General features: G+C 45.5%; 1 protein-coding gene across 2 annotated transcripts; it reads left to right on the top strand.

The window, feature by feature from the left end:
• Positions 1-31,147: 31,147 nt before the first annotated feature.
• On the top strand, positions 31,148-125,670 carry LOC125946410 (uncharacterized). 2 transcript variants are annotated; one of them, XM_049669532.1, is made up of 3 exons: positions 31,148-31,429; positions 70,841-70,933; positions 125,261-125,670. In XM_049669532.1, the coding sequence occupies exons 1-3, from the start codon at positions 31,271-31,273 to the stop codon at positions 125,417-125,419; spliced, it is 411 nt and encodes a 136-aa protein (XP_049525489.1). In that variant the 5' UTR covers positions 31,148-31,270; the 3' UTR covers positions 125,420-125,670. The 2 variants fall into 2 exon arrangements, 1 of the variants encoding a protein (XP_049525489.1); XR_007467567.1 differs by lacking the exon at positions 31,148-31,429 and adding an exon at positions 32,168-32,290.
• Positions 125,671-144,179: the final 18,509 nt, after the last annotated feature.

The raw sequence follows: 144,179 nt of genomic DNA, 5'->3' as shown, positions 1-144,179 counted from the left end.
ATACGAGTGCCGTATCATCGTTTGCTTTCCTTATCCTAAGTTTCTCGACGCTAGTCTTTCTTGTTAAGAATAAACCTTCTAAAGGTACATCAAAAGTACCGTAAGTGATTTTTCGCCATATTTGTTTCTCTTAAATGCTAAAAAAACTATTTCTTTATTACATACAGCCGTAGCTGACACTAATATAGAACTTTCCTGGCGCTGCAGGCAAGACTGCGAAATGACGCACAGATCCCTATAGCGCAAGTTCATCTTCATTTTGATCCTCGGTCAGACTTTTCCTCTGAACCACGTTGCAGTCTCTTTACGCGAAGTGGTTCTGGTGGATTCAGTCGTTTCCCTTTCTAGCTACAGAGCTCTGTAATGGTCACTAGATCGAGCTTGCAACCATACGTGCACGTGAAGAGGCCCATGAAACGCAGGCTCCTACTCACGAAGCTGCTACAGTCGTCATAATTTCTTCTGGGGACTCTGTAACAACAGGGGAATCGCGAAAGGAAAAATTGCTGTTTGTTACTAAGTCTTGAAAACGATTGATACTATTAATGCCTTTAGCATTCTTTAGGAACTAACCGCGATTTCTTGTGAATTTATAACCCGTTTTCGTGGGCCGATCCCAAATTTATTAGAGTTTAACACAGCGCTTAGAATCGCATCGTGGTACCGGTGGTACCATGCGGTGCCGCACGGTGACGCGTTGGTAAGGTGAGTGTTCTCGCATTTTTCCCTGTGAACCGCTGTCGTTGGGTCGCTGTCGTCGAGACGCTGCGCCTCCGGTCACCGACGTTGCGACCAGAGGGGATCGCAGGCCCTCCATGGTGTTTAGAACTGGCTCTTGAAAAAGTGGAGCTCGAAGTTTACTAAGTTTAAAGCTTACTGGTATGGTATCCTGGCAAGGGGAGGGTCACCTATAATACATAATGCAACATAGTGCCCTAAATAACCACCGCCCAAAATATGGTATGCACATTCGTGGATAGCAACCGGCGTTCGTTCTTTATACATGTTTATCTTTTCACCTGAGCTCGAAAAATTACAGTGAATCCAACGCACCTTTGGGAATCTGAGTTAAGCGAAGTTTCGCATGGAGGAGGAATACGCAAATGTGCACCAAAATGTTAGTGTTGGATGTATGTGCGGCGCCATGTGTACCTGATACAAACTAACAACACATTTAGTCTGCAGAGTGGACGTGCCCGTTGGGCTTACAGATTCCGCAGCATTACCACCACTCACAAGACACATTTTGCTCACGTTGTCGTCGTCACCTTACTTGTATGTCATGACCGCCACGTGTCGATCTTCTCACCTGCGGTTACATTGCTCGGCACGCTTTTCGTGTCCCATGGCTGCCGAACGGCGTCGTTCAGCTTAGCGTTTTGAAGCAGCATGCTTACATACTCTGCAGCACTTTTAGCAGGGTGACGAAAACGTGCCGGTTCCGCTAGCCGTTTCTTTCTCGCCAGGGTCTCCGCAACGCTAAGAGCTCGTTTCGGTGTAATATGGCCGATGTCTTCTGCAGCTGCTCGCAAGTGGGCGAGTAAAGCCCGTTTGACATGGTGCGATTTTGCAGTGCGTTTTTCGCAGCTGCGATTTCCGCAGATACGAAATTCGCAATCCCGTTTCACATGGATCTACGGCAACTGCGTTTTTCGCATACTCGTTAAGCATTCTGACTGGCGATGACGTATGAGCGAGCCGCCTCCTATTGGTCGTCTGTTTCCACCGCTACTGTGGCTACCACCGCATCTGCGTTTTTCGCAGAGAAGTTCAGCACGCCGAACATCGAAAAAACGCACACACGAAGGGTCCGACGGTCTATTTTCCGCAGCTGCTTATTCGCGCGTGCGAATTCGCAGACAAAATCGCACCTATGTGAAACGGGCTTAAAGCTGGCCACCTCTCTTGCATTCCTCGAAAGCGCCCCCATAGACATGCTGCACCTTCTAGCACCGAGCCACAAGCTTTATGGAGTTCAAGTGCCTTCAATTGCCGATTGTACAAGTTGGACCCCCCTTGCTACCTCTACAACTTCCATCTAGCCTTTCCCGCGGCGAAACAACCTTGCTGGCCGAGCGCCCGATGTGCGACTCCTGTATGTGCGAGGAAGCCATCGAGCACCTATTGTGAACCTGTCCTCGCTACGACGTACAACGCCTCTCTCTCTCAGGACAACTTTAAACCGACTGGACTCGAGACCGTTCTCTGAGTCAAAGATACTCGGACCGGGGCTACACCCGTCACTGGCACAAAAAGCGATGCGTGCATTAGTACAGTATTTGAAGTGCGCTGGTTTAAGAGACCGCTTATAGTGTCCCTGTACATCGTGCCACGTGTACTCAGTACTCATTCTCTCCCTATTTTACTCTTTCTATTCCCCTTTTTCCTCACCCCTAGTGCAGGGTCGCAAACCGGACGCTCTTCTGGTTGACCTCCCTGCCTTCCCTCTCCTTGCTCTCTCTCTCTCACTAGCACCGAGCGCGCGCTGGATCACTTCCTTGATAGGTGGCCTTGCGAGACAGGGCAGCGGTACACTGGCGGAAAATGGAGAGAAGATGCAAAGAAAAGTCCGCTTTAAAATGGTGGATATTGTAATAGTAATGTTTCATCGAGTACACGCGAGATTTCTTGTTTTTAATTGTCTAGCTTAGGGTGAAGTTTGTTTTGGGTTCATCGGAGGAAGCCACAGAAACTCATCGGTGACAGCAGCCACTTACAAAGTATAGTGAAACACTGGCGATAGAGGATTAGCTATGACGTATCGCTCATCCAATTTGGTGGCGTATCCATGCTGGGAGTGAGTTGTGCCATCCAGCCCGGTGATGTAGTAAGCTGTAGCCAGCACGAAACGTGGCCATTTTCAAAAGTTCAGACGAAATGTTCCCATGTTGTATTGCCGCGGCAGACGATTTATTTAACACAGGTGATGTGAAGCCGCCACTGCTACAGCAAAATTCTTATTTTATACAAAATACACCCTTTGAAACCGCCGAACTCGACGACGCCGCCTTCTCTTCGCTCATCTGGCTAATTTCACTCTATGTTCCCTGCTCCCTTCTTCTCTATCTCTCTCTTTCTTTCCCTTTTCTTCTTCCTTTTCTTTTTTCCCCTTTTTTTTACATTTCAGCATACAATTCTACGGGGAAAGCATGCCAGTTGAAATGGACGTGTTCTTCGTTCTACTGTTCAATGAGCGAACATTGAATCGTGTGTTGCTGACAGCGCCCGAATGGCGGGGTTGTCGCGTTTTCCAATGGAACAATTACCAGAGGGCCAAGCTAGTACCCACTTCTGAATTTAATTTGCACGTGGGGGCGCTCTCACACGAAGTGAGTAATCTGGGCATGCGTTTCCCTCCAGCATGGCTTCATTTATGGTGCATACAATGCGGTACGTTTTCACGTGTGCAGCGAGGGCTTTTCGAAAAATAGAGTGAAAACAAAAGTGACGCAGTTGCGTGCCTCATAATACAGCTTTCGAGATCCGGCTAACTGCAGCTTGTTAGAGCAGAAACCTACGATAGCGTGCTCGCCAGTGTGGCCACTCACGCTTTCTCGCTAGGAGGCGCTGACTAGCGGAGTATAGAAGTGGGCCTGTACGCTGTGCTGCCTCGAGGCGAACTTTTGATACGGTTAGTCGCATCGGTAATTACTGCGTTCTCGGCAGCCCTCACTGGCTCTTCACTCCGCTATCGTCGTATGTCGCGTACCCTTGTGGCCCGCAGCGGCTCTTCGCCACCGGTGGCGCAAATGTGGGACGCGCTGCTGCAGGCTGTGGCGAAGACCCGCCAAAATCTGCGCCACGTGTTTCGTGAAGCGTGCGTGCTATTCCCCTCCGCTGACCTTGCGTGCAGGGTTGGCATGAGCATGAGAAGGGATAGCGAGATTAAAAAAAAGGGTTCAGTAGAAAAATTAAGGAACCACTACCACAGGAAGCGTGGCTTGTCGTTCTGTAGGACGTACGAGCACCACACTGCTCTCCTCTCCCCTCCTTAAATGCACAAAGTGCCCTTTGCCATGCTTGTGTCCTGAGGCTGAATAACACGGTTCACGGATAAAGGTATAAAGGTGTCCAGTTTTGCACCATGGCAATGAGTCAGCTTAGCGTCCCTTCATAGTATTACCAGTATAGCTGAAGATCAATCTTTTTGTTTATTCTTGCTTCCTCTTAGTTCTATATTTAAAGGCGGGTAATACATGTAATATCGCCTTCTGCGGTGTTGCTCTAAACATTGATTGAACAAATCGGGTTACGAACCGTTGGAGTGTGAGCCCTACCACGTGCTCTCATCGTCTGTATTCATTCTTAGGAGGCAAAAGCGCATGATCAATTTGTAGATGCAGTTAATAATAACCACTCAATGGTTGATACTAGAGCATCAGCCAATTTTAGGAGAATTTTTTAGTAGTTATCAAACGTATGTAAGCCTATAGCTCGAGCGAGTGCTCTACACACCCCGAACATTTGCGTAATCTTGAAAAAGACGTGTTTTGGAGGTTCCCATAAGGCTACAAATGCGACTTAAATATGAATTTATCAAATGACTTAGCTGCTGGTAATTTCTTTTCTGAGTGTAAGCTCGTTCAAGTGGTCAAAAGCACGTGGTGTCCCGAAAGTGCTACCCAAAAAAAACGGTACAAACTAATAGTATAGTGTCACGTAGTAGTGACGCTGAAGAAAACAGTCGTAAAACTGTGTACAACGAAACTGGTTGTTTATTGGGCGAACCTGTGCCCACAAAAGCAAGGTACACTCAAAGCACAACGATAACGGCGAACACAGTCGGCGATCGTCGAAAAATCTGATCAGCGGCGAAACGCGTCGGCTTTTATACCTGAGTCATCGAAGGTTCTAGATTAATCCCTGATGCCCGCGTGTCTTCCAGAAAGTTCTAGAGAATTCGCGTCAGTCATGCAATCAGATAACATAAGCGTCGGTGAAAACAGGCAATGGAAAGAAGCATCGATAACGTTCTAGAAACTTCCGATACAGGCGCGTCCTGCGCCGAGCGATAACGTTTAACATTTGTTAGCCGGTGGAAAGCGGCCACCGGTGAAAGATAAACATCTATACGTGTCAATAGTAAACAGTAGTATAATGACCAAAACCTACACTCCTTACACCTAACCAACTGTTCCGGATAAGAGTATCGGCGAAAGTGGGATAAAAAGTTTCCGGGCCTTTGTGACAACGCGACCCACTTCCAAAACAATGGCAGTTCTTTGCCGGGACGTGCAGGTCTCGCCTCTTGCATAGCAGGTGGGCGTCGCCGTCTGTATCCGGGCCCCGTGCATTGTTTTCCTCAGGCTCCTGTTATCTCGGGTCTCGGCAAAGTCCTGTACGCTGGTCCTCCCGTTTAACACATCACACCGATCGCTGGCGTGTCGTTCACTACAATCCTTGTGACAGGTTGTGAGGACAGGGCAGCCGATAAGGAAACCCGTTTCCTAAACACACACGTGAACAATGGACTCGTGAAAGAAGCCCCGTCATTTATCTCTTTCTTTCAGGACGTCACGTTCCACTGTCGCGCGTAACAAATGTTCGCCGTGTGGACACACTCTTCTGTTTTAGGCAAGCGTTCTCTCACATCCACCAATACTGTCTCACACGCTCCGTGTCTAACTCTTTATAGCAAAAGACTGAGAAAAGGAACAAAGATACATCGCTGCAAAGCACTGAAAACAGCTTTGAAAACAGCTAAAACGTTTCAAACTTTGGTCGCCCAACGAGTCCATTATTCGCAAATATTCACTGAACATTTCAGATTTCACCCTAAACGTCATTCCTGAACATATAGTGCCAGCAAATAAAAGCACTAATTTATACCAGCTCTGGCACAGTGCAACGCGTTAAGTGTAATTGTGGTGCGAAAGCAATTGGCTTGGTGTGCAGATTGTGTGCGTGCAGGCTGATTCCTTTTGCGTGGTTCTTCACCAAAACATCTCCAACAAAAATTAACCGGAAGACGGCTGTCCTCTCATTTTGTTTCTGACAGCTACGACAAGCTCTGTGGTTCTTGTCATTCGCGTTATAACAAGCTTGGAACAGCTGCTCATGTCATCGAAACCACCGAAAATAGCGTGGACCTGATCAATTTTCAGCTGTACAGCATAAACCAGCACCTTCTCAAAGAGTGTGTCCAGAGATGCGTGCTTTGACCAAGGCGTGAGGAGGGACGGTCGCACTGACAGCAGCACTATAGGAGCTGTGAAATGGCGGCCGTGTCTGGTATTGAACGCTCTCCCGAATCACAAGCAAAAGGCGGTTCGGTCGGCGCGTTCGAAATGCTGGTTCCAGTTCCTGCCTGCTTATTTAACCGAGGATATCACAAATAGCCCTCACTATTAGTTTTTCTGACGCCTGTACGGAAATGGGCAAAGACTGCCTCCTTGTAAAACTTGATAATAGCGTTATTACTGCTTACTTCACGTGTCTTGTTTTTCTTACCTGTAAAAAAGGTTGCAAGATCTTGAAACGATTTTAACTTGGGCTACGTTTCGAACCATCAATACGGAACCCCGGTATCTTTGTTTGCATACACTAGAGGGCGTGATGCGCATTGATTTCGAAATTGCATTGGAAGCAAAGAGGAGGAGAATCATGCTCATCGGGAGTCCCATCAGCGTATAAATTGGAAACCTCTTCTTTCTGATTGAAAATGTCGACAGTGCTTTGGGGTGTGGCGCCATGGCTTCCAGAAGGAATTCGATATAAAATCTGAATATAAAAGCCGTATAACTTATAGAGCTAGTTTTTCTCTTTTCTCGTTTATTTTCTGAGCTCTTGGAAGTTGACAGATGGTGTCAAACCTATGTCGTTCACGCGAGCACTTTTTCACACGGCATGAAAGCGACAAACCTTGCCCTATAAGTCCGCCGCTTTGACAGTGTTCGTTTCAGGAGCGCCATTGCTTAGCATCTTTCGAAGTTCCTAGCTAAGCAGCGTACGTTCATTCCACGAGAAAGGAATACGTTATCTTATTGGACAAATGGAAGAAATCATAAGATCGTAAGTGTGGTGGAAAAGACGAAATTCTTCCGAATTACCATCTCCGACGTATGTTCCGTATACTAACACTATCACTGACATGTTGAACATTTATTTCCTATTCAATGTACAGCACGAATGCGCGGGCAGGCATTTGCCGAAAATTCTTGCCGGAACCTGCTTTCGACATATTTGTATCTTGTTTCTAGTTTTCCTTGCTGTATGTGTTGAATAAATGTGCACCATTTTCGTATGCTGTTGTAGAATTGCCAATGACGCCATTATGATAATTGCTCTCATACATCGTACATAATAATTGCATCGGTCCCGGTCAGAAATCCGGAGGTGGGGATAAAGCATGTACGGTAGTAATTATGGCTATTTATTTCGCATTGATTGCAGAGAAACATTGCTTTCTGGCGTATTCGCTTGTAGACGCATGCAAACTCTGAACAAACTTGTGAATGAATCCGTACTCCCAGTCTAACCGGCAGAGGCGCGTTGCAGTCAACACGTGCTAGAAATTTTTAACACGCATCTACAACAAGATATATCCCGAATGAAACAATAAAAAAGCGCACCTACAAGACAAGGTCCATACTCTCAAAAAGAGTTGTTAAGCTAGAATTGTCTTCGAAAGCAGACTGCAGCTCGGCTACTTAAGAGCACATGTCAGACTTGATCTTGGATATACTATTTCAAAAGAAGGCCTGCAAATGACAAACAAGATCTACGATCAAGCAGCTTCATGAATTAAACCCAGAAGTCGTATTCAGGAAAACTTCTCTTGGATAAATACTGTCCGCGATCGGTATAGTCACGCCGATCAGTACCGAAACAAGGCGGCATTTTTCTATAAAGTGTAACGCTGGGTCCGCACATGTGCTGGCGGAACCAATATACGCATGCTGTTGTGTTTCAAAAGTTGTGCCATTAATCTCAATTTCTATTAAGCTCTAAGACATCACGTTGCGCAATTGCACAGCGAGTCTAGACGGATGTAAAACAGGGCACAGACAGAAGGAACCGAAAAGTCGCTTCAGCTTCAGGGACGGAGCCAGCAGAATCATAGAGCATGGTAAACAGAGAGTCAGCATCCAACAACCTCCCCCAGCAGAGCATTGCTCAGTGAGCTTGTCCATTGAATGTGTGTTCACACACTGTAATCCGCTATTGCTACAGGTTTGAGTGGTTTTCGGCAATGATGGGCGAAAAGTAGGTGTGAACAGTGCCAGATAGCAGGCAAGCCTCTTATCCCATACAGGCGAGTGTTTTGGCCCTCTTTTTACAAAGCCGCAGAGGCTTGCGCAAACTACAATCCCATGTGCACACAGGAACAATCCGCAACCGTATATAGCCTTCCAAGTAGTGAGTGATGACGAACCGCGAGGTCGTCTGGATAGAGTGAAGCGAAGCAACACCATCTATATACCCATTTCTTACTTCGCTCACATACGCTTATACTAGAGTACAGCTTTATGTCTTTTTTTTTTTTTTTGTCTTTTTTCCGCCGGAGTATGTAGTTCAGTCTGCTTGAGATTTTTACTGTTCCCGTTGCCTCGCGAAGGCTACTAGAAGAAAAGGGGAATGATAACGTCGACTCCACTTCGGGCTTATGAGAGCACGCTGAGATGGGGAGCAGGGGGTTTCGGCTTCGCTTTCCGATCCATCACGACCTGCTTGGCGGCGGCCCACGAAGCGACGTGCTCTGTTTTCCAGTGGGCTGCTCGGTGCCAGTGCAGCTTTCCCGATGCCTGCAGCGTGCCTGCACTGTTGCTGCTGCTGGACCGGCGAGTTTCTGAGTGACCAGAAGTTCATCCTTTTTTTTTCTTTTTTTTTTTGCCACCACGCTGTCGCATTCTCTGTTTCAGGCTTCGGGCGTCAAAATCTGCTCCTCCATATGAGACGCCGCGCACGGCTTCGACGTTCTTGCAGGAGAAAGTGTAAAAATAGTACACAATAAGTCACACGCAAAAGATGAATGCGTTTAGTTGAAATATTAAAACTGAGGCGCTAGATTTCAAAAAGCGACGTGCCTTTCCGCTCATGTACGATATCTGAGAAGATGTTTTGTAGCGTGAGTAGGCGCCTAAGGCGGCCACAGAAGGGTTGAAAGATGCAGTGAAGGAAAAAAAGTACAAAAGCCCTCGGGATGCTGTATAAGTCGAAACTGCACGCGGTCAAGTGTCGAAACGCAGTGATTGACGACGTCCGCATCACTGCACTCTATTATGCAGCTGTGAACACGGAACGCTATGAAAACATCCCAAAAGCCATTTGTGTACTCCGCACTGCACACGTTGTGCAGTGAGTTTGCACACTCTCAGCATTTTGACTGTGCAGGTGTTCAATACAAGGCATGATGTTAAGCCGTTTATCCGCACTTGGTTACCTCTTCATGAATATTTCGTAGTACTTTTGCATATACCTTTAGGAGAATCAACTTCTGACCGCAGTGCGCACAACTCAGACCACTCCGGAAGACCGGATGTGAGGCTAATCCTGCGTTCTGCATGCATTCACTCGCCTATACAAATAAATTATGCCTTAGTAGGTAACAATCGTGATTGGTGATCCCACAGGGTTGTTTGCGTTACTCAGGTAGGAGTTAGCAGTACTACAGAAAGTGCCACAACGACATTACTGAGTCGTGCTGTCGTTGGTAATGTGCTAATGCACAGCTTTGACGTGCCGTCTTTGTTCGTACTTGTATAAAATAACCAGGAAGAGGAACATTAATTCTGGTACTTGCTGAGCGCTCATATATAAATGTGACACTTGAAGGAATATTGACCATGAGATAATTTTAGCTGTGCTTATCATCGCGCCAGTTTGCAACAGCCACCCAGCCATGAAATTACCTCCTATCTTCGTGCTTTTTTTTTGCCTTGTTTGAAGCAAGGGTAACCACAATAGGGGGAAAAAGGAGAGCAAACAAAAAAAAAGAAATGAATTACATAATAAGCAAGCATGCCTCACGCGAAAAATTATGATCACTCATTCCTCTTGGTCGGGTAGGAGACGCTAGGTAACAACTTTATTAATTGGCGAAGGATTTCTTTGAACCTTCTCTTCCAAGAAGAGATTTGCTATCTAAAATGTCGATCTCTCATTTATCACGAAATATTGTATCTGAGGATGCAATATCTTGAGCAATCATTTATAGAGCTTTACGATGGTCGGGAACAGTAGCTGTGGCCTCGTGATTCCGTATCCCCCTCGGCTGCGGTAAGACGTGGGTTCCCAACTACGCTGCCACGGGTTACCCACCGGTAATCCGAATTGGCACATGTGTTCCCCGGCGAGACACATGCTTTCTTTAGGAGTGAATAGTCCTAGGGAAGGAGCCTGCGCCATGCAAATGCAGTCCAGCCCTGTGGGCAAACGAAGTCCCTATATGAGATGTGGGGTTTACTTATTAGCTTCAGTTCTCATCACCTTAACGACAATTATTGCTTTGGAGTGAGTAATGCATGCACACGCGTATTTTTCGCTGTGGTGCTCTACGTTTACGCGAGTTCTTTGCTAGAGTTTTATGTGACTTGAAATTAACTAGTAATTTGAATCAACTAAGACCTATGAAACTAGGAATTTTAAAAACAATAACGCTTGTATTGGTAGAGGAAGCAGGGACAGGAAGGGTGTGCTATGAATACTTTTATTCACGCTATCAGCTAAGTGGTACTTGGAACAATGTACGCAAAGCCCGCTTAGCTTTCCTTCAGCTTATGAGACGAATGGTGACACGCCTCCTAATTATCAACACGTTTGCCTTCCGCACCTAGATTCTCTTTCACATATGAGCTTCCTGCTTCCTTTAGCATATCAGAACACCACCATTTTTTTACTGATCTTCACAAGAGCCAGCACGTGACACGCCAAAATGAACTGACAAGCCATTCGAGCACATTACTCTTGAGAGAGTGGTGCCGAATATCAGACGCAAGTTTTCTTAACCGTATATGTGGGCGTTTTCTTTTGTGCAGTCTCACTTCCAATCAACGCACTCATTCCTGCACCCGGTTGAAATGAGAGAGAAGAAAAAAACGACTTGGCGTTCATTGGTGCTTGCAGTGGGGATATGCATTCGCGCAATCAAATTGACTTTAATGTGCAGGGCAAAATGGTAGACATAAAAATGCGGCCGAAGTTCCTTAAGGGGAATTATCGTGGTAAGCATTATATAGTGGCTCCATATTCAGCGTTTCCGTTTGCGAGACCCTCGTTCTCTCTTCTCCTCCGTTAGATTAGGGTTGCGCTGCCTATCCCTGGCTGTTTGGGTGCATAACGTACAAGCAACGCTCACGTCGCGAGAGCAGAAGTAGCTGTGGATTTTGGCGAGTGGCGCCGGGTGTGCAATAATTGCACCAATGAGCGCGCGCCTGCATGCTAGATGCGTGCCCATTACGTGGTAGCTGAGCCTCAAGCGCGTGAAGGTGGCCGAGCTTCCGAAATTTTTGCGGAAAAAGTGGCCTTTGTGCCTAGAAAACCCAGAACCTTCCCTACCGCCTCCCCAAATTATCCTATGATCACGTGTCTCCCCTTAAATGAACCCTTACTACATATACAATACAGACTGGATATTTTCAAACTTGTAAGTTACCTTATGACTTCACACTCCTAACAAAAGCAAGAAATTCTGTTTTATTTTAAATTTCCCTAATTAACTACTACGCACATTCATATGTTCTTTTTTTCAGTATTGTAGATATCAATATGTGTAGTTTAAGATTGTTGCATTATTTTGCTGGATTTGTGAGTGAAAGAGAAATTCATTTTTAAGGTGAACCAAAAAATTCAAAATGACCTTGTGTGAACTTTTCGAGAGCGTACTATGTAATCATCATCATCAGCAGCAGCAGCATATATTTATGTGCACTGCAGGATGAAGGCGTCTCCCTGCGATCTTCAATTACCCCCCTCTTGCGCTAGCTGACTCCCACTTGCGCCTGAAAATTTCCTCACTGCATCACCCCACCTAGTTTTCTGCCGTCCTCGACTGCGCTTCCCTTCTCTTGGTATCCATTATGTAACTCTAATGGGCCAACGGTTATCCATCCTACACATTACATTACCTGCCCAGCTTCATTCTTTTTCTCTTAATGTCCATAATTAAGACTACCGGCTATCCCCGTTTGCTCTCTGATCCACGCCGCTCTCTTCCGGTCTCTTAACGTTAGGCCTAACATTTTTCTTCGATCGCTCTTTGTGCTGTCCTTAACTTGTTCTCGGGCTTCTTTGTTAACCTCCAAGTTTCTGCCCCATGTGTTAGCACCGGTAGGATGCGATGATTATACACTTTTCTTTTCAACGACAGTGGTAAGCTCCCACTCAGGATTTGGCAATGCCTGCCGTATGCACTCCAGCCCAGTTTTATTTTTCTGTAAATTTCCTTCTCAGAGTCCCCCACTGACCTAGATAAACGTACTCTTTCACACACTCTAGAGGCTGACTGGCGATCCTGAATTCTTGTTTATTTGCCAGGCTATTGAACATTACCTTTGTCTTCTGCATATTAATTTTCAACCCCACTCTTACACTTTCTCTGTTAAGGTCCTCATTCATTTGTTGTAATTCTTCCTCATTGTTGCTGAACAGGACAATGTCATCTGCAAACCGAAGGCTGCTGAGATATTTGCCTTCATCTTTAATCCTAAGCCTTCCCAGTCTAAGAGCTTGAATACTTCTTCTAAGCATGCAGTGAAAACATTGGAGAGATTGTGTCTTCTTGCCTGACCCCTTTCGTGATAGTTGACTTTCTACTTTTCTTGTGCAGAACCAAGGTAGCTGCGGAATCATTGTAGATACAAAAGCGCCCATAAAAGAAGACTAAAGCATGAACACGCTTTCTAACTTTTCTTCTTTGTACCTTTTTTTTTCTATCTTTCTATCCATTTCTATAGTTCACTTTATTCAATCAATTCCGAAGCTATCTAGAAGGCGGTATCCTTCCACTTGTTCCGTAATATGTTCGATAAATGCCTTCTGTTGCTGCATGTTTATCTTATGGTGCCACTGCATGTAATTTTTATCGCACATCCTACGTTCTCACGTCCTTCTCATTACTGTTTTTGTAACCAACTTCAATATTCTAGAGCAAGCACCAACTGCTTTGATTGTTCGTTAATACTCCACAATTTACTGGACGAGCATCCCATTTTTCACGGTGCATTCGAATCTGTACTTCGTACACATTTGTGAGCGTAGAGGATACGAGGGCAGAGACGCAGCCAAGTTTAGCGGAAGGCGGTTTCATTTCCCAATCGGGTTTTGGAGCCACATGGCGGTGCTTATGAAGCAAAAGAATTGGGTACAGCGAATTCAAACTACTGTACGTATGTATACACGTGTTCATTCGCGCGTGGCTTTGTCTGTCTCCGGGTGCTTGCGTGTCTCTGTAGAACAATAAAATGTAGAACAATTTTAAATTGTCGGTGTGGTGAATGTTCACTTGTTTCATTAGGCCTAATTAGCATCACGTTTCACTAACATTGCAATGAGGCACCGGCAATCCCTGCTGCAGAGCGCAGGAAGCCGGCAAAGCGCAGTAGCGCTGTAGATTTTGATGCGAAAGCGTCAACTGGCTCAACTGGCTCATTGACTCAAAAGCCGGCGTCCGGCATCTGTAGCAGCCTAAATACTTGGCTGCGACGCCACAGCACGAGCGCGCCTCGATGGAGCAGAGCGGGCAAAACCAGGGGCTTTAGGCCAAACGGAACACCAGCGCGCCAGGTGTTGCATGAGGGGAGAGGGCATTACCGCGATGCTACGTCACCCTCGCTCTCGCTGTCGGAAGCCTGTGTTATCGGCGCGTTTCTTGTCCGCGCAAGCTCTCGCCTGCGTTCTAGCTGCGCCTCGGTAACGCCAAATCAATATGCGCCAAGTGTCTCAACGCGCTCGTTTGAGCGCTAGGAGTTCATAACTCGAAGGACCACTCAGCGGCGTTCTATTGGGCATTAATGATTTCGCATTCAAAACTCCCAAGAAGGGCTTCAGTGTCCCGGCATTTTTTTAGATGCGAAGCAGCTTATGGCGGGGGCTTTGTCCGTCCCTCTTTCTGTCCAGCGGTGTCCAACACCCCCACAGCGCATGCGCGTCCCCTCCCCTCTCTCTCCCCTCCTACGCTCCCCCCCCCTTTCTCTCGCCTAGGAATCCTCTACTCGACGGAGCGGCGCCCGCGTCCCACACCCCCACAGCACATCCGCGTCCCCTCCCCCTTCTCTCTCCTCGCCTACGCTCCCCCCCTTTCTCTCCTCTAGGAATCCTCTACTCTTCGGAGCGGCGCGCACGACAGGTGGCGCGACAGCTGCCTACTCCGCTGGGGGCCCCACGGTAGTTCCACGGTATGAAAATGACGGAGCGCGCGTGCCTCATTCTCTCTCCGGTGCAGCGCCGGTAACGCTGCCGGTGACCATCACTTCCACCGCAAGAACGACAATGTGGACAAGAACATGATCGACGAATTAAACGCCTCGACAACCACCGTCTCGACACCGTCACTTAGCGTTACCTCCGCGGTTTCCGAGAAGACGTCGACACCGAAACGGAGTTCACTATAGCACTGCTAAACACCAGGTCCCTCAACGCACACGCCACAGACATCGAACGTGATCCCGTGCTAACCAAAGCAAACGTGCCTCTGTCTCACGGAAACGTGGAACACCGCAAGACCGACGATCATTTAACGCTCAAGCTAACCATCTCCCCGCTGCTTGGCATCCATACATGGTTCCCTTTAGCGGGATATGGAGTAATTTTTTTGTTAAGCTTTGACGGCAACGTATGCATCGGGAATATGCGAATATTGAATATGTTTTGATTCATACTCTAACAACTGTTAGCCCCTGCTCTAACAATCCGTACAGCTCCAGAATGAATTCACCGCGTCGTGATGGACGCTATAACCTTAATGCTTATTTGAAAGCTTGATACAGCCTATTACGTGAAAGCAGAATTCGTAGCCGCAGGTCACACACAAATTTCAAGAACACAATCATCGACATTTCGATATATCCATTCCTTCCTTGCTTACATTTCTTTGGTCGTTACAACACACTCATATATGCATTTCACGCACTTGTACAGACTCATACAGATTGGGCCCATTACTTAAGATGCGTTTTTCTGCGTGATATTTTTTCCTTCAACTCGGAGTGTATATTGCTCATGATCACCGCTCTTAATACGTAAACCCTCGCGGCTAAATGTTGTACGCTCTCTTCGCCGTATCATTTTACAAGGAGCAGCTGCTTGCTACATTCGGCACCGACCTATAGGTACACATGTTTGTTCCTCATAACTCTCTCCTCCTCGTTAACCAGCAACGTCGGAACCATAAGCTAACCTATGAGCCGTAGTGACAATTTTAACTGTATATGATGTGTAGGTGCCTAAAATATAAGGTCTCCAAAAACAGTTTTATCGGCATTGTCGTTTAAACTAAATTTTCGCCATGTTAGTCTATGAGAACGCAATCGGCGATTATTCGTTTTCAAACATGCAGCAACCCTTATTCAAATTAGTGTAAATCACAATAGTTGTAAGGCGCACATAAATACCTTAGCAGAGCTTCAATTTTCTGGTCTCTAATATTTGTTCGGAGCATGCCCCAGAACTCAGTATTTCATTGCTTGAGGCGTCCTTTTGCCTCCTCTGGCATTTAAGCCAGAATTCTTACCGTCTTTCTTTAGGCAGTCAATTCTCCGAAGCTGTTCATTTGTTCCATGAGTTGTGGAAACGGCAAGACCACAGCGGGACAGGTCAAAGTACTACAAGGATGCTTTCGTCATTTATAGTAAGGGGTGAACTTGAAACTGTTTGTAGCCTCTATCTAACGAAGGTGATGGGCATAATACAAATATAAGAATAAGTGCAAAGTCGAGAAGGAGTGTTTTTCGTCTAGCATTGTCATAAATTATTGCCGGAGACCGTTTTTCCAGTTTAATAAATCAACGAAACCACATTCAAAGTAAAGATTTATAGAATGTGACAAAATGCACGGATGCACAGTGAACAGTAGACATATATAAACGCATTCGTGCGCAATGATACAGCCCAGGAATATTCTAAGTGAGCAGAGAAGTGCTAAGCGTCAGGTGTGTCCACAGTGTCAGAACGACAATGTCCGAAGCACAACCGAGGCTATAGGTAAAGCAGTTGGGAGGCAGAGGTTCCCGAGGTATTAAGGAGCAATGGTCATAAATCTGAGTCAACTCAGCTTGAACGAAGGTCTGCCGTCTCATGGGACTCAACGCCAAGTCTTTCAGGCTAAAAGGATGAGAAACTGCTGAGATGACACGCTCTTAAACGCAACGTCAGATGGCTTCTGAGCTGATTCGAAAGCAGCCGACGATATTAAAAAAAAAAGATCAGATGATAAAACCAAGGCAAACTTTCTAGAGAAAGTGCAACGCGGTGCTGTATGTACGCGAGGTCTGGCGCTTCTCAAACTCAATTTCGATGTAAAAATTACTAAACAAGCAAGGCGACAAACATATTTGGAATACCATCCGTTGTGAAGCCCTATTCGCAGCTTTTCCGAACACTTCCAGCTGCTTGCTACACTTACGCAAGTACTCTATTTTCTTCGAAATCTGAAGAAGCACTGTGTCAAGAGATCCGCGAGAAGTTGACAGCGCATATTATGGCAGGAAATTAGGGGCTTGGATACAATGTCGTTAGTACAGAGTGATTCAAGTTTCATGTGCTTGATTCAATCAACGGTCACATCATCTTGAGTCTTGCGACATAATCATGGTTTAAGGTGTATAGGAGAGCACTGATGTCATTCAAGAACAGCGAACATCAATTTTAGTACGACCACAAGGCAGTAGCATGCACCTAACACATAGCAGACTTTCACGCTAAAGAAGCTTTCTTTTTTATTCGGGGCGACCCCCGAAACGGTATAAGGAGTGGCATGCCCGCGCAGCAAGCAATAATGGTCATCTTACCCTCCATTTTCAAAGAAAAAAGAAACAACCTATCCGGCACTTAGTATGAAACGGATAATTTACTTTTGTTTTCAGAATGACACCATTTGGTCACTGATTTTATATAAAAGCAAAATATACCAATGTCAAGAACATTTATATTTTATCGCCTTCACAGATGAACAGAGGGGGATCGAAAAGATGAAAGAAGCGTTGAGCTACCAATGTGACGCGATTTGATCATAAGCCGACTGGAGGCATAAAGAAGAGCAAACCTTTTTTTCTCTCACTTTCTGTTGGCAAACAACTGCACCCTTTGGGAGCAAGAAATATAGGAAATAAAAAAAAAATCTTGTTAGCCCGTAATTTCTCTAGTAACACTGCGGTGCCACAAGGTCCGCCTCAACTGTAACGCCGCAAGAAACCGGAGGTCAATGTTCATCGAGTCACCGCCTATCCTGTGTGCCCAAAAAGTTTTTGTGGCTGTCACTTGGGGCCGCTTTTGTATCCCATGGGTGTAGGCATAGTGATAAACCTTACCGACGATTTGGCCGATCGTCTGTCGTTCTCCCTCAATGCAAAGTTCATCTGACAGCTCAGCTCCCTCCTCTTCCTGAATACCAGTGGCATGATTGTGGCAGTAGCCACTATTCCGTAGACAGCGCCTGGACCAGAAAACTTTTTAAGGATGGTTGCTCACCTGATAGAGGGCTTGGCCTTGAAGTGGAAGATGTGCGTACTTGCGCTGTATCAACCAGCTGGACCTGTCGACATTAAGTCGGTGTTTTAAACTTAGGTTGAAGGAGCGCTATTCGCGCCCGTTGATGTTTGACGCTTTCAGTGGACGGCTGTTGCGACTGCGTCTGTCTCATGAAATTGTTAATTCTCTCAAGTGAGGTACTCAAGGAATTGCTGAAGCATTTACTTCGCACAATTGCGTAGTTCCACACCAATCTAAATAACCCGTCGTGGAAGCCCTTCAGATTTTTTTCCAAGGCAGGAGAATGCGCATGTCCTTGATAGAAAGGCAAACATTTATCTAAAGGAAAGGGATGTAGTAAAAAAGAAACAGGCCCTGGTGTAGTAAAAGCATCGCGAAATTGAATATCGAGAGGTATACCGATATTACAGCATGAATAACAAGGAAGTAGAAAACAGAGTCCAAACAAATAGGGTAGCCAAAGCACGCTAATTAGTAGTCTTGGAATAAATTGCACAATGAAAAAGAAATAGTAGTGAAATGAGGTGCAAGTACCAGAGTAGTACACCTGTCACAATGGTCACAATTGTATCCATGCACATCGCAGCCATTGGCCATTTATCATAACTATTGCCGCCTGCCGCACAGCGAATTTCATTAGCCATCGAGACCTGTACGTTGCGACCAACAAAAGTATCCAAAAAATAGCAATTGTTTAAGTTATTGGTGTACATAGCGAACTTACACGGCCGTTGGAGATTCATACATTGACTCGCAATACACTGACGAGTCAGGATATTGAACTTGTCCGAGCAAGAGAAAGTCGGCACGCTAACTATACTGCTCACAAAAACAAATTTTAGAGATAAGAATTCAAACGTCATATTGTTAGTGCTACAAAATTTATTATTTTGAACTTGTTTTCGATTTTAAGACCTCGCTGCAACGTTCGATATGAGAAACACTATCCATGGCAACCTGACCGCCCGACAAAATCCTGCAATCCATTAGCTCTCCCCGTGTGGCAATGCCGCCCCGCGCGCATGGTTGTCGTGCGGCCGCAAATAGAAGGCACGAACGCAACTCAGCCCTCATGCTTTTCACCACTCTAACTTCTATAGGGCCCTGTCGGGTGCATTAGCGCATTGAGCGCAGCCCATCGAGTGCTGGCCAAATAGCGCAACTGGCCCACCGCCGTTCAAATCTATGCGCCGGCGTGTGCGATGCGCACCGCTCTCATTTCGTCGGCATTCTCTTTCACAGGGATGACACGACAAATCAACCGTGGGGGTAATATTAAACCTCTCAGTCAGTAGAGAAGCCGCGTGGAAGCATGTAAAGAACCCTGTTCTGGGGACACAAAAATCATGCTCCCTGGGCATCCTGGAGTTTTAACCAGACTACGAATGCGTTGAAGTGTGCGAGCCAAAGTATGTTCGTGCTCGTGACTACTCGAACACCTGACGCATACTAAGGTAAACTTAATGGACATCCGGCTGAAATGACTGGCTACTGTCATTCGTCTACTGTCCGGCTACTGTCATTTCGCCTTGAGGGATATTCCTGCGGCCTTATTCATCTGCGGCCGGCTGACTGCCTTGATATCTTACTTTTGCATGGACCATCCCTCTTGAGCTAGACAGCCTCGTCATTAAAGCTGAAACATCAGGATATTCTGTCGTCGAGTCAATTCCCGAGATCGACGGTGGTTTATGAAATGGAGAAATGGTAGTATCGAAATAAGTATGGCCGTGTTTTGTGCTATAGAACAAGAATGTGCCCACCACACATTTCTCGGGGCGTCTTCGACAAGGCAATTGACATTAACTCTTCCCATTGACTTCTGAAATAGTGGTGTCACATCTGCAGTGTCAGATGTCTTTGAGCGAATTTGTGTAAAGAATATTGTGGCCCCGGAGATTTAAGTGTTAGCCTCACCAGCTTCGAGATAAATTATTGCTATTGAACTAACCGCAAGGCAAATAAAGCAAATAACGTTCAATAAGACGGCTTTTACTGAGAATATAATGCACAAATGTGATAGTATTCATAATTCCGGCGCAGTACGGCGTGCCTTGAGAACGTGCAAAGTCCTTCCTGTTACGCACCTCTTTCTTATCCTAGAATCCTTCAAACACCGTTCCAAAGTCCTACTCAATGTGCTGACGAGACAGCCCATCTTCAAAACAGAGCGGTTCGTTCGCAACATAACAGAAGCCCAGACGGAGTAACTCCGGGTGAACCTATGACGTTGTTTCCTATTTCTTTAAAATGTGTTTTACTATTGTAACCATTATGTGAAAAAGTGTAGCCATCAATATTATAGGGTGACTACATCTCTATCTTTTCATTTCATTTCGATAAAGAAATTATGGTGGTTACTGCAAACGTGAACAGAGTTTTCAGGTCTACTGTTCGAACAGGTTTATCTATCGTTGAAAGAAGAGTGCTAAAATTATTTCAAATGAGCCGTGAACGAAGCATTTAACCACTTCAGTTATTTTTATTCATTTATTTCTACATTTTCTTGTACCACGTACTTCGCACCAAGACTTCATCTCTAATGTGCTAGTCTCCGGCTGCACAACCATTATGAACCGCAGCTTGGGCAGTCAGATTAGAACTAGCGGTCATTCAGTCTGCCGCCCCTTTTTCTTGTGCTCAACTCGCACAAAAGCTCACCTTCCCTATCATCTTGACGCTAGAGATTGTTACGTGAAGCGATCGCGATCTCCAGGTTGGAGAAGGTAAAAAAGCCTGCATTGCTGGAATTTAACTGGTTGCCTTGCGGAAGAGAAAATTTGCAAACATTATGCGAAATACAACGTCGAGCTACATATTCATTGATCATGACAACAGAAGCCGTGCTGAAAGTGTAAACCAAAAATGTATGACATCTATGGAAATATAACACTAATATCGCAGTGGCAGCGCTAACATCAACGCACGTACCGTAATGAACTATCCATACCTCGCATGAATATCAACAAAATTTTTCAGAAACATTAATGTGAAGCGTATTTAAATCGCGCTTGAAACCTTGAAACTTCCCTGAAACTATTTCGCTATTATTCGTGGTATTCTGGGATTACTTTAATAAAGACGATATTTCAGATGAGAAGGCGTCCTCCACTTCTGCGGCAAGGACATCAGTATTCGTACCCTAATTCTTCTCTCACTGCTATACGAAGGCAGGGAAGGAGAAACGAAAAACAGAAACAATAGAAACGAAAAGCAGCAGCATGGTTGGTTGGGCAGAGAAAGTAGCGCAGATAATTTTGAACCGAATACAACTAAGTGAACGACATGACATTGCAGCGCTTAAATGCCGGAAAGGAAAGATTAACAGCGACCGACAGAGCAGAAAGAAAGATGGCGCTACACTCAGGACTGTTTAAAAAGCAAAATGCTTGCTACAACTGTTTATTATGCTTTGTGGTTAATAAGCAGTTGTGAGTGTAGCGCCATCTTTCTAACCGCTTTGTCTGTCGCTGTTAATCTTTCCTTTCCGGTATCCTTGCGCTACAATATCATGTCGTGCACCAAGCACCACCAACTCGTCCAAGAAAATGTTATTGTACAACAAAGTGAATATTTCATGAGGGTCATATGTAGAGCATTTGTCTTCTTTCTGCACCATTACTTTGGAGAGCACGTCCTACAACCCTTCCACCTGCCTTTAATTCTATTTCGGGCTAAAAACGCGGGAAAATGGATGAAGACATATCATGGTGCGGACGGTAGCGCACTTGCTATGATACTTAGGGCGGGCCGCAGATGTCGCGTAAGAACCCGATGCAGATTGTGGCTGACCTTTAAGGCGTTCTGTGTATTTCAGTTTGCAGCTACGAAGCATGTGAAGCTTGTGCACTGAAAGAACGCCTACAACAAAATGTTTGCCAAGAAGAAAGCTTGAGTCAGGTGTTGGGAAATAAATAAAGGACAGGAAAACTGTGAGACAACCGGAGAAAGACACAGAACGGAAAACTGACGTGAAGGACCGTGGCAAGTTCCTTCTTCTCTATAGTGAAATTTCTTTGAAGTCTGAAGGGACATAGTGAGTGGAAGGGATAAAAAGGAAGGCACGAATGTTAGCCAGTCAAGAGTCCGGTTGGCTACTCAACGCTTGGGGAAGGAAAAGAGAATAGAAAGAAGAGAGAGAGAAATGCGGTGAATCTGAGCCTGTGCATGGACAACACTACGGAGTCAAAGGCACTCGCACCAGCCAGTCTCTAGGGGGATTGTCAACAATAGTAATCAGCAAGAATAGGTAGCTCACTTCTATCCCAAGGGCCATCCACTAGACCGGGCCTTTGCACCAAGAAAACCAATGAACAGAGAAAAGGGTCGAAAGAAAAGAGACGTCTAAGCACTGGCGCAGGTACAAAGCGATGGAAGGCACTTGCATTACATATGGAAGACGAGACCCCAAGCAGACAGAAAGAGAGAAACTTTATTTCTTAACGAGTCTCAGTCCGAGTCGTAGTCCATGAAGTCCAGTTAAGTCATCGGTCTTGGTGGGGAGTGCATTTCTCTGGACCTATTGATGTATCTGATGTGGACTACCAGCAGTCGCCATTGTGCAGGGTGCATTTTTTGCGGTGGAGCGGTTCAGCTCTCCCAGCTGTAGAGAAGGAAGAGGAACGATAATGGGCAGAGAGAGAGAGGTATAAACGGGAAGGCGGGGAGTTTAACCTGATCCCAATATCCGGTTTGTTACCCTGCGCGGGGGGTTAGGAAAAAGGGAGGATACAGGATAAAGGAAGAAAAAGAGTTTTGCTAAATAATAGCGCACTGCATAATTGACAATGCAGCAGGTGTTGATGCTTTGTGAGCTGTAACTGAAGCGAAAATACGCAGGGGATAAAAAGCGACTACCTAAGAAATGCGTTCACGTGGACGTTCATGCGAGAAACTTTCTCTTCTAGTATTTCGCAAGCGGTACAAGAACGCGGTGAGTGCCGCGGGTACCTCATACACAAACTGCAATATAGCGGTCACGCGCGCACGCTGGAGGCATTTCTAGCAGCACTTCGGGTATGAAATACAACATTTTCCAGCTCAGTCGGGCGAACCTCTGTACCTGCCAACGAAGGGACAGTACGGTCCACTGGTTAGAGCATGAAGCGGCGACCGCATGCGGTTGCCTGCGCGGGGCGTTTGGGGTATTGCTTCATCACTTCATTTTGCGCGTTGCGACGGCATTGCGGCACGATTCACGCCTGAATTCTCCGACCGAGGAGGAGTTGTTACCACGCAGGAAATTAGTGCGTAATCATAGCCGTGTCTTGGAACGGAGGTTAACGCTGATGGAAGTGCTTGTTTTTCCAAGGGCCGCCTGCTTGCCTCCTGTAATGAGATAGGTGGCAAAGAGGGGACTTGCTCAAATTAAGACAGTTGGGTTAGTGTGACGTCAAGGAAGATCCATTAGAGCGTACAGAATGAAGTCACGTGGCAGTAAGCGACCGTTATCGTGAATACGGCAGAAAATGGAGAACGTCGATGATTGTGACTCAAACGAGTCGAATGTGCGTGTTCCAAGTCTGCAAGGAATAACTTATGACAAGTATCTCACACCAATTGAAAGTTACTAGATCAAACAGGCTTCTGTAGCCTGAAGAGCTAAAGTACCAGTGCATATATACTATCCGAAAGAAGCTTTGCTGCGAAGCGTGTTTTGCCTAATTACAAGTGCTTTGCAGTAGGTATGCTCCTGTATCGCCTCATTTCTGGCCTCTTCAATTCAAAGAATTGCGTAACCAGTGGTGGGATCGAAACTCTGTCGTTAAGCACAGCAGCCCAATGCTCCAACCATTAGGCCCCAATCTTTTTATTTATTTATCGCATCTAATCAGGTGACAACCAAATGCATCCATCTCGCGTGCCAAAACCAAATAACTCTTTGAGACGTTTGGAATGTGCGTCACGTGCCAGTTTCTCACGTCCTTCCTTGTGCAGCTATCCATGGACGACAAAGTGTTCACTCAAGAAGAAAAAAAATAACTCTAAAAAATGTGTTATGCAGCTGTTCTAGGTATTATTAGTCGGCGAGTTGTCGTGTAAACTCAATACTCGATTTATGCAATTACTCTTGAGGTCTTCAAAAATACGTCGAGATATGTGAATGTGGGACAGTCACACAAATTATATTCCTTATAGCGTTTTAATATATCAGAAACGTTTTACGGTCTTTGAGAAGGAACAATATGAGGCGCTTTTTATATAAAACGTCACTATGGAAATTCTGACGTGATACCACGCAGATAAATGCTTACGGCCTAGGAAGCACAATAGCCCTACTCTTCAATTATTATAAAAAAAGGACTTCCGGCCGTAATTTTTAACGTCTTTTTCTCCTTCTTTCTGGGGTTTTACGTGCCAAAACCAGTTCTGATTATGAGGCACGCCGTAGTGGAGAGCTCCGGATTAATTTTGACCACCTGGGGTTCTTTAACGTGCACTACAACGCAACCACACGGGCGTTTTTGCATTTCGCCTCCATCGAAATGCGGCCGCCGGGGCCGGGATTCGATCCCGCGACCTCGGGCTCTGTAGCGCACCGCTTTGGTGGACTAAGCCACCGCAGCGGGTTTTTGAAGTCTTTCTTAAGAAAATTCATATCTGCAGACTGAAAATTAAGACAAACATACGAGTATATGGATGCTTTTGCATACTTTAAGTACTCTATTCAAAATACTCTAACCTAAATACTTTTAAAGTAGCTTTAAAATAATTTAACATCTCCGTACGTGGCAATGGTAACATCCCCGGCAATGTGGCAGTAGCTAAGCCGGTGAGTAGAAGTAAGAGCCAGGAGGAAGAAGGCACACCGGCGCCAAAAAAGAGAGCTGTAGTCCCCGAAGCTAGAATCGATGTGCTCGGTTCTGGGGGAGATTAAGAATGCGATTATGGACCTAAAGGACATGGTAGACAGCGTTAACCTTAAGGTGGACAAAATATGGAAGTGGAAGTTAACAGCCGAGAAAAGGCTGAAAAAACTAGAGGCCCAAGGAGAGGATGAGGAATATATGCCCTCGGAAGCCGAAAGCGTTAGAACACTTCCAGGAGCGGTGGGTAGTACAGTCAAGAGAACAGTGACAGGGGGTAGCAAGTCGGGGGGTAACGGCAATAATAATGGATAGCAGAAAGAGACTTAGTGTGTGGCAGTGGAATTGCAGAGGATTTCACCAAAAAAGAGTGTCATTAGCACAGATAATCAAAACGGTTGAAAATAGGCCAAAATTAATAATGCTGCAGGAAACTCTAGCGGAGGAGATCGGGCTGTCCGGCTTTAACTCGATCTGCAAAGGCAAAGAACCGGGCAAGGGAATCGCCACCCTAATTGACAAAAAAATTCCCTACATCGAGCATTATTTAAAATTAGGGGCAAGCAAAATTCAATGTATATTGATAGAAATGGTCATAAAAAGCCACAGAGGTAAAGCGCAAAGCTTGTTGTGCCTCAGCATATATAACAGTCCCAGCAAGATGAGACAGAGCTTCAAAGAAATTTTTAATAAGGCGATGGGGGTAGCCAAAAATGCGCCCCTCATAACAGGCGCATTTTTGGCTACCTCCATGGCCCCCATAACACGCCCCACACCAATCATTGGTGTTACCGCTGGAGTACAAAGAAAGGGGAAGCAATCTGGCATCTTGCCACGGATTTAGGGCACTCTCTTATCACGGACCCAGCCTTTCCTACTAGGTGTGGCACTTCTACGTGTAGGGACACTACCCCGGACTTAACCTTCACTTCTAACTTACCCAGGGTAGACTGGATCAACTCTGGCGCGGATCTGGGGAGCGACCATTACATACTACACATAATGGTGGAAACGACCGGGGTGGACGCAAAGCATTTGACATACATAGACTGGGATCAATTTAGAAAAATCAGAAAGGACAGAGCGGAAACAGAAGGAAAGGGACAAATCACACCACCAGAGTGGGTAGCTCAGCTTAGGGACGACTTGAATGCAGCAACTAAGGCTATAGAAACCGAGGAAGAGGTCGCACAAATGGACAGTAGATTGGCGCATTTGATCGAAATCAAGCAATCGATTTTACGAAGATGGAAATCACACCGCTTGAACAGAAGACTTAGGAAGCGAATTGCTCAGCTGAACAGGTGTATCGAGGAGCACGCCCGATATTTGCAGAAACAACTGTGGAATGAGGTGTCTAACTCTATAGGTGTAAGGATAATATGTGGAGGCAATTGGAATCTACTCAGGCACTGCTCAATGAAAAAGGCACTAAATCGAATAGACGTATGGCAGTGGCGATGTTGGTACACCATTAAAGTCAGACTGCAAGCGCAGAGAGCATAATGCAGCGATTGGCAGCTAAATGCTTGCCTCTCAGGAAAGTGGATCAGGAAGTAAGTTACCCCGAATACTTAGGGGCAGAATGCAACTTTATGTATCAGGAATTCAAGGAAAGTGAGGTACGCACAGCACTGTACGATTTGAATAGTAGGTCAGCATCGGGCCCGGATGGCATCTCTAACAGATAGCTTAAGAATTTCGACGACGACTCCATAAAATATCTGACCACATACATTATTGAATTATGGAAGGATAGGGTATATCCAGAAGAATGGAAGACGGCCTGTACTATCTTAATACCGAAGCCGGGCAAACAACTGAACTTGGATAACCTCAGGCCAATTTCGTTAACATAATGTCTAGGGAAGACAATGGAACATGTCATATTGAACAGGTTAACGAAATATGTGGAGCACAATGACATCCTACCATATAATCTGATTGGTTTCAGACCAGGCTTGTCCACACAAGTTGTCATGTTGTTAATCAAACATCAACTGCTCTTAGCCAGCCCAAAGAATACTAGAGCTCTCTTGGGGTTGGATGCGGAGAAGCTTTTGACAAAATTAAGCATAGAGCAATACAATTCTGAACTTGGATTAAGTAGAAAATTGTATGAAGTGGTCAAAGTCTTTCTTGGCCATCGCTCAGCACACCTTAGATTCGGGGACAATAAATCAAAGAAGATGGATCTGGATGACAGAGCGACGCCACAAGGGTCGGTCATGTCCCCTATGCTTTTAAACCTGGCGATATCAAAAGTGGCAAAGGGATTAAAAGGGATAGAGGGAATTCACTTTACCATTTATGCAGACGATGTGACTATATGGAACGCTGAAGGAAGTATGGGACAGGCGGAAAGCAGACTTCAGGAGAGCATTTATGATGTAGAGTCCATTTTAGAAGACATGCGACTCAAATGCTCTGCTGAGAAGTCTGAACTCCTAGTACTAATTAACAGGAGAAGGGGCAGAAAACCGAAGGGATATGTTCCCGAGGAAGAACCCAGGTTAGTACTAACCACGAAGGCAGGCAAAACTATTAAGCAAGTCGAATCCATTAGAGTCTTAGGGCTTATTCCTGGAGGCAAACGGAGCAAACGGAAAAACAATACAACACATCACAAGCAAGACTGCGGAGGTAATAAGACTGCTAAGCAGAATCACTAACAGACACAGAGGGTTGGGAGAGGAGAGCGCCATGAGACTGTTCCATGCTTTCGCCTTGTGTCACTTCTCATATGTAGCAGGGATGCTTAGATGGACAAAGACATAGCTAAAGAAATTGAACAGATTAATTAAAAGTCCAGTCAAAACAACAGTGGGATGGCCGGTTATCACACTGGATGATAAATTAATGAAACTAGGGCGCCACTGCACAATAGCCGAGATAATTGAAGCTCAGCAATTTGCCCACATAGAGAGGCTTTCCGAAACAAGGTTAGATAGAGCAATACTCGAAGAGGTAAGGTGGTACCCAACCGAATCCAAAAATTCGGAAGACACAGTAGAACTAAAAGATAACATAAGAGAGATCATTAAGACGACTCCTTTCCCCAGAAATAAGCACCCGGTGCATAACCTGGATGGAAGAATGGCAAAGGCCAAAGCTCTCTTGCAGGAGATAGAACAGGACCAAGAACATGCGGCACTTGTAGATGCTGCATGGGTCAGAGGAAAGAAAGCCTTTACGGCAGTAGTAGTAGATGCAGATGGACTCACTCGGGATGCTATTACAATCATGACTAAAGAAGCGAGAGTCGCGGACCAAGCAGCGATAGCATTGACTTTAAGAAGTATTAGGTGGACGCAAATTTACAGTGACTCTAAAATGGCTGTTAGACACTTTACCAAAGGCTTTGTAACCAAAAGGGCTTCCCAGCTGATCGGCGAGATGGACAGCCAAGGTCTCGAAATCCGCTGGTTTCCTGCACACATGGGTTCTGTCAATCCATCTCGGAGGAATTTAAACGAGATGGCTAACGCAGCTGCACGAGGACTTACTATCTGTGCACTACGCGACCAGGACCACAATAATTTGCAGGAGGAGAACAGGGACCGATTACTTACATATAAGGAAGTCTTACTATCTGAACAGAATTCCAGTGCCACATGCCAAGCTCAATAGAGCTCAAGAGATGACTGGCATTGTTACAGACAAGAACTTATCAGAGTCCAAACTTTATTAACAAACTATATCTGGAAAGAGAGGTACCAATCAATTGCGACAAGTGTAATGGCATCATTACTCTGGGTCATATGCTTTGGCAATGCCCTGTGGCTTTCACAGACTGCGACAACGAAAGAGACTGGTGGCGGCGAGTGCTTCACAGTCGAGTTCTTTTAGATCAAGAACAGGCTGTCAAGAAGGCCCACGACACGGCGGTAAGGTTAAACCATACTGTCCCGACGTGGTAGTTGCCTGCGTCATCCTAAGGGTTGATCTTCAGGGCCTGAATAAAGTTTATCATACTATACCGTAACATCCCCGTATTTTTCAGTTTAAGGTTGTGTATTTTGCACGTAAACCCCCATAATTTAATTTTATATTGCGAAAACACTGCGGATTATGAAATTTGGCAGAACAATAGCCACGATCTCGCAACTTCACCACGCGAAGGGGTTTACGCTGAAGCAGGGAGCACGTTAGAACTTGGACTTGCACATCGTCCCTGAAAGCGCTGTTTCGTTGGTGGCGGCGTGCCAGAAATTCAGCCGGCTACTCCGTGCTCTGAATCAGCGTTTCTAGCTTCCTCCCTGGAACGTTCGTCCTTTTCGCCACGCAGTGGGACCAGGTCTGCCAGTGATAGCCAGGATTGCCACCACTTCCTGAGCACTGGATTTACACTAAAGGCGCGGATATTGTCCGGCGTTTCGAACGTGCCAAGCTGCAGCCAGCGAAATGGGATACGTCACGCCGTTGACGCCAGTATCGCCGGGAATTCGGCCCATGTATAAATTTAAAAAAGTTGCAGTGGCTTAGCTCGGCTATGCCAGGATATACGTAGCGTTAGCAAAGGTTCAGCTGATTATTTTTAGCTTTCCTGGTTGTCTAGATTGTCAAGGATTAGCTTGATTGTCATGCTATACGTATTATGTGGCACATGTATTCATTCCTCCTACGCTCAACCGCTAATTGCCAGGCAACTACTTCGGGATCCGATGAGTCAAGCTTCTCCGTTCTTGTGCGCTGTTGAGCAGCATTTGCGCTCTCCTTCTCCATGGCTATACCACACTGGCAAACGCCAGCTCAAAAGCGCAGCGGCTCCAGCGCAGTGTCAGGCGGCGACTGCACAGCGAGCGAGCGCGCGCCGGCGCCAGTGCGTCTACCACGGCTCCGACGTCACTCCTCTGGAATGCGCAGACCGGCGGCGGTGAGCGGCGCGCGGCGGCGGCGGAGTGCGCGAGAGCACGCTCCGGTGGCTCCGGTGGTGCGCAAGCCGTGTGACATCACTGATCCTTGCGCATGCGCAGCACGGCTCTTGATGTGCCGCGCGAAACGGGCTTGGCTAGGCCAGTGTAGCTAACGCTACAAAAAAGTTTCAGCCCTTCCACTGGGGTGGAGATGGAAGACCAGCGAAGGTGTCCTATGATGGGAGTCATGTATTTTCAATTATGACTATTAAGGTGTGATGGTGTAATTGATTATTTGAACTATTGAAGAATGAGAAATATATGATCCGGTGGTTTTCATTTATTTAGTGCCACAGTGACCATGACCGCTATGGTACACCACCATAGGGTGTATGGCATTGGTAGGCACATTCTTCATAAACACGACGTCTATACACGTCCGGTGTGTTGTAACTGGTACCGTCGGTTCGTTCACACACGTCAACCTGAAGCACTCGAGCAAAAGCGAAGTGAACCACTTTCCATCCGGGCATGCAATGTCAACGTTGAAGTCACCCGTCAGTCTCTCTTGGGCGTCGCGGGTAGAACGGTAACCTCCGGACCATTGCGCACCTTGACGGCACACGCATCGGCGCAAGCGGAGACGATGGCATCGTTCGCCACCGGCATTTCGTATCGCTGGGTTACACAAAGGAAATCGTTCCGCGCGTATAAGGCAACGCCTCCGGCGCGGCCGCCGGCACGGATCATATTAGAGTGTTTTAGCTGAGCGCTTGCTGTCCGCTCCGCTCAGGCCTGCATATGCTAGCAAATGCCTCAAAACCGCTTAGCGGGAATGCTATTGCGCTTGCGCACACTGCTTATACCGGCAGCGGAATGAAACGCGCGCATTTCTCGCTCCACTAGAAAGCCGACTCAGCCGCGAAACAGGTTTTCTTCATGCTTTGCAGCGGCAGGGATCGCTCGCGTCTGCAAGACCTTGTCAAATGCGAAATCTACGCAGTTTGCAGTATCTCAAAGCGTGAAATCTGAACGGAGCGCGTGCTGCTAAAGCGGTCTATGCTCAACTGTCGTTCGCGGCGATTTGGACCAATGACCTCTTGTTCGACTAGGGCTTCCGAGCGCACGTCCTGCTGCGTATGCTCTTTCCGTGCGCAGCCACGCTTCTGGGCACGCAGTCGCTCGTTGCGTTCTTCCGGAACGGCACGCGGCTGGGCCACTGAGTCGTAAGGGCAACTGATAAGAGCGCTAGACGATGTCCGTCATGGAACCTAAAGACCGCTTGTCGACACTGTTAGGGGGGAGGCGAGCGCTGAAACGGTGCACAGGTACTGCGCCATGAAACTGGGAGAGCGGGCACACACACGTTTCGCACTATCATCTGCACGCGTCAGCTCCCGGACCGAGCAAACGGATAGTTCGAGAAGGGGGGAGAGAGTCTAGTCTGTTACGTGATTGCCGCAGCGGCGCGCCGCCGGTTGGTGTGGCCGCCCTGCCGCTGCTGCGTTTTGCCGCCGGCGGCGCGCCGCGCGCGTTTTGCCGCTAGTGTGTACGTGCCATTAGAGTGTTTTAGCTGAGCGCTTGCTGTCCGCTCCGCTCAGGCCGGCATATGCTAGCAAATATCACAAAACCGCTTAGCGGGAATGCTATGTAAAAATGTCGTCTTCTCAATGTAAAAAGTAGCGTCACGCTTTGAAGAATGCCGCCTCCTCCTCACACGCCCTGTCCGAGGCCGACGCCGCGTCGGTATTGGCCTAATGGCATCACGTGGGCCGTCGTGCCGCCGCGCGCTGGCTGCGTTTGTTTACGATCACGCTCCATCGCCATTTGCGCCTGATAAGCGTCTACTGACTGGCGAGGAGCGCACGTTGGTACCGTTGCTCTTCCGTGTTGTTTCAGTTTGAGAATGCGTTGAACTAAGTTTTGTGGCAAGTGCGACGTCGCTTCACGGCATTTTCCATAACCATGACTTGCTGCGCCTTCGGATGCCCAAATACTTGCAGCAAAGGCAAGAGACTCTTCTCGATACCGTCTGGTAAGCGAGACGGGTTAAGAAGAAAGGCATGGATTCATCGAATCGGCAGGAAGAACTTCATACCAACACCCTCCACACGACTATGCGAGGTAAGTTGCGAGTACGTATACTACTTTGGTGTATTTGGACGTGTATTCGGCGCGCTTAATCGTTTTGTACGCCTACAGGCTTGCATTCGCGGGCACGCGAGCCTTCACGCATGCTTAGAAGATTGGCAAGCACGCATGTTGACTGCTTTGTAGCTTGTAACGCCCTATCGAACCTTCAGAGCAGCGATTGTCTGTGGCCTCTGCCAGCCTTTTTACGTCATAGCTGATACGCGCGGCGAATTCCGATGGATGGAAGGCGCGGATTATTTAGGTTACCGAGGGCTTGCTGGAGGCCAATATGTTGACATTCGATCATAAATTTGGTATTTACACCAATTCGCAACAAGATCTTGCGACACGCGCTTGACAAATGTTACGTACCTAATTGTAGCGCACCCGATACATTCGGAGTCGTCGTGGTACGGCGTTGGCGCTCGTTTGGGTACTTAAAGAAATAATTTTCATAAGAGGAAGAAAAAAAAACCTGTCGTCACTGAATTTGTATAACCCTCCTTACAAAAATTCTTTGCTGCACACGAAGTTACTCGATGCTAGAAAGCAAACTCTCAAAGTCCACCGCCTTGCTAAGCGTGCATTCACTCTGCGAAAGGTCGTCTACTACGCTCAAGCATTGTAGGCGGCGCCATGATCGAGGAGGGAGCGCGAAAGAGAGAAACGAGGAGGGAAGGCGGAGGAGGGGAGTGTGGCTACTTTTTATGTAGAGGGGTTTTAGGACTACGCCGGTTTGCAGCTCTTAGCGCTATATAAACGATAACGTATCATGGAGACAACCGAGGCTTATCTACACGTAGAGGCTCCTTGTTGACTACTGGCTCCTGCAGACCTGCTTGATAGTGCGTGGTAAGTGTCACACGTGGTATTCTTCGGTCTTACTACTTATTTTTGTGCTATTTAATTCACACTTCTTGCGGTGGAAAAGACGCGAAAGCATGTACATTAAAAATGACCAAGGCAGGAAAGAACGTCTTTCTTTTTCGTCAGGGGGCGCCAGTCCTTTGTCCGGGCAATACGTAAGGTACCATGCGCGGCACATCGCAACTCTATAGGTGATATAGCCGAAAAGGCCCCGTGGAAGACCAAGGACGTCCTTTCCTCTCTGGTCGTTTCTTTACATGTCCTCGCGTGTTTTTCACAAAGAATATTTCGGTCTCAGGCGCTATTCCTTCTTAGCATGCGTTTGACCATGCGTTTAACTCTAATCCGCTGTGTAAAATATAGCGTAACAAGGCAGGTAGACCCAATAATGCTGGTTCTACTGGAATAGCACTAACACGTTAGTCTTAAGGCGTGGCTACAATACGGCGTTTCTGTATCGCCAGGCAGCGGCCGGCCAGGTCTGATTCGTCGCTTCGGCTACACGTCACCGAAAATTGCCCTTCCGATGCTAATGCCCTTTCGTGCTTTTCGCGCTTGGTCAGTCGTCAGAGCGACGGTCCGCACACGTTATCAGCCGGCCGTGAGGGGTGGATGACAAGACTAGTATAGAATAAAGCATAACGCATCGCTACAAAATACCAGCCCTGTATAGACCGGTGCGTTGAATGTTACCCGCATCAGCGCGATTATCAGCTGTTGCCGCAGCGCATGCGCACAAGTACCCGGTGAATAAACACTTTGGCGAAGGCGCAAACTCGACGCACGCTCTTCAGTGCACGTGAACTGTAGGCCAGCATGCTGTCGGCCAACCAAGCTGGCGCGCGATGCACTCTGGTATAGGGGCTCAGGCTTGAGATAAAACATGGATCTATTCCCGAGCCGTCCGCATCAAATTACGCACGCCGAACCCACCGGTTATCTACCATAAGCAATACAAAACCTGCCCAGCTCCATTTTTATGTTAATCCCAACAAGAATATCGGAATATCGGCCCTCCCCGCTTTCTGTCTGATCCACACCACTCTCTTCCGGTCTCTTAACGTTACTCCTAAGATTTTTCCTTCCATCGCTCTTTGCGCGGTCCTTAACTTTTTCTTGAGCTTCTTTGTTAACCTCCAAGTTGCTGCCCCATATGGTAGCCCCGGTAGAATGCAGCGGTTGCGCACTTTTCAATGACAATGGTAAGCTCCCAGTCAAGATTTGGCAATGCATGCCGTACGCACTCCAACCCAATTTTATTCTTCTTTAATTTTCCTTCTCATGATCAGGGTCCCCGGCGAGTAATTTGACCTAGATAAATGTACTCCTGCACATATTCTAATGGCTGATCGGCGATCATGAATTCTTGTTTCCTTGCCAGGCTATTGAACATTACCTTTGTTTTCTGCGCATTAATGTCTGCGTAAATGTGCGTTAGCTATACCCTGTTTACGCTGCTCCCAAAATGCCCTAGAGACGCACATGGCGCTCGATTCGCCCTATACGCCTGTGGATTTACAGAGACACGCGTTCCCAGTGCCACTAAGTATCTGCCACTAGGGATGTTTACATATAAAGGGTGTCCCAGCTAAAGGTAGCCAACATTTTAAAAACGACGGAGTGTGCCAGGAAGCTTGAACCAACTCAGTGTGTTGAGAATCACGTGTCCATGTCTGCTGTGTTTGTTTTTCGTTTCGCAACGTCAATTATTTGTATAAAGTAACTGCCTAACTTTTTTAAATATTGGATTCACCAAGAAAGTGCCAATACGAAAGTTTAGATCACATTTAAAAATGGCTGACTGAAGTGCTTGCAACTAAGTACCACTGATGGAGCTTCTTGTAATTGCCTTTAATAAAAGCCCACAAAATACAACAGCAACCGCGTGATAGCGCCACTATTTCAGCGCCCCCAGGCGACCGATCAGTAAAGGACATTGTTCGCGGGCCTTTTTTTGAGACTACTCACTCGCGTGCCCTGTCGCGATCGGGCGTACAGAGCGAGCGGCGGTGATGAAGGTGTGTCGCGCTTCGACGTGACGTGGCACAAACATATCATTCTCTCAACTTGTGGAATTAAGCACGAACGCACAAGGCAAGAAAAAGAAAAAAAGAAGCTCGGGCTTGAATAAATGTTGACCGCAGAACTGTTTAGTCGGGAAGGAAAATGCAATTGTCATGTTCTTCTATTCGTTCGCGATCATATCTCACTAGCGATAGTTGATACCGTGTACCTTGCGGCCACCGAAACGCCACGCCCATCCCAGAAACGCTGTACAGATACGTGGATTTCGTTTCTTGATCGGTCGTCTGGGAGCGCTGAAATAGTAGAGCTATCATGCGCTTGTTTTTGTTTCGCGGGCTTTCTTTAAAGGGGGGGGGGGGGGGGGGCAATTAAAAGAAGCTCCATGAATGGTACTTAGTTGCAAACACTTCAGTCGGCCATTTTTAAATTTGATCTACAACTTTCGTATTGGCACTTTCTTGGTGAAGCCAATATTTAAAAAGTTAGGCAATACTAAGTTTACACTCACTGACTTTGCAAAACGGAAAAAAACACCGCAGACTAGGACACGCGATCCTCCACACCACTGAGTTGGTTTGAGCCTCCTAGCACACTCCGTCGTTTTTAAAACATTGGCTACTTTTAACTGAGACACCCTGTATATATATGCTTGAGAGACGCAAATCCTGGTGTAGGCAGATCCACCGACCGCGGTGGCCGCATTTCGATGGGGGTAAAATGCAGCAACACCCGTGTACCGTTCATTGGGTGCACGTTAAGGAACTCCCGGTGATCAAACTTAAACCAGAGTCCTTCATTACGACGCGCCTCATAATCATATTGTGGTTTTGGCCCTTAAAAACCTGGAATTTCATTTTATTTCGCATTACGTGGTTGTAAATTAGGTTAAGTTTTGTTAATTCTTTATTATACAGAAAAAAGATAAAGATTGATAAAGGAACCCGGTACTTGCTTTGAAATACGACAATGAAATTGTAGTCATTTTTGCATTTCCATCTCAATATAATTATCAAACACATTTTTTCTCTATTTTGTTTATCTCTTACTTCCTTCTGATTTATTGCTTGCAGTATTCTTATTCGGCCGTAAACTGCTTCTCTGATAAATTTGGCCATCTTTCTCTGTGTGAGCAAACGCAGACAAATCGCAATAACGAAAGAAACTATCCATCTTGAAGCATGCCTGCTTTTTATTTTTATTTTCAACTTGAGATATCCACGTTATCGTTTGTACGAAGGACACTTCTAGGACGCTGTTGGGCCAAATGTTCTTCCTAGCTGTCCCGCAATGCCTTGTCCGAAATGAATAGACGTCGGCTGAATTTGATTGAAAACAAGCAGTATACCGGTGCCTGGGGAAATAAATATATGAAAGGTATTATGTGGCGCCTGGAGCACTGTTGGTGGTCCCTTTACATCTACACTCCTAACCTGATAACGTCCTGTTGACGATTTGCGATCAGTGCGACCACATTTGTCAGAGGTGTTATGGAAACGGTGACCTACTTCCAGAAGCGCCTATAGAGAAAAACAGTCATTTTTTTTCCTCGGTTGCCACGAAAGATATGTACAGATATCACGTTGCATTTACGTCCCCTCAGGCCACTCGGAATTAAAGATGATGATTACTAGGGGCCAATGTGATACTTTTGCAGAGTGAGCGACGACCGCTCAATGTCATGCGGCTGGAAGCTATTTCAAGGATTTAAGTAGCATGGAAATAGCTGACTATATCATGGTACATGAAATGCAAAACATGAACCAATTTGTAAATAGTTTTGCCTACTTGCCTAAGTACAGATGCATGTTGATTCAAAAAAATTGAAAACGAACGTATACGACAGTTATGTTGCTTAAAAATAGTACTCGTTTTCAACTAGCTACCAGGCATCGCTTGTGGGAGGAAACGGTAGACATGGCCCGATTTACTTAGCTACACCTCAAACAGTCCATTTTTTAAATGCATTTTTTTTCATCAGCAGTTCCAGCTTTATAAATTGTAACTTACCAGTGGTGGTATCAAGAATGTTTGCTGGTGACTTTCATATATGAGAGTCTACTTAAAACACGCGGAGAAAGACGTTTTGCATTCCCGTAAAGATCGACAGTGGTGCCGTTAGTAGGTGCATGCACTGTGCAAAGCCACCGCTTTTTATGAAAAACAAAAAACGGATGAAGGTAGGCAAACATTGATGAACATTTTGTCTTAGGAGTAGCGAATTTCTTTTCCACATTTGCGACATGCTCACACACACACAAAAAAAAAATCACAGGACAGATTAGCCGAGGCAAAGCGTATATAAAAGGCCTGACCGAAAACGCTCGTGCGGTACTTTCGCCACTTGGGTTGCACAAGTGATGATAACATTGCGTCACAGTAACACGCAGCACGCTCCTAAAAGCCGTTAATGGATTGTAGCCGCATCTGGGTCGGCGAACTGAGCACTGAGTTTCACTCGCAACACGATTATGTCTACAGGCAAGCCCGGAGCTCAGATTGATCGCCTAATCAATATGCGCCTCTGCAAACACCCAGCAGCCGTATTTTTTCTTTTTTTTTTCCTTCTTCGAAAGGCACGAAAGTCTATTTGCACTCGTCATTGAAAAGGAGAATGAAAGTTCCCACAGAAAATCAAAGCCCACAGGATCATAAAACAAAATGATGAATGGTGATATTGCCATATTACGTCAATGTGTTGCGCCAGTTCTGTCAGAACTCCTGTTGCAAGCTCTGTGGCTGTTACTGAGTGTTTAAAGAAAAGCTAAAAGAGAAAAAAAATATTCGAGCTGTATAATGCTGTTTATAAAGTCTATAAAGAGGGTTAGTAGGCCAGAAAAGACGAAAAACCAAAGACCGGGGGTGACGTCATTTTAAGGTTGTTGCGCCAGTTCGCCGTGGCGTCATGGATTTCGGTGGTGTCTGTTCGAGCTTAGTTAATTCTTTATAATTAAAGATTCACTACACTGTATTATAACTCAACCAAAGATTAAACTTAGCAAGTTTTAAAGAGTTTTCCCCCTGAACCACAACGACCCAAACACAAACAAAAATGCTTTGGGTCTGTGACGTCACAATGACATACCGGCGCTGGGGTCTCAACGCGAAACTTAAAAATTAAATTTTCGCTTTCTTTTTCTCTTCTAATTACAAACCTAGCGTTGTGAAACTAACGAAAATACATTTTTGGAGGAATACTTCATTAGTCAGAACTGATATAGTGATTTTCGATTTCCATTTAGTGATTTACTGTGGGAAGCTAAAGGGAAACGCTAAAGGCTCATTTACACTAGGCCAACACGACAACAATTTTGGTCTGCCTACTGTTGGCGACAGCAGTTTACAGGACGGAAAACGCTGTGGCCAACGGCTAAAAGAAGGAAAACACTGTACCCAACAGTCGGCAGACCAAAATCGGTGTAGTGTCGGCGTAGTGTGAATGAGCCTTAAATGGGCTAAGCGCTCCAGTAGCTTTATCCGATTAAGTGTTGTCATCAATCCACCTGTCATCAATCATCAATCAACCTGACTCATAATTCAATCAACAACACCAATGTAATTTCGACCAGTGGCCGAGCTCTCTACGAAGCGCTCGTATGCGGAAGCTTTACCTCGGGGCCAGCTCCTATTTTCCTGTTCCTGTAAAACGCATAAATGTTTTATAAGACCAGCACTGATCAATTTGAATGAAGTATTGCAGTTCTGTAAATTTCATCTGTTGGAGCACCAGAACAGAGAAATTTCATAAAAGAATTTAAATATTGTGTCAAAATGTTACAATGTTTACAAGGGTTCGGCAATAGTTCTGCTCACAAATTTTTGCTTTATTTTAAAGCGGTGAATAATAGATCAATTTTGACCACTTTAGATTTATTATTCGGTGGAACTTACAAAGTTAGGATATCGCTTTTTATTGCTGAGTTGGAGTTGTGAACTTGAGACAGGGTTTTTAAATTCTTTTTATGTCAGATTCCATCACAGTGCCCGTTCCAGTACCCGTCACAATGCCCGTAGCAACTCTGCCATTGCTCCGCAACTCCAGTCTGAACTTATTGGGAAGCCAACTTTAGAATCTTGTTTAAAATGGCTCATTCACGCATTATTTCGCAAACACTTACGACTGCTGTTTGTAACACGTATATTTGGTCGGTTATACTTTCTTAATGGCGAAAATTTATCATGACATTTGGAGTTGCCAGTGAAAGTCAGTATGCTGGTTAAATAATTGTTACCAGAAATGGCCCCGAAGCTGTGCGTTCTTCGAGTATAGAACTTCTTGTTGGCCTACTTGGGTTCCTCTTGGAAGCAATGGCAGACAGGAAGACCGCACATAATACTAGGCGACATTTCCTCCAATATATTTATTCTTCAATGAACCTCTTTCATCCACATAGCATCATTAGGGTTTGTAAGTAACTATATAGCTAATAACTGTTGCAGCCAGCCCTGCATGCGCAATGCACTCTTTCCGCAAAGACAGTTTTGGAATCTCTAATGTCATGTACGAAGTAAATTATTAGATTGATATGCCAGATGCCGGTGCATCTGGCATATCAACCCGGAGAAGTTACTTTGCTCCCGTGTAGTTTCCTCTGGCGCGCTTGGGTTGCTACGGCGCAAAGACGCGGTGAATTCTTGCCTCGCGAACCTTCCATGGGAAGTGGCGCGAGGACTGGTGACCGCCTTGATTCGACGTCGCCCCGCGCGCTTGCCGAGATTGCTTCGGAAAGCGTGAGGGCGCACTATGGAGGGCGCAGCTTTCTGTTGTTAGAAGGGTAAGGTGCGTTTCTGGGCAAAGCGAAGAAATGGCTTGACGTCTGAAAACAGCGTTCTTTCTTCTTTCTCTCTTTCTTCTTCTTTTTTTTTCTTTTCTGCTTTGGTGTTCACTTGCCTCTCGTAAATATGCACTGCAGACCACTCGCTTCCTAGCGCCTATATGCCAGCAGCAGAAGACTTTCACTTCCTGCGATTTACTTTCTTTCCTCACTTGCTTGACTTTTCTCAGTCTTCTTCCGCCCCTCCATCACGGGCTTTCTTGTTCTGCTTTATATCAAAGCGCCGAAATTTTATTTATTAGCACGGAAAAAATCCAAGCATAGGCATAAATATATAAGCTGTGTAGTGTCTGACTGTTTTTTTTTTTCTTTCCCCGGCATTTGTTTACAGAACCTTCTTCTCCGCGTTGCTATCACATTTTTTGAATTGTTCATCGTGAATGGCGCGTCTTGTTGTTGCACTTTAGGATAAATAAATGCAGAGCGAAGGGAGCTCTGGTGCAGACGTCCGGGTCAGTGTGATATTAGAATGGGTGAGGGCGCGGTAGCCCGCCTCTCCCCTGAAATACTTACGCTGTAGGGCTCCGTCCCTCTCACTTTATATCTCGCTTTCTCTCTTAGCAGCCCCAGTCCTTTAGTTCCAGTTTACGTCACACAGTGCGCACACTCCACCACTCGTTATATTTTTAGAGAGAAAGGGGGGGGGGGGGCGTGTATGTTTGTTTCACAGTAAAGCCAGGCAGAGCTAAAGGCTGTTAAGCCTGCCGTAGCTTCCCCCGGAGCACAGAAAAACTGACCATCAATATAGCCAATGGCAGTCAGTGGGGATAAATTTATATTAAGAAACCACGACAAGAAAGAAGTACATCGCATATGACGCAACCAGCACATGTTTGCGATCAGACTGCGGTGAGGTTGTTCAAACCCAACAACACTTCTTGCGTTGGTTCAGTGGAAAGCGTTCCTTCATTCATTGTTTCTAGTTTTGCTGGTTTACTAAAAGTCGGAGGCGCGGAGACTTTTCGCGTGGGATGTTCGGGTCATTTTAATCCTTTTATCTCTCCCAGGAGGTCTTATATGTTCAGTTGTAGTGCCCCTGGCTGATCCGCTATCGACTGAGCCGCGACACTAAGGCACTTTCCACGCGTACTCGGTCATTGTCCCTAAGAAAAGCTGCACAGAAGGTAGCATCAGTAGGAGTCACCACAAACGATATGAGTTACATTTAAGCTCGGTGTGGCTACGATTCTCGGTGATTTTGTATGGAATGCTGGTGATGCTGAAAGTCACTTTCTTCACGAAATGCTTTCCACGCATAGAATATAATATTGACAGCATGAGTATTAAAACAACTTGAAATACTTTTTGGGGGCGTGATTCAGAAGAATGAGCGAAACTGCGGAGCTCGATATTTACTAATTTTAAGACGCCAATAGATACAAACGTAAAAAAAAACGCGGGAATCGACTGTTTCCTGTTCAAGTGCAGAATTGATTACTTATGGTGGTTAACTTCATCATATATGCTTATTCAAGGAAGATGATGGACAAGAGAAAAACGGGGAAAGAGCAAAATTCAGGCGCCAGGTCCTACGAGGCGCTTGCGGTTGAATTGGTGTTCCAGATCCACCGCCATGAACGCGATTGGCGCTAGCTAACACTCCCAGTGCAGTACAGCTCCCAGTGCCCAATGTGCTGGGCTGTCTTCTTCACTGCAAAAAGAGAGCGAAAACAAACACAAATGTTCTCCATGTGTTCCAGGTAGCCTAACTATAGTTAGCCTGATTATACTTTCGATTCCTACGTTTCGGATGGGGGAAAAGGTACCATAAACTTCTACGGGTTCTAATCACTGCACATTGCCAGCTGTTCTCAAATAGATGAAATGAGCCTTGCATCCTATGAACAGACATATATTAGACTGTTGCGCACTAAGATCTGGATATACTTGCTCGCGAGAAACTCTATAGATTGGTGTAAGTCGTGCCGATACACAGCGCGGACGAAGAGAGATGAGATTTAAGCACAGTTATTTCGAAATACTGCCAAAGCACTCGGTAAAATTAAGATGATATTCTCGTCTTCCTTCATTTCGTGTGTCCTTATTGCTTTGTGAAGAGACAACTACTAGATTTTTTTTAAATTAATCTAGGCTGTATCCTACACGCGCTCGTAACATATTCTGATAAAGTGACAAGAAACCCAATACAGTGCCAAACTTGACGCTGCCAGATAACATAGATTTAGCACATAGAGAGGATATAGAGCATTACCATCGCATTCGCAAGAGCCTTGCTGCCAAATATTATTGCTGTCCATCTTGCAAACGCAGCGCCGCGTGCCTGCCAGATTCGTGTGAGGCGCAGTGCAGTTCACAACCATTCACGACAGACTCATACCGCGTAATAGATTGCCTCCGAACTAGCTCCGTCTGATATAAGACACCACGCGCTGCAATGTATAGGTAGATTTTAGTACTAGTTAGGCTCACGAACGAATACTGGGTGGATCCTTGTGACAATTTTGCATCAAAATTAAGTAATTTATTACTGCACTTAACACTGCACAGCTGAATAAGCTCATCCGACATCACGCTTCATTGTATCCCTGCTCAACTGATATATTATGGTGGTTGCATAATAAGCGCAATGACGATTAAACAATCTGCATCACTGCGAGGCAGATAGTCTAACGACAGCTGCCACCCGCGAACGTAGTCCTCTTTTCTTCAATGAAAGTCATCTTTCTTCAGTAACTAGATCGTTCATTGTTCTCCCGGCAGTGTCAACTTAATCATAGTCACACTGGATTCCGTGGCGCATAGAAACGGGCGCGCTATTTATCCTCGAAACTCCAAATTAAAACTTCTCTCCGCGCCTCCGCTTGCCACCGGAAAATAAAGTCACGGGAAAGCTGATAAAACAAAACCGCAACAAAGAAAACATTCGAACGACAGCTACAGGGCACAGAAGCCCCAGATAGAGAAAGAAAAACGCAGGGAAGCGTTATAGGATGGGCGAAGGAAGGGATTCGACGAAGGAGGCGTTGGGGAGATGTGCGCATAATAATCACATTATTAGGAGTTTAACCCTCGCACGCACCCACTCGCATGCACACGGTATACACACGCACGACCGAGTGTGTACACATTATGACGCACGTTCGCCCCTTTCCCTTGCTCCTTTTCTGCTGCTCATTTTCGTAATTATTTATCTCCTCGGTGCCTCCACCCCGCTCCCCTTTTGCCCTCGTTGCGTTCATCCCGTTCTAGCTCTCCCATTGTGCTCCCTTCGCTCAGCCCGCCCTTCTCATTCCGTGGGAGCGCAGTGCGTCTGTGCGTCTCTGCGAAGCAGCCAAGTGTGCCGGGAAGGGCATACACGGAGGTCGGAAGAAAGAGGCCTAATCTTAAGTATGCAAATCAGCTGAGTGAAAATGAATCCCTCCGCTTCCATAGCAGAGCCGGTCACGCGTTGCCTCTGCACGAGGCCTCGTCTTTGGGTGATACGCCCCAAGGCAGCACTTCCGGGGCTACACCGCTCTCCCTCTTCGTCTACTTACACCGCCTCCGCAGACGCTCATTTCGTGTGGGAGTTGCAGGAATCTCTACCGGAAGACAAAGAACCCAACCGCTCCTCCTGCAGCTACACCCCAGAGGAACCCTATACGCAACAGCCAGTAACAGTATGGTCAGTGAAATTGCGGGGCGGAGCTTTCCGGGTGTGCGTAATAATGGCGTACGCGTCGTGCTCCATGTTGCTTTGTCCTACGACGCCCAACCACTGAACGAGCGTTTCTAGCGGCCCGACAGATCTCAGTGCGGGGTTACGTGTATAACACACACTTCCCAGCACGCCCCACGTGTTGCGAATGGGCTCGATAAAGATTGTTTTTTTCCAATAATGTGCGGTCTTAGATCGTTAACGGGGAACTGAGTCTGGCCGGCAGCGTTCATATTCCTGTTTCTTCTGATATTAGCAAGAAATTTCTCAAATTTGCAGTTCTAGTTTTAAGAGCCTTGTACAACAGAAATAAGATTGCTCCACGTCCAGGGAATGGAGAACTACTTTGTGTGCATATCTTGCCTCTAGATGAATAAGAAAGCAGCGAACACGTGTTTGTTTACAATTTCTTAGCATGTAAAACACAAATTATGGTAGAAAAAGAGCCGATAACAACTATCGGAGAAAGATTGCGTCTCTCTCGTCTTGTCGAATGCCATTACCCCTTTCACTCTCGTAAGTGAACTATTCTCCCCAAGGTATTGTTATGTAACTTTTTCAATATCTGTCTACTAACTCTTTTTCTTCCTTCATATATAGTTTGTTTTCTCTTGTTCATTGGGCAGTTATACTCAGGTGAAAAGGGTAGCCAGGCTGTTCTTTCCTGCCGTGCTTTCGCCTTACCTCTAACCCTAAGCGGATAAGGGGGGCGGACGGGGCAAGTTTTTTGTTTGTCTTTAAAGAACAAAGCATTTCCCTCTTGTATCAGTGCCGACCCCAACCTTGTATTAAAGACTCATAGCGTTCCCCACGGCATAAGGTCTTCTCGCAGGCTGCGTACCGGGAAGTGACGGCTGCTCATTGTTTCAGTCACTGCTCTAACATTGGTGGCAGTAGGATGACGTTACCATGAATGATGCAGAATTCCAAGCAACAGCGTTGAACTGCATGTGCTATGAATTGTTTTGCCTTCTGAAGAAACTTAGGTGAGTTTATACAGTGCTGCAACAGCACCGTTCCAGCTTCTGCTCACTGCAGCTGTGTGCAAGTAATGGACGAGTTTTTGTCCGGGCGCGACTTCATTCCCTTCTTTCTGGGGTTTTACATGCCAAAACCAGTTCTGATTATGAGGCACGCCCATTGGAGGGCTCCGGAATAATTTGGCCACCTGAGGTTCTTTACCGTGTACTACAACGCAAGCGCACGGGCATTTTTGCATTTCGCCTCCATCGAAATGCAGCCGCCGCGGCCGGGATTCGATCCCGCGACCTCAAGCTCAGCAGCGCAACGCCTTAGCTGACTGAGCCACCCCGGCGGGTGACTTCATTCCCAGCTATCACTTTCCTAGCAGTACAGGCGTCGAGAATTGGCTGAAAAATTGGGCTCTTGAGGTACAACTTGAGCTACCGGGCACAATTCAAACGCAGCCAAGGTGAAAATTTTTTCTAATACAAAAATAATTAACTGAATCAACGGCCAAATAGAGAGAAGTGCGAGTCCATTTATTCTATTTAGGTCACTTTTGTCAAATGGCCCGAAAAATTTCAGGAAATAAAAAGCGCCCTTTATGCTAGTAATTAAAATAGGACATTTTCAAAGCACTTGCGGAATTTATACTACCGTGAGAAAAACAGAAGCCTAAGGCCATAGGGATGAAACGTGTACAGCGATATATTTTTCACTTACTTTTATGCTACGCAGCTCGTGTTCAGAGCTGCGTACCAGCAGTTCCTTAAACGATGGAGGACTATTCTTCTTTTGGAAGTATGTAAAAACAAGAAAAAATTTAAGGACAAGGCATCTGATGAACTGCAGGATGGTTTCTTTTCTTTGTGTACTTTTTCTTGTGTCCCTTGCTTTAGTGATATCTTTTCATCATCGTTCCACATCATCACGCACAGCAGTTAACACCTCTATAGTTTATTTCTTTATATGCATATAATAGTAAACAACTGAAAGATTAGGGGAAGTACCATGAAAGAGGACAAGAAAGAGGACTGCAAGGTCATATACATGAGTGTGCTTGAGTGTTGGGGAGGATATGAGACCGAAAGAATTTACCATATCATTAATATTTTGTACCCGAGCTCCTTCCATTCCCCGAGATTTACACTAAGGTCCCTGCCCACTTAATCACTTAAATGAGTGATGTTCGTGGGCCAGATACAGATTACATAAATTAACGTCTTACCACTTGACGCGCCCTACGTCCGAAATTATCAACGGTGGCGCTTGAAGAGTAAACCTCAGACTAATTTATGGGACGACGTCGACGTTGAGCCGTCACTCTTGTCTCCTTAGAAACACTGTGTCGTGCGTGGGTCCCGTGAAACTCAGATATTAAAAATGGCTTGATGCTGGTGCTTTTCATGCAGCAAGGGCCGTGACGGCTTTTCAAAGCAAGTACAACACCTTCCAATTGCGGAGCTGTGCGATGTAAATTAATAAGGTAAGGCGACATCGCCTAGACGCCGGAGTCCTGATACAACGTGGAGCATGTGATGCAGCGTGGATTTAGGAACCATTTTGTAAGGTTTGGCGAACTTTAATCCGGCCTGCATTCTCAGTTCATGTAGAGTGCTTACATGAAGAGCTCGTGTGCGCGCTCTTTGCGAGTCTTTCCCATATGTTTGACTCGTACGTCGTCTCCTTCGACGGCAGAGTTGCCAGCTCCTGCAGAAAGTGGCTTTCTGTCCCATAACACGGGCTCCATGTCATGCGCTGACGCTCGACCTCCTTCACACTCGCAGCGGTTCCTCGGGGATCATTCAGAGCGCTAAAATACCTGCAACGAAAAAGTACCACAAAGCGGCCGGCTTTAAGAAAGGTCTTGTTGCGTGCGCTAAAGATATTTTCCCACCTTCGTCACTATAAAGGGGGCACTGCCGAAACTTACTCACGTGCGCGCATTTTCAGGAAAAAAGAAAAGGAAAAGCCTCATTTTTGTCTCTGCTTCCTTTCTAAGCTTTTAAACGTCAGTTCGTACCTTTGGAATATTTTCGATCACTGAATCACCTTCAGAAAGAATGGTGCCTAATTTTGGGTGTGCTACAACCAGACTTGCACATAACGAATTACGAGCAATTATTTACTTATAATTACTTTTTTTCAGTAATCAGCTCATCAACATCATCAGCCTATATTTATGTCCACTGCAGGACGAAGGCCTCTCCCGGCGATCTCCAATTACCCCTGTCTTGCGCTAGCTGATTCCAACTTGCGCCAATTAGATGTAACCAATTACTTTATTGACGACACAAGGACGAAGCTTTGGGAATCTGTAGAACGCCTGAGATCGTGCCACGCAGCAGCCTCGCGAATACGCATGTGCAGGCAAGCAAACCTGGGAGTTTAGTATTTGTTAACTCGTCTGAAAGCTCCACTATATGTTGGCCGGCGAATTGAACTGGTACTGGTATGTCTCGATAGCGACGGCCACTTAGGACGGTAATGCCAGGAAATCACATACGGATGATTTTTTTTTCAGCTTTTGATTGGCCAAACCGGGAGCGCCGTCTCCAAGTCCCAGCAACAATTAAGCCCTACGCTTCATACAGGACACAGAGGCTGAGTAACGATAATTTGTCTGCAAGATGTCTTGTCGTGGCATATATCGCCCTAGCTCCCAGCGCTAACATCGAGCGAGTTTGCAGTGTCGCTGCAGATGTATTCACAACAAAAGCTAGGGAAGATGAGCGGCAAACTTTTCCAAAGGATATTGTTAGTGAAGCTAAGCAATAAGTAGAGGGCTGCAGTGAGCGCACAAAAAGTGCCAGGCCAGCTCGAACATCCTGTTTACTGTATCTGTGCAATGTTAATGAAAGTTCGGAGGAAAGTAGCGGTGAAGTAAGCGATTACTTCTGAGTAATTCCTCAATTATTTTCGTGGGGTAGTAATTGGTAACTGTAATGTATTACGTTTTTGAATGAAGTTATTGTAATTGCTATCGGTTACTTTTTTTGTAACGTGTATACGTTTGGCTACAACCCTGCTTCTTTCTTATGCAAGCATGTATCTAGGCTCACTCTTCCATCACAAAAAGAAATTAAAATACGCGTATATATGAAATAAATTGTACAGATGATTACTTTAACAGCTGTTCGCTCACCTGAAGCATTCCAACGCCGTTCATAACAGTTTACAATTCCAACAGTAGAGGGCGAGCCTATATCATCATCATCACCGTCATCATCATCACCGTCATCATCATCATAAGGATCATCATCATCATCAGCCTATATTTATGTCCACTGCAGTACGAAGGCCTCTCCCTGCGATCTCCAATCATTTCTGTCTTGCGCTAGCTGATTCCAACTTGCGCCTGCAAATTTCTAACCTCATCACCTCAACTAGTTTTCTGCCGTCCTCGACTGCGCTTCCCTTCTCTTGGTATCCATTCTGTGACTCTAATGGTCCACCGGTTATCCATCCCATGGCCTGCCCAGCTCCATTTTTCTCTCTTAATGTCAACTAGAATATCGGCTATCCTCGTTTCTCTCTGATCCACACCGAGGCCTAGCATTTTTCGTTCCATCCCTCTTTGTGCGGTCCTTAACTTGTTCTCGAGATTCTTTGTTAACCTCCAAGTTTCTGCCCCATATGTTAGCACCGGTAGAATGCAATAATTGTACACTTTGTTTTTTTCAATAACAGTGGTAAGCGCCCATTCCGGAGGGCGAGCCCATATAGGAAAATATAAATGTTTGTTTTTGCTTTCTCCAGATAGAGATTCATTCTTAATCTTTCGTCATATTCTCTTCCAGCCTAACTTATAATTTTGTCTACAAGGCAGCTCTCTACTCCTACGCGACCGGTGTAGTAAAACCAGCTCGTGTCGAAGCCTGGATTCGTGCGGAATGAATAAAATTGATGCTTCAAAACGTGCGTCCTGTAATGTTTTGTGTACATTACGCTCAGAAGTATAGGACTTCAATGGCTACTCACTGTCTAATCGTGCTGATTTCTTGATTACCTTGATTTTCTTCCTTTAACTTTCTTCATTTCACCTGCTTTTAGAACTTGGCCCTATACCTAATGTTAGCCACATGAACAATTCACGCCCGATTTCGGCTGCTTTTCGGAGCCTTGTTCGTATTTACACCACTTGCGACATTTCTCTAGTTTGCTCTCCAGCACCAAAACACTTTCGGCTTATGTAGCTTACTATAGCGGCTTGCTTATCTTTCATCTCGTGTTGAAGTCAATGTGATTGTCGCGACAAGAGAGTTGAAGAGCTCAAGAGGAGAACACCGGTCTCGTATCGCATTCTGTTACACACAAATGATGAAGATTTAAGGTCAGACTTCAAACTTCACGTTCGGACTCTCCAATGGGAGAGGTAAGCCTGTTAATTGAGAAAAGAGGCAAAGAATGGATCAGCAAAGGCCGCGACACACGATAAAATAGTGAAGGGCAATGAAACTCGCAATAACCATGGTGGCCAGCGGAAGTGGATCTCGATCGCATCCTTAAATCCCAGCAGAGACGAACACTCAGAAACCATGGGAGCAACCTTGCATCACACAAGTCGCCCAGTCTCGCTAATTGCTAGGTGTCTCAGCTTCCGTAATTGCTGTTAGATAGTTAAGCTTTACTTTCTTCTTTTTTTTTTCAACGTTACAACGGCCACACGCTTCATATACCGCCTTTTCTCTAAGTTTATTTCATATTTCCTCCCCCTTTTAATTATCGCTGCATGCTGTGTCCTTTATCGCGCTAATAATTACCACAAAGCAGCGAGGGCGCGTATGTCAAGCGATAGACCACGGGGGCGCTATAGGTAATTCTAAGAGCTCCAGGAAACCTTATCGAACGCATCTAAATGAATGTTCTTTGAAATAAGTCATTCTCTATGCTGTCCACTCCCAGCGGTGACTGTCCCGGGCCTGGCCTTAACACCAGGCCTTCTCGGTACGAGTTTGACATTGCCTACACCTCACCAACGCCCACAACTCCGCTTCCTCCAATGCTGGAGGCTTGTGCCTAAACTTCGTAAACAGTCATTTCGCGCTTCAAATGAGCGAATACCTACCAGAAGCCCAAATGCCAACACTGCCGCCCACAGTTAATGCTTCTTTGCACGCGTGACCTTTCCAGCAGATGGTCAGCTCGCGTCATGGGAGTAGTAAGGATGACTCTTAATGGTCGGCGACTGCAAACCCGTCTCGCAATATCGTGCACAGCACAAAAATATAACAACAATTCCTCGTTGTTTGTTGGCTCCTAAAACGCTGTACGAATCATGTAGCAGGCGATCGTGCATTGGGACTCCGCTCATAGCTTTAGCCCACACAAGTCAATGAAGATCCATTGTCGTGTCCATAAGTAAAGCAAACAATGAGCATAGCGCACTATTTTTGGATCCCTTGACGACTAAATTTTGGTGCCCTGTGTAATTAGCTACCGTTTATCAAAAAGGCCAAACGGCTGCATACAGTGTGTTACCAGATGTGAGGCCTGCTTCTCGGAAAATTGTTAGTATTCACCAACGCGTCTTATTTTGGAAGTCATTAGTCTTCTTCTAGCACTGTTGGAATATTGTCATTGCCCTTACTTCGCTGCCGGCGTAATCGCGCAGACCTTCTGTTTCTTTTTCAAGCTCCTTCACGGTATCCTCACGTGCCCCGAACTCCTCAGTTGTGTCATGTTTCACATTCCGTGCAAGATCACCAGAGAACATCGACCTTTCCAAGTTCCTGCCACTCATCACCAACACTGAACCGTCCATGACTACAGAGTCTTATAACGCTTATTTCCATGATCTTGATATTTGTCATAACTCGCTGTCACTGTTCTTTTCCGAGCTTTGCGTTGATGTGTCATACTTTCCCATATTGTTCAAGTGCCCTTCTCCTCCTTTGTCTTTTGTATGCATCATGTGCCTTGTTGTATGTACACTTTTCTTTTCACCATTGTTATTGTTCTTCATTGTATTTTTTATGTATGCGTGCTCCACCGCTTAGACCTCATGGTTGTTCCTGGAAACGGTAATTTATTTATTTATTTATTTATTTATTTATTTATTTATTTATTTATTTATTTATTTATTTATTTATTTATTTATTTATTTATTTATTATGAGAGAGTCCATGGCACGATACATTGCCCACAGGTTTTTATTCATGTGCAATTTTCCGTGCCGCAAAATTATACCAGACAACATTCCGCATTTCCTTCCCGGCCCCACTGCATTAAAATAATAATTAGGCAATCAATGTATAAATGTGTTAAAGTTGAAATAATTATTATATTATAATAAAATAAATGCCTTCGAGGTGACGCAGGTATTCTGTAAATAAATAAATAAATAAATAAATAAATAAATAAATAAATAAATAAAAATAAATAAATGAAATGCTGTCCTATGGCTCGACTCCAAAAACATGCAATAAGTGTTCTGCCTCTATTGGCATATTTCAAGTTTATTTCCTGTGTATTGTATAACTATATATATATATATATATATATATATATATATATATATATAAGTCATTATATATAATAATATAATATAATATCAATAATATATATATATATATAATATCAATAATAATCTGATTATATATATATATATATATATATATATATAATCAGATTATGTGCTTACCTTCCTTTTACGCCCCCTTCCTTATTTGCTGTTTCTCTTTGTTTCTTTATCTGTACACTTCTCTCACGTATTACTTTTTAAGTGCACCAGTAAAAAGGTTCCGTAGTTGTTCCTGGGCACTGTAGTTAACATTTGATTGATTGATTGATTGATTATCATTATTATTAATATTTTATTATGTGGTGTGAAAACGTATATAAACTTGAAATATAGAAAATGGAAAGCAGCTACATACTTCCACATAAATTTAAAATGATACAAGAGGCCATATGTTTGATAACAGCTGTTTTAAAGTTTCGCAACGTACTATCGACCAAGAAAGCTTACGGACCAATGGATCTGACAAAAAGCTGAATATCTCCGTAACCTCAAAACGCAGCCTGGTATTCCCATTTTCAGCCTCTACTGGTATATGCGAAAAACATTGTGACGTACTGTTTTACTGGCTACTTTTAAAGGCTGCTCGGATATTTACCTTTTTCTGAGATGCCGTAGTCCGTTAACTTTTTTTTGGTTGATAGTACACAGCAGTGTAAAGCCGGACATCCAAATAAGTTCTAAAAATTGTTTGACGTTGACGGAGCAGTGTTCTCTGGTATTCATTCACGGGGGCCGATGACCTCATACTCAAGATTCAACGCATCATTGTGTTGGGAGAAACTTATCGAACCACATGCGATAAAATACAAAGGAAATACGCATAATGAAGGTGCGAAGAAATTATATATATATGTATATATATATATATTCCATTGCTTGAGGCTGGTTCCACTGAAGGCTGCTGCTCATAATGTTTATGCATGATCGATAAGCGGTTCGTAAAAGCATAAAACTGCTTTTGTGCTCGGTCGCCAGCATGGGTCAGTTAAAAATAAAAAACGGAGATTAAAATGTTCATCGCTTACTTCCCCTTAGATGCGTTCGCTGCCGTATTAGAACAAAATTTCGCTCTTCGCCGGCGGCGGCATCCGAAAGAAACGCCATCAAATTCTTTTCTTGTAGACCATAAAAATTCCAACACAGCTCAATCGAGCACAAAAGTCCTATTCTTAACCTTGATGAGTGAGAGGTAGGCAAGATTGCTGTTTTGAACGGAGGGAAGCGAAGGCATAAAATTTAGCACTTGAAGATACCCGCGAAGATCAAAATGGGAAAGAAAACTGCGGAAGAACAGATGCTGTCCAGTTATGAGCCACAGCTTACCAAAATTACTTAAATCAAAGGCACACGTGATTACTGCATTGTCCCAGCTGTAGACAAGATAGCCAAAGTTGGAGGCTAAGAAAAAGGATCTGACTAATAATACGTGTCACAAATATTTTCATATTGGTTGTATATGCACGTTAAAGGGACGCGGTAGTTTTCTGTGGAAGTCCGAACGACATATGCCTGGGGGAGGGCGGGATTATTCTGTGAATTTCCATTTTGTGTACATATCCATTTCGTCGTCTGTGGAAGTTTTGATTAGCTGGGCTGGCGCGGCACACGCCATAAGGAGACAGGCGCCCCCAGCCAATCAGCACTTAAATAACAGATGAAATGGGTATGTCCACTAGGTGGACACTTGCAGAATACTTCCTCCCCACCTCCCTGGTTAGTTTTGTCGTGGTTGAAGTTAAGACATGTCGACCCTACGCGCTCGAAGATGTTATAGGCATGCCTAGAATGTTTTTTTTTATTTAATGAGGATGACAATAAGGTCTTGTATACCTAAAAAAGGCCATTTCATGAATCTGCTTAGTTTTAATAGTATTAATATTGACCATCATGAACACGACACCAAGAGATAGAGAAGCAGGCGAGCCATTGTCTTCTAAAATATACACCACAACCTCCCGCTTGAAGGGGAGAGATGAAAAATTAAAAAAATAAAAATAAAACAGAAGCTGAAGAGGAAGGCTGAACCACGACAAATCACACCACACGCATAGCAGGGCCACTACAGACGAGAGTCTAGTGCCATTTCCGAGTAGAGTTTAAAAAAATTCTTTAGTACAGCTTTCTTAGCCTCATATCGACTTGCAGTATGCATTGTGAGCATTCGGCTACACGAAAGCTTAGCCGGTAGAATGTCAGGACTTCCTGCACTTCATTGTGTTACTTTCACACCATATTTCGTTCACTGTCGGCCGATCCCGGTGATATCGGGGATGGAGCGCCACTCGGACCACTAGATCACTGACGAAGAGCGAATATGAATATCATTGCAATACAATCTTAGAAAAAAAGAATGGCGTAGTAAAACACAGTATTGGGTGGCAGATGCGAAATTTATCAGCTATTACTGTTTTTTATACTACCTCCAAAATTAAGATTTAGTAAGGGCTGTTATTGTTAAGACGACTTAACAATAGCACCTCTTACCAAGTGACACTTCTTAAGTGATGTCTTTGTCTTACCCTTTGTTCATTATTCTGTGTCGCGCATTCGATGGATCGAAATGATATTCGAAGTGGTTATGAAACAAATTTAACGAAAATATGTGACAAGCCTAAAAACCTGCGCTCTTAATTGATTATCACCCATACGGTGTGGTTCAGGCTTCAACCCGCGTCGTAAACCTTGGTGCTCGCTATGACTTCCTCACCATATTTTAGCATTAAGAAAATGTCGCCACACTATACACTAGCCAATTCGCAGCCGTGGGAGCAGGCCAAGGAACAAAGATGTTCAATTTTCTGTCCTCGCAAACGCTATATCAATGGTAATGTTAACAGCTTCGTTCGTGACCGACCAATCGATGGCAACCAGTTGCGAGATGACTTACGTCGTGCACCAATGAAATTGTTTTGCCTCTCCGGGTACCCCAGTGCTTGATATCGAATGTGGTTGTTCAGAAAAGTACTGATTGTATGTTGCGTATGTGTTTCGTACTCTTCGGCCGTCCCAGCATAGTTTTCGCCAAGCGCAGACAACGATATTTGTTTACTCATCACCGCTGCGACATAAAGGAATTATAAAAGCACTCCCGTGCAATGCTTAAATTATTGACATTTTACGGTAGCGGCGTCCACCATATTGCGGCGGGATGCGACACATTGAATGAACGGTGGGTCGTAGCAGCTGAGTTTTTGTCCCACTTATTCCACCGTGGAACCCTGTTGCTTGCAGGTGATAGCGTCAGGCATCGCAAAGTATAGATACAAAGCCAGTAGGTAGCCTTTCGCTCGCACATATTTTGACGTGCATGTATCTGTGGAAGCTTCGTTCTAGAGTGCAGTTAAGTTTCGTTTAAGTTGGCTGATGCGTTCTATTGGCAGAATTTTGTAAATCATCGCGTAAAGAGGCTTTGCAAAGGACGTTCGACACAAATATCTGATGTGTAATTCGAAAAACCTAATATTCACCCGAGATGTAGTTATTTGCAGGCATTAATGGGAAAAGTTGATCGTATAACTGGAGCGATCATGTGAACGATACTAGTGACTTATAGGTGGACAGAGAAGAAAAACTAGTTCTTTTTGGGGCTTATTTTGACAATTTTTGTACTAGAATGCATGTTCAGAAAAGCAGCATGCATTCAAAATTCCGTGCCTCTCCAGCCTTAATGGGAATTGAAAATGAGGGCATTGCTAAAAAAAAGGAAACAAATGAACAACTCGGAAAGTACAAAAATATTACATTTCAAAAATTAATAGCATCGGCGTCGATTTGTGCTCGCATTCAGGAAAAAATATTGCTTAACTGAAGCTGTATGAATAACAGCAGGAATGCATTTTTTCTCGTCGCGAAGGAGCAGGGGCAAACTGCTTCAAATCGACCGTGACGCGAGCGCTGCTCAGTACGATGATGAATTCGCAGACAGCGTTTTTTTTTTTTTTCTCCGCAAAAGGGCATTCGTACCGACCAAACTTTCAATGCGATCTAATGTAAAAAACCAGACAGTGAATCAATAAAGCGAATGGCAAGGCGTCGAAAAAAATAACCGTGGGTTTACCCTCCAGATGAAAGGTTGGAGAGACATGCCCGTTCATGTCAGCCGTACTACAGTTCAACAAGCGACAACAAAATACACCGCCCGTCCAGTGCTTATCACCAGTGCGCACCTTTTCAAAGAACAGCGACGGGTTCGTGCACCCACATCTAGAAGCACTCGTGTCTTGCCTACACGCGTTACTGACCCTTTTGAAGAGTTGGGATTTATACAATGAAATAAGGTCTCTTGGGCTAAATAAAACTGCTTTTATGTACAAGAATATGAATGTGCAGGACTGTCTCATCCTGATGCTTTCAGGTGTGAGGTTAGAAGTCACTCCCTTTAATAATATTCAGTGGGTAACTTCGAGTGACTCATGGCTTGTCTATTTCAGATTCATGCACATTTCGCATGCGCACTTGACCAACATCACCTAGATAGCACAAGGCCTACACACTCCGATCTATCACGTCATCCTACCTGCCCCGACTGCCATAGAATCTAATGGGGATGGTCCCGCGTAAGCAACATTGATTTTGACGTCACCGCTTTCGTCACGCCAGCCTTGCCAATGGAAATTTCGGGCCAGGTAGCATGACTTCATAGATCGGAGTGCCTAGGCCTTGTGCTATCTAGGTGGTGTTCACTTGGCGCTACCAAAGACGCAGACGGCTTAGTACGTATCCTATTATGAAGGTATATTTCTAAATATCATCGCATATGTGGGAACACACATAGGCGCTGCGCACTCACGTCACCGAAGTCATCATATTGTTGTAGAGCCGGCTACGCATTACCTCGATTCGCTTATCTCCAGCAGCAGAGTGGATAGCACATAAATATGGCATTAGATGACGTCACCTTAATATTCTCTATTGGGGAGCATTTACCCACAGACATTCTAACATTTTAACGGAGAAAGAAAAAGTTATACAATCATGAAGCATGACTTGGCACTAAAGCAAGACTCACGCTTGAGAGCATACATTTTTATGTCTGTCAGAAAAAAAAGGAAATGAGCAAAAATCTTCGCCTACTACGACTTTTGGATGTAGGTGTTCCAGCGTAAACCTACATCTCAACATTTCCTCATCTGCGCGGCTAGCGCAAACGAAGCTTTTGAAGAGCATGCAGGTGGCACAGAAAGATTTCGGTGTTGCTTCTGCGTTCCTTCTGACACACTTTACCCAGCCTACTTTAATGTGGAACTAGGCGAAACGTGCAGTTTCAGAGACAATAATTCATGAACTCCATTAGGCTTGGGCTTATTACACGTTTACTTTTCTCGCGCGAAGAAAAATGGCGCGAAACTAGGTTGACTCCCATGGCGACACTCAGGCGCGCGATATGCTTCTTCATTCTGAACGAAGATTCTAGAGTCATTTTCTTGAGTCATTGCCGCAGGCTCCTTTTGCTTCATTCAGGGCACTGAGTTCTACGAGAATAGTCTACGATTCAGGGGCCGAATTCACGAAGCTTTTCGTTCGTAAGTCCTCTTTGCTATGGGCCGGCCGCATTCACTAATTATGTCCAGCGTCCGGATTGGGTAATATTTTCTCTTACGAACAGTTTTTTGTGAATACGGGCGATCCAGCTCTTTACATTATACGCTGAAAGGTAGAGTAAATCGAGTGTTATATTCCAAAATATTGTTCGGAATATGTGTGCACTTGGAGGAATATTTGTTAAATATATAAACACATGAAGCAGAAATGTGGGGCTAATATGTAACTGTCAAGTACATATATCATTATCATCATCATCATCATCAAGTGTATATGTATGTATGGATCATCATCAGCCTATATTTATATCCCCTGCAGGACACACACACACATATGTCCTGCAGGGGACATAAACGTAGGCTGATGATGATGATGATGATGATGATGATACATATATACAGACACATACATACATATACACTTTGAGCTGTATGTACCGACTCTGTAATGGAAGCCAGGCCGTAATGAAGTCAGATCCACTTAGCGGTAATCCTGTGCACAATTTTGAAAACATAAATTCAAAAAATTTGTGGCAGCACGAATTGATGTTTCAGTTAACCACGTGGTAACATTGCTTTTTTAAAAAGTGCAATGCAATAGAGGTGTTCCTTTGGGTACCTTCATTAGTATGATCCCCGGTTCATTCGTCGTTGTCCAAATCAGCAAACAAAAAAGACGAATCTTGCTGTCTGCTCTTCATCGAGAGGATGAAGATTGAAGCGCGAGTAATAATGCTGATCATAATGAATATGATGATGATTATTGTCTACTTTACCACGTATTTTTCACGAGCGACTAGGAGAAAGGTATACCATGGAGTACACAATGAAACAAATTCAAAAAAAGGAAATTACAGTATGAAAAATCGCGATTGTCATCTTTTCACCTTAACACACTTCTGTCTCCTTTAACCTCAACATCACGTTCTGATTTTTTTAGGACGTTTTTGTGTCCCCAGCAATAATGAGCCTTGGGAAAAGACCGATTAGGGCTTTTATTTCGAAAAACTATTGGATAATGTGGCAGTCCATCCTATAGGCAAAGGGCCTGATGTTTCGGTTGCAGAAATGAGAAAGTGTGGACTCGACACGCTGAAATATTCTGTCTGCTGTCATTTCAGGCATCGTTACCAGGTCGTCGTCGTCGTCTGGATGGTTCCTCAGACGCCCTAAGACAGGGTTCACTTTACCTCCCCTTCCCCTCTCTCCCCAGCGTAGGGTAGCAAACCGGACCTTCCACTCTGGTTAACCTCCCTGCCTTTCCCCTTCTCTTTCGCCGGATGGTTCGTTATCGTTGAGCGCAATAAAACTAGCTTCGGCGTTGGCAGCAGAGAATGCTATGGTAGCTACGCCCATTTCATCATTTCCTATAAACTCAGAATTAGTGTAGGGCTATCAGAGGGGGAATAGTCTTTTGTTTTTCACCTGTTAGAGTTTTTTTATTTTTGTAGGAACGTGAACGTATAGGAGAGGTTGGCGCCTTTAGGTAGCACCGGCTACTAATGAAATCACCAAAAGCACTGAAGAACATTGAAAACGGTCAAACAGCACTGACACATACAAAGTTATCCACACTTCTCCAGGAAGCTACAGAAGACAGTAGTCCTTCACAAAGCACTTCGCTTAAGGCTTTCAAGCCCACCACTTCTTTAATACTTAAAAAAAGATTTCTTTTGTGATAATGAGAATTCGTCTTTGCGCCTAAGAGACACTTTTTGGAGAAAGAGAGAACACAATTCCTGAAACCCTACCGGCTCGCGCACAAACGAGATAAATTAGGAATAGTTGGGCATTCTCAGCAATGTTACTAATGGATGATCTTGCTTTCTCTCAAAACGCTGGCTTCGTCAAGGTGTGACGTAGTTTGATATGCAGGAACCTATTAAATCTTCTGTGTTCCTTTCGCCTTTTAGCGTCAAACAGGGGAGTAGAGTAAATAGCCAATGAACCATAAAGCGTATGCACTAACTGAGAATCAAGTTCATTCATAAACAGTTAAATTATTTAGTACTGCTTTATTGGCGCTTTGTTAGCGCTTAAAATAATATCTATAACTGGAAGCAAATATCGCGCAGTTTATCTCAACCATATCTATGAGGCATTTTTTTCTTACTATCTGGTATTGGTTGCATTTCTTTTGTTTACTGAATTATCCTGTTTTTTTTTTTTTCCTGTCATGATAGGCTTATTGGTATACTATATTGCTACGTTTAAACTATAGCTTTATTCGAATATCAACAGGTGAAAGTTAGCGCAAACACTTACTCGACAGTCGTTTTTAATAGTCTGTCGTCCCATGTTCGGCGCTAAAAGGTTATATGAATTACGGCTTCTAGCTAGCCCATGCTAGCCATGCTAATGTCGATTCTTTCATATCTGGTGTTAGGTGTATTATAAAGAACGTTTCAAGACTGGCTCTGTTTTGAAGGAAGTAATTTATTTATGCGCATTCAAACCATCTCCCCTTCGAAATCGTCCCCTACGCACCAACACAGCGCTCTCAGCGTTACTGCAAATTAGCGAATATGTCATGGGCGGCTTCTTTCCGCAAGGAGTCGAGTTCACTTCTGCTATTTGCACTTGGTTAGGGAAATTGTGCCGAAATGGCGACATTTGAGCAGTTTTTCTTTTTTTTTATTTTAGAAAGAGGGAAACAGGCTGAAGCCAAATAGTGTAAAGGATGTTGTTTCCGGCTAGAAACTCGTGCGTGTGTAGTGATGTGTGACAAGATGCATTATTGTTGTGCAGCATCCAGCTCTTCGGGCGCCCCAGATGGAGCCGTTTCCTCGAAACGGCCTCCCTCAAACGCCCTAAAACTTGGCAGTAAAACTCGCTGTTTGTGGCCTGACCATTGGGGACGAATTCCTGATGCACAGTGCCATGATCTAACGCCGGAAAAATACGACGAGCATGCACTTTGTCGAGCTACAGACATTCCTAGCCTATTTTTTCGTTCGCTTAGGAGTTGAGCTTTTTCACTGCGAGGCGAGTTTCTTTTGTCTCAGATTCGTGCCCGTGCTCCTAGGCTTTGTGAGTAGTGATGATACTCGATGTGCAAGTCGGATCATTGGTCAAATAAGGCACGCCCTTATCTCACTCTCTTCTTAAAATGAAAACTCCAGCTGAAAGGTCGCCAATCCAACACTACGGCAACAATTAAATTTAAAGCGCAGAATGGGGCTTGACTCGTTTCGGGAAAATACACGTCCAGGACATATTCGAGAAGCGTCAGGAACGTTCGAAGCGCCGTGTTGCTGCGGAAGGGTACCATTTCAAAAAGTGAAAGCGTTTGAACGGACATAACCAAATTACTTTCTTCAAAACAGTGCCAGTCTCGAAACTTTTTGATGCCACCTCGTATTTATCGGAGATACAGGTGAAATACAGCGTGTATAGTGAAAGTTGGGCTACAAACATACGCTTGGCAGGTTTTGTAGTTTGCGTGTCCCTGAAATGTGCTAATGCAGTCGTTCGAGTCACACTAGTGGACGCATATCTAGCAGACTTTCTTCTCATTCTTGGAAAAATGTTACCGAGCCGGTAAAAAACACGAACCATAGCAAACTTACAACACTTTTTCCTAAATATTCTGAGCCAGTTAGCCCAGCAAGAAGTTTTATTGTCTTGTCATTCGTGTTCGAAACAGCGTCAGTTCTCTGTCGAAAACTCGGTGCCAAATACCAAGGTTTTGAGCCCACGTATTGCTATCACGTATAATAGATATATTCCCTTATCAGAGTGTGTGACAGCTTGTAAGGTTTATTGGTCACGAAAAGATATTATTTGCAAGCCCATGCAGTACAAGAATATATTTGCAGGACGAATTCATAATTCCGATACCACTCCAGAACATCGCGCATACCATTACAGGCAGTGTAGCAACGGCTGGGTTAGCTGTCGGCGGTTGGCTAGCTCTCGATACGAGCAAGCGCGTTGCGTACGAGTCTGCTATAAACTGGAATCTACATAATGTAATCGATGCATGTATATTCCCTGCGTAGGATGACTAACGTTCCTCCGCTGACAAACATGTAAACGAAGTTTTTTTTTTGTTTCATTTTTTACTCTTCACATAAATCGAAGCATCCCTTCCCTCCTTGGCGGACATTTACTTGTTATTTTTCTTATTTCTTTCCCTGTTTTGGTTGTTCTGTCTGTACATAATTAACTGCCCTCGATATCCAATGGCTCCAAGCTAAGCACAGGCGCTATCAATCATTTTCATGTGGGAAGCCAGACTTTCCAGCTCCTGCTCTTTGTCATGCCAGCATTTATACACACTGTGGCTTAAGGGACAGCGAACTGGCAGTTCTGTACTGGTCAGTGGATTTTTCAGGGGTGACACACTGTCAAATAGTTGGCCTCTCCGTTTGAGCTTCACGGTTCTGCTCAGGGATCAGCTATTGTATCGCGCACGCATGAGCGTGTTCTAACGGGGTCGCATCAAAAACTTTCGTGTCGAAGGCTGTCAGCTGATACAGCCATCTATTCAAGAACAACTTATTCTCTAGTCGCACAATGTTGCCTTCGTCAACTATGCACAGTATTACTTGATGCAGTTACCGAAATTCATTCTCAGACTGCAGCTCTCGTACAATACGCCTGGAGCACAAAACCCCGCACAATTTGCTGTATGCAATAGCCAGGTGATGGCTGACATTAGTTAGCATAGATATTTAGGTGTATATGAAGTTATTAAAATGATTATTTAAATCCTCTACAAATAATGGCGGTGCGTACAATTGCGTTTACTTTCATCCTGCGCCACGTGTAACCTGATGCAATGTTTGTGTTTACCCACCGTAAAGGCTTTAAATTTAATATCATACAATTGTTATATTTGTTCACTGCACCATTTTTAAGCAATGCCGGAAGCACCAAATAAGGGGGACGCACAGTGTGAGACATTTAAGCAGTGATGTGATGAGTCTGAAAGCGATGTGTGGCGCTTGTTCAGGGATTAAAGGCGATGACAGGGGTAGGCGCAAGGAAGTACGACACATAGCTTGCTGCATTTATGGATTATGTATAGAAAACTTTGCTTTAAAACATCCGAAAGACGGGCAGAGTCATTCGAGTATGAAGTTCCTAACTGCCGCAGTAACAAAGCAAAGAATAATAAACTTAATGGTTAGCACATGCATTGCTTTTGTAGAGATATTATTACAGCAGCTACCGTGTCTTCTTTTCTCTTATTTTTCTACTTCACAAAGTCCGCTGAAGAGAGAGCATTGAGGCAAAGTGGTATGTTTCGGCCTACCATCCATTTAGTACCAGGAGGAGGATTCTCGCACCAAGGGTGGAGGAACACAATGTACTCGTACGGGGGCGAAATGCGAAAGCACCCGTGTACTTAGATTAAGGTGCACATTAAAGAACCCCAGGTGGTCCAAAATATTCCGGAGTCCCCCATTATATACGGCGTGCCTCATTATCAGATCGTGGTTTGGGCACGTATAAAACCTCATAATTTTTTTGTATGGATAAACGTCAAGCGGCGCTATCGTTATTAGAATCATAGGTATTTATTTATTTATTTATTTATTTATTTATTTATTATTTATTTATTTATTTATTTATTTATTTATTTATTTATTTATTTATTTATTTATTTATTTATTTATTTATTTATTTATTTATTTATTTATTTATTATTTATTTATTTATTTATTTATTTATTGCTGTATACGATGAAGAATTGGACTAGCTGATGCACTCTTCACCACAATCTCTCCAAAGCAACCCATGTATAACAGAGCAGACGAGGAGCAGAATTAGATTGCATAAATCTGGAAAGCTGCATTGCGGTGTCTCCCGGTGAAGTGCGTCAGAAGATGGCTTACTCTCAGCGCGAGCGTGCACGTCGATATAGACAAAAGAGGACGCTTTAAAACTGCGGCTTTGTGACGGCGGCGGAAGCTTCTAACAAATTCCCGTCCCCGAGCCGTCATCGCTCGACGGTGGTGAACAAAGGGAGTGAATAGCGGCGGCTGTCCTGGCTTTGTCAAAAAGCGCGTGTGACATGTCGGCGAAAGAATGGAGAGCTTACAGACAGCGAGGCCTAATCCTATTCAACGCTCCAGCGGCGTGATGCAGGCGCATAAATGCGCAGTCGCCTATACGCCCACGGAATCGCGCATAAAATGCTACTTCAGAATGGGAGTGGAAGGCTGAACGCAATTTTCGAGCGGAAGAACATGTAGTACGGGCCATTTGTTCTCTGCAACTAAATTTGGCATGCTTTTAGGCGGCCCATTAACTGGCCAAGCTGATTAACTGCCTGGCTTGAAACTCTTTCTTTTTCGCTCGATGAGAAATCGTGCGAGAACGTTTTGCCATTGGAGCGTCCTGTGCATTTGTAATAACTGATAGCAGGAAACTTTGCCATAATCACAATTATATTTCTGGCTGTGTTTTTTTTAAATACAGCAAAGATGGTGTCTGAGCGGTCGATTTTAAAGGCGTAATGAGCAGCCCCACATATTCCCACTGCTCATGTTTCCCGTCTTCTCCTTTATTTATTTTCGTTCCTTAACATTTCCTCCTTTGCATAGACTAGTATACTGGACGCCACGTCTGGCTTACTTCTCCACCTTTTCTCTCTCTCCCTTCTCCTCTTCCTCGATGTTGTTATGCAAAAATAAAAAGTCAGGACCATTATCAGTGTAGTGCATATAAATGCCAATAAACCTCACCACAGTCAATGTACAAAAAGTGCACCACAATGCCGGCTTCTTTACCGCTAGTAATTTGCATCGTATGTTGGACATAAATGCCTATTGTGCTAATTCGGATATATTACGGCTGTTTTAAGTGCATTTCAGCAAACACACACTAGCGAGAAGGCGCCCCTCATGCTATGGAGCGTTTTAACACATACATAAAAATGAAAATAATTTTTGAAACTAATAATGCTCGTCATTTACGGTCCAATTAAACTTTTAAGGTAGATACTTCAGCCAGAACCGAAAACAACGCTGATAGTCCATGCCCTGTATTTTTACACAATGGTCTTTTCTAACGAAATTGCTATAGCATAAATATACGTTAGTGATGCCTCCATTCGTTTTTTTTTTTTCTTTTTTTTTCAGCGGGGCTTTACTCAACTGACGATAGCAGGGAACTCGTTTTTCTTCTGGACTCGTTTTCACTTCTGGAGCGTGCCTAAACACTCATGATCAGCGCCAAAGGGAATCAAGTCATCGGGGTTGAAGGAATACTTAATAATCTCTTAGCACATAGTCGCCAGGCATTGACGCTGCACTTTTTCACACGCTGGAGGCAAAGCTTTTTCCTTTAATCCTGCCGTGAAATGTCTAAGAGGTCGAAGGCTATCTTAAAAATTCACGAAGCCTGTCGTAAGTTTCTCAGCGTTCGACTGAATTACTTTAATCTTGCACGAGCCTCTCTCTCAAAAAGGTTTCCGTCAAAGCTGGCATTCCAATTCTCTTGTTTTGTTTCTTTTGTTCAGTGCCTTTATTAATAACATTCGTGTCAGACGAGTTGCGACACTTTCGACCTTTATCAACGCTCATGAGCCGTGGCCTGTCCAGGCCCTGTAAAAATTCTGCACGAGTCAGCGCTCTGCACTTTCGGAGGAGAATGAATAATTTAAGTCAAATTGCATATTTCTCTATTCGCTTTCTTGTGAAAGCGCTGCATACGTAGTGGGTGAAACATTGACGGTTTATGATTTGACAAAGAAAAAAAAAGCACAAGACAACGCCTTTTTCGTGACTGAGAACAAAAGATGATTATGGCGTAGTCTACGGCCCAGTGGCTTTAGGAAGGAGAGAAAAAAAAAGAGGGGTTGCGAAATGTCAGTGAACAAGCCATGATAGCGTAAGCAGAACGTATCCTTTTTTTTCTTTTTTGTGTGTGCTCTTGTGATGCATGCAGATAATAAGTGCCTAATCCAGCGTGTAGGTCGCATGGGCTGCCTCAGTTTCATGACTTCGCAATCCTTTCGTTTGCACTGCACACTGACATATGTGCTGCTGTCGGCTAAACAATATATTTTCATGTGGACGAATCATTCTGACTATTGCCTTTGATTCGCGGTTTTAGCGTGCAAGAATTTTAAAAGTTGGAAGAACCTAAACGAGTAACATCGCGATAAAATGAGCGACGACGATACAGACAGAGTGAAAAGAGCCCTTATTTCACTCTGTCTCTATCGTCGTCCCCCCTTATTTTTCTTCCCACTGTTGCATAAGTTGCAAGGAACCAACTGGCCCAGCAAGCAACCATAGAAGAATCGTTGAATGTCGCTGGCGTGGGGAAAGGGCGCCAGGCAGTAGCGTAATGCGACCGCATTCAAAAAGTTCGCCATCTTTGGATATCGCCTGCAGGAATGCTGGCCTTGACTGGCTATCCCAAGTACATATTTTTTTCGACCGTGCGCATGTATTTTGCACGTATTAACTTGTTTGCATATGTAATTGGGTGTGTAGCTGAAACAATGCCGGCGTTGTCAGTGGTGGCGTGTCTTGTCCGAGAAAGATTTATGCTGTTCTTGTGATTCAGCTTTCATTCAAATGTGACAGATAATTTTACGTTTCAGAAAGATGAAACTTCTGACACCTACTCTAAGTATTTTTCTGATCACGTGAATATAGCTTTCAGCAAAAAGGCAGCCAGGGAAAACTGAACATTGCACGTAATATTGCTGCAGTGTTTCCTCCTCAAAATGTTTTCAGAGCGTACTGCTGCAAATGTCTAGAACAAGATTCCACTCGTCCTCCCTTTCTAATACGTTCTCCGTCGGCGAAACCTCCTATTGAGGCAGAAAAAGAATATTACTGACAGCCCGTGAATTAGCACGTATAAGAGCTACATTTTCTAAACGAATTACAGCGTGAACTGTGCCAGTCAAAGTGAAATAATTATGTTGCAGGAAAACCACCTTTCAATGTCTTATTTTTTTTTACATTTTGCATGTAAAGCCCAAAAAAGGCATTATACAATTAAGGGCAAATTCTCTTTTCTTTCTGATTTTTACCTCGCGCTTTTAAAGGACTACATCCCAACGATAAACGTAGCCTGCCATGTAGCTTTCTATGTAAAGCAACTCCCAAGCCTCTAAACACCATAGGTGCTTCAACTGTGACAATCGCAATAAATCTAAATGGGCAATGCTCTAATCGGGGCCGTGTGGCCGCGCTACGGCATACTGGAATAAAGTAAACGTGCTCCAAGAGAGAGATGAAAGCTACATTTCAGACGAGTTTGTGCAACATCATTTTCCTAAAAAGCCAGTCCTCATCTTTGTAGGTCGCTTTAACAATTCATTGCAAGAAAAGTTCATATTCGCAACTTTGAAAAATTGGATACTCTTGTTTCGTGATAGTGCAGGAGTTTTGAACATATCGATTTTTGAGCTTCTTTCTCGTTTCATTTCTTTTTTGTTGGAAAACAAAATTTAAGTATAAGATAATCTTTCATTGTGCAACGCCCCCTCCTCACCAATGCATTTTGTTCGTGCAGGAACAACCTCGTAATTTACATGAGATTCGGATCCCTCTCCGCAATATGAACACTCCGTTTCCACAATGAGCATAGCGGAGTCCTTAAGGTTATCGCTTCGTCCTACCACGGCCCTTTACTAGCGTCTGAGTCAGCATACCGCGCGTTATGGTTAAGTGCACGCATGCGCATAATAATCGAACATCTCCTTTCTCTCGCTTTCCCCGTTTCTACAAAGCGTTTCGAAATTATTTTGGAATCTATATATATATATATATATATATATATATATATAATCACTGTCTCCCTCGGTTACAAAACACGCTCTTTGTGCGCAAACTGTCGCGTTTAAAGCATATCGCGTAGGTTTCCGAAACATCATCTCAGCAAGTTCTTTTTTACATTTCTAATTCTAAACACAAACAATTCTGCAGCATTTCATATCCCTCTCACTCACGTAGCTTTTCTTTCCTCGAAGTTGCACCGACGTTAAGCGTTCACACCATGCTTTGGCACAACCACGCAGAAGATTCGGGGGGGGGGGGGGAAGTAGAAAAAGAAAGAGAGAGAGAGAAATCTCTTATGCCAGAACACGCATTCAGACTTTGCCCCGCTTGCGCTTCCATTTCCATTAGCGAGTGGCGCAATCGCAGCAAACCAGCGAGAGGTGGTACAGAAGGATTTTCTTTTTAACGTGCGCTAGTGGGAAAGGAACACTGCAAGGCCAGTGCAATTATCCGCTTGGACTTCTTCGTCGGTCTCTGGCCAGGCGCGTTTACGCGCGAAAGGCGTAGCAGCATTTTAGCAACTACGAGAAAGAAAACGTTAAATACAGAAATACAAGAAAGTAAAGGTGGAGGCAAGGGGCGACTGGAGAAGGGGGAGGGAGAGGGGGGAGTATAAACGCTAACAGGACCATGGAGAGAGCTCGGTCTTCCACGAGAACGATGTTGTGCAGTGTAATTCGTGCTCAGACGAAGCTCACGGTTTGGCCGATTGAGCCGGAAAATGTTTCATTTCATACCTTATATGAACGCGGCAAGCTCGTTACTCCTCTGCGTGCATTCGTCTGTGTGTGTGGCTGAAGTTCTTGCGTAGTTCAGAATGCACTGGCAGCAATGGCTGACACCCTTCCTGTGGGTACTCTCACCGAGTTCCTTTATTTCCTTATTTTTTAATAATGGACACACTTTATTCGTTCTGCTCACGGATTGAGCTACCTTCGTGATACCGAAAACTTATACAGAAGAATGCGCCTCGCTGTAATTAGGTTGCTGACAATATTTCATTATTCTTTCTTTAGCCTGGTGCACTGACGTTTCTTGATAACTTTTTTATATGCTATAAACAACTTCAAACCCAGGGCAATACTGCCGCATTTTAAGGTTCAGGGTAAAGCTCCGACGCATTGTATAGATCTTAGAAGAGAGCTCCACTTTAAGGTTCCAAGCGTTCCAAAGAGCAATATAGCTCATACAAGACTGTAATGCCTGATAGGCTCTGTGGGTAATAAAAAAATAAAATAAATGGTTGCTATAGAAACAATAAGGAATTTGGACGCACTACTACAGCGCCAGAATTTGTACACCAAGGACAGTACTACTTGCAACGACGGGATGCTTCTCTCTAACCGCATCGCTTATAACTGTGTCCACGACATTTATTTAGGTTCCCATTATATATTCCATGAAAGTGCATTGACACGTGTACTTTTTTTATCTTTGTCGGGTATATCAACGAAATCAAAGCAGGTGTCAGTTGTATCGGCACTATAGGCTGGGATATAGGAAAAGAGAGACAGAGAGAGGTTTATTTGAAGAAAGGCAGAGAGGTCGGCTTGAGCGTTAGTTTGCTCTGGCCTGCTACTCTACACTGGGGAAGGGGGAAGGGGATAAAAAGAGCGATGAATGATGATGATAAGATTAGGAGGTGCGTATGTACATGTCCATCCCGTTGAGGTCATACTATAGCCGTGCATGGAGTCCAGTGGCTTGAAGGAAGGCTACCGTCGCTTCGATGACCACAGCTGCGCTGTTGGCGTCAGGCCAAGGACCTAAGACAATCTCGTCAGACATTGGTCTTTTAGTTACTCGCTGAATATTTGAAATGAGGCTCTGCCGTTCTCGCGCGTACGCTGGGCATGAGCAAAATATGTGCTCAAGTGTTTCTGGCACTGGGCAGTGATCGCAGTTAGGACCAGTGTCACTGCAGCCGATGATATGCGTATAACGCCTCGTGAGTGCAACACCAAGACGAATCCGGTGTAGCAGACTTGTTATACTCCTCTTCAGTTTATGAGGCATGCGGAACTTCATTTCTGGGTCCCATTTGTGCAGTCTCTTGTGTCGTCGATCAGGATTGGTCCAGTACTCAAGTGTAGAGTTCGGCATAACGCACCGAAGCAGGGCATTCGTGTCTGTTTGTGAGAACGCGATGCTTACTTCTGGCGCATTATTTACAGCTATTTTAGCTTCAGTGTCTGCTTGTTCATTTCATATCACGCCACAGTGTGCAGGTATCCACTGAAAGGTGACGTGGTGGCCGCATTTGGTCGCAATGTCGAGAAGCTCTGCGATTTCTAGAGCTAAAATATAATAAGGGCCTTGTCTCATAACGCACTCAATGGCTTGAAGAGTGGGTTTGGCGTCGCAAAATAAAGTCCATATGCGAGGAGGCTCTCTTGCAAGGAATCGTATTGCCTCGCGGATAGCAACAAGTTCTGCAGCAGTTGAAATGGACTTGTGGTCTAATTTAAACCGTCGAGCGATGGACATTTGCGGGATGACAAAGGCTGCGGCGGAGGCACATGGGGTAACAGAGCCATCGGTATACACGTGAGAAGTACCACTGTATGCTGTAAAAATGTGCGATAGGGTAAGTTGCTTAAGGCCAATGGATGAAACACAGGACTTCCTCGTAATCCCAGGGATTTGAAGTTTAACAAGCGGTGTAGGCAGGACCCACGGAGGTGCACTAGGAATGCATGGGGAAGAGAATCTAAACGGCAGAATGTTCTCATGACGCAATATAGTTCTTGAAAAACTGCAGTTTGGGTGTGTGGCAGGGAGTGCTGATAGGGGATGTTGCCTATGTCGGGTCAACAAGCGTAGGTGCACTCGAAGAGGTTCGCAGAGCATATATACGTTGATGGGACAAGCCCGAGCTTCCGCAATGGTTCCATTCGTTGAGGTGCAGCGTGGTAGGCCCAAGCACGTGCGCAAACCTTGAGCTTGTATGCTCTCTAACGTCCGCACACAGCTGGGTCTCATGTTCGAGAGCACCGGCATGCTGTATCTTATATAGCCTACGAACAGGGATTGGTACAATTGAAGAAGAGACGATTCCGACGGGGCCCCATCTTGATCCTGCCACCACCCGAAGCACAAGGACAAAACTCTTCAGGGATATAGGAAAAGAGCTTATGACTCGCTTTCGCCTGTTTTACTCCCCGACAACGCACTCGATCGTCGCAGAAGTGTCTAGGCACTACAACGGTGTCTACGCTACGCACGTCACGTTTAATGGAATGAGTGTGTAGTCACCGAAATTTAGAGCTGTCTCCAAGCTTTTTACCTTCGTTCTCTCCACCCACTGTCTTGGTACAGGTTGAAATTTCATACAGCAATGCTATAAGCCTCGCGAGGAAAAGGGCTACACTAAAGTACTGAAGACAGTGCACGACCCAATGACGCCAGGAATCACGAGAGTGGTGCATCAAGCAAGACGGCAAAATATGCAGCCGCCATATTATAAATTACCGTAACCCGATATCAGCTCTCTTAGTACGAGTCAGCAATGGTCACCATTTGGCCCCATAGCGTTTCCACAATTGGAGTAGCAGGTCCGAATAATCGGGAAGGTTTTCGAAAAAGTCGGTCGGGCGTCTCGCACGTACGTCCATCGAAAAGACTCCTCCGTAGTATCGCTTCATTCTCAAACTGAGCCCTTGCAATGTCTTCGCAGTGCAGTTTTCTTGCTTGAAAGCTTCCTCCATCCCAATCCTCACTGCGCGTCCTGTCCTCCTTCATTTCGTCGCATCCGTGTACACGTGAAAGTGCCTGCCGACGAAGGCTCACTGTTCTCGGTACGAGCACAAAGCGGTGCGGCTCGTTGCACTGTTTGTCCAGCACTCAGCCAGAGCACGCTATGGGACTCATTCACTCGAAGCACCGCTATTGATTACAGAGACGAGAAATATCACTGATGAGTTGAGCTCCTATCTGCGCAGGCAGTCGTTGGTACCCTTAGCTGGCGTCGATTCCGCTACGACTAACGAACCTAAAATAGAAGTGCTCTGAATAAAATTGTTTTAGTGGATAAAAAGTTCCTGTCCAATGCGCTCCACCACGGTATTGCAGGCTGCCGGATTAAATAAAATGCTCAGCACGAGAACGCGGGATCGAATCCCGGCCGCGGCGGCCGCATTTCGATGGAGGCGAAATACAAAACCGCCCGTGTGCTTGCGTTGTAGTGCACGGTAAAGAACCCCAGGTGGTCAAAATTAATCCGGAGCCCTCCACTACGGCGCGCCTCATAATCAGAACTGGTTTTGGCACCTAAAACCTCATTTCTTAAGTAATAGCGCGACTCATAGCGTTGCAGTATTGTTGCTGTTTCTATGCACAATGTCGACGCAAAGATACCCGTACAGGACAGACATCTTTTGCATTTGCCTCTTGGCACAATAATATGTTTGTGACTTGCGCCGTTGTGGTAGTGTGCAGTATCCCCCTCACATTTGCCCGACTTTACTTGGGACAATCAGGACGGTGTGTAAAAGTGCGTCCTCAGGGAGCACGAAAATGCGCTAAAAGGCTCTGTGTGCTCCTCACTCTTGACAATTCATTCCCGTGACTGCAGGTGTCCCGCAGAATTCACTAGGACATTCTTTTTTTTTTCTCTCCACTCTTTATTTCTTTCTCGCCATCCTATTTCTTTTTCGTCAACCAGACCAGTTGACACCTGAAATTTGTGAGGCATATAGAATACAAAAAGCGGGACCAGACTTGGTTAGTCAACCTTCAATAGCCATCCAAGAAAAAGAAATTTCCTTTTGAGACCACGCAAATCGTTGATAGCACGCTGCTTTAGATTGGTGTCAATTTATTATTTTTTTGTGTCACCTGATCTAACCACGAATGCTTGTCACAAATTGTCCACTGCCTTGCAGGCGCGTGCGCAGTTTAAGTGTGTATTAACTCGTTCATTCAATAAATTTTTCAGTTGAACGTCAGCGCTTGTGCTGAGTCCACATCTTCCTTCGTCTTCGTTTTCAGTGCGCTGTTGCCTTTTTGCAATCAATCAATCATATCAATCAATATTTGCAATCAATACCAACTCGCCCAGTTTTGCATCCTCAGTGCAGCAAATACTGCCTGTTAGGAGCAGTAAGGTAATAAGGCAAATAAATTAGAGGCGACGAACATTTTTTTTTAGTGATAGCGCTGCTGTACTTTGTACAGTAGTTCGTACATTTGTACATTTTGTACAAATGCACAGCTTTGTCCATTTGGCTTCTGATCTGTGCAGGTCTTTACGTTGTTACGAGACCATGAGCGGCGGTGTGTGAGCGGCACTTGTGCATTGCCAAATTTGTCCTTCGGCAAGAAAAACATGAACAAGGTAGGTGTTTTGGTCTCGTTTTTAAGGGGAAGTGAGCAGGAGATAACGCGATGACAATGGTGAAAGGAGTCCTTTTATTTCATGTTGGCAACTATGATTTCCCCCTTAAATAATTCTGCAGCTCAGTTCAATCGCTATCTTGACTCAAAAAAGCAAGCGCGAACAATGAGAGTGATAAGGCGTGCTTCGGACTATGGATCATTCAGGAATGAATTTGTATTTCAAAAGCAATGGCAGCTAGAGAGCAAGCAGTCGCGTTATCAGAAATTATAAACAAACAACGAGATGCAAGGTTTCTAAAATCAAGGCAAAATAACTATGGCGGGACAAACACGGAATGCGCCCGCAAATCACAATTGTTCGTACCCAGCACCGAAACTGAACTCTGTAGCATAGAATGCAATGGGGCCTTGGCTAATGCAGGAATAACCTTTTTTCGCTGAGACAGGTATTCATTACCAGCCCCGTGCTATCGCTCCTTTGAAATGTAACCAAATCTGAGGACGAGGCTGCTGATAGAATCATCTCACTTAAAAGAGCAAATCCTGCAGTTTCAGTCCTTCTGTTGCGATTTGTTAAAAGTTTTAAAGCTTCACACCATCATGGCTCACCGACAATGTGCACATTTTCGTGAACAAAAGCGCTGAACATTTCATTTTGACTAAGTTACACTCTTCTGAAGTCCCACTGCACTCGAGGTTGTAAGCTGCTGTGGCTGGCTCCCTGCATGAAAGTAAACACAGTTGCGCGCGAAGGTTATCACCTTGTTTTCAACCACACAATAACCGTTTTCCACCCATTGTTGAATGTATTTCACAGTAGCAGAACACGACGGCAGCCCGAGTCGTCTTGCGCGAATGTTACCAAAGTGCCAGAAAAGCACTATGGGGTGCCTCGGATAAGTGTTTATTAATATCGTCCCTGCGCAAATACATGCCACCGTTCCGTGACACTTTGATAGATGGAGGCCACATGCGGGCGGAGGCACAGGGAGAGAGGAGCTTCGCCAGCGAGACGAATGGGTTCGGGCTAGAACTGAGCTCTTGAAAGCGCAGTTGCTGGGCTGTTTGTCAAGTCAATATGGCACTATAGAATCTCAGGCAGTCTCTTTATTTATCTGAATTTTGTCTTTTCTTTTTTGGCGGACGCGTGAACCCAATGCATAGATACACTACTCAGAAAAAGCGCAAGAGCAGGAGAGTGCTAGTGAATCGTAACAAAAGCATTTGGAGCGGAATAGTCATGTTTGCCTATGCGCGTTCCAGCACTCCATTTAATATTGTTCTGCTTATTCTACTGGTGCTAACTTTCGTGCTTCACCGGCCTTCCATATTTTCATGCTGTGGATGATCGACAGTGTATATGTAGCACACATAAAAAATGCAAGATAAGAAAATGAGGAAACATCGGGAAGGTCACGAATAAAAAGAATGAAGGCAGTGGAAAAGCCGCACAGTCGAAATACAAATCTCCTTTTCATCTTAACATGAACGTTTCTGGCATGCTAAAATGCTGTCTTCGAACTAAACAAAAATTCCTCAGTATGTACTTTTAACTGCCAAAGCACAGAAAGGAGAGGAATAGCTGAAGAAATGTTTCAGAAAGTGCACCGTCATTCTCTGTGGAAGTATTCAACAAGTTCATACGTATTCACTACGCAAATTCACTAAGCGCAATAACTAAGCGTATTTAACGAGGCTTGTGCACCTTAGTGCCTTTCATTACCTTCTGAGGTGTGTGGAATTATTTGCGGGAGACTGGTTCAAGCTGACAGCGAACTTGGTTTATTCTATGGACTAATATATACAGCTGCGTGATGTGCTTCTGCACGTCGGGCGAGAACTGTTGCCAAGGGTTCCCTGTCCGAATGGCTTCCTAGGGCATTGATTTCCTTCTATCCTTTCCTCGTAGTGTATACTCGGTCAAACTAATGTGCTGCGCTGGACGCGTGGACGATGTTTCGTTAAGTGTTGTAACACGTTGTTACATTGTGATACGCGTGCAATATGTTCAAGTTGTATCGTTATGTATGTCGACGTACATTGGAGGTGCCGGTTTGCGTCGACGCCAGGTGAGAGTACGTTTATCAAACACCAAAGACAATAGGATAAAAGCAATAGGTAGGCGGTTTTCTGCAGTCCTTGTTGGCAACTAAGACAAACTTTTTCTAACTGAAAGAGCTCAAATAAATGCTAGGTAGATAATTTTCTTGTTAAATATAATGCATGCCGGTTTTTGCTTTATAAGCTTAACCACAAACGTCGAATTATTGCACTTTAATATTTGCACAAACTCAATATGAAGCAAAGTATTTTCTTTACAAAATTTTTCTCCACAGTGTCAGTTTTTCGAGCTGGTTTTAATGAAGCAGTACCGACACTGCTAACGCACACGATACTTGCTTCCGTAGTGTTATGTGTAACAATATCTTCCACAGATATTGAGCCGAACTGCATTTTTGGGATGATTAACATCTGGTGAAGGCGAGAAAATAAACACTCGTACTGCGCCTTCTACTTCAAGGTGCTACAGCACAGACTGGGACATGGAAAAGGAAGATTTATGTATTGGATATCAAAGAAAGGGGTATATTTTTTAGGGCTATAACTGCGTAGCCCTAGATCGAGCTTAATAATAAAATTGTTAGACGAAAATATGGCGCCTATTTTGTAGAAGTACCCTTTAGTACATGCGCATGCTATACTTCATTAAGGGGCACATTGCAAATTCTCGATATTATTTATCTTCAATTCACGCCGCCAGCAGGTGCGCATACCTGTTATGGTTCCTTGGCGTTTTGTGTTTGTTTTGCAACTTTTTAGCGCGGTAATGTGTCACATCGAATAGCGCATTCCAGTGTGCTACCACATTCGCCAAGAGCATACCATTTTTTATTACAAATTACAGTACAAGAGACCGTAGGCATCTTGGAAACTATATGGAGAACTTCACACAAGTCAATGTTTCACCGATTATTTGCCATGTTTCCGACTGCCGTAATGGTGGCAGAGAGCTGATCTATCACCATATGTCCATGTCGTACTGCGCCATCGTACGATGTGTAAACACATCGTTTAAGTTATATACACACGTAAACTCTACAGGAGTTCAATGGAGCGGGAAGTGAACAATATAGACCACTAAGCCAGCGAGACAGAGCCATCAGGAATAGACGGGAGCACAAGGAATGGAGGTATGGTCACATGAAAGAAGCGCTTGGCTAAGCCGCCGCCTTTGCGGTGAGCTGAACACACGGTAATGTGGGGGCGCGAGGCCTAGCTGTACGCGCAATTCCTGCGCCGCGCCGCGCTTTAAGGAATAAAAGCAGAAGCGTTAGTGAAGACGGAGCGCGCACGCAGAACCCACATTGCGGCTTATCAAGAAGGTTCCTGTGACTTCCCGCTGCGTTTGTCACTTACGCTAAAGCTAGATCGTTTTGGCTCGGTTATTAAGCTACATGAACTTGTTTAGTAACTATAGGCGCTTTCCGAAATTTTCAGCTCTAAATTAGTTTTTGTAACCGACCTGAACTAATATTTACGTGCTAGGACATTCACCATACTCTATCTTTTTAGTCATCATACTTTGTCTAATGTAAACAGGTATATTGTATAGTCATTTAGTTTCCAGCTAGCAGCTTTTCCTTTGTAATACTGTAATTGTAGGGAAGCACGCTTTACAGGCAGCGGTCTACTCCAGGTTTGGCGAAAAACTTTTTATAGGGACCACCCGGGCGGTTGTGTATACTTCAACTGTGGAATTGTGAATTAGTCAACAAAGCCATGGCTCAGAGCGCGATTAGCTTGTTTTTCGATAATTTTGAAAGTTCTAAAATTTTGCACGGCGGTCATTTATCGCATAAACATGCATTGATTTTTTCGAAAGGCAGAATTTTTAATGTCGAAAGTTCAGGATGTTAATTCTAATCTGCAAACATTCACCGCGGCAAAAAAAAAAAAAAAAACGCGATCGCATTTTTTTCAGAGAGTCGTCAACTTTACATGCCACGGATGAAGCGTCCGCTACCGGCAGCGCGGTTCGCTAAAGCGCTGGTGACGTCGTAATACGGGGACTGGTCATTGGCTATGGATCCATGTCATAATTAAAGCGAAGCTTTGTACCTCTACCAGCCAAGGGTTCTGTCGTGTCCGTCGTTGTAATCAAAAACCGATCCCGACGAACCGCTAACAATTGCAGGTATAGCAGTATAGCTTAGTTGAAATCAGGCATTCAGCGTACAACTAAGCACTCGTTTTCGCAAGAAAAACCACGAAAACAAGCTTCAAAGTGATGAGCCAACATGATGGATGATAAGGGCTGCGGGCAAACAACGGAAACAGGCTCGGCGCGGTACGTAAGATTAGATTGCAGCTGTTGCAAAGCTCATGCAGCTGCTTGAAAGAGGGTTGACGTCATTCGAAACCCTTCCAGCCTAGTAACTGCTTCGGTTCATTTTCTAGACTACCCCACTATGGGGTAGTCTAGTAGTGTATATCACACCGATCATAAAGCAGTAGTGAACATTGTTGTGAAGTAAATAATAATAAAGGCCGTGGTTAAAGTTACGTTGTAGTGTGTGAAATATCAAGTGCGCCGCAGTCACCGTGAGGGTGGCGTAAAAAGCTTCGCTTTCCAACCACCTTCACAGGGTGGATTGGCGGGCAATTTTTATTGTTTCTTTTCTGTGCTATGTTTGTTGAAGTCGTGGGGTTTTGTTATGACCGAAGGAGGAGGAGAGAAAGAGAAGGCAGGGATGTTAACCAGAAATGCGTCTGGTTGGCTACCCTACTCTGGGGGATGGGAAAGAGGGAATAGAAAGATGAGATAGAGAGAGGAGGGGGGGGGTAGAGAAAGGACACGGCGAGCTCGCGCACGCAAGCGGATGACCGAAGAAATTTGCAACACTACGCGGCATGCTCACGTTCACTATAGAAAACATACACGCACAAACAAACACAAGCTGTCCGACGATGACAACGCTTGTACCGACCCGAACACCACTGTACCAGGTAAATGTTTGCCCGCAAGTCCAAACTAACTCGACTAAATTCAACCTTAAGACTTCGTTTTCGTAATACGTATGCCGGTATCATGACTGTGGGCCGTTCTGCATTCGTTGTGGAATTGCAGTCGTTGCTGCAACGCGCAGCTCTTTCGTTTTTCTACACTAATGGCAGTTCTCGAGCCAACAAATTTCGTAACTTGCTTGACGGCGAGCGGCATCAACCGTGGATTGTCACAGCCCCAATTAATTGCTAGTCTCCATACAGGACCCACTGACATTTTGCCCATGTCCTTCCGAATACGATAGCCCTAGTATCGCTGCATGCTGCACGCACAAGCATAGCACACTGCGCGGAACTAGACTTGGGGTGGGACTTCAACTGTCGTTTACTGAAACATTTCTCACGACGTCTGCCTGTCCTGCGCAGAGTAGATCGACTGTGGTGACACGAACACAACGCATTGTCAAAAGGCGACACTCAAGTACGAAGCTCGCATGGTTGCTTTCAGCATACTCATCGGCATTTTGTGGGAACGAAACCTGCGAGTAAAGGAAGACAGGTATATTTGCATTACTTCACCCCCCCCCCCCCTTTCTCTCCTTCTCGACCCCAGCTACATCTTCAAGTTGGATTTTCCAGTTCTTCGCGTTCAGACAGACTCGACTTCACGTTGCGTTACCTTCCCGTGCCATTCTGTCGTGCTCCCTCTTTCTTTTCGTTATGCTCCCAGTTTCAATTAGATTGTCCTCGTATTTAAAGAGAGATACTCCTAATGACAGCCTAGTCCGAACCTGCTGCTTGTTCTGCATGATTCACCATGCCAAAAAAAGTACGAGATGATTTGACTGTCCGAAAAACACGGCGGTCTAAAATTTAGACTGTTTCTGTTGGGCAGCTGGGAACTACAACATCTCGCAGGAAAATTATGCAATTTCAAGGAGCCCTAACATAACCGGCACCTTAAGTTCGGATAATAAGCACGCTCAAAGAAGTAGGTCAGTTCAAGCAAAAGTACGAAAAGCTTCCCCAAAAGCGCGTCCAAATTAAGGCTCAACTAAACTTGTGCGAGGAGAGAAGTGCAACAGAAACACCATAAGAGCTCTTAGAAGAGAGAATGGTCACGATCCAAAAATTCATTAGCACTGGTCTGTTATACAGCCACCGAGTTGCTATGTTCCTGCTGAATTCATCAGGAGATGTTTCATCGCGGTTGTGTGGCGCCTTTAGTTGTCTTTTCTTGCTTTTAGCGAAAATATCGTGAAGCAAAGCACCAAGAAGTCTGCCTGCAGCCCAGGAAAAAAATACACGAAGATAAATTTTGGAACACAAACTGGCACACGAGAAAAAAAAAAGAGGAAGACCGCGTTTTTGTGAAAGCAGCAGCGACGCTTTTCCGAAATGTGCGAACTGACAGAACCACTTCCTCGCTATTTACGAGGTGAGAATTACACTACGTTTTCATGCGGGAATTATGAAATTGGAACTCTCATTGTATTTTGTATTTCATGTTTTGCTGAACCTCGTGCATTTTGCGGAATCAGCATTGCATTTTGAACCCTGTCAAAAACTTGTCTAGGGAACAGAGCAAATAATAATAATAATAATAATAATAATAATAATAATAATAATAATAATAATAATAATAATAATAATAATAATAATAATAATAATAATAATAATAAATCACGATGATGATGATGATGATAATAATTTGCCCGAGTAAAAAAGACGAACCTAAAATTGTTTCTAAAAAATACTTTTCTTTTAATTTTAGCCTCCAGCTTGTGAAACTGAATAACCTCTTTTCTATGTAAACTACCCGGTTGCCTCGTTTACAAAGTCTTGAAACCAAAGATGATTTTCATGTAAACTGCGAGATTCATGAATAGGGCGACTACTAAATTGTTGTTTACTACCCTTAGTTTTTCGCCAAATTTTGAAACGTCAAACGTCATTTGCGAAAAGGAGTAAGCAAAATAAGCGATTGCTTTCTTTTTTTAACATGGAGCTGTTATAGGTCGAGGTTGCGCCGACGGTCTGTCCGCCGGTGTCACGCAGGTCACGTGACCAGGTGGTGGTCACGTGACCTGCTAGGGGAAGGAGGCAACCAATGGGAAGCCACGTGCCGTTGGGAGGAGGCGACCAATGAGAGGCCGCGCTGGGCGAGAGGAGGAGGCGATGGGTTTGAAAGAAGGTGTTTCTATGCGGCGCTCCTTTTCGGATAACGCGCAACGCGCAGAGCTGATGCCGACGCCGTCCGCGTTTCCCCGCGTTCGCACCGAACGCGCCTGGTGTCCGTTAATGCAGCCGATGCCTCTGGCGGCGGCTCGGCAGGTTTCGACCAGAGAACTGGACAGTCGTCGCTTCCGAAAGACTGAAGCGAGCGCTAGGGAAGCTGACACCAAGCGTCGCCGAAGAGAACATCCCAAGCTTAGATTGAGGAAAGCCGAGAGTTGGCGTAGGCGAAAAAATGAAGATCCACTCCCCGGTCTCTCAACAGGATAGACCCTGACCATTCACAGTCATGCTCCAAATGTGGTCATGACTCATGCTCTTTTGATCACATGCTCTGGTTGTGCCCAGCCCTTAACGCCTCTCCACCCATCACGAAAGAGCAATGGGAGGAATCCCTCAAGAGCAGCAATCTTCAAATTCAACTCCAGGCTGTCCAGAGGGCCCACGACATCGCGACGGCACTTGGTCTCCCGGTCCCATCGTGGGCGGAGCCACCGACTTAATCTGGGGGAGCCTTCGGCTCGCCTAGATCTCAGTTCCTCAGGACTCAAATAAAGTTCTTGTCATGTCATGTCTGGAGGCTCGTGAACGTGGCCGGTTGAATTCATCGCGATACTACGCAGAACAACGCGAATAAATGATGGGGGAAGCCCAGCGAAAGTTAGACTAAGTGTGCATAGTTTGCCACTACTTTACTAGGCCTTCCCCAGCTCCTCTGGTCTCTGGTATGTGCCATAACCGAGCCACACATAATTTTTTTCCTGACGTGGTGTTGCATACATGCACTACGCAAATAGCATATCCCACCTTCTATCTAATGTTACAACTTTTTGAATATTACAACTGATAAAAGACAGCAATGAATTTCAGATGTTTTGTTTGCTGATGATAGCCTGGTGATATTGAGTGGGCCGGTAAAGCAAGTAGACTGAGCGCTTACGTAGGACTCAGTTTATTTTCCTTAAAATTGGTAGAAACAGGTCTGTTTGGCATCACTCAAAATGTGAGTTCCTCTCCAAATATATTATTAAAATAACAATAATCAATCACTCAATCAATCGTCTATTTACCATGCCCAGGAACAAACATGATGTCTAAGTGCTGGCGCAAGCATACAGTAAAACAAGATCAATGAATAAAAAATCAACCCCAACAAGAGTGTACCCACAAAAAGGCGCAAGGTGAATACAAAAAGAAAAGGGAGAAGGACAGATGAACAATATGTGAAACTAGGACACAACATTAGGAAGTTTGGAAAAGAACAATGACAGTGTGTTTTGAAAAAATAGCAATATCATGGAAATAAGCGTTATAAAGACTTCGTATTCTGTGGACTATTGAGTGTTGGTGATAACAGGCAGGAACATGGAAAGGTTTATATTCTCTGGTCATCTTGCGCGGAATACGATTAATGATACAACTGAGGAGTTCGAGGCAGGTGAGGATACCAAGAGGAGGCAGCGAGCCCAGGCGCGGAAGGAAGAACGAGCCGCACGCCTCGAGAAGCGTCGTCAGTACGAAGCGGCCAGGTGAGAGGATTCAGATGAGGATAGCACCCGAAACGTGTTCAAGTCAGTGGACGACAACCCCTTATGCCTTCCGCCTCACCGACCATCGGGCCGTTTGTGTAGCACAACAAAAATAAGGACTGCCACAACAAAAATATGGACTGCCAGAACACTGTTTGCTGCATTAACAGCTACAACAGTACCGATGCTAATAATCAGGCCAAAGAGATCTCTGAACTGCAACACAGGAAGATCCGCAGCACAGACATGTTTACATAGCCCAGAAACTCCAGCCTTCCCAAGAACTATGCTCTGAATTACAGTGGCTCTTGGAATTTTTTGCAACAAACCTCTCAGCCATTAAAAAAAGAAATTGCCATGCCACTAAAAGCATACGTAACCCTGTATTCGTTTCTTTGTTTGAGCCTCAGGGATGCAACTCCTGGCAATAAAGATGCTGCTACTTTCCCCAGATACAGAACAGAATACATGCACAGCGAACTTGTTGCAGTAGCCCTCAAGAGTAGGTTTGAATGTGGACAGCGGGAGGGGGAAAGTAACCACGCCACAGTCCACTCCGCAAGTGTCAACCACACATCAAAGAGAGTCCAAAATCTAGCCGAGCTGAAATTATATAGGAAAATTAATTATGGGGTTTTACGTGCCAAAACACCGATCTGATTATGAGGCACGCCGTAGGGGGGGACTCCCGAAATTTGGACCACCTGGGGTTCTTTAACGTGCACCTAAATCTAAGTACACGGTGAAATTGTATGGATCGAACTAGCTGGTTCTATGGACATGTCCAGTACCCAGATCTCACGTTTTCAGTGCTGCGTAATAGGCAAATATTAAGTGCTGTGAACCGCAACGGCAACTGAGAAACAACAAGATGAAGACTTTCAAAATGAATGTGTTACACTTTAAATATGTCTACTCTTTAATGTAACCATAACTTAACGAGAGGTAACAACCAAACCTAAACACTCAGACGCACGAAGCTAAACGATAAAGATGTAACCCTAGAGAGAACCAAGCTAAACAATAAGACTAGCCGTACCTCTGGCTACTCACACCCAGGCATAACTGAGTTAAGCCGCAGTCAATTTTTTTTCAATAAACTGTCAATTCGCGTTTGCCATCGCAATGCGCAGAAATCGAATACGGTTTTTCCGTATCGTAATATGCTGTACGCGAGAGCATGCACTATGGTTTTCTTTACCGATAATGGCGTGAAACCTTTTATATTAAAAAGCAACCAAGCGACACTCCTAAGTTTGCCACACAGATAGGCCATATGATGCTGCCACGACATGCTGCAATCAATAAATAAACCGAGATATCTCACACAGTCTACATACCGAACAGGCGTACATGTACATGAAACGCAGTGCTGGTCATGCAAGAATACTGGGATGTTTATTGCGGTGGTTTTTAAGGGATTTCGAAAACATATTAAGTGTTCCTTCCTGATTTTTACATTAATACAATTTTTCGCAAGTCAGTGCATTACACTATGTGTTCTATTTTGCAGGGCGCCCACAGCCTTCTCATAATTTATATGCTTTGTTAATATCTTCAGCATATAGATATAGTGCCTTTATAAATTACTAGGAGATCATTTGCAAATATAATAAATAAAAGGTGATAAAATCGACCCCTGGGGAACACCGGCTGTAATCCACTGCTTGCTGCTGACGGTTTCATTGTCGGCCATAACTATCTGTGACCTACCACACATGTAGTTTCTCAGTACGTTGTGAAATGGTCCTCTGAATCCCATTAAAGCTAGTTTCGCTGGTAGAATGTTATGATTCACTGTGTCAAAAGCTTTTATTATGTCTAGAAATAGCGTGCTGGTGAATAAGTTGTTTTCTAAATGCAGGAATATACTTCATCTGAGGATTCTTCTAACGGGGCTGTGGTATCCTCGATTCGCAACGAAACCAAACTACCTGGGCGATAAAATCGAAAACTTCATTAAAAAAGACGTCATGCATTCGTACAGGAATTTTTCGAGTATCTGGAAAAGTACGGCCACAATTGAGATTGGTCCATAATTTTCAACCTCATCTTTCCTGACTCCTTTATATAATGGCTTAACTATAGCCGTTTTCAGAGCCTCGTCAATAATAATAATAATAATAATAATAATAATAATAATAATAATAATAATAATAATAATAATAATAATAATAATAATAATAATAATAATAATAATAATAATAATGAAATGAAAAAAAAATATTCACCCCGCTTGCAGTGCATTCTTCTACAAAATACTGGGACTAATGGTTGCATAGGTAATATCATACGTTCTAGTAGCATAGAAAATTGTCGCATACAATGACAGGTATATGATGGAACGCTAAGAAGGTATTTTTCTAACTTTTAAAAGTTCACCAAAATTAATATCATGATAACCTCTAAAACACGTCTATGATTCATACATAAATTTATTAAAACACGGCCGTAAGGTAAAATTTAAACATGTATTCAAGTATTGTCAACCAGATAGATATTCAATTGAAACAAAGCAAAGCTTCAGTTGTGTGAGGTGACAACAAATAACCTCGTAACAGTATTCTCCAAGTACATCGCCTAGATACATTTACGAGTTCGGCTCATGTGGGATGCATGGCATACCGCGTGTTCTGTAAACCAAAGGAAAGAAAAGAAAACGGAAAAAGGAAAATATGTTTTGCTTGTTTGCTCGCAAAAAAGTGCTTGCTCTGGCTTTGGTCATAAATTGGGATCTTCCTGGTGGTTATTTTCCTCTTTTTCTTTCAGTTTTTAGTGGTTTGATATGTTCCTTCGGTTCCTGAACAGCGCTGCCATGTAACAAATGCCAGTTGAATATCTCCAGCAGCCAATGATGTGAACCGAGAACAGAACCAAACAAATGAAACGTAACGAAATGAAAAACCAGGGAAAGGGGTGAAAAGCCGAAGAGAGTAGAAAAGTTACGCGCAGCGAGTAAGACTTTTGTCGCGCAAGTAGGCGTGCACAGGCTGCCGTAGGCTTGGTCTTTCCATAGATCGCATTATGCAAATATACACTGCTAGCAAGACAGCGCCTCCCAAAACTCAAATCATTTATGACGCGCACGGCTGCCGCTCCTACACGTTTCGGGCTCGGGCCCGCATAGAAAGAAACTTTATTTCGAGCTTTTTCTGGGGCGCTTCTGAGACCAGTCCAGTATTGCTATACTAGAGTTCTTGCGCAGGAATAACGAATGGACAGACTGAAGCGAACACACTCGCACATACACACAGGTCACCCAGCGCAAATACTCTAGTATGCTTAACCAAATAGTCCACTGCAGAATTTTACTTCTGTACTACTATACTTTCTAGGAAAGGTTCTGCACAATTGCTGCTAAGCCGCCACGCATGCTTTGCGGTACCGAATGCCCTAACTATATAACCGTACTGTTTCAGTTATTTCGTACGCCTGCTAAACTTTCGCAGTTCTTTCGAAATTAAACGATTTAAGACATTTTATAAGACGCGCTTTCATTAGGTAAAAGATAAAAACAGGAAATGGGATTTGCACTGTCACCAGGCAGGTAGCTCACGACGCACTGTGTTGAAAGTGATCAACCAACCAAAAGGCTCGGCATCAAACGCTACCTAACCACATAATTGAGGTAAGAATTTACTAATAACGTTATTATTATTATTATTATTATTATTATTATTATTATTATCAACGCTACTACACTAATGAGGTAAGAATTTACTAATAACGTTATTATTATTATTATTATTATTATTATTATTATTATTATTATTATTATTATTATTATTATTATTGTCAAGAAAGTCAAATATGTCAATATTAGATTTTTGGTTGGGCGTTAAAGCAAACAAAGGGTCATGTGGTTTCGAGCATGAACTATTCAGTACCAAAAATGCTTATCTTCAGTGAACAAATGACGGGTGAGGAAAAATACACTACACTTGTTACAGCTGTCAATTGATATATAAAAAAGATACTTCCTTGCCTGAATAGTATCTTCCATGTTGCTGAAGTTTATGAGCTACTTATGAGCGGTGTGTGGCAATACGCAGCGAAATATATGCAATTGCTTCACCCGCTGGAGACGGGATAACATATTGTGTGGGAAAGCACATATTTACTCGACCAATATATTTTGGAACCAGAAAACAATAAATTTGTGACAATAAAAGTGGCCAGCGGAATGTATTGTCGCCTTGCTTATAACCACAACATAGATGAGGTGTGCTACATTAGAGCCGTCTAGCCCAATATACAGTTACGAAACTGAGGCTGTCCCTTTTCACACACGCATAACTCGCACACACATACCACAAACACATAAACATGCTAAGTATACAAACTAAGAAAATAAAAGCCAGAAGACGCGTTCTGTGTGCACTTCTGTTCAGAATGGGACACTTGTTCTGCGTGGAACAAAAGTGCAGTCAGAACAGAACTACAGAAGTGCGTAAAGTGACAACGCCATTCTCAGCGAACCATGTTGCAGTTGTGGACAACTCTATCCGGAACCAATCTGAAACCGAGTTTCCATTACGTGAAGCGCAACTTCAGTGCCGAAACGTTCTACTCCACTAATTGCCTCACGCCCACGTACGTCGCGTTCGTGTAATCCCCAATACCGAAATGCTTTCTAGGTGGAATGCGCCTTTTGCGTGATGTACCGGTGCTTAAGAATTCAGACGATCGCAATTATTCGAGACAGGTTGGTTCTCCGTTTCCTTTGTAGTAATTGATTACCTTAATGCATTCGGAGAATGCGGCACTTCTCGGCTCTTAGAGAGCTTCCGAGAAGTCAGCTATCATCAAGATCACTTCGTCCTGTCAGTAACCACAGACACCACTGACTGTCTCAGGGGCCCGTTTTCTCTTCGGCTCACTGCAGTGCTTGCTCGTTTTCAAGTTAGGTGATCTGAGAATTTCGAGAACGCAACGCTTGCCTTACAAAGGTGTGATAGAAAGTTGAAATAGTTGCAGTCGCCAGAGTGTTGAGCAACAGCACGCCTTAGTGTTATATAACGACAGACTCTTTATAAAATAGTTTATTGTATAACAATCGCAGTCTCAAAGTGAAAAAAGTGTGTGTGTGCGTGAAGTGTGGGAAGCCAGTCATGTGGTAGAGGTACAGGGGGGTGGTGGATTGGGCGAGCTTAGAAGAGCGTGTATGTGTGTGCGTATATATATATATATATATATATATATATATATATATATATTGTGACGGGGCGTCAAATAGATAAGAAAGGGACAGTATTTATGTACAGGGATTGTTGGCAGAGATGGCCAAGATGGCTGAACACGCGCAGCGTTTCCAGGCGATCGTCGTCGTCTTCCTTAATGCAAGCAGGCGGCCCGTAACATCTAACCGCCCCGGCGGGCTGAGCGCCGTCTCGGCGCAGACTAATTACACGAGGAGGCGACGGAAAAGTACAGCTTCAGTCGGGATACGTGCACGACGTCACGAGATGGCAGGGTAGATGGTGAAGAACTGTTCAGTGGGGTGATTTCATAGTTCACGTCACTAAGTTGCCGTAAAACCGTGTAAGGTCCGGTGTAACGCGATAAAAGCTTTTCGGAGAGACCGACGCGACGAGAAGGAGTCCAGAGAAGCACGAGATCCCGGAGAAAAGCAAAGGTGCCAGTAGCTGCGGTCGTAACGGTCCTTTTGGCATACTTGTGAGTCGGATAGTCGCTGATCTGACGTGCCAGATGGGCTCGCGCGGCAGCATCGCGGGCATACTCCGTGGTATGTTGTAGAACAGCAGGTAGGAGCGTGTCAAAAGGCAATGCAGGGTGGTGGCCATACAGGAGGTAAAACAGCGAAAAACCGGTGGTGGCAAAGCGCTGTCCCAGTCCCAATGATCGTCAGACACGTACATCGACAGCATATCGGTTAAAGTGCGGTTCAGCCTTTCGGTGAGCCCGTTGGTCTGCGGGTGGTACGCAGTAGTGAGCTTGTGCTCCACAGAACAGGAACGAAGGAGGTCATCGACAACTTTCGACAAGAAGTAGCGGCCTCGGTCTGTGAGCAGTTGCCGAGGAGCACCATGACGAATGATGACGTCATGCAGGAGGAAATCGGCGACGTCAGTGGCGCAACTAGTCGGCAAAGCTCGCGTGATGGCAAAATGCGTAGCGTAGTCGGTCGCAACTGCGATCCACTTGTTCCCTGAAGAAGACGAAGGAAATGGACCGAGGAGGTCTAGACCGACGCTGTAGAATGGCTCCTGGGGTATGTGAATAGGATGCAGAAGGCCTGCAGGCAACCCTGAGGGCCGTTTACGTCGCTTACAAAGGTCACACGCAGCAACGTAGCGTCGAACAGATCGGTACAGACCAGGGCAGAAAAATCGGTGCCGCACGCAATCGTATCTGCGGGATATGCCAAGATGGCCAGCGGTCGGAGCATCGTGGAGTTCTTGGAGAGCAGTAGCACAAAGATGCTTGGGGAGAACAAGCAGAAGCTCTGGGCCGTCGGGAATGGTACTACGGCGGTAAAGAATATCGTCGTGGCGCTCAAACAGACGAAGCGATGGGTCGGGCTGACGAGAATGGAGGCGGTCAATTATAGATCGTAACGTGTCGTCACTTTGCTGTTCAGCGCGTATGTTGGCCAGATCTGCAATAGCCATGACGAAGTCACCGGTATCACGTTCGGCGGTGTCGCGAGGGTCGACAGGGTAGCGGGATAAACAGTCAGCATCTTGGTGCATCCGGCCAGATTTGTAGAGCACGTCAAAGGTGTACTCCTGTATTCGTAACACCCAGCGGCCAAGCCTTCCTGTAGGATCCTTCAGCGACGAGAGCCAGCAAAGGGCATGGTGGTCCGTGACAACGAAAAACGTTCGGCCGTACAAATAAGGGCGGAATTTTGCCACATCCCAGACCAAAGCCAGGTATTCGCGTTCAGTTATCGAATAATTCCGCTCCGACGACGAGAGAAGGCGGCTGGCGTAGGCAATGGCATGATCCTGGTCGTTCTGGCGTTGGGCGAGTACTGCACCTATGCCGTGGCCACTAGCGTCGCTGCGAACTTCTGTAGGGGCCAAAGGGTCATAATGCGCCAAAATGGGTGGTGAAGTCAGTAAACTGAAAAGGGTGGTGAATGCGGCAGCTTGTGCACAACCCCAGGAAAAAGAGATGTCCTTGTTGAGTAGGTCAGTAAGCGGCCGGGCAATGTCGGCAAAATTCCTGACAAAGCGGCGGAAGAAGGAACACAAGCCGACAAAGCTCCGTACATCGCTAACTGAGCGAGGAACAGGAAAGTCTCGGACGGCACGCACCTTGTCGGGGTAAGGTTGGACACCGCTAGCACTAACAAGGTGACCGAGAATGGTGATGTGACGCCGAGCGAAACGACACTTGGAGGAGTTAAGTTGTAGGCCAGCGCGGCGAAACACATCAAGAATGGCCGACAGGCGGGCTAGGTGGTCCTCAAAAGTAGGCGAAAAGACAATCGCGTCATCTAGATAACATAAACACGTAGACCACTTATAGCCCCGAAAGAGAGAATCCATCATTCGCTCGAAGGTCGCGGGGGCATTACACAATCCAAAAGGCATAACCTTGAATTGGTAAAGTCCTTCTGGTGTGACAAACGCAGTCTTTTCACGGTCCGTGGCATCAACGGTAATCTGCCAGTATCTGGAGCGTAGGTCGATGGAGGAAAAGTACGTGGCGCCGTGGAGGCAGTCCAAGGCGTCATCGATTCGGGGCAGGGGGTAGACGTCCTTGCGTGTGATGTTCAAGTGTCGGTAGTCTACACAAAAGCGCCAGCTGCCGTCTTTCTTTTCTACTAGCACCACAGGGGACGCCCACGGACTGGAAGAAGGTTCGATAACGCCTTTTGTGAGCATTTTGACAACTTCGCCTTGGATCACACGACGTTCGGCGAGGGAGACACGATAGGTACAGCGACGGATAGGGCTCGCGTTCCCCGTGTCGATGCGATGTTGGACAACAGGCGTTTGGCTCAGGGAACGATCGTCGAAGTCGAAAATGTCGTGGTAAGACTCCAGGCGGCGGCGAAGGTCAGTAGTTTGATCAGAAGGAAGTTCATGAGGGATCATTCCGACAAGGACATCGCGCGGCGAACTGCTTGTGGTGCAAAGGAAGGACGAACTGGAGGAACTGGTGGGATCCAACGCACAAATCTCGCAGCCTTCGGCAGCAGTGATGGCGGCGAGTGACATGCCTGCCGGAATCAGTTGAGGAGAGGCGCTGAAGTTTAAAATAGGAATGGCGATGCGGTTGCCGGTGACAGTCATGAGGGTCTCAGGCACGGCGACGTTCTTGGCGAGCAGAACGTCCGTTACCGGGGATAGCACCTAATTGCCATCAGCGACAGGAGGGCTCGAGACCATGGCGATATACATGGCGGCTTGCGGGGGCATCCGCACATAGTCGAGAGAGCAGACACGGGCCGAAGAAGTGGTTGGGGCATCGGCTAGGTGAGGTAGTTCAAGCTGCAGGAGGCCAGTAGCACAGTCAGTTAGGCCAGAATGAGTTGCGAGAAAGTCCAGATCAAGAATAACGTCGTACGGACATTGTTCAAGAACGGCAAATAAAACAGTAGTTGGGTGACTGGCGATTGTGACGTGGGCGGTGCACATGCCAAGGATGGTGGGAGTTCCTCCATCGGCCACTCTTACAACGTAGGAAACAGCAGGTGTGACCACCTTCTTTAGGCGACGGCGAAGACCAGAGCTCATGACAGAAATATAAGCCCCGGTGTCGAGAAATGCAGAAATCGTCACGCCATCAACGTCAACGTCCAACACACAGCGTCGAGTCGGCAGAGTAACTAGAGGGTTTTGGGGCAGAGTCGTAGATGCAGCGTTACCTCCGGGTGCTGCATCGTTTAGTTTTCCGGAGTGAAGGAGCCACGGTTGCTTGGCGACGGGGCGCGGCGAGGTGGCGGGGAGCGGGAGGACGGACGACGGTACGGTTGCGAACGCGACTGGTGACCTCTAGGTGACGGTGAGCGGCTGGACCATGTCGTGGCTGCGTCAGGATTGTAGGGGTGTACCGCAGATAGTGGCTCAAAAGGGCTGCGATCAAGGCGGCGAGCATGGCCAAAGGATAGAGTACGTGGCGGGAACGACCAGCGGTTGTGACAGTAGCGAGCAACGTGCCCGACACGGCGGCAGTGAAAGCAGATAGGCCGATCGTCTTCAGTTCGCCAATCAGCAGTGTTTCGCGATTGTGGAGCGAACCGTGGATACCGAGGGAACGATGTCGAGGCCCCGGAAGCGGATGTAGGGCTGACAACGGCGCAAGCAGCGTGAACCACGAGATTCGCGAGTTCGTTTCGCACGATAGCTTGGACGAGTGAAAGCGCTGGTGTGCTTGAGTCGCCGGCGTTAGAGCTGGTAAAGAGGCTAACGGGAGCCATTACCTCGATTTCACGGCGGACAATCCTCGTCAATTCGGCCGACGGCGGCGAAAGGTTAGATTGTGGCCGCTCTTTACACGAAGACGTTGCAGCGGTGTTGGGAAGCAGGGAGAATGGTCGTACAATACGGCGGCTCTTAGCCTGCTCGAAGCGCTGACACTCCTCCATCATGGCATCGACGGTAGCACAATTTCTGCACATGAGCAGATTGAATGCGTCGTCCGCTAACCCTTTCAGGACGTGGCCAACCTTGTCAGACACTGGCATGTTACTGTCAGCTTTACGCCACAGCGCCAGCACATCCTGTATGTAAGACAAATATGATTCCGTGGACGTCTGGACGCGAGCTAACAGCTGTTGCTTCGCAGCGATTTTTCGACTGGAGGCCTTACCGAACAGGTCACGGAGCTTTTGTTTGAATGTATCCCAGCTCCCAAAGTCGGCCGCGTGATTGTCATACCATAACTTCGCCGTTCCACTGAGATAAAACACCACATTGGCCAGCATGACTGTCAGGTCCCAGTGGTTGGAGTCGCTCACCCGTTCGTATAGCGTGAGCCATTCCTCAACGTCGGCACCATCGGTGCCGTTGAACGTTCCAGGGTCTCGGGGTTGGACTACTACAATCGGTGTCCACGGCGCAGAAGCAGATTCCGGTTGGTGTGCCATGGTGGTCGCACCGCAGCGCCGACTGCTTCGGAGCTCCGTCGCCTGGCGAGAATATCCAGCACCTCCACCAATGTGTGACGGGGCGTCAAATAGATAAAAGAGGGACAGTATTTATGTACCGTATCAGGACTTGTTGCTGGGCTAGTTGGTTCATCTTATTCCGTAGTGTATAGACGCAACCAAGGACGGTTGCGTCTAAACACTACGGAATATTTATGTACAGGGATTGTTGGCAGAGATGGCCAAGATGGCTGAACACGCGCAGCGTTTCCCGGCGATCGTCGTCTTCTTCCTTGATGCAAGGAGGCGGCCCGCAACAATATATATATATATATAATTATCACAAGCCAACAAACCATGACATGGAAGACTGGATAGGTAACATCATTTATATTTATTATTTGAAATAATGAAATTAGAAATAAATGTAAATGAAAGGGGCTGAAAAAACACCGAGCCATAAATAGGCAGCAGAGCGTCAGCTGCGGGGCACTACCTAAGCTATTTAATTTATAACACCGAAAGAACTTGGCACCATGTACCTCGCCCTGCATTTTACTTACATTAGCTTTAACTGAGTACCTACATTTGTATAATCCGGCGCTACCCTACAGGCTTTACCTCCGAATACGCTTTTTTTTTCTTTTTTTAAATTTTAATTGGCTCATTTCTTTAAAATTCGTTCTATCGGGTGCGGGCTTACGCCCAGATTTATTTTTAGGTTTCTTTTTACACATGATGGAAAAATAAAAGCAAAAGTAAATATGACGGTGAGCCCTGTCTCTGGCGTTAATAGGCTCTAGAGCAAAGTATACCAGCGCTGGACCGGGAATATTTCTCTCACTCTTATTTCCACGGTGGCTCCGTCACCATAGAAGGGTTTTGATAATTCGCCGAGAGCAAGCTCCGTAACACGGGACCGCGGTCTGAACAAAGAGGATGACCCGGCACTTTGACAGCAAAGCGCATATGGACTCGAGGAAACTCCTGCTCCAGAAGCACTGGAACCGATAGGCGGCTGCTTTATGCAAGGGTTTCTACATTTGATATGCTTTAAGATAGAAGCTGTTTAAGAAGGTAACCTACTGCCTGGCGATGACGTCACATGCTTCGCCTAGCAACGCCTCGCCCAGCTGCGCCGAGCCTCGCAATAGCTGCGGGAGACGAGCCATGACGTCATCGCGCGCGCCGCATCGCTTCGCCTTAGCTCTGCATTGCCATGACGTCACCACGCCGTGCGGATTGGTCACTGCAGCTGTGCAGAGGTGAAGCTAAGCCGTGACGTCAGGGTTCCGTGGAATATATACAGCTCCGCGTCGCCACCGCGTCGACATCGCTGCGGAGGGGAATGGGGCGACCGAAGATCGTCACTCCCGAGGAAGAGGAAGTGCTGCGCGAAAGACAGTACACCGCTACTCGAGAGCAGATGAGACGACTTCGGGCCGATCCAGAGTATCGCGCCGGCGGAGCGGCGTCTAAGCGATAGCGAATGGCAGGAGATCCAGGTTTTCGAGCCCGTGATAGGGAGAAAACCCGTTTGAGCAACCAGAAGCGTCGCGAAAACGATCCGAGCCACGGGAGGTGCCGACGGACGGTTTGCCCGCGAGTTTCTGAACAGTGAGTTTAGACACAGTTGCCGAGTGTGCGGTAGACTGGTTCGACACGAACTTGTCTACGCTTAGCTACGTGCGCGACTGCGAAAAGCGAGAGACTGCGGTGCGGCTCGTACGTACGAGAAGCGTTTCCCGACGAAGCTAAGTGGGGCCGCCAGCTTCACTGTTTGCCCAGTCTTCGCACCACTACTGCGAAACTGCCACAGTTTTTTCGGTAGGTCGAGGAACACTGTCAGCGCTTTTGCTTGCCTACCAGTGAGTGCTCTTATGTTGGTTTGGGAAATGCTTTGTAGCATAGGAAGGCTGTGTCATCGGAGACTTTCCTTAGAAAGCCGTATACATGCGTAGCAGACTATGTACGGAGCAACCCCCAGTGTTGCTTGATAGCATACAAATGATGCTTGCGTATGACCCATTTTTTTAATATTCAAACTTAGGGTGTCCACGTCATTAGTCTCACGCTTGTCATGCCCAGAAACTTGTGCCATGACACTTACCGAATGGTAGAGAGCGCTACCTTTAACGTGTAGCGTCAGACATCACGCCTAGTGTAAACAATGGCAGCACACTTTTCTGGTGACATCGTTAAACCTCGTGCGAATTGAAATGTTTTTATAGAATTGATAGCTTTCTGCAATCTTGCTAGGACACATCTGTTGAGGCCACAGCTCCATACACAGATGTAATATGCACATAAAGAGATTTCAACCGATGTGGGAATGCACTTCTCCAGTCCAGTAAGAGAGACGTTAAATAAGGTTGGACTTAAAACACCGCCTTGGGGAAATCCTCGATGCACGGTGTGCGGAGCTTTGTCACCTTCTTTTTTGGACATGTAGACTGACCGATCAGTGAGGCAGTCAGAGTTCCAGTGGTGCATACGACCATCAACTCCAACGGACTTCAGAGCGTATTAGATAGCCTCGTGAGTCACGTTGTCGAACGCTCCCTTGATGTCGAGGAATACGCCGTAAGTAATATTGTGTGTAGCTTTGTTGAGTTTTACACAGTTGGCAAGGCTATATCACGTTTTCTATGCTGCTGCGGCCCTTTCTGAACCCTAACATTTGCGGAGGCTAGACATTCATGCTCATCCGCAACCATTCCAGGCGCGTCAATACGATCTTCTCCATAAGCTTTCCGACGCAACTGAGAAGAGCTACCGTGAGATACGAGCTTATGTCTGTTGGAGACTTGCCGGACTTGAGGACAGGGATAACACGAGCTCGTTTCCAGCAAGGTTCAAGGCGGCCACTCTCCCAACTGGCACTGAATATAGTAAGAAGCCACATCTTGGCCATCTCACCTAAATGTGATAACTCGGCGTAGTTGACGCAGTCAGGGCCAGGAGATGTCGCCTTGTTCACCAACGCCAACGCGCCAAGCAGCTTCATGATCGAAAAAGGTTCGTCTTCTTCAATAGTACTAACTGTCCCTAAAACCTCCTGTGCTGCTCGGGGAAAAGTTGCGAGTGCCGCTGCAGCAGTGATCTTAGAGCAGAAATTCTCCGCTACGTACAACTCACTGTTGCTGCGGGATAGTACAACAGAACTGAAAGGATGCAGTTGGGTCGGTGGGGTTTGCAGGCCACGCACAATGCTCCGTATTCTTGACAGCAGTTTTCTGGGATCAAGTTTGGAACAGAAGGCCCTCCATTGCCTTCTGTCCGGCTTTCTAGGCGACATTGGATATGTCTTTGCATTCACCTAGCGTCGCCAATGTAATCTCCAGACAATGTCCTACGAGCATGTCTCTCACATCTGCGGCGCATTGCCCAGTGTCTCTCATACATAATGTCGGCAGTTGAATGAGTTCCAGGTGGTTTCAGATGTTTAGTGCTGCTTTGTTTCGCTCGATTTAGCGCACCAAAAACGCCTCGTACGTCAATCCAGTCAGGTTTGAATACTCGATCACAGCGTTGTATACCTCCCAGTTCGCGCAAAGAACTGTCTTTCGTTGTATGTACTGTGTAGGACAGCCCAAATAGATATAGGTTGATGGGTGGTTCACAGCCATGACTTACGATGTCTGCGAACCAGGTCACCGTAGACATGAGGTACGAGGAGATTATGGTGACGTGTAGTGTGCTGGATTGGTCTTTCTTGTAGAAGGTGGGTTGCCCGTCGTTACGACTTGCCGGGTTATATTGATGTGATTGGTATATAAAACAATGATGGTTGATCCCTCTTTCATAGGAATCGGTAGAACACGAAAGTGAAACATGTCTTCACAGAAGCTGTTGCTTGTTTGCATTGTGAACTCACGGTCCGCTGCAGCGAAAAGCGCAATATTTGCGAGTCGGCGACTCTGTTGCAGGTTTGCTCGGTGCACGGTGACCTGTTGGCGAGCGCCGTTCGGCGGGCGAGTGGCTTCGGCGAAGGTGCGAGTATTGTGATCCGGCTCCGCAGTGGCTAGGGGAGCCAGTCGAGCTACGACGCGCTCAGCGACAGGAATGCGGGTGGCAGAGTACGCACCGTGCGTTGCGAACGCGCGAAGGCATTCTGCTTCACGCTGGCGTGTCTCTCGCCGGAGCAAAGCGAGATTCGCCCGGCGACGTCATTGCCTTTCTGCGCCGCTTAGCGCATCAGTTGTCTTAGGTGGTGCCATCGCAAGCGAAGCAGTAGGCGATGCACTGCTGATGCACGTGGAAGCCGCACTCCGTAGGCGACGACGTGCCATAGGCTAATCCGACGCGAAAGCCAAACCGCAGAACACCTATATGGCCAAACCATGTGCAGTAACTGCCTACACTGGGCCGCAGACTCTGGCGTTCCAATCGTTCAGCCAACATTGGATTGTCTGGGAAGTACATGGACTTGTCTGATCTTCGTGCTTGTTGATTTACACGTTCGTGTGACTTTGTTTACTGCGCTTCATATGCCTTCATTGTCGTCAATTCCCGAGCAATGTATACTTTTCGAAGTGCAGAAGACGCTGCGAACACACACAATCCCTACTAATTACAACGGTTCAGCTTGGCGAGGTGGCCAAATCGAAACGCGCCAAGGGTCTCAATGCACTGGCTTGGCCGTGATAAATTCATAAGGGCGTTATATGTCGCGTGTCGAGGCGTTCGTTCGTGGCGTAATGGTTTCAACATCGGGCGTCTCTTCCAGAGTTCCTGTGTTCGAATCCTGCTTTCGGACAATATAAATGATATTTTTCAATGTATGATTATTTATTGTTTAATTATTGATGAAACAATGCACGAGGCTATACTTGGTTGGTTATTCTATGGCTACACCCCGTTGGACCATCCACCCTCCGCTGTGCTGTGACTATCGAAGCGGTCCCTGTCCGCGCTCGTTAGTGTCACAATGCAGTGCTTCACTTCGCCGCTTCTAGATGGCGACTATCACATCCGTTACATCCGTTGCCGGAAATCAGTCGTGAAACACGGAGTAAAACACTTTCGTGTTAAAAAGGCGTCGACCGCAGACTGATGACCTCCTACCGCCCCAGAGGGGGTGATGCGCGTTGAAGTCCCCAGTTAGTATGTGAGGTCCAGGTGTTCCACCTATTATGTACTGCAGCCTATCCCCATCAAATGTAGCCCGACGTGCCATCGATGCTGCAACCGCAGTAAAGGTGAAATTGTCCCACTTGACTGTCATTGCAGCATATTCGTTCCCGGACTTCAATGAGGTGAGACGTAATACTGACGCATTTCTCACACTTAACGCTAAATCAACACTTGATTTTTTATCTATGACATGGCATTGAAAAAATAGTTTTAGCCACAATACATATATCCGTAACTCGAAGAATATATTCCTTGCAATAACGGGCGTTGGTGAGCTTGTTGGTATATGACTTCAAAAACAAACAGCCCTAAAAACAGTACTAAACAAGACAGCGCACCATCTTGTATCCTCTTGAAGTGGAAGAAAATATCAATTGTGCAGGCTCTAAGTGCTATAAATGGCAGAGGGAAAATGGGCATGTGGATATATATATATATATATATATATATATATATATATATATATATAGATTGGTAATCTGTCAAAGACAAGTACTAAGAAAACACAGGGATTATAAAGTCTGCATGAGCCCAAGGTAAGACTATAGAAAGAAATTACTTCGCTTGCAATAAGCTAATGCCATGGCTCAGTCTTTACGGGCGTTCGTTTTCTCTGTACGCGAATTGTCAAAAAAGTCTTTTTAAAACGAGCATTTGTCAGCGCCTACGTGCAGCTCGGTGTTAAGTCATGAAACAGCCTAAATGGCTCTTTTGTTGCCGTAGCTTTTTGTGCCTACCTTTTTTTTATCATTTAAAAATTTAAATGAAGAAAATTAGAAAGGTAGGCGTTTTTTTTTCTGGTCTTTACGACACACTGACTGAAAACGAATTCATGGTTGGCTAGTTTCCACCTGTCAACGCCTACGCCATGGCAATCAGTAACATTTCTCGCTTCTTATTACTGCCGCCAAATCAAAAGAACCAGATCTGCACTGTAATTGCGTCTTGCGAAAGCCAGCCATTTCTTACGAGTATCATTTGCAAGGTTCCTTCTTTCTTTTTTTGCCTTTCAGCACCAGCGCGCTTATGAGCGATGACGTGGCATGCTTGCTACATACACACTCGTACACGTTCGGTTCGGCAACAGCCAAAAAAAAAAATTTCGTCTTTCATGTTGGTCTCTCCAATTCTGGGGTGGAGTTTCATAACGATTGGTTTATTTAGTGTCTAATTTTTTTTTATAATCCATCCCGTCTAGCTATGATTACAGGACATAACTTCAGCACGTCAACTTGCCAGTCAGTCACAACCCGAAAATGGCCATGACAGCTGTAGTGACACACACGCTTACATAAAGGAAATTATTGTGGTATCTTCAAGATCGATAATATCAGCTGTATAGCAGAACATATCGCGATGACAAGACTAAGTATTGGTGGTGATGATGCTGCAACAGTATGAATTAGCCTGGCGTACTAGGCCGGAAATTTTTTACCTGAGCATCTGTTGTGCTATTAGCAAGCGTGTTTTACCAATCATTCCTAAGTTAGCTTAGCTTAGGTTAGATTCAATCTGCGCAGAACTCTTCTCATGGTTACTCTTGGTGTGGGCTCCAAGATTGCACAGGTGAACTTCCTTTTGCGAATTCAGAGACCATGTTTTTAGGGCGGAAGCCTTTAATGGCTCATTGTCAAGGTGATCTGCCGTTAGCAGAAACTGTCACAGCTTTCCGGCCTCCTGATTCGTCTCCTCTGTGTCGTGACGTCACTGTCGCTAGGCGCACATGTGCGCCTCCTGATTGGCTCGCGTGCGTGACGTCACTGTCGTCAAGTGCGGGTGTCGGAGTGGTTCAGCGCCACGCGGGTCTGTCATTTCTTCGTCGTTGCTACAGTTGCTATAGCAACGGCGTCTGCTTGCCTATCCGTTTTGTCGTCTATTCCACTCATGCTCTGACACCTGTAGCGCGCATAGCTGGCATAGCTCCGCCATATAAGACGCGTCTCCTCCTGATCAACAAACGGCACTGCAACAGTTCCAGGCGGCCGCAAACTACTTTAACAGGCAATGGTGTCCCGCTTCCGCCGTTTCACACTTTAGTCTCGACAAAGTGTCCTCCGATTTTTTTATCTTTCCGCAACACAACTTCTTGAAAACTCACGTGCGGAAGACCCCTCTTCTCTAGACAGTAAAGTAGCACCGCTCTTTCATCTTCAAATTGCCCCACACAACCAGATAAACTTTTCCACATCGCCAATCTCACCGCATAAAGCACAAAGCCGGAAACCGTAGCGTGCATTTCTAAATAAATCTGCCTGTGTGCAGGAGAAGCTATGTCTAACTCCTTACAGAAGGATAGCCTCTTGACAAGGAAGTCCTTCGAACACAAAAATTTTATCTGGAGTTCTTCCAGGCCTTCTTTAACACGCCACTATGGGGTGAAATTTTAATCTGAAGTTTAATAAAAGACCCTCGGCATTTCACCTTCATCCGCCTTAAAGCGCACTACATGCTCCAACTAGCAAGGAAAAAAAAAAGAAACACCATGAGCACACAAAATTCCCGAGATTACGCTGTAGGGAGCTGTACCACTTCCTGGCATTCTATTGATGCAGTCTGTAGATGACAACACCGTGGCGATTAGAGCTCGCTCTGCAGATACTGCGATTCGCGATGCATATAATTACGGATTGCGCATTTGCGCTGCAATTTTATTGTGCATGCCTGCGACTTTTCTTCTTTTTATATTAAGTAACCATATTCAACAATCGTTTCCATCCGTTGATTTGGCTTGAACTTTTTAACGTGGTTGGGAACCTTTGCACATGTTCTGGTGGGAGACTGCTTCGATTCCTAAAGTCAAGGAAAAATGGTGTTGACCTAATGATTCGGTAGTAGTCAGTAGTAAACAGTTTTCCTCTGTAACGTAGAAAAAAATAAGCCATTGAAATTGAGTTTTCATATTTATGTTATATAGTTTCTTATCTGATTTCGCATGTGCAGTTAGACAACAGCATTGGTGCTGTTTCCAACGTACTACAGAAAACAGAAAAAAACCGGCGCGTTTTCATGCCCTTCCCGGTAGACGCAACTGATATGCCACCTACTCTCAATTTATATCAGGAAACGTACTTCTAGCTAGCAAACTGGAAGGCCGTAACAGTATAACTCACGCCGGAAAAGTAATAATCATAAAGTGCCAATCGACTCGTGCTTGACTTTCTACGAGTAGGTTCTCATAAGCCTTCTCTGTTTTAATTTTTACTCGCACAACTGCAAGTCGGTGAACGGTATGCAAAAGAAGATGCAATTCCGCGAAACGTTCCGGATCGTTTTCATATAATGCGCCACTTGTGCCGTGAGCACCCCAATATCAAAGGCACAGGACTTCCGTATTGCGAGACGGAGCACGATGCTTGTGAACCGAGCGAGAAAGAAAAGCTCCGGCGGGTGTGTGTGCTGTGGGAATGAGGGCGCCGGCTGTAAATAAAATAGTTGGGAAAGAAGAAAGTACAATAACAGCGAAAGAAAACGTGAAAGGCAGAGGGGAAGAGAGTGCTATTTCTACCAAGAGAACTCAGAGCCAGCTTAGCGTCTCATTACCTCAGCAGCTACGGCGTTCACAATCCCCCAGGCGTCAATTAACGCGTGCGCTTCGGAGTAAGAACCCTCGGAGGAGACCCCGCGTCCTTACGCAGAGGGTAACAGCGCACGAAGGAAGCTAGCCGTTACCCCTCCTCACTATAAAGAGTCGTTTTCCACAGCTCAACTTTGAATTTCGCTGGAGCTCAGCTATGTGCCACACGCCTAGCGTGCTTTCGGGAACTGGCGCGGGAACTGGCGTCCATTGAATAGCGCTGACTCAGGCGGTGAACATTCTTTCGCACTCTTTCGGAAAAATTGCCTCGTTCACATATGTGCTCTGAAAGCATGCGCCTTTCTGCCGCCGTCATGCTTTTTAATATTTATTTCCTTTCTCAGAAGTTCTTCCATCTCTTTGGGACGAACGCTTCCATCTCTCCTTATCATCTCATTGGGACGAACGCTTGTTAGAATGCCGCTGTTGTTTTTATTCACCGTCAGGTTCGTTGGTCGTACAGTTTAAGGAAGTACCTTTCTCTCATGCGACGAAATTTTATTTGTTTCAGCCCTCTGTGCGCTCGCAATTCTATATGAAAGTGATGCGTGAAGTCGTGATATCGGGCCTCATTGGGTGCGGAACTGTGTTTAGTCAAGCAAGCACTGTAGTTAGTCAGCTTAGTTGTTAGTTGGAACCAAGCAACGATCCAACACCGGTTGCATATGTGGGCGTGGAGGGAATGTTTGGCTGCCGTACACGTGATACCACTCCTTTACTCTGTAGACGGGCGTGATGCAGGGAACGAAGTGTGTTTATTCTGAACAAGGCCCTGCTTAAATAAGGGCCGATACAAAACATGACATGCGCACTAGGAGCATCAAGTGCGCACGTGTACATGATAGTGCGACAATGCGCATGGTTACATCTTCCTTCTTTTCGAAATACAGAAAACAGACACGAAACAATTGCAATGGCGGGGAACTATCATACTGGTTTCTCTAGCAGGGGATACCGTTGTGGCGCTCTGCGCAAGCGGTTACTTCTACGAAGGACGTCCTGAGTTGGCCGTTCCGTCTCCTGGCGAGGCTGTAATGCTGGTTCCGCGGAAGCAGTCGTTCCAGGGGAGGACGCAGGTTGCTCTGTGCTGGAACTCAGATGTTCTCTGGTGCGTCGAAGCTGTTGTCCGCTGTCTGTAATTAAGGTGTATGACCGTGGTTGGCCTGCTGAACCTACGACCACAGCTGGAGACCAGTGTCGGCGTATGGTGTCGTACACTGATACTGGAGAATCACTGTTAAGCTGGGGTAGATGTTTTGCCGTCCTGTTGTAGAAGATTCGTTGCTTCTCTCTTATTTCACTGAGACGATTATGAACAGATTGAGGCGACACAGTCCGAGGTACCAGGTGGATGGAGAGAACTCGCAGTTGTGTTCTTGTTTGGCGGCCCATCAACCTCTGAGCGGGTGACTTCAGTTGTTCGTCCCTTGGCATATTTCGCCACTCCATCAAAGCGCTGTAAAATTGAAGAGTTCCAAAAGGACACTTTGTTAGAAACATTTTTCGCCTCCTGCACGGTGCGCTCTGCCATGCCGTTGCTGCGCGGATAGTACGGGCTTGAGGTTACGTGGGTGGTTCCGAGCTGTGCATTAAAAGATCGGAAGAATGCACTGTTGAGCGGTGGGCCATTATCCGCGCACAGCTTTGCAGGAATTCCATGAGTCGCGTAGACGGTCGTGCATGCGTTTTTTTACTGATGCCGCTGTTAGTTGACGCAGCTTTTGAATCTCGAAAACAAACGAGTAGAAATCCTCGAGGATTAGGTACGACTGGCCATCGTGGTAGAAAATATCAAGCCCACCGACTTGCCATGGTAGATTTGGTATCTCGTGACTCAGCATGGGCAGTCTGCTGTTTCTTTGCTTGTACTTTTCGCAAGCTGCACATGACTTAGCTAGAACTGAGATGTCGGCGTTCATGCCGGGCCAGAACATTACCTCTCTGGCTCGCATCTTCATTTTTTCTTCTCCCCCATGTGCAGCGTGTAGCAAGCGGAGAACCTCTGGCCTCTTGGCTGGAGGGATGACGATTTTGTCGCTCCTGAGTAGCAGTCCTTCCTCGACGTGTAGCTCGTTGCGGTAGTGCCAATAAGGACGCAGGGCGTGCGGCACTTCGTTCTTTGTTTCCGGCCATTCTGTGCTCGAGTAGGTGCGTAGTTCGGCCATGACAGTGTCTTTGTTAGTTTCGTTCCGAATACTCTCGAGCTGCTGGTTTGACACAGGAAGCGAAGAAATAACGTTTATTTGAAATTCTTGTCTCATCGCTTAGTTTAGTATAACTTGGAAATTGAGAAAGCGCGCCCGCTAAAAACAGTTCCTTGCCAGGTTTGTATGTTACTTTGATAGGAAATCTTTGCAAGACTAGCCTCATACGTTGCAGGCGTATTGGGCATTCACATAGTGGCTTTCTGAATATCGATTCTAGAGGTCTGTGATCCGACTCGACGATAACCTCACGCTGCCCAAAGATGTAATCTTGAAATGTCGTACAACCATGAAAAATTGCTAGTGTTTCTTTTTCGATCTGCGCGTATCGCTGCTGTGCTTCTGTTAACGAACGCGATGAGTAGGCTATCGGTTGCCCTTCCTGCAGAAGAACGCCTCCTACTCCGTGCTGGCTAGCGTCTACTGACAAGGTGGACGGTTTTTCTTGGTTAAAATAGGCTATAACTGGTGCCTGTGTGAGGGTTGTCCGAAACTGGCGAACGCTTTCATCTTGCCGGTCTGTCCAGACCCAGGCGTTATGCTTTTTCAACAGATCGCGAAGAGGCGCTGACAAGGTGGACATGTTGGGAACAAAATGCGCCACGAAGTTGATCATGCCGAAAAAAAACTTGAAGTTCCTTACGATTTTGAGGTGGCTTCGCCTGCATGATGTCTTCCACTCTGCCGGTGTCCAGAGACAGGCCTTCTGGAGTTAGAACGTGGCCCATATAGCGGACTCGAGGCTGCAGAAAATTGCACCTTTTCTTATAGAGCTTCAAATTGTGTTCTCTACATCGTGCAAGCAAGGCTAGCAGATTGCTGTCGTGTTGCTCTCGCGACAGTTCCCACACCAGGATGTCGTCCATTACTACAGCAACGCCTCTCAAGCCCTCTAACACTTGGTGCATCACTCGCTGAAAAACTTCCGGCGCGGACGCGATGCCGAAAGGCATGCGCAGGAATTTGTATCGACCATAGGACACAGTAGCGAGCTCGGCTCGTCTAGCTTTATCTGCCAGAACCCTGACGATGCATCAAGGGTAGAAAAAAATTTCGCTCCATGCAGTCGCGGTAGAATATCCTCCAACGTCGGCATATGATAATTCTCTCTGAGAAGCGCCTTGTTTAAGTCTGATGGGTCTAGACATATGCGTACTTTTTCTTTCTTTACTACTACAACCATGTGGCTAGACCAGGAGGTGGGCTCTGTTACCTTTTCGATGACTCCGTCACGCTCCATCTTGTCTAGCTCGGTTCTGACACGTTCTTGAATGGCAATGGCAATTCGTCTTGCCGGTTTGACTGTGCCTCGGGCTTCAGGTTTCAGTTCCATGTGGTAAGAGACGTCTTTGATTTCTCCCAGGCCCTGGAAAACGTCTTCAAATCCTTGTATTAGTTCATCAGCCTTCAAGGTGTCCACGGAGTTTATGCGGCAAATCAGGCCTAAGCGTTCAGCGACTTTGCCACTTATTGTAACAGGAACAGCTTGTTTCACGATAAAGAATAATGCCATCGTAGATTTCGCTGAACTAAAAATCTGAAGCTCAATTTTTTTTAGTGCCGTTTCCTTATGTCCAAAAAATGACCGCAGCGTAGAGCAGCAATCTTGTGCTGGCTGTGTAGTTATGCTTCTGAGCGTAGCTTCGGGCATGACGCAACAGTTAGCGCCGGTATCAATCTTGCACGAAATCGGGGTCGCTGCTACGTGAATAGTTGCCGACCAGGGGTCATGCTCATCAATAGCATTGACTTGCAGCATTTGAAGGAAATAATGCTCGTCCTCTGCTATCTCGACCTGCTGTATGTTGCGTCCTTGGTCCCTCGGTTTCACTAGTTGTTTGCGACACACCCTCGCGAACTGATTTCGGCAGCCACACTTGTTACAGCGTTTGCCTTCAGCAGGGCACGTCGCTTTTCCGTGATCTAGGAAACCACAGTTTCGGCAACTGCCGAGATCATCTTTCTTCGTCCCAGCGCGTATGCTGGCCTCATATGCTGTACTCACTGCTGCCTCCTGGATTTCGTGAATACGGGTTTCACCTTCTTCTCTAGCTCTGCACATTTACACTGTTTTGGCATAGGACGGATTTTCCAACAGAAGTCTTTGCTGAAAGTCTTTATCTCTAAATCACAGGATTATGCGACTACGCAATAGTCTGTCCTCTAGTGCTCCAATATCGCACTAGTGAGCTAGAATTCTAAGGTCAGTCAACCACTCGTTGAAAGACTCGCCCTCGCGTTGGCCTCGGGAGCCAAAACGAAATTCGTTGAATGTTAAGTTCGTCGCTAGCTTGTAGTGAGCCTCAAACTTTTCCATGAGCTTTTCCACGTCTTGCTTCTCTGCCTCATCTTCAAAGGTAAAGGTACAGAACGCCCGCCTTGCTTCTTCACCAATTATCACAAGAAATGTCGCGGCCTGAACTTCATTAGGCTGCTGTTTCAATCCTGTCGCCATAGAAAACAGAGTGAACTCACTTTTCCAGGTGATCCAGTTATAGAAACAGTCACCCGTAGTGTCCAGTGGCTTTGGCGGGGGAAGAAGCGTTGATGCCGTATTTGTTTGCTTTGTACGCTCTACTGACGCCGTGGCGGTTGAGGCTGCTGGGGCCGACATAGGTGAATTGGGCTATCAAAATGCATTGCTTAACCCGGGTAGTGGTGCTACCACTTCTGGCACCATGTAGACGGGCGTGATGCACGGAACGAAGTGTGTTTATTCTGAACAAGGCCCTGCTTAAATAAGGGCCGATACAAAACATGACATGCGCACTAGGAGCATCAATTGCGCACGTGTACATGATAGTGTGACAATGCGCATGGTTACATACTCAAACGTCCTTTGATTGAGAAGGCGGAAGGCGCTTGCTAATTATGGTTGGCTTTCTCCCTGTGACCATCAGCATCGCCATTGCACATTCCGGTTTAGTAAAACAATGAAACTAACTTTATAGTGCACGCAGTTCTATGGTGTTCCCTGTCCCCAGCTCCATCGTAAGTACTGTATCGAAGATTAAGAGAAGCAAGTAGAGCTGGGTAGCTGTCATCAATATAGGAGGCGAGCCCTAATCGCGAGCTTTTGCTTCCGAGACTGTTGTTGTTCTGTTGAATTTTCCCCTCCCACTTCAGATCATTAAGTCTCCTTTACAAATTGGTGGAGGTGCGGGGATACCTTCAAGCCTGGAACTCCGATGCGCGACGTTGCCCACTGCGTCTTTCGTGCCTAACAAAATCACACAGATATATATATATATATATATATATATATATATATATATAAACTCAGCGACTGTTAGTCCGAATCATGGCTGTCGGAGTCCAGCAGGGTCTCTTGTCTAAGTGGTGCGTGCTATTGTCTGGACCTGCTGACGTGTTTTGCGTGAGCCACCAGTGTAAGGCGCTACTCTTGCGATGGAGCGGTCCGGCTAGACATACAGCCCAATCTCTGTCGTCGGTGATTGTTTCGAGCATGCTGTGCCAGCGTGGTCCCGCTATCTTTACCGGCACCGATAACCAGGACGTGAAAGATTGGTTGTCGTTATTTTGGATGAATTTCGCAGAAGTGTTTGGCTAACCCGTTGCGCGCATGCTTCGCGCTGAACAGCGGTATCCGGGTGTGCGCAGCAGCAACAAGAAAATTTTACGAGTTGTGCAGAAAAAGTAATTTGCATGTGTAAGCATGTTAGCTTTTCGATAGCTGAACAAGAAAAGATACAGCACATAATGAAACCTACATAGTCGATGGAGCTTTTCAAATGTTGCTGACAAGGAACCCGCTCACAATGTCTGAGATCGTGAACATGTTCCAGAGCATCAATAAACTGCGCAACCAACGTATCTTAGCTCGGCAGACGACAGCAGGCTACAGACGTATACAATGAAAATCATTATATGCGTTAAGCATACCAGATTTTACGTGATAGTGCGAGGAGGAGACGACGAGCATAAATTTGTAGGTGCCTAATAGTTCATGGAATTACCGTATCTTACCGCACACAGACGAACTATGAACAAAGAAAAACACGTGCAGAATGAAAGAACGTAAGTTATCGAGGACTTGTGCAAAGTATCTCTGCTAAGTTGCCAGCAGGACCCCACATAGTAGAACGTATAAAGCTGCACATAGCGCTATTCTACTAGAAATGTCTCAAACTCCTGCTGGTTTGAGGTCAGCGACTTAAACTGGTGACAAAAGCCCTATGGCCGCGGGCGCCTGAGTGGTGCATGAGAGGGAAATTGAGAATGGCTATTAACAGGGGTTAGTATGTCGACTTGAAGTTGTTGGAATGTGAGCACAAAGCTCTGAGACAGAAGGTACTGAGTGTGAAGGTGCGGTGCGAGTTGTCACATCTATTTTCTGTGCCCACGCCATTGCGCATGCGCGATAACAATTTCTATAGGGCAGCAGTTGAACGAGTTCGCCAGCGTGTGCGCACGACATCGTCAAGCTGTCTCGCACAAATGAAGCTCCATAACCAGCCCATTCAGAGGGGTTGGGAGGATGCCGCCAGAAAATCCTAGCGTGCCACCACTGCCTTCTTGGGATAACAACGCGTATGTACCCCCTAACAACAGTGCACTATGGAGTGAATACCAATTGCTAGGAGTGTAGTGACACAGCTTCCAAGTTCAGCCCATTCGTCTTCGGTAGATAAAACTTCTGTTGTATGGAGAAAAGCACCCCGCCTTCGCAACCGTGATTTCGTTGCGTGTATTAAATTCAATCCAATTGTTTCTTTTTTTAAATCAATTTCACAATTCCAGGCGCACAGTCAAAACGCCACAATAATGCGGCTTGACGAGGGTCTACAGGGACATAATATACAGTTGTATAAAATGATATAGAGGGGAAAATTTTTTTTCTGTGTTCAAAAAGTAAATTGCTGGTCTCAGAAATATATTTGCAGTAAAGAAAAACCAGTCGCTCTTGGCGCCACACTTCTATGCATAATGCATAATTGCCGACAACTATGTTGCAGCACAAGCTGTTTCGGCATCACCTCAGAAGAGACCGTTGGTTCTTATTCTTGTACAGCATTGTATGGGAAGAAAAAATATCGTCGCACCGAGAACGAAACCCATTCCGCTGCCTTCTAACCAACATTTTTGAATGCGACCATTTCGTGGACCAAACGATCAACTGATTTGCACCCCGTGACGCGTCACTGGTTTCTAACACAGGGGCAGACCAATGACGGCACAGAATACGGAGCACGGAGGAGTGAACCATTCGTGTTTTCTGCATAATTGCTTGGTAAAAGGCGTAGCGCGCGAATGTTGAGAAAATGCCTTCCGCACTAAAGACGAAGATGACGACAGCGTTTGCACTGCTCGGGTCCGGGAGTACATTGTTTCGGTGCTATGTCGGCTGTTTTTTTTTTTTTTTTTCTGTACAATCGCGCACACAAAGCACGCCAACAACGAAAACAAGTAATGACAGTGCTGCCAAAGTGTCCGCATACATCCGGGCAATGCGGATGGGGCGAGCCTTTCTGTTCGTCATCAGTGCCAAGACACTGGGCAGGAATAGTGGCAGGAGGCAATGGGTTTTCAGTATTCCGGGCGACAAAAACTACATCGCGACGGAACGACGAGTAATATCATTTGCCCTTTTCCTGCATGGTGGTTGGGAGGAATATCAGCGTGCTTTAATGGAGCTAGCCGGTAGAAAATATTCGCTCTTTTACGTGCAAGGAGCAAAGAGAGCAATAAAAATGCTAGCTATCTTTGGGCCGCCAACATGAGCACTTTCATGTCGTCTTCAAAGCTACAAGGGCGCACGGCGAAGAATACGCTTGACAGCAAGCAGAACCATTAAGAAAGTATAAAGAAAGAAAAGAAAGTAAAAACCAGAGATACGAAGAACTAAAAAAGGCAGGGAAAGCAAGGAAGCTTGAAGAGAGAAGACGGAAAGAAATTAACATTTCAACAAAAAAAAACAGAGCTAAACACGTAGATAAAGCAGAGTAAATGTAATAAACGTTCTTTATTTCCACTTGAATCGCAAAACACTTAAACACGTGCGTATATAGATGGAGTGGTTGCCTCTAAGTGTTTAGACCAGGAGAAGTCATTCAGTCGGGGTCTGATTCTTCTCGCAAAAGTATTTGAAGACAGGAGTGGTGATGTTTTTAACTGCACGGGTGTCTCACATAAATATTTCATGGCATTGCCCCTATGGAAGATATTGTTAATGCACGAAGCAATGGGGTCAAAGTAATACTTCGGCCATAAAGTGCGCAGGGTGTTTGCTCTTCCTTTTGCGAGTCACGCATACCAAATGGCTACGGTAATATGCGCATTTGTTATTTTCGTGCACTAGTTTAATCGATAAGATTGCTGTCTTCAGGAAGCATATTTTTTAGCGCAGTGATAAATGTCGACAAATCGAGGCTCATAATTTGCTAGAATACAGCACTGAAAAGGCGACGACCCTGTGAATTGTTTTTCTGATCCTTTTTTTTTCTTTTTTTTTTGTCGACAACCTTCGAACTGGCATTCATAAGATTTCCAGCAATGTCCAGATGTAAATTCTGCCGATGCAGCGCACTCAAATCGAGGCTGCAGCACCTGAAGTTGATGTAGCTGTTATCGCGATTATGTTGGCGCGAGCCTCCGTAGTATTAGAAGACGAATGTATGAGCATGACTCTGCACTGTGAAAAAAAAATAATGCAATAATATTGATGGCTGTTCACCAAAAATTCCTGTAAATAATAATAACAATAATAATAATAATAATAATAATAATAATAATAATAATAATAATAATAATAATAATAATTATTATTATTATTATTATTATTATTATTATTATTATTATTATTATTATTATTATTATTATTATTATTATTATTATTATTATACTATTATTATTATTATTAAAAACTCATCAGCCGTTCCTGAACACTCTGTGAAGATGGATGATCAGTGAAGCTGCTTAGCACAGGACACAGAGGTGACAATTAAAGCATGTTCAACAAAGGTACGAACATATTTATTGTCCTGATCGGTGGTCATATCGTGATGATAGGTACGGGCACACGTTCTCCTTTCACCTCTCTTATTAAATGCGTCCGTCACGTAAGACAATGAATGACCCATACCTCCTTAAGCAATGGCTCATACACTGTAAATAAAAACAAAATTTTTAACGCGGCCTTCCCATTACGACGACTGAAGAGAAGTAAAATTTTACGCTGGAATGATGAGCGCCAACGAGCCAGCTGTGGAAGAAGACTACGACGCTTGAGCCATTGCTGATGATGATAGTTTTTGTTGACGAACACGAAAAATGCACGGAAACCTAGCCATAAACAACTTCACTGTAATGTTAATCGCATTCGGATAAGCTCCGCTATCTCAGTGCATGCCAGAACACATTCCGCAGTGTGGAACTAAACTTAAGCCGAACTGGAAATCAGTTCAGAAAGTTGCCTTGGGGCGTGCTGTCTACGGTCGTGTTTCTGAATTCTAAAGTTGGCATTGCATCAGCTGGAAGTCTATGGAGGCCATTGCTTACTGACTCCAGCCGTTTTCAGTCATTGAACGTGGGGAACGCACGCGAATTTGAGCTTAGTACGTACTTTTCTGCTTGCTTCAGAGCTACAAGAGATGTTAAGAGACGCGTCCTGGAGCAATTACGTATTACAGCCAGGACGCGCTTTTTAGATTGGTTTATCGTTTGCCAGAAGTGGTTTAGCTTCAGCTTTGCAATATACCGACATGCAATAATATAAATAGACTAATGTTGTCTTTAGAACGCCTATTAAGGCATGGGTAAAAACACCGCTTGTATAATGTCCCCACTTTTTATATGTCCCAATTATGCTACAATACCGCTCCTACGTTTAAAGATTGAAAAATACTGCTTTTGTTTTATTGATTAAAAGTAATTCTCAGCAATCAGTGTGTTTCAATCCGAACGCGCAACCGCAACCATATAGAACTGCCTCATCTTCATAGTATTCTGTCTTGCAAATCTTTCCATTATTTTGATTTCGATTCAACGAATACCTATATTTCCTCGTTTACGTGCCTAGACCTTAACTCCCAAAACTTGCTTTTATGCAAGAAATGCTCGTGACTGACCGATCTCAATCATTACGATCTCTATCAGGAATAGCAGGCATTCTGACTCCCACCGACCGATGAGAAAGCGGTTCTGCGCATTAGTAGTCCTTGCTGGTCTAGAGTGGGACCAAACAATTTTTTTTATAAAGCAGATTTTCAGACGTGTTGCGACAGTACGAGTTATTTCCTTCACTAAAGCATTTTTCTTGTAGCGATAATAATCTCTTACCGCCAACAATATACTGCGGGTCATTTTATTATTAGGACCAGGTTACTTTATCAAACTTATATGATTAAACCTTTATATTGTGCAACCATGCTAAGCCCAGCACACCCATTTCTGTACCAGTCGGGTCTCGACAAGCAAATGAATGCTTGTTTGGCCCGGCTCAGTGAAACATTTCAAGGCTGTGCGTGTGTATAGGACCCGTACATCAAAAGCTCCCCGCCCAGCCATCCGCGTCCTTTCATTCCCGCTCACTCTTCCTCTCACTGCATTGAATACTACAAACAAAGCACCCTTCAGAAGTTTGCTTCACAGCGTAACTCACCACCTGGAGGTTCCCCGTGGAGTTGGTTTTAGCGATAGCTTTCCCGCTACTCCTTTGTTCGCGCTTTCCGGCGTCCAAAGCCACGCGTGTTCACTGGATTACTCATTTATGCCTGCCGCGACAGAGCCAACACAATCTCACTCAAACCTCATTCGTGTCTGATCGTATTACCTATCTGCCGGCTCTTAATGAAAGCTTTTGCCCGCGTCCCTGGCTCACATGTAGTGAAATTATTTTTAACAGTCAAGTCAGAAGAGAAAGAGGAAATGCTGAGAGGGTGACAGAACGTAGAATTAGAGGCAGAAACCCAAAAGGTTCGTCAACACGATAACGAAGAGGTTGAACACAGTACATAAAGGCATGTTGGAAATAATAGAAAATAATCTCGTCATATGCAATCTCACCGAGCTTTAACGATATGCACATCATGTACAGTGCGGATTATCGTGCACATAACGTAATGGCAAGTTTTGTTCTCTCTTTGCCGTTTGGACTGTTGCCAACTCCCTGATCCTTTCCATCATTGTTTGCACTTTTTTCTCAACTGCCGCGTGCTCAAACGCATTTACTTCTTGCTATTTTTCAACCGACGGTGCACAACATCTAAACTTCTGGCGGTGCTCATGCGCCTACTCTTCTGCTTGCTCACCTTGAGCTTCAGCAATGACGAACAGCTCTCGGATGCAAACTAGAGTGCGGTTAACATGAGCGTTAAGGTACATATCAGGGACCAAAACCAATTAGTCATCCAACTGAATAAGCCTAGCGCAGATGAATCTCGCACCTCGTCTGCAAGACGTTACCGCTGTTCCCGTCGAGGCCGCAAGAGACATTGCCCTATACCGCACGAATGACGCCGCTTTTCACGGTAGGCCCACCGCTTCGGCCCCCAAGGTCACGTCCTTCTTATACGACATGCTGTGCAGGTGATTTTTTTGTTGGTGTTCATTATCCACATATACCAAAAACAGCTATCCAGGGGCAGCCACAAGCTGCAGCCTCCGAATCAGTATACGGTACTCGCTCTGCAGTCACCATTCACGTTATATTGATGAAGCGGTTTAAAAGAAAAAGCAAGCATTACATCCCGACATTCAGTGCTAGTTTACATTACCAACTCGCCCAGTTACCACTTTACTAGTGCTGTGAAAAATAGATGCCTCCTGGAACCTGCAATTTTTCCTTTCTATTTGCTAAGATGTCTATGTACACAGACGCTACGTGCGAGCGACAGAAGGCGAAAAGCATGCTTTTTTGTCTTTCCACCAAGAGCTGATGTGCCGCTTTCGAAATGGGCTATCGACCAATATATCGTTGTTTTCTTCCTTTCTGCTTTCCGGAAACGCAAGTCTCTGCGTTTGCTGTTTTAAGATGTTCGACTGTGCGCGAAGTGGCAGTGATTTCGAGTTTTACAGCTTGTGGTGATATATCATCATTTCCATCTGCGTTAACGAGTGTTCTCTTGGTTTAATCCAGTTGATTTTGTATACGCGGTAATTACGCTGTGTTTGCCTTTGAGAGAGAGAGAGGGAGATATTTAATGAAACAAAGGTGGAGATCAATGCCCAAGAAATTTTTAACTCTCTGACCTGCGGCACCACGTCAAATAAGAGAAACGGGTAGCACTTGAAAAAGCGAGACCTTTAATATATTTCACATTTAAAATCAATAATCGCAGGACATTCAGTCTCGTCTAGAAATAACTTCATGTTTGGAAAACGAGAATAGTTGGCTGTTTTAACGAGAACAGTTGGGAAACGAGACCATTTGAAAGTTTTAAACGGTTAAAAAAAGTTTCGACACCCACACTAGCATTTAGCGAACCATTTTTCGGTGCGAGATTCAAAAAGTCTTTGAACCATTCAAAAACCCCACTTATGTAGGTGGTGTGTGTTGCTTTCCTGAATATAATGACAACATGTACAGATTCCGTCGCACGCTTGTTCATTTCAGATCTCGTAGAGGCATGAAGAAAGTCCCTCTTGGAAATAAAATTGAGGAGTGATCACATTTTTCCAGCCTTCCGGAATTTCGTGCTTTGATGGCGACTGGTCAATCAAGAATAGCAAATTTCTCGCTAAGTGTTTGGCGCTGCGATTAGCAATCAGTGTTCTCGCAAAGGACACACGAAATGTTCTCCGGTGTCCCACAGGCCAGGAAGTTCGGGTTGACATCACGTCGTGTGTCATGTACATGATGCTGTACAAACGCCACCCCAGTCTCAGCCTGCTCATCAATGTTTTATGAAGCTGTCTTGAGCAAGAAGCTTAAGGGAAGCTGAGGGGGCTCGATGAAGCAAACGGACATTGAAGTCAGGGAAAGTGCAGGCGAAATTACGTGCTCTTTTCTTCTAATTGAAGTGTTCAGATAATAAAGACAAGACGAATTACCATGGACAAAAAGAACTTGACGCTGGAGGGGACCGAACTTAGCCGTAGTGTAAGTTCATTCGGCTGCCACCGGAGTTCCGTTGTCCACTTTAATTTCTATTTTCCTACTAACACGAAGCTTGCTGTGCCTTCTTAACGCGATAGAGTTAAGGGCCCCATGTCTCAGAAAATCCGGTATCGCTGTCGGCGTTGGGGGAGTTTCCGTGAGCAAAAATTTCCGCGTATAATTAAGCATATGTATACCTGTATGCCACGCCTTGCTATATGGCATGCGGTATATGCGGGTTACATTGCCACACCATTCTAACACTAAAGTTGCTCATACCTTATCTCACATTCTTGACAAAGTTATTCCTCGGCCCGCCGGGGTGGCTCAGTCAACTAAGGCGTTGCGCTGCTGAGCACGAGGTCGCGGGATTGAATCCTGGCTGCGGCGGACGCATTTCGATGGAGGTTAAAGGCAAAAACGTCCGTGTGCTTGCGTTGTAGTGCACGTTAAAGAACTCCAGTGAGTGAAACAACTTTATTTAGACCAGCGGATTGAGGACTGGGCCTAGGCCGCGCCTAGGCCCAGGCCTAGAGAGACCCTGTCTCCCGGCCGCCTCTCGAGCTCGCTGGATGGCCCATAGTTGATCTTGCAGATCTGAGCTGATCAGCGCGGCTTTCCACCGCGCCCCAAGCTGTTCTGGGGAGACTGCATATTCATCCTGAACATGTGCGCAATCCCATAGAATGTGTTCTAGGGTGGCGTGTTCTGTCCTACATAAAGAACTCCAGGTGGGCAAAATTATTCCGGATCCCTCCACTATGGCGTGCCTCATAATCAGAACTGGTCTTGGCACGTAAAACCCCAGATAGAAGAAAGTTATTCCTCGGAATTTTGAGAATGACAACCCACAAACAAATCCTAGGAAACACAACGACAGCGCATGCCTTTTATGGTAAATCTTCTCAGACTGAAATATTAAAAGTGCGAAACAATAACAGAAACCTGAAAATTGATTTTTTTTTTTTTTTTTGCAGTGGCTGTGCACTACCTCCGGAATCAGCCAATGCAAGAGGCCCCGTTTCGACCAGAAAGCTCGCCTTCGTGCATAGCTTCCGCCGGCAGCGTTTTCCGGTAAATATTACGGTTACATAAGGTGCAGCTGCCGGGAAGCGTGAGAATCAGTGAGGCATCTTTGAAAGGTATCGAGATACGCTCTTAAAGGCGAAGCTTAAGCGTCCATCAAATTTCCATCCATCTTAACCGCATTTGTGCTAAGAGACATGCTTAAGCCTCGTATAACCATGTAGTATATTTACTCCACAAAAGTCAAGTTGAGGCGTCCTTTCGGAGGAATCGCCTGTACGCCTTTGCAATAATATATCCTCCCGTAGCTGGCCCCATTCTCCTCTTACGAAAGTGAATCTTTGGTGCTATCGAGGTAACTGCCACGGAACGAAACCGCATGGCTCTCAGCTTGCTGTCCAAATGACATCAGTTTGACTACTTACTTAGTAAGCCTCGCATGATTGTTTTCTTGGGATTCTTTATTGAGCCTCATGCAATAGCGGATACCGCTATCTGTTTCTGGTAATGGATGTGCATCACAATAACCGTGAGTTGGAAGACTTGAGAAATCTCACAGTAGCGGAGAAGCACCTGACTGGAACCAGTAGCAATCTGGGGAAGAGCAGCCGACATCTAAGAAAATGCGAACGCCAAAAATTTGTTATCTATAGCTCGCGAAACAGCTTGGATAGAATATTTTCTGTTCGTACAAAAAGATGAAAAACACCGAACATCAAGTAAGCAATAAAGAGCACGCTATTTTTTATTCTTGCATGCATAACAACTTCACAAAGCACTGACTGTTGATATTACGTGTGACGCGTGCGTTCGTGGTGGTCCATAAGGTGACGCCGCTGTTATATACGAACTTATAGTGTGTGTGTGTGTGTGTGTGTGTGTGTGTGTGTGTGTGTGTGTGTGTGTGTGTGTGTGTGTGTTCTCGCGTGTTTTACGCAACGCTGACCAGTTCGAGCTGCCGGCTTCTTAGGTGCATTTTGAGGCACTCAGCCTTAGCGCCATTGACTGTGGGTTAAACCAAGCGAAAAAGAAGTCACGCAAATCCACTAGAGTGGACGTCTCCCGCGCTTTGAAAACAGCTTCTTTTCTATAACTGCGATAACCGTAGATATAGGTGGCAAGGCCCACAAATGCAGATTAGATGATTCTGACTTTCAATGGAATCCATTTGTGAACGTGTCAGCTCAAGATAAAGTGTAGCTACGTTACTCACAAGAAAAGAGTAAATATAAATTAAGGCCTGCCTTTGAGATCCGTTATGCGTTGCGTCATGCTTCTCACCATTCCTTCTCTCTTACTATTGGAGAGCATAGGCCACTTGATATTCGCAGTGTCTGGGCTGTTGAAATGCCATGGAGCACGATTTACGTTTTCGTTTGATTTGCTATTTTCTCTGGAAATCTGCCTGCCAAGTTTGACATCTTTTGAGAAGTCGAAATAAAACAAAAAAAGGCGCAAACTAAGCTGGCAGGAAAGTGAGCCGCTCTTTCAACAGCTCCCGCTGCTGAGTGATGTATCCGTTTTTGTCTTTTTTATCCAGTCTCTGCATGCAGCCTAGGTGATATGATTAATAAACGCCGACAGGCAACCCTCCAGCAATATTTCAGGCGAACGTCATTATTTGCAGCTGCAAGGTAAAAATTAAAGATCAATAATCAAAGCGAATGCGCATAGAATTTTTTCCTGAGGCTTGAAAACCTATACAGTGCAGAAGAAGGAGACGTGAATACGGCGACATCTCAAAAGAGATAAAGTGGTGCCTCTTGAGTGAGAAGCGCTCTACTTTTCGTTTCCTTCACTGACTTCCTTTGATATCTACGACATTCTTCAACAATCCACCTTGGCACCAGTCTCAAAGGAGAAGCGCACCGAAGGCGCGGAAGTTGCGTAAATGGCATCGATGAAGACTCAACACTTCTCGAATATTTTTTTTTACCTGACAACTTTTCCGCTTCCATGTATTTATCTTGTACATTTGATATACCCAGCAGTCACTTTAGCGTGCCTTACTTAAAATAACACTTGCACGAGAAGAGTGAGTGAATTATCTAATAAATTGTCGGTGACGCTTCAATAATATAAGCTGATGCCTGGGAAAATGTAAACGGCACAAAAACATTCAACCTTTAAATTATGACAGGGCATCATCAGGCGTGATTTTTCAGTTTGGCACCAGAAGCCACTGATGATGACGTTCAGGTCATCATTATTACCTAAACACGAGAGGTTTGGGTACTGAGAGGGTTGTTCTTTGCACATGTACTTGATTTTAGTTATACTATTTGCACAACGGAAGCATGGCTAAACAAGTCATGCTAAAGCAGGTCTTCTTTAAGAGATAGGTTTGCTGTGACCAGAGCGGACAGAAAGTACAGTGATATGGCTAGGTTTGGCGGCGATGTTTTAATATCATGCAAGTCGGAACTGCTTCCGTGTTATCCGAAAGATCATGAAATGTACTACGAATACGTGTGGATGGAACTACGAGCGTTTCATGACGCAAACTTCCTGCTTTGCTGCTACTACTTCCCGCCGAAATTTAATGCCCATGTCTTTACAAATTACTTTGGAACGCGAAAAAATCAATCTGACTTTTCGAAATACGAGGTTCATAATTATGCAGATATTATTCTGCCAAAGGTAAACTGGTGCACATATTCAGTTGGAAGAGATTTATGGGAAAGAGGGTTTTTTTCATGGACTGGTGATCTTTGTGGCTGCCGATCGTTGTGACGTGAAAAACACCCTTCTTGTTTTTCTTCTTTAATTAAGAATTTTCAGAGGTTTTTGAAATGGTATTACACGGACAATTGTGCGGATATTTAAAGCTCAAAATGTATTCGCTTCAACATGGGCTTACGGAAGGTAGATGCGCAGAATCCGACATCGATGCTTTTCTAGGTTACAGCGCACCGACAGTGCTTTACCGCAGTCGAATGGACACAGTCTACCTTGATTTGACAATAGCTTTTGACAAAGTGTGTGATCATTTACTCCTGCTTAAACTGTGGAAAAATTGTTTGTGCATATGTGCAGAAAGTTGGGCTTGATGGCTCTTCATGGCTTTGGGCAGAGCGCGAAGTATATAGACGCAGTTACGTCAATTTGTTCATTCCCTTACTCAAAATGATGCTCTCTACCTTTACTGCATGTTTGTACTCTTCGTATGCACTGTTGCCCTGCCGCCACAGCCCTTCAGCTGTTGGTAGGCACTGAAATAAGCAAGCAAGAAACAAGACTGTCGTCACATTTAACTCACATATTAAGCAATTCATAATTATAGTTATCGTGATAAAAACATGCGCCTTAGTGCTACAAATTTTTACGGCAGCATGAAGGAATGCACAAAACATTGTTAAAAGATTGGAAGAAACATGGGCGTAGTGAATGCAAAGGAAAATCTGCTTTGTGCTATCCAGTGCTGCAATCCGTATGACGTCAATACCGAGCAGCCTAAATCAGCTACCAACGCTCGTAAAGCATTCTTGGCGCACATTTATTGAAACCTCGAAAATGTGCTACATGCCTGTATTACGAAACTACATCCTATAACTGGTCGCTTAAGCGACAAAAAGCCGGGTTTTAGCAGTATTTCGTGAGTCTCGCCGAAACGTAATAACATGAGGACGTCTTCTTTTTGACACAGCCTGTTTCCAAACCTGCTTAACAAATGAGGAGGCCGCAAAGGCTGTATGCATACATCTGCATAAATCGTGGCGTTCTGTTTTTAAATGCACTGTGATTTCGACTGTTAATACGCCAAAAGATGTCGTCGCGCCTTTCAAGTACATAAACAGAACCGCTATGTGAGAACGCAGGCACCATCTAGCATTTCTTACAACTTTTAAAAAGAAAAAAATATTTCACCCAGAAGAAGATAATAATCAGTCCAAACATTTTTCCCGCCCTACAATCAGGAAAGACTAAGGGGAGGGGAAAGCGACGACGATGAAGCACTTTTTTTTCTTGACGGACAGAACGCAAAGCTGATTTAGAGCTCCGATCTGATTTCACTGTAAAATTCCGCCTAGTTCGGAGATCAAACGCTCAACGATCAGCTAGTTCGACATTAAAAGATTTCTTGAGCTTCCCGAGTACGGCTGTAAAGAAGCGCTGCTGATGTGTAGCAACGTTCAACGTTCTCGCGAAAGTCTGGCAAGAGAGCATTGTGTTGCATCAGCAGTGTTGTTTACGAAGCAAATTGTTTGCGAATAAATGCGCGAGGGGACAGGCAAATTATGAAGTTCCGCACTGAATGAAGGCGATCCTTGAAAAAAATATATTTCAGTGTCATAGAGGAAACAGGAATGAAGCAAAGCAGCCTAAAAAACGATGTGAGTTCTCGCTCGAACTGCACGCCGTTTATGCCTGTAAATTTAATCAAAATCTCTCGGTCTCTTGATCTCGTTTTTACTGCCACCCTGCCAACTTTATCTTTTTTTTTATTCTGCAGTGTATTTGGCGATGTTCTGCCTCTCGCCAAGGCCTTCTCCTTTTCCCCTCGCGAAGGTGTTCCTTCCTTATCGCAAGAAAACTGTAGAGCTGCGCATTTTGCCCTCTAGCAGCGTAAATAAATGCTCTTAAAGGCAAACCATTTCTGAAAGGACCCCTGCTGGATTTATCATCCGTCAAGTTGGTCTTGTTTCTACAGCGAGCGGCGTCCCGGCTTGTTTCACCTCCCGTTTGCCTTCCCGCGTTTACCGACTCCGGAACAACATTGCGCTGATGGTTGTGTTGTGTCTTTCTTTGTGCAAGTCTGTGTGATTACGTTCTGCACTGACTGCGCTCTCGAGCATTTCTCCCCCGGGCTCGTATTTACGTGGTAGAACAAAACAATTCGAGCGTCGTCTGGGCCCTCTCCTACTATTTTCGCAGATACTCTTTTTTGCTGCTCTTTGGAGAACTAACACCCTAAGTTCATCCTCTGCTCGAGGATGAACCTCCACGGTGCGCTTAAAGCCTGAGCTGGCGTCATTTTTCTGCACTCAATCTTGAGTGTAGTAAATATAGTTCTACCTTCGCAGCGTTTTCTTGTAATGTGTTTATTTACTGGGCCCTTTGGATCTCTGTAAGGGTGCGACGAGGATGGATAAGCTCGCTTTCTTGGCTGTCCTTCGAGCTTGAAGGCGCATGAACACTACGTGAATGAAAACGTGTGCGATGTTTTGGTGGAGAAAGGAACGCTCAGTGTACCACCTTCCCAGTGAAGTTATAATACATTCAACCTTGTTTTGTAGCTGAAAGCATGACGCGGCCGTCTGGGTCATAGTTGTCTGCTTTATTGACAACTGTTTCTGTCTTCTATATACAGCAATAGACTAAGCATATATAAGTATGTATGTATTATGTATATATATATATATATATATATATATATTGCTTCATGCACTGTTGTACACTGCCTAAGCTAGTCAGGACAGCTTTTGTTACAGGGAAGAAATGAAACAATCGTGGGCTCCAAGCTCAACTAAAGGATGGGAAAACAACTCCTGATCCTCAACTTGCCCATCACGTTTGTTCTCCGTTTTCAGGGGACATGCATGTGTTACCTGACTAGCGCACTTTAAGTTCACACGCTCGAAGTGAGAACCCAACGTAATATGTCTTGCAAGAGCACGTCCTCTACCCATGTTGTTTTAACTTTTACGAAATGCTCATAAAGATGACCTGTGGTCACCAAGCTAAAGACCTGTGGCTTGTGCTAAAGGTTAAAAAAACCATGACGTAAATGTCATCGAGAGAAACGAGGCTGTTACTGCATGCAAGACAAAACAAAACAATAATAATTAACGCGTCAAAATGAGGAAGCAAGTGCATAACATGCAGAGCAACCATCTGGTAGGTCAACAAAGTATAACTATGCGAGAGGTAGTAAGCTTAAAATAGGGGCGAGTTCATCACATCATGTAACAGAAGCGTCAAAAGTCAACGCTGGTTTAGCTCCGATCAGGCGGCGATGGTTAACGCTGGTGTAGGGAGAAAGGCAACGGCCGGACACCCTGTCGGCGTTCGCCAGGTGACGCTTCCACATGGCGCGGGAATCGCTTGGTCGGCCCGGGTCAGACGCCCTTGCGACGTTCACCAACCGCAGGCTACAGGAAGACATTGGACGCGCTGTCATGCCCGGGTTGGAGCCAGAAGCAGTCTTGGACCAAAAACACGGCAGGCCCCTACTGCCGTGCCCTGGACACCATCTTATCCGTCTCCCGCCACGTCTGCTACGCTGACCATATCCCCCTGAACCACCTCTGTGTAGCACGTGACCTATTCCGTGCGGCTCGGCCATATAGCTCGAGCTTCAGTCTCCATCCGTGTAAAGTTCCGCGGGCTGCTTCTTTGTCTTCAATTTTACTCACAGACTTTAATGCCAGGGAGCATCTATCACAGACAGCATATCCGTGCACACGACACCTGTAGCGAGACGTGTTAATCCAGGTTCTTCAGATTATTTATTATAGGGCGTCGCGCGTTCACTCGCTAAATGGAAATGATACACTCGCTTCTTTGTTTCGACGGTGGTAAATAGAGTTTCACGGTGTTATCTATCGCAAATCGTTTTCGTTGCGGACTACTTAATTTGGCGCTGTTCCTATCATTGTTAGGAAGCGACCAATGCAATCTCGTTCACGCTTTCAAAATAGTGACCATATAATTGAATTTCATTTAGGCGCAGCACCGGTCCAATCGAAACCAGTCGCTGCTGTAACTCGATGGGAGACTGCATGCGTGCCCGGGGTGTCTGTCCTGCTGTCGATTCCGTGCACTGACACTGAAGCTAAGGTCTCATCCCATTCAATTTAAGGACAAAGCATCACTTAATCGAGCTTCATTACTTTGTCTACCTCGTAAGTCACTTTGTCGCTATTTTAGTGCATTTCACTATGTAAACAATCTAATCTATCACAGCTTAGTCGAGTTAGTGTAGGGTTCATGCAACAAATGTTAGGCATGACAAATCGTCATGTGTCCAGGGTGTTCTACACTAAGCACAGCAAGAATTATTACGACAGTTCTAAAGCGTCTGTAGTACTGCGTGTAACTATTTACTGGATCAAGATTGTCGTGCAAACAGAAGGGTCTCCTCATCTGCTTTCATTTCCAAGAGAGGCGCGGTTGAAGATTTTTTGTGTTTACTTTCAGCACTTTCCCTGGTTGGCACTCGGTGGGCGCTTCAGCAAACAAAAAGAGGCATCTGGGCCTTCGAGTTTAATTACATTTCAACTGCCCCTTCACCGGCACCAGCCAAAAGCGGCAGGGAGTATATTGGATCCAAGTTTTACTTGAAGGCTTCATTTCGAAACGGCGTTCGAAGGAGGCGCAAAAGCAGCTGAAGTGTGTAAATTATCGTGTGCGTCTACAGGTTGATGGACATAGATATTAATAACACAGAGGGAGAAAATTTATTTCCTGAGCATTGCCGGATGAAATTGTTTATTGAAATTACCGTAGACACATTATTTCTTATTTGCTTACATTGTCGCTTTCCCCTATCATTTTCAGTGCTTCATAACTCACCTTCTTAACATTAAGAAGTACATTCAGATGTTGGTTCACAGAGGATAAGAGGATGGGCTTGTTTGTATGGCATTTTCATAACTAAAGCAGAACCATACAACGACAAAGTGACAAAACGGGGTGCCAAATTGCGCTGCTTTCATAGATATTCGAGGTTATCAAGCTTTTGAGAAACAATAGAACAAGTGCCACGTCGCAATCGTCACGCTTTCGCAAGAAGGCTAACTTTTCTGGTCGTATACAACAAAACAAACACAATTCATATGAAAATAATATACAGAAATAAAAATAGGTATATCAACATATTTATCAACCATCAGTCCAACTAATATAATTTGATAATACTAAGTAATATAATTTAATTTTGCACAGTCCAAGTAATATAACTTCAATAGCAATGTTTGTTCGATACGATGCCAAGGCGTCTGACAACGCGCATAATAGGGAGTGCCGATGACGACTATTAATACGTTGAGTGGAAGAATAGTGCAGAAAGCATTGAGCATGTTTTGTCAGGATGACGCAGCATCCATCTAGAAGTGCATTACAGCGCAGTTAGCCACCTGAAACCTTGGTTTTTAAATATTTCAGGAGAATGCACTGCATTTGGTGTAAAATATTAAAACACGGCTAGAGCATTGCTAGCGTAGAGGTGGTGAAAACGTAGAAATAAAGATGCGGAAAATTGATACCAAAATAGGGTAAAGTTATGTTTCGGCGGGGCTTATTTATCTCGTCAGTTGTCCCCGCTTGTCCTAGAAATGTTTTCTCTTTTTTTTCTACGGAATTTGCTATTCCCCCCTATGCCCAGACGTGACCCTAACAAGGGTAAGCTAGTAGGTTATGATGGCTTATGTTCTCGTTAATATATTTCTCTAGGAAGACTAGTTAAGGAAGTTCGCTATCGCGCTAATCCTACCAAGAAAACGTTTCCATTACGTTCACTCGGGATTCCTTAATTGCCTACATCCAAGAACCAAACAGAGAAATCTTGCTATATAACTTACGCTGCCGTAACTACTTGATAGTTTAGGTTAGCTGTTTTCTTATTTTCTTAATATTACGCTATTCTGCAGTAATGAAAGCGGACTCTCTTCTCAAATGCGGCACTACCGTCGCAAATGTCTCTTGTGAACGTCCCTTTGACAACTTCCGATTCCTCAAGTGATGAGGCTTGAGCTTATAAATTACGTATTTGTATGTTGTTGGACGTGCCTTGCAGTAAAGTTTCTTTAGAACTCTTCGAGTGCCTTTAATGACAGCATGAAACCCTAAGGTGCGTCGGTGCTACAGGTGTCTCAGGAGGCATCTACGTTCCAAAATAAATATGAGAGACTACGTTACCACTAGAGTTTACATTCTTAAAGATTTTGAAAGCAGGTAAGGCTCACAGTTTCTTCTCTGAGAGGTTTTCACCCGTGTCTCTACAAACTACATTTATATAAAAGAACTAACGTATCGTTCATTTTTTACGTCGTTCTAGGTATCCTGCTTCCTTTGTTGGCAAGAGAGAATTCCAATCGGTTTAATGAATCAATGCGTTGTCCAGCGTGGGTAATCTCTAACGCGGCACCTAAAGTATTATTTCGTTTCTGTAGCATGTTGTACTAAAAATACAGTGAGCAATATTGCAACGTGTTCCAGTTCATTGAACAGAGTAACTTCTCGGTATAGTGTTGGTCGCCAGTTATCGGAGTATACTGACTGCGCGGCATGGTACTCCAGTTTGTGTTCTTCAGTTCTCACTATTACAATCTTAATCACTGTTCGTGGGCAAAGTGCAAAGCACTACCGGTAGAGCGTAACTGCAGAGTGCATGTTCAGCAAGAGCAACGTGTGATCGGCACATGTTTTTACTGGAGCAGTTTGTCTCCTGTACAAAATGCGTAAAGGGGTGTCAAAATTGTTGTTGGACATTGCTGTAGCTGGAAATAACCGACTAAAAGTCCAAGCGCAAATTCTTAGTGCTTGCAAATGACTCAAGGAATTTGAACGACGGTAACTTGGAAATAAAAAAATTGTCAGCCCTTCCACAGGGGTGGAGATGGAAGACCAACAAATCTGTACTATAGTGGGAATTATGTATTTCCAATTATGACTATTAAGATGTGAAGGTGTAATTGGTTATTTGAACTAATAAAGAATGAGAAATATGTATGATCCGGTGGATTTCATTTATTTAGTGACCACAGGGACCATGGCCTTATGGTCGCTACGGTACACCGACATAGGGTATACGGCAAAGGTTGGCAAGTTCTTCATAAACACGTCACCAACGCCGCGCGCGTTCGGTGCGAACTATACGAAGTAAGAATAGTAATTTTATTGGCTGTATAAACTTGGACACATTCGCTTACTAGCTGAATTAACAACGGTGGTGTGAGCGCGCACACGCAAACATGAATAGATCACACTCAATGACCGCACACAACCGCTGTCAAAACGCTGGCGAGAGCAAGCGCGCCAGCAGCAGCTAGCGAAGGTTGATGCGGTCTATCGCTTCAACGGAAACTGAGCGGCGAAAGCACAGCGCATACAAAGGTAGGAGCCGTGTTGCAGATCGCTTTCAAGATACGGTGCGTGCGACCGCGCCTCACCGCGCAAAGTACAAGTACGCAGTAAATTGCTCGCCGAGCAAAAGCCACACTCCCTCCCTCTCGCACAGCCTTCCCGCTTTCCTACTTTTGCCTGCAAGATTCCACTTCCCCTTCTGCCCGGTTGCACGATACGCATTTGATGCCGCAACACAATGTCGCCTCCCCTCCCTCCCGTCCCCCCCCCCCCGGCCTTTCGCGCGACGGAGGAAGTCGCGTTTGCTCTCCGCCGTTCGTTCGCTACACGTGAAAGCGCGCGTCCCTCGCGTGCTTTCGCTCGCGCATACAGCATACGGCCAATGAGAGTTTTTTTTATAAGCCCTTAACAGCTTTGCTGTAAAAAAAATTTGACACGGCGCACTGCTGGAAAGTCTGCTCGCCTATTTGACTCCTCCTTCGGCGCTACGTATTTTCTGGCCATATCTTTGTCATGTTAACGTGTGACGTGTATTCGTATCGTTTTCAAAATGTTCCCATGTGCCGCTTGCACTTGGCCGGTGGAACGAGTTCCTATTGACTGTCTCCGTACTAATAAACGTGACGCATGTTTGACTGGTGGGAAGCGTACAGCTGCGAACAGTGGGTGAACGCGGTGTCGGGGAAGTTAGTGATTTCTTCTGATCTCGCTTTTCAGTGCGTTCTCAGCTCCTCTTTCGCAGATGACCTGTACTTAAATGCGTTCGTGGTTTCCTACCACGCAGTCGGCTTCTAACGCTTCACGCCAGCAAAAATAGTGAATCTTCTACCCATGTCGCTCCTCTGACTTCCTTTTATGCTTAATAAGCAGCGGCCAGATTCACAAAGCTTTTCTTTCGTAAGTTCGCTTTGCCAGTGGCTGGCCGCCTTTGCTAATGATATGTCTGGCATCCGGATTGGCTAAAGTTCTTTGTTACGCACAATTCCAGCGTAAGACGTTTTTGTGAATCCCGGCCCAGATTATAAACTTAAACATGCGCGCTTCTTTTCTATTTACTTGAATTTGATCCCTGCACACGTCGCCATGTTACACTTGGCTATTGGCACAGCGCCCGTGCGTCTGCGCTGTTATGCCTAGAAGCCCGCCAGCGTTGTGCTCAGTCGAACTTCTAGCTCTCCGACTTTACTCCCTGTTCGCTGAAGAAATTAATTGCTGCTGGGCCAATTTAACGAGACCCCAGGACGAGCTTCCCTCAGTGGTTCCAATGAATCGCCTCTTTTGTGGGAGCTCAAAAAAAGAGACGCATATTAACAGAAAAGCGGCTCTAGTTGTGCAGAAGTGGCGGTCTTGGGAAGAAACAAAATGGCAGGGATACTGACGTGTCACCTACCACTCCTGTATGCGTGCCTAATTAAATAGTCTTGACTCGCACTTCGCTTTAAATTAGCTCCCTGAGCTCTGCGGTTTCTCTGTTTTCTCAGTGCGTGTGCGCACGTGTGTGCGTGCGTGCGTGCGTGTGTGCGTGCGTGTTTGCGTGCGTGTATGTGGGCGTGTGTGTATGTGTGCGCGCGTGCGTGCGTGTGTGTGTGTGTGTGCGTGTGTGTGCGTGCGTGCGTGTGTGTGTGTGTGTGTGTGTGTGTGTGCGTGCGTGCGTGCGTGTACATGCGTGTGCGTGCATGTGTGCGTGTGTGCGTGCATGCGTGTGTGTGTCTGTGTCTACGTGCGTGTGCGAGTATACGTGCGTGCGTGTGTGTTTGTATGTATGTATGTACGTTCGTGTGTGCGCGTGTGTGTGCACGCGTGCTGCGTTTGTGTGTGCGTTTGTATGTGCGTTTGTGTGTGCGCGCCTGTGTGCGTGCGTGCGTGTGTGTGTGTGTGTGCGTGTGCGTGTGCCCGAGTATACCCGCCGTCAGATGGTGTTAGCAGAGGAACACTCGCACCATCTCTGTTACTATTGCGTAACTTCCGATAACGGGTGCCGCACCTGATACGCGGGGAAGCCAAATTCTAAGAGACGCGTGAGCCACGCGGGGAAAACCATGTGAGGGTGAGGGAGAGGGTCGAGCGTACCCACCAGCTTCATTACACACGAAACTGGCTCACCGGGAAGAAACACAAAAATTTTCTTATTTTCTAAAGTAGTTTCGCCAACTTGCACAGCATCGCATATCAGCCTTGTGACAGCAGGAGGGGTTTGCTGTGCCCGGGGGTTTCCCGATAGAAATAAAAGATAGTATTTCACCTCCCTAAACAATTGTACTGGCCAAAAAGATAAATAGGCGAAGAAAGTAGTATTGTCGAGAGTGATATTAAAAGATCAGCGGGAAATTGTACAATTCTGCAAGTATTACATATTAAGCGGGATATTTGATATCCAGACATATCCACTTTTACATCGGCAATCATTCCATCGTCAACACTGCATGCGTCATTTGAAAGGCGCGTCGTAACCGTGCTTTATTTCCACTTCAGAAGAGTGGCAAGACCAGGCACGACTCCGCTGGGCAGCTGATGCGTAGTCACCTCAATGCAATCGCCCCACCTTCTCAGTTCTTGGCTGTGATGCGCCCCTTCCGACATCCATGGAGTATAGGCCTCCTGGAGTCATCCGGGAAAGCCAACTATGAATAGGTGGGCATCATCGTTGCTCCAAGCGACAACGACACGAGCGGCTGTCTCAATCTTATTATGCAAATGACACAAAGAACGGTGTTTAAATGGGATGCATCTGAGAAAAAATGAATACGGCAGTCATGTGCCCCTCCCTTCGAGGAGACCATGTGCTGAAGAATGACGTACGAGCAATCATTGTGCAGCAACTAGAAATATAAGCCCAGCTGATGGCTTTCGCAAGAGAAATCGGATGCGATATGCGCACGCAGCGTCGTAGAAGGATAGCATCTCTTTGAGATATTGGTTGCCTGTCAGAGATTTTGGGCGCCACGAATAAGTAGGCACCGCTTTGCAGATCACCTCGCTGAAGTTTCTTTTTCATTCCTTTAGATGCCAATGTAGTGTACTAAAAAATGCAAGATAATATATGTCCATATGTCCTCGTTGTCTCTCCTTTCATGCTGAAGGGCAGTAAATCGTACAACAATTGAAGATTTATTCCTGTGCGCGAATGGAAATGTGCGTCCAGATTCTACTTCATTGCAATTATTGTACATTTAGGCAGAATTACAACGGCAATAAGTAGTGGCGTGGAGCAGAGGTGGAATACCCGGCCTCAAATCTGAAGGTCGTAAGTTCGAATCCTACTTCAGTGCACTACATTTTCAGGCATCGAGTGGTGCCTGACACCGGCAAGAAAAAAAATACATTGCCGAGAGCTAGTGGAGCTATACTAGTTCCGGTGCAACCAAACTAGGAAGGCCCACTAAGCTTCATCAAAGTCACTCCCTCACCAGAACAGGAATTGGCCTCCCTGGTGGAGTATTCGGCCACTACCTCCCTCATGACTGCGAGTTGGAATACGCTAGCGCAAGACAGGGGTAACTGGAGATCGCAGGGAGAGGCCTTCGTCCTGCAGTGGGCATAAAATATAGGCTGATGATGATGACAACGGCAATCACAACGTAGTGTCTGTGCAATGAGCTTTGTTACGCAGAAAAAAGACTGTGGTAGACGGCACGTGCATGCGGCAGACAGAAACGTTATTTCGAAACAATTCTATAGCAACGCGAACGGCGAACAGTGGGCGCGATCTGTGTCTGGGCTGGTCGCAGCCATATCTACTCATCTGATACGTATTTATGTGGTAACGATCAGCGGGACAAATGTGATATTCGATAAACGTGGTCTTCTGCCTACTGGGTCATCCTCGCAACAATATTATGGATATTACGATGCATCAATACCATGCAGAACTGAAAACTACCATGTGACTGCTAACTGACAACACCACCACACAATTACGCCGTAAAATCTCAGTTGAAACAACTGCCGCCCAAGCATGACACGCTGACTGACTCCGCTTGTTGCTATACCACTACCACGCTGGAGAAGCCGGCGACTTATTAACCCTGAACTATCGAATCGGGGCTCTTCATAGATAAATAAATAAATAAATAAATAAATAATAATAAATAAATAAATAAATAAATAAATAAATAAAGACCCTTTAAGATAGCTATGACAGCGCATAAACAACTTATGCGCTCAAATAGACTGCTGCTGGGAAACTTCTAAGCTGAAGGAGACGACGAAAGGAGCCACGAAGCTTTCATGCGCCAAAAGATTCGGCGAGTCACACTAAGGACTCTGCCGCTCTAAACTTGTCCTATAGAAGCACTCATCCTTAAACATTCTCTCTATATCCTCCCTATCTCCAATAAGGCCTGGCAGAATATCAGTGGAGCGGAATCGCTGCACGCTCCGCAGCACAGGTGGGACGGATTCAGGCCTAAAGACGCCCGAGCTCGAGCCAGCGCGGCCAATTTAGTCCAACTGAAACCATCGTTGCCGTCAGAGCGCGGTACCTGCTATTATATCGTTAACGGAAACATGGCTAGAGAGCTCTACTCAAGCCTCGGTAATTACTTATGTGGCTAACCACGTCAAAAGTTTGCCTCGAGGCAGCTCAGCGTAAGGACCCGCTCCTGCTCTGATAGTCAAGGCCTCGCACCGGGCGCGTGTGAAGCTGTTCACATGAGAGTAGGCGATCATGATCCGTCTCTAGTTAGCCGGTTTCCCAAAACTGCATTATGGATAGGACGGCAAGCGAACCGAAACTTTCTTTATCAACTTAATTCACTCGCTGCGTACACAGAGAACATGTCGCCCCCCCCCCCCCCCTCCCATTTTTGTGTGTGTGCCAGCTATAAAACACCCCTGGGGGCAACACGTGATAAGATTGCTCACTGCACATGACCGTGCGCACACGTGCAAATGCAATTGAGTTGTTGAGCGGGATTGATGCTCTGGGAACTGTTGTATTGGAAGACACGATGAAGTGGCAGCCCGACAGTCAGCATCGCACGTCTTGACCCTCCGCACACGGAACAGTGTGAGACGCAAGAGCAGTTTGCCTTGTGTCCTTCTCAGTGTGATACTTGTGGAAAGAACGTAAACGGAAGAGAAAACATGGATAGACGAGTAGGGCCATGTGGTAGACTTGTGTGGTTCGGAAACGGTATTTCTAGTAAAACCGTAAGTTGAGAGCATCTGATACTCTAACCAACTGTGTTAGCCGGTGTTGTTATGGCCACGAATGGAGCGTTTTCGGTACAGAATGGTACAGGGAGACACGAGAGTCTACACAGCTCTATGGCTGTAAAACATGTAATTTTTTTACTTTCCAGAGCCGTGAAAGCTATGGTCCAGAGGCAGCCCAAGGGTACCTTTTAGAACGAAAATGTTAAATTTATAGTAGAAAACAAAGACATAGAAAGAAGAGCAGGACAAAGGAATGCCGAATAAAAGTGGACAAAAGTTGCGAAAGACGGTAGCCACAGTAGGGACCACGCGGATCTGGTCCCCCACGTGCAGCAATGCGGTTCACGGCCTTCATTAGGGGAACCGTCCCGATCGATAACCGAGAAAGGCTTTTCTTGTCAGAAGTCAGGGTTCGTTCGCGCAACGAGGCGTAAATATTTAAAAACCCCGTTCAATGGGGCACTTCCTGAGCCTCCCCTCGAACTAAACACTTACGGGTGACTTACCTACCGTGCGCAGACTTCCGCGCCTACTGTAGCGTCCTGTATTCCCTCTGGTTGCTGCCGCGTTTGCGCAGGGACGTCACCACCGCTCACGATTTTCGCACGCCACTCGACGGATTGTGTAGCTTGTGCCATAATTGCGCACGTGCAGTGAGCACTGTGCTCGCTTCATAATGCTCATACACACGCTAAAAAATATCAATTCTTAGAGTACAAAGAAGAAGGTAATACCTTGTGCATGTAAATCGAAGTAGACAGTCCAGGACCAAACACCGAATGTCGGCGCGAAGAAAATGACCAACATGCTCCCACACGGTCTTTCGGCTCGTTGAGACATGAAAGAAAGTGAACTGTCGAAGAAAAAATACTGCAATGGGCTTGTTTGGAACGCGGAAAGCCTGTTAGTTGTGTTTGATAAATGGAGTAGCGAGATTCATACGGAAAGCGGGGCCCTGTGGCGAGTTGCAGTACGCAAGGGTTGTCGTTCGTTATTGTTATCGTGGCATTGCCGCGATTGTAAAGCACTTGAAAAAACTCTTTTGCGCGTCATCGGTGCTCATGGTATCGTTGGAAAGTGTCACGAGTTGTTTGCAGAAGATAATTTTGCCGTCCGCAGCCTGACGTGACACTTGCAGCCAGAGACAACCACCAGATAATCCAAAGTGGAACGATGCTTGTAACCGAGCACGCAGACGCATTGAGAGAAGGAGGCGCAAGTTCGCTTCGGAAATTGTGAGGGTGGAGACGCAGCATACTGGAATGGGAGGGTCACTTTGTTGATAAACAGGGCAACGTACGCCACACAAACCTTGCTGAAGCCAAGAACAAAATATGTGGGGAACATGACTGTGCATTTATATGTGTCTCTGTATTTGTGTTTGAGCTTATGTGCATGCTTTCTGCTAAGGCACATGTGTGACCACGGCTGTAGGCAGAAATCATTTGAATCTATTTGCCCGAAAGCTTCGTAACTAGCCCTAAAGTTGAAGTGTCTTTTGGCGAACGTTCGACACTCGCAAATACCCTAAAGTCGCATTGTGTGTGGCCAACGTTGTAGACATCCTTGCAATGCCCTGCCGCTGCTGGCATCAAGTGAATATTTTTTTACTGTAATATTGACTTTACCTTACGCCTCCGCAGTAGTCCCGTCAGCCACCTTCATTATAAGAATGAGGCTCTGCATAAACCTGAGAAATTCATTACTTCAGGAGAATCTTTAAAGGGACACGAACACTGTCAATTGAGCTGGCCTTTTCCTCGCTCTTCATTTTTTTTCTCAATAAAAAAATTTGCAGAACGCTTACAACCTTATGTATTTCTAATGGTAAACGAAATTTTTGCCTTGCAAACTGCAATGCTTTCTCTTGAATGTACAGCAGTTAACATCTTGAGAACTTACGCTTTCCGTAGCAAATTTTTGCCTTAGCACTGTGCGTAGAAAAATGTGTTTCGGCATGGATCAATCATACACACAATAAAAAATGAAATTGACGTTGGACCTGTTCTATTAGCAGCCTTCTATCGTAAGCTGAATTAAAAGGCTATTATTTTAGGTGGAATGTATGTTGGCTTCGTTTAATGGGCTTATCTGAATAAGTTCCAGGATTGCAGCAACCGAGTATACATATCGCCACGCCATTGAAACTCATCGTGAAAGTGAGGGGCTAACGAGTGTGTGTGTACACTGCAGTCCCTAGAAACTTTTGTGTGGATCTTTCTCCCCGCAATGTTTTGAGATGTAAGGCACTGGAGCCAGCGCTACGTATTGACAGCGCTGCGCAGCGCCCACTATGGGGTTCAGGCTTTAGACCATCGAATGCAACAAGTTCATTAATACGGCTGATATTCTTCGTTGAGTATTGTCACGAGAACTGAGTGAATAGCTGACTATCTTTGTTTAAAGAAGGCTTTCATTAGCACAGTGTAAGCCAAAGCTCGTGTCGAGGATAAAGCGAGTGTAATGGACAGGTTTGCCATTGAAATGATCTGGCTCGTTCAAGAATGAAAACGTCTCCTTCGTCGCAACAGCCTAGGCTGGCATGTTGAGTTGTTAGCCTTTAATGTGCTCTGTCAATAACATTGTTGATAGTACACGATTCTTTCTCTAGTTTCTGCGAGTTAGCTCAAGAACAAATAAACACGGAAGTGCAAGGACTTAACTGGACAAACTTTATTTGGGTCCTGCAGGACGCGCTTAGGGCGTAGTGGGCGTCTCCCACGTAGGGACCGACAGGGAATACCAGGCGGCCGCTTCGTGGGCCTGCTAGACAGCCCATTGCTGGTCGGTGAGAAGCGAGCTTCTGAGGGACTTCTCCCACTTGTCCGAGGTAGAGTCGGGATTAGCGTTTCTACACTCCCAGAGCACGTGTGTGAGTGTCACCGTGTATCCGCACGAGGGGCACATGTCGCTGGGGTACGCGTCAGGATAGAGAACGTGGAGTTTGGCGGGGTTTGGGTACGTGTCTGTTTGTAATAAGCGTAGGGCTAGCGCTTGCGGTCTGTTAAGTTTGGGGTGTGGGGGCGGAAAGATGCGGCGTCCAAGGTAGAAGTGTTTGGTGATTTCATTATACGTAATGGGTGCATCCCGGTTGGTCTCTATCTCCGCGAGGTGAGGTTGCCCTGGGACGGCGCGGTCAGTAAGCGCACGCGCTGCGTCGTGGGCGATCTCGTTGAGGTTTGGCGGGGCACCCGGCACCCGTCCGAAATGGGCGGGGCACCCGGCACCCGTCCGAAATGGGCGGGGAACCAGATGACGGTGTGGTGCTTCAGGGTACTCTGATCCGCGCTGCGGAGGATGCGTAACGCTTGGTCCGAGACGACACGGCGTTCGAAGGCTTTGATGGCCGGTCTGGAGTCGCTGTAGATGACATTCCGTTTGCTGTCGAGCATAGCTAGGGCTATGGCTACTTGCTCCGCAATTTCTGGCTCTCGAGTGAGGATCGTGGCGGAGTTTAGAATCCGCTGCGAGGATGAGACCGCGACCGAGGCGAAGGCTTGGTTGTTGCGATAGGCAGCGGCGTCCACGAACGAGACATCGTCCGTTTTCGTGTCTATGCGCCTGAGAAGGGCGGTCGCTCGCGCAAGGCGCCTGCCTCGGTTTAGGTCGGGATGCATATTTCGCGGAATGGGAGCGATCATGATAAGGTCTCGGATATCGCGGGGGACCGGCGTCAAATCTGGGGGATCCCTGGTTATCGAGGAGAAAAAGCCAAGCTCGCTCAGAATGTGGTGGCCCGCCTTGGTGGTCGTGAGTCGGATTATCTGCGTTCGCTCCTGAGCCTCGGCGATCTCTTCTGGCGTGTTGTGCACGCCGAGCTCGAGGAGTTTATACGTGGAAGTGGTGATAGGGAGGCCGAGGGCTCGTTTCACAACCTTTCGAATAACGGCGTTGAGTTTGTCGCGCTCCGCACGTAGCCAATTGTGTATGGCGGCGACATAGGTAAAGTGGCAGAGAACAAACGCATGTACAAGACGCAGTAGGTTGTCTTCTTTCAGGCCGTGGTGCCGGTTGGCCACTCTACGTACGAGTCGTATTGCATTTTCAGTCTTAGTCATTAGTTTCTGCACCGTTAGGGTGTTGGTTCCGCTGGACTCGATGATCATACCCAGGACCCTGATGGAGTCTACCCTGGGAACTATACGACCGTCTCTTATGCGGAGTGTGATGTTGCGTTCGGCCGGAGGTTTCCACCCTTTGGGCTTGGCGCCACGGCGTTTGGGCAAGTACAGCAACAGCTCCGACTTGGTGGGGGAGCACTTGAGACCGGTGTCTTCAAGGTAGGACTCGGCAGTTTCAATGGCCTCCTGCAGGGCGGATTCGATGAAGCCATCCCACCCCGCCGAGCACCAGATCGTTATGTCGTCCGCATAGATGGTGTGATTTAGCCCGTCGATCCTCGAGAGTCGTTCGGAGAGCCCGATCATCACTAGGTTGAAGAGCGTCGGCGAGAGGACGGACCCCTGGGGAGTTCTCCAGGCTAAATTCAATTATGTTTTGTCAGATACAAAACGATTCCGTCTTCATAATTTGGTAGGAAAAAAATAAAAGGGCGGGTAATATCTTATGCAGAACAAAATTAGTTTAATGCATACCGTAAACATTTACATTGTTCGTATTCATGCACTTTGAGATCATTCCATGGTACTATTCGTTGTAGCAGGAAGACCGAGGAGTGTGATTGCGGCAACGCCTATTCTTTTCTATATTTATAGGCAAGCTACATGCTTTTTATTCGCGAGATTTGGAATACCAAATAGGGGGACAGACAGCCGAAACATGCAGAAACGGGTGCCAACCGCTAGAACATCCAAAATATACAGGCGCTGTGACTACTCCTCTCGGTGCTTTCGTGATGAGTGCTGCTTCAGCACTTGTTTATTGCCAACAACTAGAATAAAGATTCTGCTTTAGAAAAAAAAAACACAGTCGTCACAGAGATTGATGAATGTAAACGGGTGCACAGATATACATTAAGAAGAAGATGATATTCGGGAAGACGTGGTTGTTCCGCAACGCCACAGCAGCTAGCCACCAACGTTTCCGGCCATGTAAGTTAGTATTTGCTGAATACGCCATCTATAATGTAGTAGAAAAAGCAATTTTGCTGCGTAAAGTTTAAACAGTGCTCAAAATTTATCCGCTGCCTCTATTTACTCACTTAGTATATATGTACATAGCAGTGGCGAGACATAAGTTATAAATAGTGCCATCTGCCCCAGCGTAGGTTTCCCAAACAATTTACGCTGGAAAGATATGTCACTGTTACGAGCTACGGGCGCTCGGTGCGAGACATTCTTCTGGTGGGAGCCACGCCATCTGCGCCGCCCAATCGACCGCGTCTACGATGGACAAGCAGCACCATTCCCGATCTCTCCGCGAACAGACCTCCCACCATTGCGGGAGCCTCCACTGCCTCGCCGCCCCCAACCCTTCCATCGCGCTTTTTCACTCTTCTGCAAACACTGCCGCGCCGACCGCATCACGGTAGAGTGGGACCCGCGAGTGCCCACGCTCTGCTGACGCTTCGAGGCACTAAAGAACACAAAATGTTCCGTGTCGTATATTCGAAGACATGTATGACTCGCAATTGGCCACCTTCAATAATCCTCGCCCAGTGGTACTGTTATGCTCCCCATTGGATCTCCTTTTAGCTTCGGTCGTATTTCGATGGGGGCGAAACGCGAAAACACCCGTGTGCTTAGATTTAGGTGCGCGTTAAATAATCCCAGGTGGTCCAAATTTTCGGAGTCACCCACTACGGCGCGCCTCATAATCAGATCGTGGTTTTGGCACGTGAAACCCTATAATTTTTTCGCCTAACGTGTCCCTAATCTAAGAGAAGAAATTTTTTTTATTATTCTTAGGCATTTTGACGTTAGCCTTTTAAATGTGCATTATACACAGAATGAAAATACAGTTAGAGAATGCATTCGCACATGCCAGGTCTGTCTTAACATGGTCTTTTATCTCATTGCGTGTGAATCCACAAAAAACTTGTATAACTTAAGAAATGAACTCTCTTGCAATTCTTGCACCAGTAAAGAATTGGTTTAGAAAGTCATCTTCGTATAGTGCATTCAGATTCTTAGACGTGCAAGCAATATTAGATTTGCAGACAAAGTGTCTACTTAATGCAAAGTTTTAGTTCAGAAAGCCTTTTAAATAACTAGTTAATGAAAACTGTGGAACAGTAATTGGGTGAGTCTATACCTTAGACGTAGACGTCGCGACCTTGGTTCTTTCCCCGAAGAGGCATATGATGGGAGTGAAGCAATAGCTCGTACTGCCTTAAAGTACGCACAAAGATTTTTATAATAAGAATCAGGCTCAGTTGCGCTTTTAATACGAATGGCAATCTTGGCATTGTCATACCAGTTTTCTTTCCGGCTATCTAGATATATCCCTATTACACCAAAAATATGAGCCGATCCCGGGTATAGCGCAGTCTAATAATATTGTTACGCGAACGAAGGATTAAGCACTGTAGACTATTCGCAATGTATATTTAGAAAAGGCAAATGCAGCGCTGGCCAGTTCAGCCGACAGCTCGAGAGCAAGGAGCAGTTCGTCTTCTTCGTCGGAGCGCCCGCGCGCATCGTCCACAAGAAACACGCAGTATGCATGTAGTATTATCCCCGGCGGCAGAAGTATACCGTCCCGGTGCGTCTAAGTATCGGTGGTAGCAGGAGGGTAGTGCAGTTGTAGGCGTGCGACATGCACAACGCGAGTGTAATTGAGGACAGATAAAGCACTGGTACTGACTGGGGCAATTTCATACTTAACTGGAGTCACGGCACGCAGCACTCGATATGGGCCTGTGTACCAAGACAGGAGTTTTTCTGACAGGCCAACGTGACGATTTGGGGACCACAGGAGTACCAGAGATCCAGGCGAAAAGTGGACGTCTCTGTGTTGTCGATCGTACAAACGCCGTTGGTTTTTGGGGAGGTCAGGAGGCGAGCGCGGGCAATTTCGCGTGCTTGGGCTGTCGTGGTGATTGCGTCAAGTGCATATTCGGTGGTCTCTGCTGCGGCGGATGGAAGGGATGTGTCCATTGGCAATGTGAGTTCTCGGCCTAACAACAGAAAGAACGGGGAATAACCGGCAGTGTCGTGACGCGAAGAATTGTAAGCAAATGTGACATAGGATAGGGCAAAGTCCCATACAGTATGGTCGGACGAGACATACTTAGCAAGCATGTCTGTCAGGGTTCGATTTAGACGTTCCGTGAGACCATTAGTCTGTGGATGGTAAGACGTAGTCCGCTTGTGCCTGGTTTAGCAGAACTGCCGCATGTCGGCGATTACTTTATAAAGGAATGTCCGACCACGGTCAGTGAGCAGTTGGTGTGGAGCTCCATGCTGCAGAATCACGTCGCGTAAAAGAAAATCGGCGACATCTGTGGCGCAGCTTGTTGGAAGCGCTCTGGTGATGGCGTATCGCGTGGCGTAATCTTTCGCCACAGCGACCCACTCGTTGCCAGACGTTGATAGAGGTAAAGGGCCAAATAAGTCCAAGCCAACGCGAAAGAACGGCTCCGAAGGAATGTCGAGCGGTTGAAGGCACCCTGCAGGGAGCGTCGATGGTGTTTTGCCGCACTGGCATTTCTCACACGCCACAACGTATTTCCGGACGGAGCGGGCAAGGCCTCGCCAAAAGAAACGTCAGCGAATGCGGTCGTAGGTGCGGGAGACGACGAGGTGATCGGCGGTTGGTAACTCATAAAGTTCTTGGAGAACAGCTGAATGGAGGTGCTTAGGAATGACAAGGAGTCGGGCAGGACCGTCGGGGCGTACGTTGTGGTGGTATAACACACCATCCCGAAGAACAAACAAATGAAGGGACGAATCAGAGGGCGAATATCGAGAGCAAGGAGCAGTTTGTCTTTGTCGTCGGGGTGCCCGCGCGCATCGTCCACAAGAAACACGCAATATGCATGTAGCAATACGGGGCAATCCTGAAAGTCTAGTGCAGTCTAAAAATATGGGTCGTTCGCGTGGGTATGTGCCGCTTAGTATGTGCCGCTTTTCAATGAACATCCTTGACGCCAACTTGGTTCACTGTGTATCTGCCAATGGATATGCGCGGACTTAACGAAGGCGCCACCAGTACCCGCAGCGGGGCCAAAGGGAAGAGCGAGAGAGAAGGCAGGCTGCAGAACACGGCTCATACATGACGTGTTTCGGCTATTCGCACACTTGTATAGTCATCGTAGATTGGTTCTGCCCGAATTTTCGTTTAGCGCTCTTCTTCTTCAGCGTATCTCTTTCTGTCTGGTTTGCTTTATGTTTCTCGTTGCTTGCTACTAGAAATTTACGAGTACTTTCTTGAAGCTACATAACGGCCGCCCGCTTCCACCATAAGAATTGCAAGCGACAGGCCCTACTTTTTCTCCCTGTACTACGTTCTGCTTATAAGTATACAAAACTTGATCCGCCTTCTGTTTCATCTTGAAATGGTTGAATAGTTTGCTAAGGTATTCTATATAATAATAAACAAGAGAGATGCATTGTAGCGCGCTACCCCTATCTTTAATGGGTTGCTCCACGCTCCAGGTGGCGAAATCACCGATCATGTTGACGAAACACCTGGCAAAGACGGCGCGTTTACTTACGTACGACGCAAGGCCTGAAGTCTTTTACGGCGTACTTTATTCATAAAAAACACTTAGAAGCGTCATCATGCATCTGACCATCACAGGCACTGTTTAAGAATACATTTACTGTGAAGATTATTTGTGAGCGGTCTTAAAGCGACGTCACATTCCATTAATAGGCACTCCAGAGAAGAGGCGTTTGTTCGAAACAACCTGGTCAAAATGGCTGTACCTCCAGAAATGATCCTATATAAAAAAAGAAATCTCTGATCAAGAAGGCGTGCTTTAAATAACCGGCTAGATTAGCTAACGCCACGGAGGAGCCGATGCTACAGCAAGCAAGGGACCAAGAAACGGCGAAGGAAAGTTTCCTTCATTTCACGGCCACAAAGGGATGACTTTCGGAACTTGTTGGTCCTGTGAACTTCGAGGACGTATAGCACGCAGTTTGTATTGTGTTACTCTGCTTGCAAAATTCAGCCGCGTGGTAAGACTTACTTGGGTACTTCGTCATTGTTTTATGAGATGCCTGTTTGAGAGGGTGTGATCAAAGGATCGGTATGGACAACAGAATAGTACTGAGTGCTATTTTTTGTATTCGAAATGTTTTCTTAGGTCAAATTATGTTTATCGATTTATCTTACAATAGAGAGGAGGCTTACCCGCCCTTGTGGCTTATTATCCATGCGACTGAACTTCGAAGGTAGATGTCTTGGGTTCGACTCCGGCCACAGTTGTGTTAATTCAATGAAGTATCAATGGAAGAACGCTTGTGTGCTGAGATTTAGGTGCACGTTAAACAACCCCAGGTGGTCAAATTTAATCCAGAGTTCCTCACTACGGTGTGCCTCATAATCTCATCATTATCTTGGCACGTAAAACCCATGAATTTAATTAAAGAAGGGGCGGGGAATAAGTGCGTTGATAGCCAGATTAAAAGACCTCCACTTTACCAAGAGTGTTGCATGAGCTCAATAGTAAATTCGCACTTGTAAAACAAAAAGAAAACAACCTAGAAAATTGCAATGGAGGACGACACTGCTATTCTGGCAAAATTCTGCTACTCTGGCATACGCGTATGGAATAAATATACGTACACCCTACATACACATAAAACGTAGTCACGATTGTACATAAATATAGACAGATCTGGACATTACAAGCAACGCTATTGTAAGCAACTTGCTCAGCAGGAAAGTATAATGGCAATGCAATGGTGTGATATTATTAATCAAGTTACATAAAAATAAGGAATAGTGAATCTAATAGTTTACTGGTAAAATTACTGCAAACATGGGAAAGAGTTCGCCGCGGAAACCAACATGGAATTACTTTACCTTCTCGCTAACTAAAGTATATGTTACCAATTTATCTAAAACAACAGATAGCATGTGAGAACAGCAGCTACACGGCTCATCATGTGCTTCCCTCGGTTTTATTCTTTCGACATGGTTATCTCCATGTCTTGTAGCGTACATGACACTTGGAAGTAAAGTGGAATATTAAGTGGCGCTCGCTATAAATTAAAATTGTTGAAAAAATACTTTCGTTGGCCAGGAGCTCAGAAGTGCTGCTGAATAACGACGCGTGTGCATCGCAGTATGACACCCACAATTTTTCAGGGCGTTTTCTTTTCTTGTTCTGCTTTTTATTTTGTCGCGTGTGCGTTGCTGTTGGTTTCATAGTTTCATCGCATATGCATATTTGAACGGCTATGTGTCTTCTCTGTTTAGGCGTGTGGTTTGCGCTGCCATTCGAATTCGCATTGAAACCAACCAGCCCAATTATCACTCTTACTACAGTTCATTTCTTCGCATATAGTTGCAATAACGCGCGTTGGTAAGCTCATATACCTTGCTCGCAGTTCATTAGAGGTGAAGCAGCAAAAACAATTTAAGAGAGTCAATTCCAGCTGGTGTCACGTAGGTGTCACTGCGTAGGTGTTATTGTTTGTTGTTGTGATAGCCAGTGATTCAAGTTCGCGTCAAGGAAGTTTATTGTAGCGCGACACATACAGTGGCCCATAGCCCCGGCGGCACATCAGCCCCCAAAAAACGGCCAGATACCGGCCAGATGACGGCCAGTTACCCGTTACAGAAAACTGCTTTGAAATGGTCAAGAATGCCTCGCTATATAGAAGAAAAACGGGTTATACTTTTACTTACTCAAGTTAGAGAAAGGCAAGAGAAAATGTTGTTGTACCCGGCGAGCGCATGAACTCGCTGTGATAGAGGTAATGAAAGAAGAAAGCGAAAGCTGAGAAACCTCTCAGGTATCTGCGTGTCACACAAAGGATGTGAACCAGAAAAGCCACCAGGAAATGCGTCAAAGGAAGTGGCTGGGAGAAAAGAGCGAGCCAAGTAGTAAAACGACGAGGTCTTTCACCTGCTGTACTTCAAGGGAACAGTTCAGAGCAAGCAATCTGAGGGGACCGCACCAAACCGCAAAAGCAACGGCACCGGCACTGATGGAGCCATGATCGAAGAAAGTCCGGTGAAGCGAAAATCGTGATGCCGGACGTAAGTCAATGTCGCTCCGCTTTAGCGATTCTGTCAACTCGGGCGCCGTCAGCTAACAGAGCATCGTTGCCGTCTCTATAGAAACACTTTCCCCAAGTTCTTTCGTTGTCTTTCTAATGTCGTGTCGTTGTCATCTTACTTGGCGACTGAAGTCCCAGTAGCCACGTTCCCAATAGAGCCCAAGCACAGTAAAATAAATAAACAGCAGGTGTAAAAATTCTAAGGACGTTCTACTATGTTTCTAACCAAAAGGAAAGGACGTCAGAGAGCCCGACACAACAATAAAAATATCCTGGAGGTCAGTCATAAAAGTTTGGGAAAAACGACAAAGAACGACGAAAGAAGAGAGATAAAAAAATTAATGAAAGGCAGGGAGAATAAGCAGGAAAGGCTCGGTTTGCTACCCACCACGGAAAAGAAGAAAATGGGACTTAAAGATATAGGAAGAGAGAAAAGTGAGTGCAGAAACGGGAATACATCACAATATTAAAGTGGTCCATGTCACTACCACAGCCTATCTCGCAAGCCCTGCCTCCCCGCGCTATAAGGTGTGCAGATGCACAGAATATGCGAGATACCTGGTAAGAAATAGTACGAATAAGATGTATAAGTAAAAATACAACGTACGTCAAGTAAGCAAAGGCAGTAAGGTCAAGAGACTGTAGACTTTTAAGACAGAACAAGACATATTTAGTCTGCCATTTATGCGCCATTGAGTGATTTTTTTTCATATTTTTTTCTTTTTGGAGATGCAAATGAGATTCTTTAAACAACCTATGTTACCTGTGGGCAGCACGCGGTTGTGTTCCGGCGCATTCAAAGTTATCGGATGCCACGTGTACAAGCAGCCATTCTCTTTTATTTGGGCAATGGCTGCAGCAGAAAGGACGGAGAATAGTCTTCTATGCAGATGTATTCAAACCACTATTAACACAATGCTTTTGAATGCACCTTAGTGAACAAAAACGCGCAAATAAACAAAAAGTGAGCACGCCTACTAGCGCAGGTTTCAATGAAATTAGGCGATAGGTCGCACCATGCAGTGTACCTATGTCATATGTCGCCATGCAAAACAATCTTGGAGCCGATGGAATTGAGGAGGCGAAAATAGAGCAGGAAAAAAGAGAGCGTAATCACACTATATTATTTTGTCCGATATGTCATGTTCGTTGTGTTGCCAGGCGTGGGACTTGATTCCCAGCTTATCGCCACAGCTCCCATTTTATGTCTTCTCTCAGGGCTCATATTGAGCGACAACTCTCTGATAAGCAACCCTGGGTTCTCTAACCAAAACACACGCCGTCCAATTTGTGGTTTATGCAGCATCTGTGATTTCATGAGAACCGATGATCATTACTTTGGCGTAGCACTATTTAATGTTATCTTTGCGTGCATGCACGACAAATTTCTTCTTAATGCATATTTTTCTGCTTTTACGCAAGAAGGCCTCTGCATTTCGTTGCACTCGCTTTTCCTTTTACAGCGAAGCTATTAAGGAATCAGTCTCCGTTGGTGGTGTCCGCATGTAGAAAAAAAATTAGCAGTGGCTTAGCTCGGCTATGCCACGATATACGTAGCGTGAGCGAAGGTTCAGCTGGTTATTCTTAGCTTTCCTGGTTGTCTAGGATTAGCTTGATTATCATGGTTGCTGCTGCTTCAATGACACACACACGGTATACGCATTATGGGACATGTATATATATATATATATTTTTTTTTTGCTCAATGTCTGGTTTCTTCTCTATTGCCGCAAAGACGGCTCGGAGGTCAGTGTAGTAACACGCTGCCGTCTCTATGACCCCAATGCAGTATTTTGAATTGATTGTCTGTCTGTGATACAAAAGATCAATGTTGGTTCCCCATTGGGTCGTCTGTATGGTTGGAACACTGGCTTAAGTCAGGTTAAACGGTACCTTCAGAGGAACACCAAAAGAGTCTAGAGCACGATTGAAGTCATCAGCCACCACACACAGTTCACTTGCCGCACGACTAGATATAGACGTAGCCACTACGTCTATAGTGTCTTTAACTGAATTGTTCGGCGACAGTATACGGCTTCGATGACCACACCACTTTCGCCAAGCTGAACGGCACAGGCACCCTTGGGCACCACTACGTTTGGCAGTTAACTAGCTGACATGGGCGGGTAACGATAGCCATTGGTAACGCTAAAGAGTGGAATCTTCTGCTTACCGAGGAAATTCGTGCACGTTGTACAAACCCGCACCACGGTTTCACCCCACTCAGGCGGCGCCGCTAAACTCAACGTTTCACGCATGACACTGCCTAGCGGCATCAAGTCTTTCATTTGCCACAGTCTTTCATACACGTCGCACACAATTCCAAACGAATTGTTTACGAAGTCCGTCTCTAAGGTCCGAGTCGCACTGGCGCTTTCGCCAAGTTTCACCGTATAGTCAGTCAATCGGCGAGCCTTGACGTCATCGACGGCGTCTTGTTGTTGCTGCTCCTGAGATGGTCGGGCACGTCGCTCAGCCTCCTGGCGCTTAAGCTTTGCTAGACGTTCCTCCTCCCTTTGCTCCGGTGTCTCCGCAGCACGTTTAGCCTTCTTCTGTTCGTTCTTCCTACGCTGAACCGCTAATTGTCAGGCAACTACTTGAGGATCCGATGAGTTAAGCTTCTAAGCTCTTCTGCGCCGCTCAGCCACAATTTCGATCTCCTTTTCCGTGGCTATACCACACTGGCAAACGCCCAGCACAAGCGATCAAACGCTCAGCGCAAATGCCCGGCGGGCCAGCTGTGCGCCGTGGGACGTCACTGCACCTCGCGCATGCGCAACACCGCTCTCCAGGAGCCACGCGAAACTGCTCAACCTCGGCCGGTGTAGCTCACGCTACAAAACTCTCATTGGACGTATGCTGTATGTGCGAGTGAAAGCGTGCGAGGGACGCGCTTTCACGGGGAGCGAAAGCACGGCGGAGAGCAAACGCGACTTCTTACGTCGCCCGAGAGGCCGTGGGGGGACGGGAGGGAGGGAGGGAGGGTAGCAGCACCAGCAACGCGCAGAACTTTTGTCGATGGCGGCGGTGTTTTGCCCGCGTTAGCACCGAATGCGCGCGGCGTTGGTGAAGTGTTTATGAAGAACGTGCCAACCTTTGCTGTACGCCCTATGGCAATGTACCGTAGCGACCATAAGGCCATGGTCCCTATGGTCACTAAATAAATGAAAACCACCGGATGATTTATATTTCTCATTCTTTAATAGTTCAAATAACCAATTACACCATCACATCTGAATAGCCATAATTGGATTTCCATCTGGTCTTCCATCTCCACCGCAGTGGAAATGCTGACAGTTTTTTTTTTTTTTTTTTTTTTTTTTTTTTTTTTTTTTTTTTAGTTTAGTGCTAAAACGCTCGCTTTTTCTTCAGTGGTCTCCGTAAATGTTTTACTGTGTTTGGAGAGGTTTTGTGCAGAGAAAAGTTTCTTCCATCCCGATAAGAATCCATGAAAGCATGCGCACATAAAAAGAAGCACGGTGAAGAACTAGTAACGAGAAGCTGCATTGACAGTTTCTGATGAGACCTGTGCAAAGGGAAGACAACATGTACAAACAGATAAATTTCACTTAAAATGGCTGTGAACTCTAATATCGAGATTATTTATGTGCACTTCGTCACACTTGTTATTTCTTTTTTTAACGTTATGCTATAGGCCGAGATGTTGACGCCTTTAGGCGGGACCGGTTACCACTCTTCGCGTGGCAAACAAAAATGAAATTGCCAAAAGCGCTGAGATTTCTCAATAAAGTCAAACAGCACGAACACATGCAAAGTTCTGCTCACGAGCCCAGGAACCTACAATATATACTTCAGGAACACGCACAAACATCTATATATATATATATATATATAATAATGTAATAGCATGAACAGTTCCATAAATGTTTTCTGTGGTCTTGGAAACGGCTGTTGACAGCAATATCACTAATGTCACAAAACAAATATCGACACTGGCCCTGCCTTCTGATGGCAAGCATCCTAATACATTCAGCTTAAGTCGCGCGTCCGAGTCCGTCGGTGCTTCAGGTAAAACTTCCGGAACCGCGCACAGCCCACGTGCGCACATGGTGTGTTAGCCAATTAATCGCATTAATTAATAAAGCTGTGTCACGCTCGACTGCTTCAAGGATATTGTTCGTGCTTTCCCCGCTACGGACTCCACGAAAAAAAAAAAGAATCGTTTGGGTGTCAGTGTGTGTAAATTACTGAAGCTAGCGAAGCTTGGTAACACCACCCAATTAAGAGTCTCAGGGAAGCATCTATAGCCTACGGGCACCCAGCTTCCGCGTCCGGCCGGCTTAGTCTGCAGTAGCTAGTACGCGTGTTTTCAATCAACATTGCTTCGGAAGATAATGATAACTTGCGTAATACCGCCCACATCTTATAAACGATAGCTATGACACGCGCTAATCGAGCCAAAATCGCTGCGACTCTGAAATAATCATAATCACTATATATCATTGCAGGAACCATATCATGAGCCGCAGCACATCTGACGAGGTTGCTCAGTTAAAAGAAAAAAATTGAGCTAGCTTGACAGACTTAACGTCGCGAAGACTGATGAAACAGCGGAGCTGGTGGCTTATACTAGCTTTTACTCAGCTTTATTTTGGCTTTTACTTAGCTCTAACTTGGCTTTTCCTTTAGCTTAAACTTAACTTTAACTTAGTTCTCTCTTAGCTTTTTCGACTTGGCTTTTGTTTAGTGGGTGTTAGTTGCCGAGACGCAGCTTCTCTATCTCTAAACTCTGGATCTCCAAACCTCTTCCGTCACTTTGCTTCAGCAGCTCTTGCTCGGAATTCAGGATCTGCGTGCATTCGTTGAAGCCTCTCCCGAGTAGCATCACGACGCCGTTGGGGCCGCACCTCATCTTCTTCGGGAGAAAGCTGCACCTTCGTCCTAGCCATGCTCACGGCAGAATGATGCCGCCGCCAGCGCACCCTCTCTTCAGCTCAGGAGAACCCTGGACGTCATGGTTACGTCATCGTTTCTCTCTTTCTTAACCTCCGCCTCAACTACTGCTTCGAGCACACTCTCCATCGATCTCTCCACCACTACGTCATAGCTACCCATCTCTTTAGCTCCACCCACCT

The sequence above is a fragment of the Dermacentor silvarum genome, chromosome 6 (assembly GCF_013339745.2).
Source record: "Dermacentor silvarum isolate Dsil-2018 chromosome 6, BIME_Dsil_1.4, whole genome shotgun sequence".
NCBI classification, from domain to species: domain Eukaryota; kingdom Metazoa; phylum Arthropoda; class Arachnida; order Ixodida; family Ixodidae; genus Dermacentor; species Dermacentor silvarum.
Note: the sequence above shows the minus strand (reverse complement) of the source record. Positions and strands in the feature narration are given on the sequence as shown.

Bases quoted from the DNA above. Each gene is read 5' to 3' on its own strand.
- LOC125946410 (XM_049669532.1), top strand. From the start codon at position 31,271: ATGACTTGCTGCGCCTTCGGATGCCCAAATACTTGCAGCAAAGGCAAG. The intron at 31,430-70,840 runs GTAAGTTGCGAG...TGATCTGTGCAG, and splicing joins CCTCCACACGACTATGCGAG to GTCTTTACGTTGTTACGAGA. The intron at 70,934-125,260 runs GTAGGTGTTTTG...TTTCCACTTCAG, and splicing joins GCAAGAAAAACATGAACAAG to AAGAGTGGCAAGACCAGGCA.